The following is a 144,179-nucleotide window of genomic DNA, read 5'->3' as shown; positions in this document are numbered from 1 at the left end:
ACTATGAAAGTGCATTAGTCAGGAAACATTTTGAATACTTTGCTTTTGCTTTCACAACACCGTCACCTCCATGAGAATGAGTCCACCTTAATTTATTTGATTCTGAGATGAAGGATACTTTTGTTTGGCAAACATATCTCCCTCTGAAGTTCAATAACCTTATCAACTATCACATAATTACATTCAGTAAAAAGTTCCCATATGAAACCAGCCATAATTGATGATAATTCCACACATGAGACAATAATGTTTATATTGTTTCTTCTTATTCAGTGATAGATAACTAATCCACTAACTGAGTGCCAGGATTCAATCACACATGGAACTGAAGTTATGCGAAAAACACAAACACATCTTGCCTTACAGGAAGTGGTTAAATTTTTATTAATTTCAATTTAACTTTAATCTCTTAACAGACTTTATTGAATTATATAGAAATGTATGTAGACTTCTATGCTTTAATATTTGATGATATTCTCACAGTACCCCATATCAAAGAAGAAAATTGAAATCACAACCCTGCATTAGTCTAAAGACAGAACTTCAAAATAAGTTTTTCATTAAAATGTTTAGACTCTAGTTTCTGGGTTACTGATTACCTGATGACCTAGAGTTTTCTCTCCAGTGAGGCCCATTTCTTTTGCTTACAGTATGATATTTAAAATGGAAATAGATCTGTGCCCAGAATCCTGTGAGAAACAGGGTCCCCTTTTGTATAGTTCTGAGTTGTAGATGGCAGCTCTCTCAAAGTTCACAGTCGCTCCTGTTCTTTGGCCCTGAGAGAATGTTGTTTTGTATGTTTATTTCATAACCTATGACACAGAACTAAGTTGTCCAGTTTTTTCACCTTGCTGAGGTCGGGTATTCATAGATCTAAAACACGAAATATAGCTGTGGTGAACATAGATATCTCTGAGAGGTCAAGAGTAAAGTTTAGGATGAAGCTTGAAAAATACATTTATTTATTAGTCAATTTATATTGTCAAAAATAATGATATTTTGGATATAGTGGTTTAAGTTATTGCAACTGATTTAAGCTGTCCTTCTTAATTTTTAATAGAAAATTTTAAATTATACTCATGCTTTATATTGTTTTTCTCTCTGGAGAAATATTACTGCCTTAGGACATTGCTTAGATGTTTAAAATACAATTTGCTTTCTCATAAGACCAGACAGCAGTAAAGTTAAATGAAATTTTAAAGTAATTGTGATAAAATTTTTATTCATAAAAATATATATGTTGGGTGTGTGAGAAACCATGACTCTTAGTTTTATTCTCCCCATTGGGTTTCTCCCCACTGAAATTAAGTTTTCATCACATGAGAAGAACATGACATAATCTTTTACCCTTCCCGCTCTCACTAAGTTCCCCTGGGTTTAATCCCAGGTACCAAAAATGTTCTCTTATCTTGTACTGTTGTACTGTTGTGATATTCTCATTTTGGCATCCATTATTACTAAAATAGCAGCCCTGTGGCCTGTAATATTAATACCATATTTTTTAATGGTTTTTGTTGTTGTTGTTGTTGTTGTTGTTGTAGATGGACTCACAATGTCTGTATTTATTTATATGCTGAGGATGAAACCCAGGGCTTCACACATGCAAGGCAGGTGCTTTAACACTGACGTACAGCCCAAGGCCAATACCATACATTTTTGTCTTGATAATATATTTGCTGCCTGATTGTCCTTTATTCTAATATCATGTTTATAGCTTAACCTCTAAAAGTAATATTTCAGCTTCTCTGATACCTCTGATTCTAATAGGGCAACCATAATTTGCATCTAATATTATAATAATTATGGTGCTGTGACCTTTAATATTAATGTAATATCCATTTAATTGAATTTTAATATCTGCCTTGCAGCTTTGAATCCTGATGTAATATCTATGTTATTTCATCTTAAGCTAATATAATAACTGGCTTAAAAACTATTATGATACCCATTAGTATAACATGTAAAATTAATAAATGAGCTTATCTGTGGTTTTTAATTCTAATATATTACCTATGCTATAGCATCCACAACTATTAAAATAGCTGCATTGTAGTGTTTTATAGCAAAATGATATCTATACTATAGCATTTCAAGGTAATATAACAAATGATCTGTGGCTGTTATATGAATGTAATATCCATATGATTGAATCTAAATGTTATATAATAGCTACATCATGGCCTTCAATAATGATATGATATTCATGCTGCAGCATCAAAAACTGAAAAAGTAACTGGGTGCTGTGGTTCATGCTGATAATCTCAACGGTTCAAGAGGCAGGGACAGGAGAATTGCAAGTTCAAAGCCAGCCTCAGCAAAGGCAAAGAGCTGAGCAAATTAGTGAGACCCTGTATCTACTAAAAATACAAAATAGGGCTGAGGATGTGTCTCAGTGGTCAAATGCCCCTGAGTTTACCCCAGTACAAAAAAAAAAAAAAAAAACAATAGAGTAGCTGTACTGTGTTCTTTAATACCAATAAAACATCTTTATTATAGCACCTAAGAATGATGGGATATCTGCTCTGTGAATGTTGATATTAAAATGACGTCCATAATATAGCACCTAAAATAAATATAACATTTGCTCTGTGACCTTCATAACTAATATGGCATTCATATTATAACCTTTACAAGTAATATATTAGTGCAATCACTCTGGAAAGCAGTATAAAGATTTTATCCCAGAAAACTTGGGATGAAACCACCATTTGACCCAGTTTTCCCAATCCTTGGTCTATACCAAAAGGACTTAAAATCAGCATACTCTAAAGACACAGCCACATCAATATTTACAGCAGCTCAATTAACAATAACTAAATTATGAAACCAAACTTAGTAGGTGCCCTTCAGCAAATGAGTGGATAAAGAAAAGGTGGTACACATACACAATGAAATATTTCTCAGCCTAAAAAAAAGAAATTATGTAATTTGCTAGTAAATGGGTGAAACTGGAGAATATCATTCTATGTAAAATAAGCCATTCCCCAAAAAATGAATATCTAATATTCTCTCTAATATGTGAGAGTAGACAAAAAAAAAGCAAGGTGAAAGGAGGGGTGGAGGTTTACTGGACTGGACTGGTGGATGTGAGTAGAAGGAATTGGCAATAGAAATGGGAAATATAGTAGAATGAGTCTGACACAACTTTTCTATGTTCATAGATTAATACACAGCCAGTGTAACTCCACAACATGAACAACCAAAAAAATGGGAAACTACACTCCATGTATATATGATATGTCAAAATACATTCTACTTTCATGTATAACTAAGAAGAAAGAACTTAAAAATATATTATTCTTGTATTAAGTAATTTCATAAGTAATTTTTACCACAGATAATTTCATGAGTTCTAACCATAAGAGCCAAAATCCTACTCTAAATATCATGAGTAATTGTAACAGATGCATATAATCTTTCTCTGAAATCACAGGAAGTTTAAGGAGAATTTTCTTTCAGTAACAATGTTGAGAGTAATTTCACATTATGTTTTCTCTCTCCTAATAACTTAAGATAACTATCATGAACCTTTTCCACCTTAATTTACTTAAAATATCATTATAACTCCTCAATAGATTCTGTGTATTTCTCCAATGCCTCTTTACTCTTTAAGTCATCTAGTTCTTACTCAGTGTCATCTTAATTAGTCAACCATCTTCTTGACAAGTTTTTTTCACAAGCCCTAGGGCTCATATCAGAACTTCATTAACTTCAGTTACTTCTCCTGATAGACAAAAGAGTGTTCACTGGCAGCTTTCACAGTTACTAAAGCACCAAGCTTATCCTGTTTATTCAATTTTGTCTCAACTTCAGGTGAACAATAGTAAGCAACATTTCAAGGAGCTTCCTGTGCACAATTGTTCATTCCCACTATTCCAATGCTATTTTCTGTTGTTATCAAGCAGTGTTTCTCTCAATTCTCACACCAATAGCCGAGCAGATCTTTTGCACAGCCACCAGATCCAAGGCTTACATGTTCCATCCCATGAACAGTGTCATGTGCACAAAACTGAGGCTCACCAAACTTCAGCATCCCAGGCTATTGTGAACCATTTATGAGACAGAGTCTCATGAGGTTTTCCCAGATCACTGGAATCATGCCTTCTTCCTATTACATAGCCTCAGAATCTCTGGCCACTGGCCAGAATATTCTTTGAGTTACCCATAAAAATAAACGATGCATAGGTACCCCAGAAAGTTTGGGCTTCCCCTTGAGGCCAGCTAAATAAATTATGTATTCCTCAGACTGTTTCTCCTGGTATTAGTGGTGTTGGGAAAATGTAGTCTTACCTACTGTGAACTGCTCATATTTCAGGGCAATCCAGGGAGCTCACTGGTGGAGCCTTTCCCTGGAATAAGAGATGCCTTTGATGGAGTCCCAAAACTACAATATACATAAGTGAATGACAACCAGGAAAAAAAATCAGGCTGAATGAACCTGTTTATGTGATGCTAGTAACCTAAAAAAAATGTTTTTCTAGCTGAGAAGATAACTATATTTGGTGTCATGAGAAACATAAAAAGGAACTCAAGAGGGCTGAGGTTGTAAATCAATAGTAGAGTGCATGCCCAGCATGTGAGTCACTGGGTTCAACACTCAGCACCATATAAGAATAAGTAAATGAAATAAAGGTATTGTGTGCATCTACAAATAAAAAAATAATTTTTAAAATGTGTTCATGTGACAGTCAAATGATCAGTTAATTTTCATATGGAATCAGGAGTAACTAAGTAAAAGATAATTCAGACCTTTCAACCCAGGTGAAGTAGGTGAGGTAGCTTGAGGTACATATGATTTCAGAGGCCAATTCTGAGGTTTGACTTGAGTGCAAGTGTTAGGGCCTACCCTCTGGGAGCACAGCTGGGAAACCATAGAGAAAAAGAAGGTTTGTGAGGAATGGAAAATCACGGAAGAAAAGGAAGAGAAATGAAGTTTCTTTTTTCACACTGCATTTCTTCATCCTGAAAAAGATAAAGAAAGAGTATAAGAGAGAAGGAAGAATAAATGAGTGAATAACAAGAAAAAGAAACAACATAAGGCAGAACAGACATTAATGGGATGCAAATAACATTTAAAATCTGTCCTCAGGTTTAGAAGTCAACCACTTTTGGTGGCAGAAGAAACATCAAATCATGTTCAAGAAGCCACACGTAAAATATGTGAAGAGAATTTCAATTTGGGATCAGCATGAAAAAATTAGAAGATAATTCAGTCCTTCTAAAATTAGAAAAAGGCACACAGAATAGAATAGACAATATGATTGATGTATGTACATTCCATGTATGTATTATATGTGAACATACATTCTGCTGTCATATATGACCAAAAAATAAAAGTAATTATGTTTTAATTATTGAAAAAAGAAATTTAAAAAATTTAAAATATATGCTGTTAGAATGTTGTATTTGATACCAGCTGTTATAATATTTACTTAAAATCTCCTTATAATTATTGGTATTTAAAAAAAATTACTTTGGGTCTGTCTTCACATCCTTTTATATTTCTAAGCCAGAATGACCTCTTAGAGCTGGTACACTCCATACTTGCTGTGTGTGGAATCATTTTTTAATCTTTTTTTCTGATTTCACTTAAGATATGAGAGATACTTGTCATTTGGGAATTCTAAGCTGTTAGGATACAGTTCTTCAGTCATGTTATCATTGAAATTTACTATTTTAACCTTTAAATAGAAGAGTCACTGTTCTAGGCTGTGGCCTGTTTTCATTGCTATCTTTCATTATGTGATTTAAGTGTTGCTAAACTTTACAAATTATTTCAAAAGAAGACATGGAATAACTTTGTAATTTGGTACTGTCTATTCTGCATGAAATCAAGCACTTTCAACTGTGCCATACAGAGAGCACATGTGCAGTAAATACTTATTTGAATTAGAGAATTGCTTTAGGGCAGCTTGCAAAAGTAGTGTTATCAGTATTCAGTGACTTCAGTACTGGTAGTTTAGCTAAACATTCAGACTTCATTTGAAGCCAATAAACAGACAACTGTGCAATCCAAAGAGACCAATTTGTTCACTTTTCAATTCAATAGTAATTTTCTTTTACAGTCATGTTTATATAGAGTAAAGGTCAAAGGAAAAGGTGTGTTTGGAGCATTTACAGGAGTAAGTTTGCTACAGTGAAAGATTTTTTGTATGCTGATGGAAAGGGGACAATTTAAAATAGATATTATGAAATTCAGGTAGCTATTATTAAAGACAGTTTTTTGAGGTGTAATTGACATCCATAAACTTCATGTTTAAAGTGTATGATTTCATCAGTTCTGACACATATGCACACCCAAGAAATTATCATCACAATAAGGAGAATGTGCAGATCCATTACCACCTTAAATTTCTTTGTACTTCTATCCTCATGGTTCTCTGTCCCTTTCTCCAGGCAACCACCCACCTACCTCTCTGCTGTCACTGTAGGTTAATTAGATTATTCTAGTGTTTTCTGTAAATGGAATTATATTACATGGACTTTTTTGGCTTCTTTCACTCAGTGTAATTATTTTAATATTTATCTCTGTTTTTGATCATATCAGTAGTTCATTCATTTAAGTGCTCAAAGTATTGCATTGAAAGGTTGTACCTATTCACAAATTATGGCCATTTGGGTGTTTCTAGTGTTTGGCTCTTAGAACTAAAACCAAGCTGAACACCTGTTTTACAGATCTTTGTGTGGACTTAGCCTCTCTTTTCTCTTTGGTAAATACCCTGAAGTGAGATGAGTATATCATGTGGTAGGTATATTTTTAATTTTTAAAACTGGCAAATTGTTTTCTAAGTTGTTTGTTTCCTTTTACATTCCTATCAACTATGAATGATGATTCAGTTGCTCCAAGTCTCTATCTTAAATACTTACTGTGGTATCTTTTTAAATTTTAGTCCTATGATAGGTACCTAGTATTATCTCATTGTGATTTTTTTAGTTTTTCTTTTTTTTTTTAGTTGTAGATGTACACAATACCTTTATTTTTTATTTATTTTTGTATGCAGTGCTGAGGATTGAACCCAGTGCCTCATAAGTACAAGGCAAGTGCTGTGCCACTGAGTCACAACCCCAACCCCTCATTGTGATTTTAATTTGCATTTTCCTATTGGCTATTGATGATGTCAAGCATATTTTCATGTCCTTATTTACCACTGCTTGGTAAAGTATCAAATCTTGTATGTTATTATTTATTGAGGTATTTGTTTTTCTTATTAAATTTTAAGAATTTTTTATATATTCTAGATACAAATTATTTATTAGATTTATGATATTTTGTTCCAGTCTGTCATATTTTACATTCCCCTAACAGTGTCTTTTAAACAACAGATATTCTTAATTTTGATAAAGTTCAATTTATGATTTTTTTCTTTAATATTTTGCACTTTTGGTGTCATATCTAAGAACTCTTTGCCTAACCCCAAGTAACAGAAGTTAGCTCCTGTTTCCTTGAAGAGTTTTATTGTTTTAGGTTTTACACTTAGGTATATGACCCATTTTTGAGTTAATATCTGTGTATGGTGCAAAGTAGGAGAAAAAAGTTTATAGGTTTTATTTTTTTTGTATGGGTATTTAGTTGCAGCACCATTTGTTAAAAATAAACATTGTCTCTTTGCTGAATTGCCTTTGTACCATTGTTAAAATCAGTTTTCTTTGTCCATGGGTCTATTTTGGCCTCTATTTTGTACCATGATCTACTTATTTATCTTTATATCAGTACCACATTGTCTGAATTACCATACCTTTGTAATAGTATTTGTCTTCCAGAGTTTTTCTCTTGCAAAGTTTTTTAGACTGTTCTGGGTCTTTGTGTATCCATTGGAAGTTTATAATCAGCTTACCTGTTTATACAAAACAGCCTGCTGGGATTCTTATATATTGGATCTATGAATCAATTTGGACAGAATTGACTTCTTAACAGCATTGAGTCTTACAACAAATGAACATGTTATTTCTTCCCATTTGTTTAGATTTTCTTTAATTTCACTCAGCAATCTTTTTAAAGTGGAAATCTTGCATATTTCTTTCAAATTTGTCTTAAATATTGACATTTTGGTGTTATTATAGTATTTTTAAAAATTTCAATATAAAATTTTTTATTACTGGCATAGAATGACAATTCAGGGTTTTTTGTTGTTGTTGTCTAGTTCTTATATCATGCAGCTTTGACAATCTCACCTTATAGTGGTAGCTTTTTGGTGTAGATTTTATTGGATTTTTTCTATATAGATAATCTCATTTCAAAATAAAGATGGTTTCAATTCTTTCTTTCTCACTTGAATGTCACTTTTTTCTTGTCTTATTAAACTAAGCAGAATTTCTTGTATTATTGGATAGAAATGAAGGGAGTGGTCATCCTTGTCTTGTTCCTTATATTAAAGGAAAAAAAAAATTTAATCTTTTCTTATTATGTGTGCTGATAACAGTAGTTTTTTCAGATTTTTTTTATCAGAATGAGAGTGTTTTATTTCTAAGGTTTTTATTGTTGCTTTTGAACTAAGAATGGGTATTGGATTATTAGATCTTTCATAAATCTATTGAAATTGTTTAATTTTTGTTTAGTAATATAGTGATGTGCATTGTGTTTTGAATGGAAAACCAGTTTTGAAAAATTAGCATAAATCTCATTTAGTCATAAGGTATTGTTCTTTTTATATATTATTGTATTTAATTCATTAAATTTTTGCTGGGAAGCTGGATGTGGTGGCATATGCTTGTAATCCCAGCTACTCTGATGCATGAGGATCACAAGTTCAAAGTTACACTGGGTAACTCAGTGAGACCCTGTATCAAAACAAAAAGAGCTGAGGATGTGGCATTAGCCTAGCCACATTAGAACATTAGCTTAGCATGTGTGAAGTCCTGAGTTCTATCCCTTTTTACAACCCCCCCACTCCCCCACAGTTTTGTGTAGGATTTTGTACCTGTGTTCATGAGGGGTGTCACAATATCTTGTAATGTTTTTGTCTGGCTTTGATAGCAGGTTAATGTTGCCCTCAGAATAAGTTAGAAAATATTTCCTCTTCTTCAATGTTCTTATAGAATTGGTATAATATTTTTCCTACATGTTTGTTGGAATTTACCAGTGAAGTTATCTGGATCTGAAAAAAAATTTAAGGGAAGATTTTCAAACTACAAATTTTTTAAAAAATAAACCAGTGACTATCCAATTCCAGTTTTATTTGAAGGTGAGTTTGGTGGTATCTTTCTAGCAATTTGTCCTCTTCATTTAGGTTGATGGATTTATTGGCATAAAGTTTTTCATAATTTAAAAATATTTCCTAATTTTTCATAATATTTCACCATATGTTCTTTTCATATCTGTACAAACTATGGTGATTTCACCTTTTTTTCCTGATATTAGTAATATGTACATTCTCTTTTTTTTCCTCATCAGACCAACTGGAGGTTTACCACTTTCATCTGTCTCCTCAAAGAACCAGTATTTTTTTCCTTTGGTGCTTGGGATCAAGCCAGTGCCTTACACATACTAAGCACACACTGTACTACTGAGCTATACCCCAGCCCAAGAACCAGCATTTAATTAGTTTATTTTTCTTTTTTTTAGTTCATTTTTCTCTATGTTTTTATTTATTGATCTTTCTGCTCTTTCTTCATTATTTCCTTTTCTCATTTACTCTCTGCATGTTATTTTAATGATTTCTTTTGCCGTATTTTTAAATTTTTATACATAAAATGTGGTTCTTTCAAGATCATGATTTAAATTATTTCCTCCCTGAGACGTAAAAAGATATTGAGGCACAGAGAAGTTAAAACAGACAAGCAGTTAAGAAGCATAGCCTATGTTCTTTTTCTTCCAGTTTAATAAACGTAATAGAGGAAGTAAAGGTTATGGAGAATATACAGAGCCAGTGCTTAGCTTTTGAGGAGTGGAATTAAAAGGACCTAGGAGGGCTGGGGCTTTAGTTCAGTGGTAGAGTGCTTGCCTCACACATATGAGGCACTAGGTTGGATCCTCAGTCCTCTTTATTATTTTTTTTTTTATTTTGTGGCAGGGACTCAGTTGCTGAAGTTGGTCTTGAACTTATGATTCTACTGCCTCTGTCGCAGCTGAAATTATAGACATGCACCTGTGTGCCCAGTTTTCAGATGTTAGTTATTTTTATTTTATCAGTAGTAGATGGACACAATACCATTATTTTATTTATTTATTTTCATGTGGTGCTAAGGATCAAACCAAATGCCTCCACACATGCCAAGCAAGTACTCTACTGCTGAGCTATAACTGCAGCCCCAGGTCTTAGTTCTAAAAGTGTTTTTTTTTTTTTTTTTAACATTGGTCACAGATACCTCTCTCCATTGTTGTCTTATGAAAATAAATTAGAATAGCTAGGAGTAATTCTGAACACAACTAATGTTTCCTTGAACTTAATGAACAAATCTACTTTTTGTATCTATTAACAAATCTTTTTTTATTATTTCTATTAATGTCTACTTTTATTTCTATTTGTGGTGGTTATGGTAACTATAACAAACAGTATTGGCTGGTGTCTGTGCCAAGATATGGAATAGAAAGAAATTTCAGGGGGCAGAAAAGGAGAGACTTACAAAGATTTATATCAGTATCTCACTTAAAGCAGTGTCACTGATAAGTATGTTGAGACAAGAATAATGTAATAATATTTCTCTTGTCCATGTTAGACAGTTGAATCTCTCTTCGATCTAAATTAGGGTACTATATTTAGGGATTTAAAAAAAATTACATAACAACTGTTTGCTGAGAGGCACTCCTGTGGCCAGTGGTCAATTTTAGGCAAGAAACTAAAGGTAAAGTAGAGGTGTTATTTTCCCTTGCCATGAGAGCAATGGATTGTGTTTATTATGCTATGTTTTCATTTTTTAAACAAAAAGGTGGTTGAAAAAAACAAGCTACTCCTTTGAAAGCTTAATTCTCAATATTAAGAAAATTCAATTTTCTGAATTTTTACAGAAAAAAAAAGAACAATGGGGGGTGGCAAACAACTAGTTTGTTATCAGGGCAGGACAAGGACCCTGATTCTGGCAATCTGCCACAACCACAGGCTTACCCTTTCATCATTCACCTGTAAAAGGAGATGGTGATGGTACTTTTCTCCTGGTTGTAGGTTAAATGAGAAACTATGAGTTGTTATTCAGTATATTTTGAACAGGAAATCATTTTTTTCCAATTTAAAATCTCAAGGAAATGATTAAGGTTTATAAGCAGATAAGAAGCTACTTAAAGTTATTGCATTTCTAAAGTGAATCTAACTTGCCTACTTCATCTACTTTGAGAATTACAATTTTTTTTTCTAATTAGACAAATTCAAGTGAATTTCCCTGAATTCATAATTCTTTTAAAGCTGTTAGCTTTTCAGTGCTAAAGATTGGCTCTTCAGTTTTGTTTGGTCTTAAACTTTCTAGTCATATGTTTGGTAAACAATATATGAATAAATATTGTTAACTCGTGTTAAATTCCTTGAAATTTGCACAGTGTTTTTATGGTGTGTGCACACACTTTTCTCTTTTATGACAGGTACTATGGAATGTGCAGTTTGCTCTTGGTTGAGGCTTCCTGTTGCTTGGCTTTAAGGTTACAGGAGGATAGTGAGGTGCAGAATGTTGAGTAGTATAAAGTTTTGTAGTAGAGCTACAGGTATATGAGCTTCTTCTTTCTGGAGTACTCTCTCTTCCCACCTGCCTCTCCATCTACTATCCATCTTATTCATTAAGACTTTGCTCCAGCACTTATGTCCTCTGGAATCCAGCATTGTTGTCATTGCCTAGTGAAATGCCCATCCCCACACCCCCTGCCTTCATAGCATTTTGCTCTGGTAATATGCTTTACACACTATGTCATGGTTGTCTGCTTTCTATCTTTCTAACAAATTATAGAATAAGAAAAGAGGTCTTACTCATCCCAATACCCAGTCCCCAGCAAAATTCTCAGATGAAGGTGCTCAGGGAAATTGTGTTGGACAGGAAGGCTTTGAGTCCAGTGCATTAAATCTAGAGAATAAGAACATATGGTTTATCCTTTATCCTAACAAAGGTATTTTTTCTTCTATATTCCAGCCTCCCCCAGATAGGTGTGTGTCTGTGTGTGTGTATGTGTGTATGTGTGTGTGTGCAAAATGTAAAAAGGGCTGTGGATGTGGCTTAGAAGTAAAAACACTGTGGGTTCAATTCCTGGTACCAAAAAATAAAACAAATAAATACAATAAAAAAATTTTTAAAAAGCAATGAGAGGAGCTAGCCCCTAAGTAGAGATGGGCCAACTTCCAGAAGAGGTCATCAAGAGCCAAGGGACGGGATGCTGCACAAACATCTTGCAGGTATCATGGCCGCTGTGTTGCGCTAAGCCCTGGAGAGCAGCCACCTGCCCCAAACCTTCAGCTTCCTCTGCCCACAGACTGCAGTACAGGCACATCCAGCTTCACTACATGCCACACTAGCTAGGTGACCCTGGGGACTTACTAAGCCACTCATCTATTAAATGGAACAGATGTCCCTACATCACACGGTCACCATAGGGATGACCTGCGGGAAATAAGTATGTCTAAAGTCATGGAAAAATCTCTAGCTCAGCAGGGGACTAAGGCTATGTCATCATGCACAGAGGGTCTTCAGAGTCACCTGCTGACAATGCAGAGTGGGCACAGGGTGGGTTCTGGATCCATGTGGTCAGTGCCCGACCTCTCCATTGTACTGGGAAAGGTCCCTGCAGCTCACTGTTTTCACCCTGAACTCCACAAGGTGAGTGGCATCAGCTCTTCTCCAGCCCCAGGTCAGCCCTTGTAGGCTCCTTCAACCACTGATTTCCACCTCATGGCCACAGCAGGTCGAGGGCAAGGCTGGAGAGCCTGTTAGAACCAATGAGGTTTTGGAGGAAAGCTTTTCCTCTATTAGTAGTTGTAGTAGTAGTAGTAGTAGTAGTAGTAGTAGTAGTAGTAGTAGTATTCTTGTTCTAATTAGTTATACATGATAGCAGAATGCATTTCAATTCATTATACACAAAAGGAGCACAGCTTTTCATTTCTCCAGTTGTACATGATGCAGCATCACACCACATGCACAGTCATATATATACCTAGGGTAATGATGTTCTTATCATTTCACCATCGTTCCTTCCCCCATTGCCCTCTTATCCCCTCCCTCCTCTTTGCCCAAAGTTTCTCCATTATCCCCCTGCATCCCCACCCTCATTATGGATCAGCAACCACTTATCAGACAGAACATTTAGCCTTTGGTTTTTGGGAATTTACTGACTTAACTTAGCCTGATATTCTCCAACTTCAATCATTTTCCTGCAAATGCCATAATTTTGTTCTCTTTTAATGCTGAGAAATATTCCAGTGTGCATTATGTGCCACCGTTTCTTTATCCATTCATATGTTGAAGGGCATCATGTTTGCTTTCACAGTTTAGCTATTGTGGATTGAGTTGCTATGAACATCGATGTGGCTGTGTCACTATAGTATGCTGAGTTTAAGTCCTTTGTGTATAGACCAAGAAGTGGGATAACTGGGTCATTTCCCTCTGTTCTGAAGAAGCATCTTTTATTACCTGGATTAAGCAATGAGGCAGGGAGCTGTGGATGCCATGAAACCAAGGGGTGGGATGGTCTGGAGCACTAGAGATAGTGGCCAGGAGGGTAAGGAGGAAGTGCAGGCAGGCAGAGTCACACCTGTACTACAGGTCTACCAGTCGGGTGCCTAGATTGATCTCGCCTACAGTCTTCAGATTGATCGGTGATATGAGCAATAAATTCCACTTAACTAATCTGAGTTGCATTTTATATAATTTTCAAATAAAAGATTTCTAATGGTTTAAATAATCTAACCTCAGATTAGGTTATTTTCTTTTACAGAAGTGAAAACTATGTCCAGGTAACCAATGTCCCAACTGCCAGGATTAAATGGATGTCGGGGTCTTAATAGAGCAGGTACCCTGAGGTGGGGCTTACAGGTGCCCTGATCAGGGCCTGGCTATACCCTCCATGACACAGTGGTGTGGAGACTGCAGGAAATGCAGGGGTGGCCCAGGGAAGACCCTTGGAAGGACCCAAGACAGTTCCTTGAGGACAACTGCCAGGGAAGTGTTAGTGACAGGTAAGTGACAGCCCCCTGGGGACCCACACCCTTTTGGCCATACCTGGACAGAAGTAGGTCACTCATTTAAAATATAAGCACAGCCTGAATCCCTGATGGACAGAACTGCAGTAGCTTAGGTGGACCGCAAAAGGTGGCCCTGGAGTAAGGCCCTTACTGGGTTTCCAAACTCACCAGGGCACAGACCAACTCATGTGGGAAACAATGTGTGACCATGGTACTCAGGATGAGCCACAGCCCTCTGTGAGTGACAGCTCCCCCTTCAGGGGTGAAGTGCCTCTGCTTTCCTCATGTGCACAGCACCTTCATTACACAAGAGAGCTTCTCTTCTTGTGTTATAGTGAACCTGGAACACACCCAACCAATGCTCTGGAAAATGACAGGGCAGGATCTGAACACCAAGGAGCAGACATCAAGCTCTGTAGGACACCCACCTTTCCACTGGTGTCTCAAGCACAGCCTGCTGATGGGCACAGGCCTAACTTGGACACCAGTTGGCTGGTAAGTAGAACCCTGGGTGGCCTGTGGATGTCAAGGGAGAGACTTTTATAAGAAATAGAAGCTAGGAGTCATGGTGGGCAGGTAGGATGTGCAACACAGAACAGAAAGATGGCACCCCCAAAATTACTTGCCAAAAGGGCCAAAACCTAAGTGGGTGCTGCTGCCTCACAAACAGCTCAGTTCCAAGCTCAGCCCTCTCAGTGGAGGCATGAGGGTTACAAGTTATTTCAGGGCTGCCGGGAGGGTCTGCAGCCAGAAACACAGACAACCTGCTCATTATTCACCATAAAGGTGTCCGAGACCTTGCACAGAGCAGCCTCATCCATTCTCTTCTGGGCGGGAAGGTTCTGGGAAGCTGCTGCTAACCACGTATGTCCTCTATGGCATCTACAGAAGGTCAAGAGGCCACTACCTGTTGAGACAGGACCCCTTCAGAGAGCACAGGGTCACCCACATACCCTGGAGCCCTGCCTCAGCCACCCCCAATCAGGGAAACCTTATGGAGCAGGAAAAACACAACACAGAACCCAAGGTAACTGAGGCCAACAGGAAGGGGATTCTGGCGGGCAGGGTAGAAGTGTCCCCCAGGCGAGCAAGTGAGGTCCTGTTCCCCTGGGGCCTCCACCTGAACACCTGGGCCCCTGCTTCCAACAAATGCAGCTGCAGAGGCACCAGAGGGAGCAGGTCAGTCCAGACACCCAAGACTCAGCCAGGAATAACCTCTAGAGCCTCCAGAATCGAGGTGTGCCTCCACCAGGCAGCCTCTGTCAAATCATGCCAGCAAAAGGCTGAGGAAGGGAAGCCACTGATGCCTGAGGGCCACTTGGAGCCTCCCACCTGACCCACTCAGGCCCTGCTAGGTCACTTCCCTTGCTGCTGGAAGTTCAAACCCCTGAGCCTCTGGAAGGACCCAAAGCCAGCAAGCAGAAGCCTGCAAGCCAGCACCAAGTGGCCACTGAAGAAAGGGCCAGGAGGAGGCTGGCCACCTCCCCATTTTCCTGTGGACCATAGCACTCTCTCAGGCAGGTGCTAGGACATGCTCAGATTTGCTAGGGAGGGATGGGATGTGGCTGGTGGCTTCATCCTGGCTTCTGAGGTCCAGGCCATCCCTAGGCTCTGCCCACCCCCTGGGAACATCAAGTCTGAGCTCAGAGACCTTCTCTTAACAGTGACACCAGCTCAGGTGAAGCATGATGCAGGCTCACTGTGGCACTGGGAAGCCACTGCCCAGAGACACTTGTGGTGCTCACCTGTGCACTAAGCTCCCAGCTTCTTTCAGTTGCAGCTTCTGAACCTTCAGGCATGCATTTTTTTAAAAACATCTCTGTTGACAACACCACACACAGTGTGGAAATCATACAAAAATAGACAGTTTGGAGTGGTTCTGCTGCTGTTTTGCAGTGCTGGGGCTGGAACCCAGGAACTCACACATGCTGGCAAGTTCTCCATACTGAACCACACCCCTGCCCCTAACACTTGAAAGTGAACACTCACAATGTTGCCTATTACCACCTGTACTAGGCTTCCACTTCATCACTCCAAAAGCAACCAATCTCACAGTCTCCCCTTCCGTGCCCCCACCAACTCTGAGCTACTCATCTCTCTGGATGAGCTGGTTCTGCACATTTTCTATAACAGGCCTCACACAGTTTATGTCTTGCACCTCGGGTTCCTTTTCTTAGCACTGCATGTCTGAGGTCCACCCTCATTACAGTTTGGACACGTACACTTCCTTCTTTAATATGGTTGACTGATATTCGATAGAGTATATACAGTCTAAGTAGTTCACCTGCTGTTCACCCGCTGAGGACACCACGGGTTTCTGTGCCATGGCTCTGCTGCTCTGAATGTGCAGACAGGCATTTGTTCAAACACTTGTTCTCTTTTCTCTTGAATGAATACTTAATGGAACTGCTGGGTCATATGGCCATTCCAAATTTAACTTTCTGATAAGCTGTCACTCTGCTTTCCACAGTGGCTGTAGGACTTCACATTCCCTCCAGCATGACACCACAGCTCCAATTTCTCCACCTCCTCACGGACACCTGTGACTTGGCACTTATTATCACAGCTCTCCTAGTGTGTGTTAGGTGGTGTGTCAAGAGGTTTTGTATTTCACTAAACCACCAATGCATGCTGACACCTTTCACAGTCTTCATGACCTGTGTATATATTCTTTGTATATATTCTTTGGAGAAAAGCTTTTGCAACCCAGGTGTGGCAGTGCATAACTGTTATTGTAGCTGCTCCAGAGGCTGAGGCAAGAGGATCTCAAGTTCAAAGCCAGCCTGGGTGATTTAGTGAGACCATATCCAAATAAAATAAGAAGGGCTGGACTGCTGTTCAGAGGTAGTGCTGATCTAGCATGCAGGAGGCCCTGAGTTTAATTCCCAGTATGAAAAAAAAGGGATGGGAAGGCAGGCTGCTTCAGGAAAATATTTTGTCCAGAATTAAGTTGTACTCTCTTTTTGTTGTTGAGTCAGGAGTTCTTTATATACCATGGATACTAAACCCTTACGTGATACATGATTGACAAATACTTTTCCATTACACTGGCTGCCTTTTCAGTTTTTCTTGTCATCTTCTAAATGAAAACAGTTTTCATTTTGATGAAATCCAATTTTTCTACTTTTTCTTTTTGTTTCTATTGCTTTTGATGCCATGATTGAGCAAGTTTTGATGAACTTTTGGTGACCAACTTCCCACTCTATTATATTCCCTCAAATTGAGTTTTATTTCTATAAAGTCATCAGTAAATGTCTCCGCCTTCATTTCTACTTTAGTTTCTTTCACAACTTTTAAAAATATAGACCTTTATTTGTTTATTTTTATGTGGTGCTGAGGATGGAACCCATGTGTTAGGCAAGGGTTCTACTACTGAGCTACAATCCCAGTCTGGCACCTTTTCTCATTGGTGTTTTGCAATTGCACACATTGATGGTGTTTGGTGTTGCATACTGGTGCATGTGATACACAATGTAACAATACCTTTTGGCCCAGATTCCTCCCAGCAGTTTCCCTTCCTCCCTACCTTCCACCTGTACCTTCTCTTTCTCCCACTGGCCTCCCTTTGATTGTAAGAGGTCTGCCCCAACCTTCCATTTTCTTTTTCCTCTCTAGCTTCCACATGAGAGATAAAATAAGGGACCCTTGATCTTCTGAATTCTTTACGTATTATCTCCTTCTTTTATTACTCTAAAAGGTTATGGATCTTGTTGGTCTTTTGAAACAATCAACCTATTGATTCATTGTTTTTTTTCTCTATTGCTCTTCCATTCCCTCCTTGTTTTTTTTTTAAAGACCTAGGGCCTGAAGCCCATTGACTCCTGTAGGATGGATCAGTTACTGGGGGCAGCCAGGCTGCTGCCCATGTGTTAGCACTTCTAGTGCCAGCTGGACTGCAGTGCAGTAAGTTTTCAGGGAAAAAGTCGGGCATCAGGGGACACATGGCAGCAGTAAGGGTAACTCAGCCCAGCTCAGCCACCAGGGAAACAGAGTAGGCGCAGGGATGGAGTCAGCATTGCTCACTCACTCTTTGGATAGTCCAGGATCCTTCATTGGACCTGGGCTCAGCTGCATTTTCCTTCCAATCACTGGGGACAAGCACAGGTACCCATCTTCCTTCAGCACTTTCCTGCACTCCATCTCTTCCTTCAGGGATTGGGCCATGAAGGAGTTATTGTTTCAGAATCTAAACAGGGAGTTGAAGGACAAGTCAAATCATGGAACAGGCAGGGAGCACCAGAAGGCCACACTGGGATGACCCCTGCAGAGATAAGCCCTGTCCTCCCCCAAAGCCCTGGTGTGGTTTGTACTACAAGTCAGGCAGGATGTGGCCAAGGATTTAGCCTCAGCTGCAAAGAGTGAATCAGACAGAAAGTGCCTGGATGTCAGGTGCATGTAATCCCAGCAACTGAGGAGGCGGAGGCAGGAGGATTCCAAGTATGAGGCCAGCCTCAGCAACTTAGTGAAGCCTTGTTTCAACATAAAAATAAAAAGGGCTAGGGATGTGGCTCAGTAATAGAACACCTCTGGGTTCAATCACTAATACCAAGGAAGAAAGAGAAAGCCTTGGTGCAGAAGAAATGGAGAGAGAAAGGAAAGAAAGGGGCAGGGCAGGGACAATATCCAAAACACTCCAAACTCTGCAGCTCTAAAACAGAATCTGCCCTTTCCTTCCTACAAGAAAAGTCCTCCTTGCTCAGGGTCAGGAAGCCTCAGTCCAGGTACCTCCCAGCAGAGTCCTGCCTCCCTTAGCCTAGCACTACCCCATGTATCTGTCCTCTTGTCTATGGAGAACCTCACCTGACCAGATATTGCCAAAGTCTGGCAGGGCACAAATCACAAGCCACTCAAGCAGGAACCAACGTTATTTTCCAAAATCCCCCGATCCCCACGTGGTCTTTCCAGCGACACCACACACCAACCTAAACACCCTACACCAGAACTTTACCAACCAACAGGAACTCCCCAGGAATCCCTGGGATAACTTCAAAGTAGCGGGTGCCTGAGGCGGACAGCAGGGGTCTATATACAATTGAATACACAGCCTGTTTCAATCCAGCATCATCTTAATGGCTAGCCTCTCAACCATAACTTCTGGCAAAATTCCAGGCGTCATCATGACTGGGCTGTGGCCCTCAACAAGATATGTCACCTACACAGTGCACACACAGCCACTCAAGATTCCATACCTGAGCCCAAATTTGATCTTTCGAAGAATCTCTATTGTCAAACCTGGGTCTTGATGATATGGTGCCATTTCAAGTCTGTGCCTGGAAGCTTTTCTGAGCTGACTGCCCAAGGCCCAGGCCTGCTGGGCTCCAGGTGTCCCATCCCCTAACCCCTTCTCTCTTTACTCTCCCAGCACTTTTACCACTGCATCTCCTCCCTACACATTCTATGAAGACCTTAGGTCCAGAGTGCTGGAGGAAGAAGACCCTCAGGCACACACACTAATGGATGCCCAAATGCAGGTCTCAGACCCTATACCAAGTCCTCATGCAAGATTCAGACCCTATGCTAAGTCCATGTGTAGAACTCAAACTCAACACCAAGACCACATGCAGGACTCAGACCCTATACCAAGTCTTCTAACTGCCCACACAAAATACATCACCAAAAAGTTGAAAAATTTTCTGCCACATACCCCACTCCCAGACCACTTCCCTTTCACAACTGACATTTAACAATAAACCCAGGATTCTGATTGGCCCCCTCCCAGTATAAGAGCTGGGTGAGCAGCTCTAGTGAACCTCATCCAGTCAGAACCTGGCATCTTCTCTGGACCGAGAGACAGAGTCAGGAGATCCAGGGCTCCTTCTGGAGTTGGAAACCCCCACCTCCTCCTGGGGGTCCATGATGGTGTGCAGGATGTTGGACCTTGGCCAACATCAGTTTTATCTGCAGCCTGAAGACATAGCTGTCATAGGCAAAAGGGTTGGGCTGCCAGGACCAGAGAAAGGAGAAAGACCCTAGGCACACCCAAACCATCAAGCCAGGCCCTGGCTTCCTGTGTTCTCCATCACAAATAGTTCCAGGGACTGTAAATCTCAACAGGCAATCCAACAAAAACAAATAAACATGGCCATCTGATTTCCAAAAGATGCCTGGCTTCCCTGCTAATGGAGATCATAACTGTATCTACAGGGGCCACTTCTGCCCACCCCACTGGACTATGAACAAGATGAAACACTCCCATCACTGGGGTGGGGAGGGGAGGTGGGAGAGGAGATGAAACCTCAGGCACACTGTAGCCAAGGCAGGTAGAGAGGCTGGAGGCTAGCAGAGGTTGCCCCAGTAAGCATCCAGTCCTGAGGTACAGGAGCATGTTCTCTAGACAGACTGGCCAGGAGCAGGAATCTGTCTGCCCACAGCTTCAGACCCTGCCAGGGCAGAGCATTCCTGCTGCTCAGTACACCAGTTTCCTTAGAAATGTGAAGAAGAGCTGGACATAGTGGAAAATACTTGTAATCCTAGCAACATAGGAAGCAGAAGCAGGAGGATCACAGGTTCAAAGCCAGCCTCAGCAATGAGGCCCCATCTCAAAATAAAAAATATTAAAAGGGCTGGAGATGTACCTCAATGGTCAAACACCCCTGGGTTCAATCCCCAGGACCAGAAAGTGTGTGAAAGGTCACACCAATGCACTGACACTAGATAAGCTCAAAAGAACTCTGAAATGCCAAATGTATGTTATGATAATTTTGTCACAACTCAAAAGCAAACACAACAGGGCACAGCACAGAAGGCTTTGCCAGCCTATTGTGTGTCCGGCGCTGGGGGCAGAGGGGAGCAGAACTGAGACACCACATGCCACGGTGCTGGGGACAGAGGGGAGCAGAACTGAGACACCACATGCCATGGCTCAGGCCTATTCCCCACCTGATGCATATCCACTCCCTCCCTGGGCGGGGCCTCCAATGAAGACCCCTGGGAGACCTCAAGGGAGAAGACCTTACTCTTTGGACTTCATTCTTTTGAGATGGGGTCTTACCCACTCATTCCAGAGACTGGACTGAGCCCCACCCACCCTGGGCCTCAGAGTCAAGGCTGCTTTCCTTCCAAGTGGTGTCCACCATCTTGGCTTCAAGCAGCATGCTCCCCACCTCCCAGGAGCCTTGATGCTCTGGCGATTCTGAACTTACTTGCTCCATCATAGAAACATTCATCCTCCTGGAAAACACAGAATAATAAAGAAACACACTGCCTGGGCCTTCACGCCTCCTCCAGAAACCTCCCAGAATTGGGGAGGGGGGGTTCCAACTTGGTCCCTGGGGACCTTGGCAGGAAAGGGTGGCCACACATCTCAAAGCCCTCACCCCACCCTCACCCCCTTTCTGTGCAGATACCCCAGGTTTCCCCCACATCTGCATCTAAGGACCTCTAGGCCTGGGTACCTGGCAGAACACACTGGGGCCTGGGATCCCTACCAACAGGTGAAACCACCTGGAGAACCTCCAAGAGACTGAGAGGAGTGGCCAAGTTCCCAGTTCCTGCTTCATTTGGAATTACTATAAACAGTTACCCCCACGTGTGAGGAAGCCAGGCTGGCGCCCCTACCAGGCTCTGGCTCAGGTGAGGTGCCAGGCCACTCTGCCCTCTCTCTCTACCTGCAGGAATGGGCACCCCCTGGAAGGCAGGCCCTGCTAGTGTAATGGATGACAAACCCAGACCTGGATATAAAATGAACTATCAGAACACTGTGATGAGAAGTAATGCCTATAAAAGGGAGGGTCCCTGCCCCTTTCTAGTCAGCTATCTCCAGGAAACCTGGTTAGCAGAAAAGACTTTTGTTTTTTGGATTGTAAATAACTTCCCCTAGGAATCTAATGACTCCTCTTTGAAGTGTAAATACCTCTGTGGAGGCTCAGGGACAGGGCCAGAGATTTTCCCTTTGCTGCTTCTTCTCTGATTGTTGCCACAGTAGAACTCCAGTATGAGAAGAATCAGGGGCATTTGATAAAAAGGCCACAAGTCCCTCTTCTGGTTCTGCTGGCAAGTGGTTCTGCACCCATCCCAGGCCCTCACCAAAAATGAAGAAGGGCAGAGGGTAGTGGCCTTTCAGGGATGCTCTGCAGCAGGGTGAAGGTGAATTTCCACTTCCCAAAGGGATGGGCACTAAATAAAGCCCCTCATGGTCCTGTGTCTGCCCCATTGTCCCTTTTCTGGCCACTGTTAGGGACCACCCTATCTTGTTGCATCTTTGATTTTAATGCCAACCCCGTGGCAAACCTATGAAGACAGGCTGGCACTGTATATCACTCAGACAAGCAGCCCTTTTCTCCCTCAAACCAGGAGAAGCAAGACCTCAACCACAGTTCAAGCTGCATATGAGCTCAAAAGGGTTCAAGCCCTATCTCTTTCTGTCACTAGCTGTGTGGCTTTCACAAGTTACTTAACCTCTCTGTGTTTCATTACAACATCTTTAGCACATGGAATTATGATAATGTCATGTTTAGCACAGTGCTGGGAACATCACAGGTTAGCAGCTTGTTTTTTTTTTAAATCTCTGGGACTGCAAACCCTCCCCTCCCAAGGGCCCAGCTGACAGATGTTCTTCCTGATACCCAGTGGTGGGGAACCCTGGTGGCTCCACCAATCCACAGCTCTACCTTCACAAGGCAGGAAATCCACAGCCATTCAGATCACTAAGTGCATCTGCCCAAGGCCCAAGGCGCAAGGCTAAGCTAGGTTCCAGAAGAAAAGATGGATTCCAAATCTCACTGTAATTCAAAGCCCCTTCTCAAAGAGCCAGAGATCAAACACCAAGGAAGCAAAAATCAACCAAAGAAAGCAGCTGCCTCCTCACACCTCCTGTGACCTAAAGGAAGCACCTGAAAATGACAGCAGAGCAGGGGAGAACCCCCTCACATCCACTCACACCCATGACACCTGCTCACACTTGGACCAAGGGTCAGCTAAGGGTGAGCAGAAAACTGAAATAAGGACTTTATTCCCACTCAAGCACAGGTGTCAGACTGGATTATCAGGGTACCTCCTCTACACCAGTCTTCTTTCAGGTCTTAGGGTCCCATCTGGCCAGGCTCACAGGCATTTACAAGGATTTCCAGGCAATTGTTTGGAAGAGGTAGAAAAGATGTTGTTCCCTACTTTCCAGTGAATGGGTACCTATGCATGGTTGGCATGAAAGTCCTGTTTTGGAAGATGCAGACACCAGTCTCAAGGTGCTCCAAGCAGATAAGGGTGTTGAAGCATGTCTGCCTTTTGGAGCTGGTGCATGACAGTAAGGAGCTCTGACAGCAGGGTGATCACACTGTGAAGATGGTCTACAATCCAATGAAGCAAGTCTGCAGCCCTCAGAGCCTGTGGACAAATGCAAGACCAAAGGTGATGCAATGGCCTGCATCTTACCCACGTGAAAATAATGTTTAACGTGACAAAACATGTACATGATGTATACATGTATGATTTTAATTGTAGTGTATGGCCTAATAGAATTAGGAAACAAGATGGAAAAGAGCAGAACTATGTGGATGGTGGCAGGAGCAGTTTCTTTTGCAGTGCTTTACTTGGAACAGAGGTGATTGTGGAGCAGTAGGATGATGGGAGCTTGAGGACATGGCCAGTGGCTTCAGGTGGCTTCACCTATAGCTTTGTTCTAAATGGATGGTGTTACAAACCAGGTGCAAAAGCCTATCCTAGTTATTCCAGCAACTTGGGAGTATGAAGCAGGAGGATTGCAAGTTCGAGGCCAGACTCAGCAACTTAAAAAAGCCTTAAGCTACTTAATGAAACTGTGTCTCCAAATAAATAAATAAACAACCTGGGATGTGACTCAGTGTTAAAGTGCCCCTGGGTTTAGTCTCTAGTAACAAAAAAAAAAAAAAGAGGATGGTGACTTGGGTGTTGTGGCCATGGCCTGCCTATATCTCTCCTCCTCTCAGGATGAAAAACAACATGTTCAAAAAGGACCTTAGAAAATCTGTTTGAGGAGAAGCCTATAGGAGAACATAGGGGAATCCATCCATCATGGCTATCCCTGCCTAGCCACTGGCCTTGTTCCCCAACCCAAGCCTGGCCTTTTTCTCCAACCCAAGCTTGGAAGTTCATCCCACACAAAAAAGCTATATCCAAGACTTATGTTTTGTGGGGGAAAGAAAGGCTTCATTCAATGTCCAAAGAATGGAGAAGTGGAAGCTTTGATCCCAAATCAGCTTCTTAGCTCCAGGGGTTACAGATGCAGGATAGGACTCAAAAGATAAATAAAGGGCAGAAACGATCATGTGGCTGGAACCCAACTTCAGCTCATAGCCCAGGAAAGTTATAGTGGGGCAGGGTAGTGGGAAAGTTTCTGTAGTTAGGCCATTGCTAGGGGTTATCAGGGAAGTGTATTATGGTGTCATCTTGGTGGTCACTGATGTAGTCATTGCCCCTTTTTGAACCAGATATTTCTCAGATTCCAGTCCTGGATTATGATCCCCTTCTCTGTGTGATGATAGGTTATTGCCTGGGTTTAGGTCAGGCTGAGTCAGAGTGATCTGGGATGACTTTTATTCTAATGTGGAGGATTTGTTCAAAAATGGAGCTGTCAAGTTCATCCTAAAAAAACCAGACTGCAGTCTTCAGTCCAACCTGCTTCACTTTCTTGCCCTGGGGACATACCAGGAGAAGCCCTGGTCTTCTCCTTGCCCTCTCTGGTGGATCTGACCCCAAGCACACAAGAGATGTGACTTTGCTTCTATTCTGCATGTTTTGAAGTTCCTGGCATCACTTCCATGTTTCTTAGCCACAGAGCAGTTGCAGGGCACAAAAGGATACTCTCCTGCTAGTAGAGGGCAGGCAGAGGCTCTGCTGGATATGCGAGCATGTGGGTATCTCTGTGTGTGTATATATATTGAGGATGGGAGGAGCTGCTTGAGGTACAAGTGCTGAGAGCTGGGCTGCTGAGAACAAAGTTCTTGTGAGTGAAAGCGGAGGAGGCAGGGCTGTCCGGGTTTGAGGCTCACTGCTTCATGCCTGCTCTGGCTTGGGATTCTTGACTCTCCACCTCCCAGACCCATATATCTGGATACAGTGCATGTGTGCCAACATGGGACAAATAAAACACTTGCATCTCCTTCTGAATTGCTTACAACGACCCTGCCAATTAAGGTGGATATATAGCTCTCAGTTTCTGTAGCATCTATTTTCCAACTGTCTTCAGATCTTTGGGTAAAAATTGTTTAGAGTCAAGTTGTGGGGGTGGGGCCACCTCTTCTTATTGGTTATGGAAAAGGAAAAACCCCAAGATAGTGTGGCCTGGGAAAAATGTTCAAAAAGCCATACATTGTTAGCTTTCATCTCTCCCAAGATAATTCTTTCCCAGATGCTGGCTTCAGGTAGGTAGAAAAGATTTCATCAAACCTAAAGTGATAGCCTCTAGAAAACACTAATCTCTTCAATGATAACCCCTCTTCAGGTGCTAGCCACTGACTCCCAACCCAACAATTCAAATTCCTGAGTGCCCAGACTGACATGTTCACTAAATCACCCACAATCTATATAAGCCTAGTCCCCTCCATTGTTCAGTGGCTCATTTTCCACTAAGAAAGTGAGTCCAATACTGTAGGTGTAGTCCTGTTCCTTAAAAAAAGCTGAAATGATCTCTGAAGTTTGTGTCTGGCCCAGTCTCTTTGTTCTATAACTTTTCTGGACCTAAATATTCTTGCATGAGGATCCTGCTCCTCTTGGAATAACAAATGTCCCAGTGTCAATCTTTGCTTGGGTTAAAACAGGTCATGCTGGAAAGGTCCTGCATTAGCCCTAAATTTGTTGCTCACTGTAGGCTCAGACCCTCTGACCAGGAGTTCAGCAGCTGGTGGCAACTTCTCATAGCATGACAAGAACCCAAGGTGGATGCTCAGCCATGAGTGACATACACATAAAAAACAGGGAGGTTGACCAAAAGCCACAGGGAGCCTTCTCTGAGGTATGAGCACCTAGGAGGTGGGGGCTTGGTATGTTAGAACCCCTTCCCCCAGCCTTCATTAAGAAAGGCAACCCTCAGGATCCCATCTTCATTGCCTCCTGTAACCAAGTCTCCATCACCCCCTCCCATATCACCAAGACTATGCCACAACCCCCAATCATCCTGACAGCCAAAACCCTCACAAAATGTGATGGGGGCTAATCAAAAGGTAATGAACTTATTAATGGGGAGGTAAATTAATACAAAAACAGGGGGACTCATTTCCTTTAAACCTCTGACACTGAGTACCACATCATCCTGTTGAGAGGCAGTCATGCAGTCCCCCAGCTGTCCATCAAATTTAAATGGAGGGAGACTTGGGCAGGACTCTGGATGCTTCCTGGTAATAAGAGTACAATATGGTCTGGCAGTGGGCCCCATTTAAGGTCTTCTTAATAAGGAGAGAACACACAGAAAATTGACCCCTAGAAATATTAATGGGCATCATCAAGGCCTCTTCCTTCTGTTCTTTATCCTTCCCTCCCTCCCTCCATCCCTCCCTCCCTCCCTCCTCCTCCTCCTCCTCCTCCTCTTCCTCCTTCACCTCCTTCTCCTCTTCCTCCTCCTCCTCCTTCTCATCCTCCTCCTCCTTTTTCTTCTTCCTCCTCTCCTCCTCCTCCTTCTCCTCATCCTCCATTTTTTCTTCTTTTTCCTCTCCTCCTCCTCCTCCTCCTTCTTCTTCTTTCTCTTCTCTTCTCTTCTCTTCTCTTCTCTTCTCTTCTCTTCTCTTCTCTTCTCTCTCTCTCTCTCTCTCTCTCTCTCTCTCTCTCTTTCTCTCTTTCTCTCTTTCTCTTTTTCTCTCTCTCTGTTTTGATAGAGGAGATTGAACCCAGGGGTGCTTCATCCACCAAGGCAAATCCCCACATCCCATACTGTTTTTTTTTTAAACTTTCATGACAGGATCTGCTAAATTGCATAGGACCTCACTTAGTTGATGAGGCTGGCTTTGAACTGGTGATCATTCTGTCTCAGCCTTCCATGTTTTGGGAACTATTGTATGTGCCACCATGCTCAGCTTGTCCCTGAATTTTATTCTTCAAACTTGCAAAACAAGAACCCAGAAGAAAGTTGGCCAGATGTGGAATCTAGTCTCATCACAAAACTCCAGTTTCATTGGGACCCCAATAAAGCTGGTGGTCAGGGGAAGTGCACCATCCATCTTCTTTTTGAGATAACCCACTCTCTTTCTATGAGAAATAGAAAGGCTGATAGTTGTCCATTTTGAAAATGTAGCCTTAATTGGATCCAATGATAGCCATTTTGACTATAGTCCTTTATTTTGCCTCCCACCCACCCCCAATTTTATTTTATTATTTTTTTAAATAAATTTTTTTAAATTTATTTTTTAGTTTTCAGAGGACACAACATCTTTGTTTGCATGTGGTGCTGAGGATCGAACCCGGGTCGCACACATGCCAGGCGAGCGCGCTACCGCTTGAGCCACATCCCCAGCCCAACCCCCCAATTTTAAAAACAGCCAGTTTTGTAGACTGTAATCCAAGCTCCTCCAATCAGAGTAAAGGCCAGTGCTGCCTTAGGTTAAAATATCAGTAGGCTAAGTGGCCACACTTACTAACCAGCTTCTGTAACATGGCCTCTGAGAGAAGTAAAAGTTGGCCTCACCCACCCACTCTGGAGCTCACGTTTTATTTCTTCCAGCATCCTGATGATAGGTAGTATCTAGCAATGAGCAGTGACTGCAGGCAAGGTCACAAGTGTTTCTAAGCCACTTTAGGGTCTTCTTTAAACTACTTCCAAAGAAGACAATAAAGCAATATGGTGGTAGTTAATATGCAGAAAATTTTTAAAAAAGAAAAGAAATTAAAGGTAGCTAGTTGGAAAACATATTAAGAGAAAAGGATTCATGGGACTAACTCTTGAAAGGGCTCATTGATGTTGATGTAAAGCCAGGAATTATGTTCAGAGGTGTCTCCATTTTTTTAGGAAGAAAAATTGCTTCAGTAGCACAGGTGCCCTAAGGTAACTTCTTACTAGCTACTGACCCCAGTGCCCGCATTAACATGGTATTGACTTGTAGATTATGCTCCAATAAATAGGATGGCCACCATGACAGTTCTGGAGAGGACCAACTAAAGTCAAAGACTCCACCACTTGAAGTGAAGGAGGAGCTGAACACCGGAGGAGAAGAGTACAGAGGTGAGCTCCAGTTCTCCTGGTGAACATCAAACAGTAATCGGTTTTGAGAAAGCATTATCTCCTTTGTTGTTCTCTGCTAAGTGATTGCCCACTCTCCCTCTGGAGAGTGCTTTCTACTTAATATTCATTTGCTTTTAACTTCATTTTCATCTCATTTTCACTTATAATATCATTCTTTTGCATACTTTTGGTGTCTGACTTTAAATTTTCTTTCTTCAAAACACAAGAAATGAGGTTTGGAGTTTCAGCTCCCTGCTTCCCTGTGACACTGGTATTTCTAACATCCCTTGAGATTGTTTCATTCCCCTTTCCTGTCCTTTCTAAATGACTCATACCATTAACTCTGAGCACCAGTCTGAAGTATTCTGACCTGATCTCAAGAACCCTTCACAGTGCCTCAGTTTCTATGGAGGCGCCAGCCCCATTGTTTCCTTTCATCCTTAATACAAGATGCTTGTTCTGACATGGGGGTTATTTCCAGTTTTCGTTTGTTTGTTGGTTGGTTTGCTTGTGGGACTGGGGATGGAACCAGGGTCTTACACATGTGTTAAGCAAGCACTCCACCACTGAGCTGCATCCTAGTCCTTTTTGAGACAGGGACTCACTAAGATGTGCAGGCTGTCCTTGAGCTTGTGATTCTCCCATCTCAGCCTCCAGAGTTGCTGAGATTATAGGTGTTGCCCCTGTGCCCAGGACGAGTCATATTCTTTTAGTGTTGGTTGCCACCCACTAACAGAATTGCATGGCCAGCTAGTGGGTCACTGTCCTCCTTCACAGGGGACTTATGATACTATTTTATTTATTTCTTAAATGTTAACTACACAGACATCAGAGAAATTCAAGTGGGTACTGCAGAGAATTCTCACCTCAACAAAACCAGTGAGACAACTTGAAAAAAAAAAGACCAAATCAGCTTTTTAAGAATTCTGGAAATTAGGAAAAAACACTACATTTTATTGGTGTGCATGAATTATACAGGATGATGAGTTTCATAGGGGTGTATTTGTACCCACAGGGAAACATAATTTGGCCAATCTCATCTCTACTAGCTTCCCACTCCTTCCCATGCTACTTCCTCCTGATTCCTCCTCTACCCTAAATGTTTCCCTTAAATTCCCCCTCTTAAAATCTTAGCTTTATAATATCTACAGAGTCCTTCAGGACCACATAGAGGAACACAGAAAGTTTCATAAGAATTCTGAAAATTAATCTGTGGTGAAAGCAATCTGGGAGAATTTTTTTAAGAAAAATCCTGGGGCTTTGTAAGTACAGTGTCTTCTGTAGAAGTTTGACTTGGCTCTTCCCTAATACCAACTCCAATCCTGTGGCAGCCTTGAAAACAACAGGGAGGTGGACTCCCTCTGTGGAGTTCCTGGAAAGCATACATCCTTAGCAAGGCTGGCTTTTTTTGACCTGTGTGTCAGCCCTAGAAAAAGAGGACAGTTAAGCTACATGTCCCTTAAGTGCCCTTCTCTGTTCACAAGAATGTAGCCATGTCAAGGCACTAATTAGAGAGCACAGCTGGAAGAGAATGTCCACAGTACACATTTTCTCAAATCCTGATTAGTGTAAGAAATATGTCATGTTTTTATAAATATGTCAAATAAACTCCATTGTCATATATAAGTAAAAAGAAAAAAATAAATATAAAAAAGCATAATGAGGGTGGCTAAGTTTGTTCAATGGAATTAAAGCCTGGCCTATAGGGTTCAGTGCCAGGAAGTGGTCAGCCACCTGGGTCAGCATCCTGAGCTCTGGAGGCCTCTGCCTGAGTCTCTAAGCAGGTCATCCTCTTTTGTGGTCCGTCTCTCTTTTGGGTACTGCTGGCTTCCTGTAGCTGTGCCGGGTTCCCTTACCCTTTGGTCCTCTGCATTTGAGCTGCTTCTTCTAGTTACAACCCAGAGGAATTTCACAGAGGATGCACTGAGCCCAGAAAGTCAGAGTCTAAAAGAATCTTTGTTTTTCTTTTTTGCAGTGCTGGAACCTAGGGTGTTCAGCACACTAGTCAATTTCTCTACCCCTGAGCTATGTTCCCAGCCTTTTTTCACATTTTACTTTGAGACAGGATCTATAAGTTGCTAAGGCTGGCCTTGACCATGCAGTCTTCCTGTGTCAGCCTTCTCAGTTTTGGGGATTATAAGTGTGTGTCACAATGCTGCCTAGAACAATGATTCTTTCTAAGGGTGAAGACCTGAGGAGACTTTTCAGAATGAGTGATATGTTATCTTGATTGGTAGATTCACAATCAAGGGCGGACATTAAGCTATTTCTTTATATTTAAACATTAACTCAACACACACAAATATTTAAAACATCTGCAAAGAAGGAGGGTCTAGGGTTCCACCCATGTCTTTAAGGCCCTCTCATTTCTCAGAGTTTTGGGCTGTTCAGATCATGTCCTGTCCTGTTTTGATCCCTAAGAGTTTGGACATGCTGGACTGTGGCTTTTGCCCCTGATGCTTCAAAAATGGAAGCTCCTGGGGCTGCTTTGGGTCCATGAGCACCATTGCTCCATGTGTGAAGACCAGAAGGCTGTTCTGCTGATTGTAGGGTGCACTGGACTCAGGTGGAAGTGGGAAGCCAGGGAGGATAGGCGCCTCTCAGCAGACTTTTCTCCCAGGGCTGGACCTGCTATCTCTCTGCATAAGGTTCCTGCTGTGTTTCTGGGAGGACCAATACAGCATGCTGGAAGGGATTCTGGTTTCCTTGTTCATCCTCCTGCACTCCGTATCCATGTCCAAGATGCAGGTGTGGACCAGGGGTGGACACTCAATTGTGGGACTCCTTTTCCTGGATGTCCTGGTGTCTGAGTTCATGGGATGATTTCAGTCCATGCTGAACATGATGTCTTTTGGTCATGCACTACAGCAGTCTCCTCAGTTCTGGCCTCCTGCCAGTGTACCCTTCTGTTCCCCCAGGACACTGGTATCAACATGGGCTTCCTACTTGGGACAGATAAGCCCTGAAAGCGGCTATGTCCACCCTGCCTCCAGACCTCAATCCTTTCCCTCTGTCTTCCCAGATGTCAGAGGAATGGGTCCTTCTCTTGCAGCTGGTCAGTGGTCTGCACTGCCCTCCCATCGAGGCCTTCTGGGAGGTAATACTGAACCATGTCTTAAAAGGTATGTGGCTAGGTGGAAGTCACTGTGAGCTCCCACTGCCCTCAGTTCCACTGCTCTCTGTTCCTCGGCCCTGGCTTTCAGGACATGAAGACCAGCCCCAGGCATTAGGGAGATGCTCACCTTCTTGCACCATCATGAGATTGACACACAGATCTGCAGTGGGCACTGGGTCCCAGAAACCCCTGCTCTCTGTTTCAGCAAGGACCATAGTGCCCCAAGTGTGGCTCCCCCTGTCATGTTGGTCTTGCCACTCTGATATTCTCATTAGGTGTGACAGAGTGGCCTGACCCCTAGGTGCTGAGCTGTCCTAGAATGCACACATCTACACCATTAACTACACCATGGTGCTGGGACTCGACAACCTCCTGGAGGACTTCCACAGGCAGGATGCTGCCCTGGTCTTTTTGGGAAGGCATAGCCTGACCCCCGGCCTCTGAAATGTGTTCCTGACAGCCTAACTTTTACCTTCTTCCTGTCTTCCAGGACCCTCTCCCCTGCTGTCAGTACAGATCCATGTCTGCAGCCAGACTGTATTCAGTACTGGGGACATCGGGCTCCAGAGCCATGCTCATGGCTCATGGTTGTCATGTTCTTGGTGGTATGGGGACAGAACTCCTCCTGGTAGTCTTTTGAGAATATTCACATAGAGATCTCTCCCCTGGCAGCAGATACCTGGAGGCTGTCCTCCCTCCACCTACCTATGTGGAGATAAAATGGCCCTCTCTAGACACTAGGGCTTATCCATCCCAGCCACCCACTCTGTGGGTTGGAGACAGGAAGGCCTGTGCCCTTAACTGGAGCATATCTGTCCACAGGCACCAGTGCTCCATGCTCTACTGGCTGCTGACCTAAAGGGATTTCAGTACTTCTCCATCCTGGGGGAGGCAGGTGGATACAGGGGACATTCTCTAGTAAAAATATCCACATTTCTGAGAACATTTTTTTTTTCATGGTTAGCTACTGTTAATCAAGTTCTTGTTTATGTGCAGAAAATGATAAGTGCTATTTCATGTTGTTAAAGACTAAATGGACAACCTTCCAACATAACCTTTTAACATAATTAAAGCAAACAAATTTGACATTCACATTGTGCATTAAGAGAAAGAGCAGACAATGAGAGGATCACAGAATGAGAAGGTATATGATATTTTAAAAAAATATTTATTTTTTAGGAGTAGTTGGACACAAGACCTTTATTTTATTTATTTATTTTATGTGTTGCTGAGGATCCAACCCAGGGCCCTGCACATGCTATATGAGCACTCTACTGCTAAGCCACAATCCCAGCCTGAGAAAGCATATGATTGAATTGCATTTTTATTATATATTAGCAGATATGAATGCTAAAAAGTTGTGGCATTCTGGTGTATTCTAGTCATTGGGAAATAGTAGGTGACATGGGAGACGGAGGTATTACCTCTGATCATAATGTAAACAGTCACAATCTTCATTTTTATTAATGAATTGGTTATGACACTTTTCATGTCTTATGTCAGAACCTGAAATATAATAGAACCACATCCAATAAGAACCACATCTTATTCCCAATTATTTGTGATATATGGCACAGTATTTTGTTTGCTCCTTTTCACCCTATTGTTAGAAGCCACAAACAATTCAAGTAAAAGAAGGTATTAAGTTTCTACTATGTGCCAGGTCTAAGCTAAGGAAATGATATATACAAGGAGGATTAGACATGGTCTCTGATCTTGAATACCACACAATACACTGAAGGTCATGTATTCAAAAATTGGTCATTTAAATATCGATGTGGATACCTCCCATACACTAATGTTGTCAATTCGAAAATAAAAGATAGAAGATAACTTGCTGCAATAATCTAAAAATAAGTCAGTATAATCTCATAGGGCAGAATTCCACATCAGAGAGTTAGATCAACCTGAGTTTAGACTAGATAGAAGAAAATTCTAACACACATTCTTCCAGTTTTCACACTTGTTTCTTCTTTCATGTGTACTTTGGTATTCACATTATCTTCAATCTCTAAATAAAGTTGAAATGGGAAAAAAGAGAAAAAATAAAAATAAGCAAGCTTTTTAATTTATGAGACCAGAAAGTGAAAGACTATTATTAAATGAACTTGATAGTGAACTCCCATCTGAGAATTCCTGTTAGGCTAGACAAAAGTATCAAGAAAGATTGTTTACAGTAGCCCAAGCACAAATGGGTGTGCATGTATTTGTGTGTGTGTGTGTGTGTGTGTGTGTGTGTGTGTTCATTATGAAGACAAAAATCAGATATCTCCCAATGAGTATGTTGCAAGCCACATACGTACATAGGGCTGTGACAGGCAGCTTCCTCTTCTGTTTCCTAAGTGCCTTTTGAGTAAATTTTAACCCTGTTGTGTTCAATAATTTACTATATGGGAGAAAATTGCTAGCGTTTTTCTTTTCTTTCTCTGGAGGAAAAAAAGAACTCCTCATAGAATTACATTTCCTTCAGGATCCCCATTGGTAGTCTACAGTGAAGACCTGTAATAAAGAAAATGTGTAGAAGAACAGTTTATATGAATGATGTTGAACAAGATGTACTGTGGAGTTGGGAGTCATTGGTTGCTGCTAGCATTTGCTAGTCATTGGAGGCCCTGCTAGTGTTTGAGGAGACAGCTGCCATCACTCGGGCACTCTGTCAGCTCTGGGCATGGTGTGAATCTCTCATGCTATCTCTGTGCTGTGTAAGACACTATTGTGTCACTAGGGCAGACCTAGGAGGGAGAGAGGCACGTCTAAATTCAGCAGTATAAAAAATAAGTTTGTATTTGGTGCCACAGACCAAGAAATAATAGTTTAATATCAATCATCAGAAATAATTGCAAAACAACTAGATGTTCATACACAGAAGATATATTGTCCATTATGAGGCAAATGTATCAGCACCCTAACACTTACTCACTAAAATCTGAATAAGCATCATATCTCCAAGAGCAAATAACTTTAAGCTGAGGTGTTTGTCAAAATGAAATTGGATTGACCTTCAAGTGCCTTGTACTTCTAGGGTAGTAACTTCAGAATAGCCTCATGTAGGGCTTCATTATCATAATTAGGAGATTTCTCTTCTATCACTGTCTTGATGAGTTAGTTTTCATCAATGAAATAGATATAAACCTTCTGCATAAAATACATATGTATTCTCTCATCATCATACCTGAGATTTTAGAATCCCAGAGATCATCTATCTCTTGATCCCAAGGCTTGCTCATTGCAGAATCACTAGAGGGCATAGACCTTTCAAAAGACAATTCCCTTTGCCTTACTTCTTGAATAAGTAGTTATATTTGTTTACTGTCATTGCCATAGCAAAATTCAAAAAATATGGTGGTTTAAATTACAAACAATAATATTGTCTCACAGTTTCAGAGGCTATGAATCACAAATCAAGGTGTTGGCAGAACCATGTATCTATGAAGCCTCAGGGGAATACTTCCTTATTTCCTCCTAGTTTCTGGTGCTTTCAGCAATCTTTGACACTACATTACTTCAGTCTCTGCTTTCTCTTCACATGACTTTTCTCTCGGATCATCTGTGTGTCTGTCTCTTGTACTCTTCTTATAAGGACGCCAGGCATATTGGATCAATGGCCAACTCTATTCCAAAATGACCTCAGCTTAGCTAATTATGACTGCCAAGATCCTATTTCCAAAAAAATGTACTTGAGATAGAACCTAAACATACTTTTGGGTGGGGAGTAAAAATTTACTCAATATCATTGGCACTAGGGTGTGAATCACTTAGGTGATTTGGTGATGGCCACATTGAGAACCACTCATAAATCATTCCAATTTCCCTGGAAAGTAGATATGTCCAGGGAGTTTTGGTTGATGGGAGTCAGAATATAGATGAGTGATCTATGTAAAACACAATCCTCTAGAGTCCCAAATTATTCATTATGATAATCATGAAGCTTCCTTGATCTTGAATGAGAATCACTTGATATTCTTCAATTTAATCAAAACCTCTATATGAAGTGTATTTATTATGAAACCAATTACCTAACTTTAACCTAAGAGTTTCAAATTTAAAAAATTCTAGCAGCAGTACTATTCAGTTATTCAAGAAAGACTAAATAGGTTTGATGCATTTGCAACTGCAAAGAAGCACACAAATGCATAAACATTCACATTTACCTATGAAAGTGAAATACATTACTCAGTGTGGTTTCTCAGATGTGTAGCTATTATTCAGAATAATGCAAATTTAAGGGTAAATGTGACTTATTTTTCTAAAAAGCACTTACAGATGTGTAATTATATGTCTGCAAAAATCAAATGTTCAAATAAATGTACAATAACCTAGTCCACTTCCTGACACATGTGCCTCTCAAATTTCTTTTCAGCTATGTACAGGGAGTCATTGAGGCTTGTCAGGTATTAATAGAATGAATTTATAAACAAGGTTTATACTTCAGAGGGGAACAACATAAAAATGTTTCTTGTACAAACAGAATTATATGCAATCACTGTCATGGAAAAGGGCAAAATTTGGGTGAGATTGTCACAAAATGGGTCTCAAGAGACATTGGAATATGTAATATATAGGGACATACTGGCATTAGTCCCATAACATGCAGAGATTCTGTTAGCTTCTATAAAAGAATTAAAAAGCAAAATTGAGATCGGTGTTGGGTGATATTTAACTAAAGATCTCAAATCAGAACACAATTGCACCTTCTGTTCTATCCCCTATAAATTAAGGAGATATCAGTTACTTTCCTTATTATAGGGTGAGTATCCTTAATCTGAAAATCTTGAAATGTTTTAAAATCCAAAACTGTTTGAGCACTGACATGAACTTTGAGAGGAAAATTTCACATTTGGTCTATGCAATGGCTCATATTTAAAACACTGGTAAACTTAAAATCTTGTATACAATCACCTTCAGACTATGTGGATAAGGGCATAAAATGTATATGAAATATAAATGGTTTTGTGTTATAGTTATATTTATACAAATGTATCAATTTTTAAAAAAATTCAAAATATAAAATATTTGGTCCCAAGCATTTTGGATACAGGACACTCAATATGATATATATAATGATCAAAATCAAGACATTTGGAGGAATATGTTTCCAACTTTAGACAGAATTGAGAGTAATATGAGTCTTAAAGCAAAAATGCCTTCACTTTCATGGACTGTCTCCAGGTCATCTGTAACACAAAAGGAAAAGAGGAATCCATCATAGTACATTTCTGTCAACACAATCTGATCAGTGGCGATCTTTGTTTCCATAGATATTGCTTCCTGAAGTCTGGAAACAGTCCCAAACAGAGGCACAGCCACAGCAATCCTCATGCAATGAGGACATTTTCCTTGATACACTACAGTGAAATAGGTCTTGTGTGGGTTAGAGGAATTGGCAAAGAAATGCAGAGGAAAGGATCCAAAGTGTTGCTCTGTTTCTGACAATGTGGACATGTCAAAGAAGATCTGTACTGGGCTTGAAAAAGTTCTTGTACCAAAGTGCTACACACAGGAGAAGATGGTCCCACGGGCATGACATCAGTCTCTGATGGAGGATTCAGAGGAGGCTGCCCCCCCCCCCCCCCCCCCCCGCTTTCCAGCAGGATTGAGGTCTTTATGAACAGGTACAAAAGCCACGACAGAGACTCCTGGGCATCATGCTGGGATTCCCCCATCCTGAAGTCCATTCTTTGACACAGTACTCTTGAAGTCGCAACTGTAATGCGGGGTGTACTCTAGAATCCAGAGGGCCCACACAGGTGCGCCAGCGGCTTGGTGATCTCGCCCTGGATCCTTTGCGCTGGGTCCTGAGGGCTGCTCAGGTCAGGGAGGGCTCTGGCCGCCCTCTCAGTCCTGGCCCAGCGCAGGTGCTTGGAAAGAGCTGGGTGTTGCTGAGGCGCTGCAGCGCGGTGTTCAGAGCAGGCTTTGCGTGGTTGCGGAACCCCCCACTCCTGGCACCGGCTCTGGGCGTAAGCGGGTCGGCAGGCCAGGTGGGCAGGGCGGCCGCGTGGGCGCAGTTGGGGCGGGAAACAGCTGCTGCAGGCCGCCACTGTCCATCGGCGACCTCGGAGGGAAGGTACGAGAGCGAGGACAGCGTCTTGAGGACGTTACTCAGAAGCTGCCCACTGATCGCGCTGAAGAGTGCGAGGAGGGGCGGTTGCCGCCGCCTCCCACAGGCCACTCCAGAACAGCCGCTTTTTAGGGAGCGCCTCTTCTTCCCACCGCAACCGGAGGCCGGCCTGAAACACTACCTTGGACATGGCGGCAGCCTTGGACGCTCCTGACAGCCCGGGACCGCCAAGGCCACCAGCGCATCCCGAAGCAGCCTTCACCGGCCTGGGGGCTCCACGCCCCACACACCCCAGAGGCAGCCGAGCCAGCAAAGGAACTATTTCAGGATTTTTCAGTTAGGAACATCTGACTAACACACCTGTATCATGCGACTTCCATTGTGGAACAATGTTATGTGAATCCATTTGTGCCACACACTGGAGACGGCAAGAAGGAATGAATGATCTTCACTGTAGGGTGAGTGTGAAGCTAATGGCAAAGCTATGCATGGGGAGACAAAATATAAGCCAAACTGATGATCAAAGTCAAACTTCAAGTGGACCCAGCATGGAGGAGAAAACTTACTGACAGAGGAATCCCAGGAAATGTGGATGACATGTGGCATAGTGGGATGTTTGAGATGAACTCCAGGCAGCAGGGAACAACGTCATGGCAAGACGAACTGGGAAAATATAGACACAATGCCATTTCATTTTCTATAAATCCAGATGTGCAAATTTAAAGTAACAAAGTTTAAGAGGTATTAATAAATTATTACTTTATGTACAAAATTTGAAAAGTGAAAAATATTCTAAATGTAAAAATTATTAACTTTAACCTTGTTAACAGTTTCTACAATTTCATATGACCACTTCAGCTGATTCAGAGAACTTTCTCCCTTCCTTTGTCAAAGTTTGTCTTCAAACTTCTATGAATGCATTTGATGACTTCCATTCCATAATTTTAGAATGCATGATTATCTTAGTCCATTTTCTGTTTCTATTACTGAATACCACAGACAAAGTAATTTATAAAGAGTAAAGTTTTTGTTTTGTTTTTGTTTTGTTTTTTCCCAGCTCATGTTTCTTGGAATCCAACGATGAGGTGCTGCAAATGGAAATGTTCTTCTTTTTGTTGAATCCTCTTTGTAGATTCTCAAAGTGGTGTAGGGCATCACAGGGTGAGGCAGAATGTACCAGTTTAGGGTTCTCTGCCTCTTTTTTGTTAAAAGCAGGGTCCCATTTGTTACAGTTCTACTCCTATTACCTCATTTAACCTAATTACCTCCCAAATCCCATACAAGAATTAAATTTCTATCCTTTCAATAACTCACAATGGGGAATAAATTTCAACACAAATTTTAGTGAGATATATGAACCATAACCATGACTCTACAAATTATTTCCCTGTACACTAGAAAAACATAACATCTTCATTAAATAGTGCTACTAGGGCTCAGGCTAATGCCGGGGGTAGTGTTTCAAAAATCTGAAACTTAGAAACAAGATTTAAATGCAATCAAATAACAGGAAGAAGTTCACCAATCCACTATCACATGTTCTTCTGAAGATTTAGGAAAATATCTGATATGAACTAATAACAGAGTTTCTGGGCAGAGGTGTGTGGAGTGAAATGTGTTCCTCCAAGGTGAATCCACTGTTACATACTGCTGTGATATCTATACAGTTTAGATTTATTCACATGGAAGAAATGTTATTAAATAATGAAACTTTTGAATGATGTAGGCCTTTGGGGCACTTGTGTAAGAGGCAACTCCCTGATGTTGATGGGAAGCACATAATTCCAAGCTGCAGATAATTGACTGCAGAAAAAAGAGAAAATCATGAGACTGTAGAAGTTACATGAAGCCCATTGAATTCAGCCTTTGAGTGAGGGAGGGATTATGGCAGTTTTTAAAATAGCATGGCACATACAGATTTCCGTTTCAGAGAGATCATTATGACAACAGTGTAGGGGAGGAAAGACTTCAGGCTTTATATCCTGATGGGGACCTGATTTATGATTAGGTCAGAAGATGGGACCTGTCAGCAGTTTCAGTTTGGGGAAAGAGAACACAATTTCAAAAATATTAACCTTGTCATTCAACAAATAGTTTGTGAACAATTAATAGGATCCAACAACCATCCTGTGCCTCAAGACGTAAAATCCAAAGCACTTGGGTCTTGAATGGATGTATTTGTTGAGTAGAGTTCATAGCAATCTGCTAGCAGAAGGGAAGAAAGGGGGAAGCTCCTTTTGCCTCTGCAGTTTTACAAAGCCAATTCAAGAAGATGGATTTTGAATTTGGTCACAAATGAAGAGTCAATTTTGAGAGGCAAACATAGAAGAAAAAGGATGAAACTGGCCCAGCAGAGAAACAAAATTGTCTAAGGCCTGGTGCTCCAGGTCAGAGCCTATGAAGCCAGCTTATCTAATTCAGCACTGGAGTCCACTGGTGGAAATGGAAGATTCAGATCATGTCAAGGAATATGCTGGGAAAACCTTTGCAGAACAAGATAAATCCATTGAGTTTTATCCTGAATACAATGAATGGACACTGGAACATGTCACAAGATAATTTAAAAATGAGATGAAGAATATGTACTATAGGGGGAATCTAGTCTTATGATTCTACCAAAGAATTTTAATGATTTAATGATTTAATTTTAATGAGAGCATGGATTACTAAAAACATCCATATCTATGTTGCCTAATGCTTTCAAATTTCAATCCTAATGGTGACTATATATTTGTTTCTTCCTAAGATTATATATTCAACCACCCCACTGTTGAAAATATCCCTAATCCTATCACTCACTTTATACTTTGCCCAATCTCCTATCATCTATATTGATATCTATTTTCCTGCATAGTTTCCCAAGTCCATTCTTGTGACTGACTCTTCCTGTGTGCTGATATTCACATTCACTCTCTAACAGAAACCTTATTGTAAAAGGACTTTTTGTTCAAATCCTAAACTCACTCTTCATCCTATACCTACACTGCAATCCTAACTACTATCCCTATTTCAATCAATGTTCTCTTCTACATTAAAAAATCCGAGGTAACAGATCCTATGCCATTGTATATTGATTTATATGATATACCTGTGCAGAACTTAATTAAAAACTATGTATCCAAATCAATGGCCCAATGCCTTTCTGTGTTTTGGATCTTACCTAGTTTTCTGTTTTTGTACTTACATTTCACGTGTACATTCTGATAAAGATCCCTGTTTCTCAATACCAGTATTCTCATCCAGCATGATGACTTCTAGCCCAAATTGAACATGATATTAACCCTAAGCATACTCTGTTTTCTCAATCGAATTTCATGTAAGAGCAAGCATAGAGTTGATCTCGCAATACAGGTATGTAGGGGTCCTACACCTGTTGAGAACCTCAAAGGTAGATGAAGAAATGATACCTGGAGAAGATGTAGGCAGCTATGTAGGACCTGAGAGGCCTAAAGTTATCTTCCATGGCAAACAACCCGGTCAGGATGAAGGGATGTGTCTGAATCAGCCTCTCTTTTCTCAATAAAGACAATATGGACCAAACCAGGCCTATGGGGATAGCTGATGCTGGGGGGCTTATGGTATAAATACATTTCTAACTTGTGAAAATGAAACAGGAGGATGAGGCAGCCTCCATCTCATGGGACTCTTGGAAACCACTGTTAAAACAAAGTGGTTGCCAAGGCAGTGACCTCATTTATTTCCTTGAAGGAAGTGACCTCACCTCACTTTCTTGGTGATGGAACCCTCTACTTGAGATATAGGTAGTGAGGCACCCAGAGCCAGTCCCAGTCCCTGTGGGCTCACTTGTTTGGATTTACCAAAGACAGAGTCATTTTTTCTTGGCACCTACTGATGTGAGAATGGCCAAATACCAGGAAAGCTCTGAAGAGAGGCCTTTCCTGAGAAGGAAGGTACTGGCTCATCTCTGGCTCCGGACAACTTCACAGAGTTGGCCAAGGAGACCAGAGCTGATACAGGACAGGCCACTCTTGGGGAACATAGTGTCACCCACTAGTCAGAGGACACTTTGGATAGATGCAGACTAACTCCAGGGTGGTGTATGTGTGTCTTTGTGGGTGTGTGTTTGAATTTGTGGTTTTGTCTCATATTCTGAGAATATGGAGGAAATACAGTTTGTTCAATTTGGAGTGGACTGTTTAACAGTGAGTCCCTTTGCTAAAGGTGAGTGTTTCTATGTCAATGGATCCCACTTTGTGTGTAGTCAAAGACAATAAAAAAAAGAATTCATCATTGGATGTGTCCTGTCTAATGGAAAGCTTCCCAGCACTCCTCCTGGTGAATATATGAATGGATTGCTGTTTGCCTTGCAAATAAGCAACATCTACTATGTTCCTAAGTTTCTGTATTCTTCCTAAATTTTGGCCACTCTCCAGAAGGGGCTTGTGGTTTTGTGTCCAAGATATGTACCACCTTCAAGCTCTGTGACATAGCCATGTACTGGATTGCTGAATGGAATGCCAAGCATCTCATAAAACTCAGAAATCACTGTGACTGGTAAGGCTCTCAGTGGAGAAACCCTGCTTGGCTAGATAACAACCCCAAAGCATGATTGGGAGCCGTCAGTGCCATAGTATTCATCTTGTGGAAATATCTGTCCCCAGGCTTTTTTCTTACCTATTGATCTGTTCCCCTGAATATCAGGAAGGTCTTTGCCTCAGGCCAGCCCTTTAAGAAGCCTTCAGAAAATAGTTTCAAAATGGAAATTAAGGGACTTCCCCTGTGGCTTCTTGGTAAAGTGCTCTGTAAGGAGATGTGTCTGAATCAGCCTTTTGGCATGTGTTAGGCTGTGGCTTAGATTCTCAGCACCCCATAAAACTAAATAAAGATGCCATGTGTCCATCCAAAACTAAAATGAAAATATAAAAAGAGTAATTTTGGATGAAGTCTGTCACCTTCCTCTGGTAAGACTCCTGACCTCCATGAAATGAGAACAGGGATCCTTTGGGTCAAATGGGTTGTTTCAAGCCCTGCAGTAGCTAGCATAGAGGTGGTTGGTTTTTTTCCATGACTCTAGTACACATAAAAAATCTACCCCCAGCAGTCAGTAGGCATCTAATTTGAGAAGCAGAGCAGTATTAACTGTGGGCTCATTTTATCTATCCTGGTTCTCAAGAAGGGTGTCTAGGCCACCATGGCTTTAGGCAAATGAGGGGCATGGGAGCTTACTTTGGACACCATCTAGGACTGCTTCCCATGTGGAAACCTCCAGCGAGAAAATTATCGTGAGTGTCTATAAGGAAGAAGATGAGGGACTTGTGAGAGTCTTTTTGTTGGAATTGTGATCATTTGTGTGGTGGTTGGAAGAAATGACTGTGTCAACCTCAGCTTTATGTCTGGTATGATTCCCATTAGAGACTGAGTTCTGGAACTGTCCTCAGATATGTATTGATGTGAATTGTGTTGGGATTAGAGGAGGTGAAGCTTGAGAGGTGCCTTTGGAAACTGAGATTTAGGCCCAGGGTGGCTTTCACCACAGCACTGAGAATCACATGATTTAATTGTGAAAGACTTGTCAGCCATAGTTGAGAACCAAAACACACATGGATCTCACATTTAAGACCCCAATGGGCCTGGCTTCATGTGAACTTTTGGCTGCTTTTTGGGAAGCCATGCCTTTGTGACTTCTTCAGAGCTTTCATTGAAAGGAGATTCCTCACCACTTACTGGTTCCCCTGGCAATTCTTATCAGGTGACACCAGATTTCTCCATGATATTATTTACCCTGGGGTCAGAAACATCTGATCTGGTAGTCTTCATCTTGATATTCTCACCTTTCACTCTTATCAGAAGAGAAAAGCCTCCCAGAGGCTTTACTCAGTTTTTCAGGGTGAGGGGCAGTAATTTGTCTGAGGCCATGTTAGAGGGCTCAGTGGGTGTGCCTGGTGATAAATGACCTCTAATAATGGAGTGAGAAACTGATATGACTCCATTTTTAAGAAATCAGCCTCTACCTCAGAGCAAAGACTGTTCAAAGGGGGGAGTTACCCTTATCCTTGGAAAAACTCAGAGTGCTCCAAGGCACATACCCAACCTGCTGAGTTGTGTCTGTAAATAACTGAATCCATGCCAGGTGATCCTGATTCAATTACACTAGGTTAGGACCCATAGCTACCCCTTAGGGACCACAATCAGTGTGAGAAAGAGAAAATACCTGAGATGCCAGGTGACCTTCTCAGTAGTTTTGGTGATTGGTAAAATGATTAGGCAACCCTGCATGTTAATCGTATACACTCTTGCAACCCCTCATAGCCAAACCAATCAGTTCAAATGTATTCACCACTTGAACTAATCAATCACCCTTACCCGACTTGTTTCTGCCAATGAATGTGCTAATCAATGTTAAGAGTTGTTGTTTGAGTTTCCTGTGATGTGAAATGATTGGCTGTGTGATGTTGTGATGCACACAGTATCCCAAAAAATCTTATTAATCCTCACTGCACTAAGGGTCGGGACTCACTTTGGGACCGCTGCATCTGAAATGGTTGTGAGTCCAGGCTTGAGCTTACAATAAACACTGTTGTGTGATTGCATCAGTTTTGGCTCCTGAAGGTCTATTGGGGTCCCATGAATCTGACATTACAGGAGTTGCTTAGGCTCAGACCTAAGGCCATTCTCACACAACCCCTTTCACCTTGACAACTCTTCTGCAGATAAACAGAAGCCATACACATAACTCCTGTCTTCATAAACTTGATCTCTTGAGTCCAGTGTCATTTCAAGTTCTGGGTCCAAAAAGACATATTTATTTTCCCTGATGTTTTCAATAAAGCACAAGGAAGTCTTAGAAATAGCTTGGAAGTATAAAAATATAAAAATAAAAATGTTATACTGCAAAACTTCATGAACTTTCATATGTACAGAATAGCAAAAGCAACTCTAAGCAGGAAGTGTGAATCAGGCGGCATAGCGATACCAGATTTCAAACTATACTACAGAGCCATAGTAACAAAAACAGCATGGTACTGGTACCAAAACAGGCGGTTGGACCAATGGTACAGAATAGAGGACACAGAGACTAATCCACAAAGTTACAACTATCTTATTTACTGAGATATGTACAATTTGGATTTTTAATTTTTTTACAACTACAATAATATTTTATAATATTTATGATGCTTTCATGAACAAAAGGATATTACAAAGATAGATGTATTTCACTATACCTTAATAAAAATGGACATGCACATGTATCATTATTTAAATGTTTATTTTCACCTCTGAGTATATTTTACCAATACTATTATAAAGTAAATCATATAAGATTTATTAATTTGTATTTATTTGTTTTTACCATATTTTGGTATTATGTTTTTGTTACATACATATTGCTTGTTAATACATTCTTAAAAAGGAAATGCTATGTAATAACCTTTGATAAAGGGGGTAAAATCATGCAATGAAGGAAGGATAGCATCTTCAACAAATGGGGCTGGGAAATCTGGAAATCCATATGTAACAAAATGAAACTGAATCCCCTTATCTCACCATGCACAAAAGTTAACTCAAAATGAATCAAGGAGCTTGATATCAAATCAGAGACTCTGCATCTGATAGAAGAAAAAGTTAGCTCCAATGTACATCTTGTGGGGTCGGGCTCCAAATTCCTTAATAGGACACCCATAGCACAAGTTTTAATAACAAGAATCAACAAATACTCTGAAGTTTTTACCCTTAAGAAAATACATATGAGAGAGTACAGCAATTCTATCTCTGAGTAATGCAAGCATAAGAGAACGATGATAAGAATATTAAGTAAGCCTAAAAAATCTGAGGATTATGAAATAAATAAATTCTTGGCAAGAAAATATCTAGAATCAATTTTGATGTAAAGTCAAAACTAATAAGCATTCTAATTTACCAAATCTTAATGATTTAATATATTAAAGAAAAGAAATCTGGATTCCAACAAAGATTTGAGAAATGGGTGTGCACAACAAGATTTAACCTCAGAAAATTTTATGCATCCCCTGTGTCTGTCCTTGTGTCTCTCTCTCTCTCATCTTTCCTATGTGACACCAAAAACAAAAACAATGAAGAACAAATTTTGGAGTAATTATATTTGGGTTTTAAAACAGTTAAAGAAAATGGTTAGCTCTCTTTATTTATTTTTAGTTGTAATTGGACTTAGTATTTCTTCAATAATTAATGATCACCCTGTGCTTGTTGCTCATAATATAAAATGTGTAGAACAACCCAGAATGAGGCTCTGAAGAGCACTATTTGAATAATGTCAAAACAAAAAGTGCCACAGAACATTAGGAAGTGAAAAAGAAGGCCAAAGCCAATGCAGGATTACACAGCATGTAGGGCTATCTCAAGGAGGAATAGAGGTGGTCTTAAGAGGTCTGACCTCCCTTAGCCAAGGTAAACGACAGACTAGTACACATTGTCTTAGAAAATATTTTTTAAATCTTATATTTTAATGGATGCAAGGTAAGAATCCAGAAGTTAAATGTAAGCTAGCACATTTACATTCATTTATGGGAAACTTTTACTTCTAGTTCACTAGATTAGCTAATCTTAATGCATTTCACCATGTCCTAATTAATATTTTAACTATGGTAGAAAACTTTTTTTTTCTTTTTTAATATTTATCAGGTAATTTACAAAGGATTCCATTACAGAATACAGTCATTTAAAAAAATTAATGTTGAAATTGTTCAAAACACATACACAGTAATATCACAGAATATGAAGTCTGTGTAGACACCAAGGTCTTTATGTTTAACTCCTAATTTAAAGAAAGGTTGACTGGCTTGGAAGTTTACCTTGAAATCTTATTTCAAAAAACTTAAAAGAACTTCTCCTGTGTCTTTAGACAGGGATACTGGCAGTAACTCAGGAACAACTGTGGGTTTTGCACCTCTATTCATGATTACTTTTTCCTTTGTGGAAGACTTTAAACTTTTTTGAAGATTCAAATTCCCATTCGGCGGTAGGAAATTTAACTTTTTTATGTTTTATTTCCCCTTTTCCATATCTCATTTCCCTCATTTTAGAATTATGTTAGGAAAATTTATTCTCCTGGTCTGATTTTCTGTTTTTGCTCTGAAGGATCTTTTCAACATTATCTTCCAGGTTTTATAATAGCCATTTTTTTTTAATTTTTAATCTTGTTTTTAATATATATATATATATTCTCTGCCTTAATTTTTGAGTTTTACACCCAGTGAGGTGTGATTCATTAGGCTCAGGTTTGCTATATTTTAAGTACAATAATTTTAAATGAAAAATAATTAAAATAAATTAATTTTCTTTCTCATTTGGCAATCTTAATGAAGGCATAATGACTCATTCTATTCTTCTTACTTATAATTTTATCTTATGAAATATACTTTGTCATTTATTATTCATGTAAAATTATTAATAGAAATTCATCACTGGTTAAGAGACATGAGTCAGCCAAGAGGCAAGTTAAATAAAAATTTAAGTTTTTCTCCATACACAAAATAACTTTCTGAGTATAATTTATGATGGGAAAAAAACCTTCAAGATGGCAAGTAGCACAAACAAGTTTACTGAAGGCTAAAACTGACTCTGAAGGTGCATGCCTCTCCCAAAGCACACCACAAAGTGAAGTTTTCTAAGGCCTGGGAGACTAATTTGGGTATTTTCGATGGGGATAAGTACTCTTCTGATACTAACAAAATGTAGAGGAAAAATGACTCATAAAACCCATGAAATGCAGGAACCCCAGAGTTCTGAGAACCATCTCAGGTGTAAGCCACCCAGGAGACCTGCCTGACCATTAGATTTTGTTCACTTTAGACCTTTTAGAGTGGGAAATAAACATTGATTAAATAAATCACTGAGATGTAGGGTTCTAGAAAACATTTATTTTCTCAACTATACAGTCTAAATCATTACTCCTAATGAATTGAAACACAAGTCTCTGGGACATAATTTTCAAGGCTTTTTAATTTTATTAAAATATACACTTAATGTGCCACATTCTTTTCCAAATTTCTTAAGAAACAATGTCAAAGATGTGACATTATGCTTGACTATATTTAGGGAGTCCCTTCAAGAACTGTAGAGTCATTCCACTCATGCTAAGATGATATCATATTTACATAAAGAGTGAGTTTGTGGGTTATTGGTGGCATAAGGTACAGATTCTTTTCAAAACATTAGCAAAAGAGATGAAGTCCTGATATATAAAAATAAAATCAGTTTTAAAAAAATTCCAAGCTGGGTATGGTTGCGAACGCCTGTAATCTTGGTTCGATCTAGGGGCTAAGGCATGAGAATTGTAAGCTCAAAGCCAGCCTCCGAAATTCTGCAAGATTCAGTCTAAAGAAAAAAAAATTCCTGGGATTTGGCTCAGTAGTTAAGCACCTGTGTGTTCAAGTCCTGATTTAAATAATAATACTAATAATAATTCTAATTGACATCATGAGAAACACAATAAAAATTTGTAACTGAACATCTTTTTTTTGGTGGCATTCAGGATTGAACCCAGGACCTTGTGCATGTGAGGTAAGAACTCTACCAACTGAGCTTTATATTCAATCCTAGAATTGGACATCTTACTAGACTCTAGATTCCTTCTGTGACTTTTGTGCTTTTGCTATTCCTTCTCTTATTATATATTTTCTGCCCAAATTTTCTCCAGAAACAACAACAACAACAACAACAACAACAACAACAAACAACAATTCACTCCTTCCACAAATTATCTTCATAAAGGACAATTTCTGGAACATCTTCACCCCTTTGGTAAGGATTGTCAAGCCTTCTATTATGAGTTAAAAACTCTTTCTTGTTCTTTAATTCTGTTCTTCTGCCTGTTTTTTTTTTCTTCTGTTCAAAATTGTGATTTATAACTGCATAGTTATAATTATGGTTTTCATTGTATCCTTGCCTTAGAACAATTAAGCCTTTTGTGCACTTATGTCTAAACTGCAATACTCATGCTTTGATTTTTCTTTGGGTTAAGCTACATCACAAGGGTGGTTACAGATCTTAATGCAAGCAGTTTTTGTTTGATCTGGTCCTGGTTTCCTCCCTCCCATGTATGGTGTTCAAAATTTTTTGTTCTTGGTGAGACTCTTAGTGAGGTTTCATCTCATAAACCATTGATGTAATGAGATTTGTTTTTGCAAATGTAGTGGATGTGATAAGTAGATGTGATATTGGGACTCATGGAGATAAATGACTGCAGTGTCTACCTGTCCTGCTATGAGATCTTCTTCATGGTATAAAAACATTGTCTTATTTCCTGTTTATAAAACTTTAATTGATGGAGTATACAAACCAAGCTTCATTTAGTTCTGATCACAAAAGTTATGACCACTACATGTCTACATTGTATAGAGCACTTGGTGTTTTTAAGGGCTACTTTACTTTAGAAAACTCTGAAAAATTCTTCTATAACATATAAGTAAAGAAAACAATACTGGTCATGATTAAATTTTCCAGTAAAATCTGAGAGCAATTATTAATGATTGACAGATAATCAAACTAAGATTCCCAGAGTTTAACTGAAGTGATATATCATAGATTATAAAGTTACCAAGTGAGAAAACCTAAGATTAAAATGAAATCTAGCTAAGGTTTAAATCTAAAAAATACTACAATATTCACAAAGTCTTACACCTAATAAATTATGAGGCAAGACTATTACTTTATTGGCTTCTCCATTTAATATTTTCATTTTAGATACATTTTTTAGAAGAAATAATAGTATTTCTGATGACAAATATATAAGAAAATATTCAACATCTTCAACATCCACAATGTTCAATAGATACCATGTAAAGTAGAATTTTTGTATCTTTTATCATATTTTTAGAAAAAAAATCTATAATCTGATAGTTAAAAGTATTTTTTTAATTGTGCTACTATAAACATTGTTGTAGCTTCATTCTTGTAGTATGCTGTGTTTCCCTTCAGTATATGAATTGATAAAGAAAATGTTCTTTTTATACAAAATAGAATATTGATCATCATCAAAGAGAATGAAATCATGGCATATGCAGGTAAATGGATGGAACTGAAGAATACTGTGCTAAGTGAAGTAAGCCCATCCCCCAAAACCAAATGCTGAATGTTTTCTCTGACATAAAATAGCTGATAAGTAATGGAAAAGAGGGAGAAGCCTGGAAGGAATAGACAAACTATAGATGAGGCAGTGGGGAGGAAGGGGAAGAAAGGGAGCATGGGAATAGGAAAGTGGTGGAATGAGATGGACGTCATTACCCTAAGTACATGTACGAAGACATGAATGGTGTGACTCTGTTGTGTACAAGAGATATGAAAAATTGTACTCTATTTGTGTAATATGAATTACAATGCATTTTACTGTCTTTTATAACAAATTAGAATAAAATCTAAAAATTATGTCATAAAAGACTGTGAGCAAATTCAGATGAAATAAAATATTTAAAAACAAAAATAAAAAATCATGTTTATATATGTTGAAAATGTTTTATATATTCCATTGTGGTATTTGTTATACCCAAGAATAACTGTAACATATTATGAGAAAAAAAGCAAATATTTTGAAGCAATTGTTAAAAAAGTAATATATTTTCTCATTTAAATCTATTCTTTTGAGTGAGAAAGAGAAAAACAGAATACAAAACGTGATTAAGAAAATAAATCAAAATAGGTAGAAGTGGAAAATTAAATGTACAAATGAAGAAAGAAGTGTTAAGTACTAGAGGGAGAATCCATGCTAGAAATAACAAAAGTAGTGAATGCACGATAAGACTGTGAGGAATGACAGATTATTTATCCTCTGATAAATCTCTGAAACCTTATTTTTTGGGGGTAAAGGTAACATACAAAACTATTTTTCATAAGTTTAAACATGATTTTGTAATTACTTTTCTATGAAAGTTTATTAAATAATATCAATACTAGATACTTTCTAGAATTTTTCTCCAAGTCGAATGAAATCTTTTATATACTCTAGAACACTATGTCTAAATGTATATATGTTTTATCTAAGGTTAGCTTTTATATATATGTGAAATAATTTGATTTTTTTGTATTTTTCTAATTAAAATATTTTTGTAGAAAATATAACGTGAGTGATCTGTGTCTGAATTTTTTACATGACTGGCTTTACAAAGGCAGATATTTCTATATTTTAAATAAAAGATGTGTTTGAATAAAAGAATTTTATGAAATCCTCCACTCAATGATGTATGAAATTTCCTATTAAAGAGTATTGGCCATTTTTAAATTCTTTTATTAGAAAACGTTTCCCATAAAAAGAAGCAATGGATGTTAGCCCGCCACAGTACATTAAATCACCTTTCATATAAACCTATGGCAGGGATGCTAAGAAGATTATATTTCAAAGCACAATGCATCTCAAACATCAAATAAAACTCTGTCTGGGGGCAAGATGAGATGTGGTCTCTGCCCCATTAGAGGTCTCCCTGTGTGACCTCAGCGATTGTTGCTTCTCCTGTGTCTGTTCTGCTGTTTGTCGTTTTTCCTGCATCCTCTTGCTGTTTGTCATTTATCCCATGTCTGTTCGCCGGCCATTTGTCTTGTGTTTATCTGTCCAAGTGTTGTGTGCAGGCCCTTTTCTTGTTTTCATAACCACTCTTCTTTCATCAGGACTCCTTCGCTCCACCGACATCATGAGAGAGAGAAGGAAGTGCTACAGAGATCTCTACCTGGACCACTTTAACTTGTTTTCTTAACAATTTTCAGGACTTTGTCTGTTGTTTCTTTGTTGTTTGTTCCACTTTTGTTCTGTGTTAATTTCTACCTCAGTTTGTTTCTAATGGAAAAAAATGGTTAAAACGGTTTTAACTGTGCTCACTACAGCTTGCATTAAAGTGTAAAGTGCTGCCAACAGGACTAAAAGGATTGTCAAAAGTAAAAGCTAAAGGTAAAAAGAAAAACACATTCTAGAGAATGTCTTCATTTAGGAACTGGGCCAGGTGGCCAACTGGGTAAATCATGTCATGTCCTATAGAGGACATATTAAACTAAAGTGTTTTATAAAATTACTATTTATTATTCCTAAATTATATAACAAAAAGCATAATTTTGTCCAGAAATTTGGCTTTTGTCTCTCAGTATTTGCAAGCACGAGTAACTCCCAACTACTAAAAAATGGTCTAAAGATTTTTCAACATCAGGCTAAAAGTTGGTGGCCACTATCCAAGAAACCAGAAAAACCAGTTTAGAATGGGACCCCAATCTGGGGGACTCTCCCTAGGAGACCAATGAAGCTGCATCTTTGGGAAGTTCCTCCAGGGAAAAATAAGCCCCCTTCATTTGTGTTCCTTCAACTCTTTTCAGCTTTCTTCAACAGGACCACCTCAGGAAAAAGGTCAGAAAACTTTTAAAATTCTATATTTGTTAAACTCATAATTTTGATCCAATATGCCTAGGTTAATATGTTTTTCTGATTACACTCTGCTTTATTTTAAGGCCAATTTACAAGGGTTAACTCTCAATCTAATAAGTTTTAAAAAATAAGCTACAAGGCTTTTCTTTGTCTATTTGCATTGTGTGGGTTCACCAGTGTATGCATTGCCATGTCTATATATTTGGTACAAAAAAAATTGACATATGAGCTCATAAATTAAAATTTTAAAAACTGAATCCAAATACTTTTGGTTAATATAATTTAAAAGGTTCAATTTAAATTGGGAAAATAAATAAAAGTACAAATGTCTTTAAAGTTACTAATACACAGTTTTGTTTCTACATGGTTAAACAGCTGTTAAAATGTTAATATCTATAAGTGTCTGCTATCCATTGTCTCTAGGATTTTTATTCAACAACAACAAAAACAAGATTACTAATACTATTCAATGCACTTATCTGAAACCTTGTTTTTTAAAAAAGATATATAAATCACATCTAAACATATATAAAATTAATCATGGATGTGTTTGTTAAAGATATCTAATTCGTTAAAGGTTAAATTGCTTACTGTTAAATATAATATCAAGTACTTTTAACACCTTAAATTCCAGGAGGTAAAATATTTAAACAATGTTGGTATTTTCATAAATTGGTAAACTAAAAAGGAAATTTAAAATTATCTTGTGTTATTATAAAAACAAGTTTACTGTAAATTACAAAGTCCCAACATGTATAATTCTACATACAAGGAGTCAAGAGGTTTCAACTGTATTTCAATTAATGTACTGTAAGTAACAAATATTTCATCTTATTAAAAAGAATTAATTTATCTAAATTCAAAAACTTATAAGGGCTATTTCAAGGTTAAAAACAAAAAAGGATCAATGGATTAAAAATTATTAAAAAGTTCTAAGTATAAAAATATATTTAATGAAAAACATTTCCAGGTAAAAAGTCTTTATGTGGTAAAGTATAATTACAATAGATCTAAGTAAACAACAAAAGAGTCTAATTAAGTAATATAAAGGTCTATAAATTAAAGACGAATATTAAAATGTTTATATGTAACTAAGTTATATATATATATATATATATATATATATATATATATATATATATATATGTATATATATATAACACAAATAGTTAAAACTATTCAAGGTTGTTCCCTAAGGACAAATAATATTGTACTGAAATATTTATATGTTAAAATGACAAAAACTTCTAAAAATATTAATTACTTTATGCTGTAAAGTTTTATCCCCTAGAACAAGTAATCTTGGATAAATTAATGTTTGTACATCTGTGGCTAAACTGCAACTGTTCTTTTAAAGTATTTTCCTACATTACAAGGTTTTCCTTTAAAATCTAACCTTGGTTAATATAAAAACATTAATAAAAGTGTGGTATATTACTCTTCTTTACAGATTAAATGTGTTCATATCTTTCAGGTATACAAGTCTTTAAGGTAAAATATTTAAAGAAACATTTTATGAAGCTGATATTCTCCAAACGAAAATTGTCTGTAATGATAATTTAAACTTATAAAGATAATAAATTTTATTGGAGATTTATTTATATCATTTTATGTTTTGTAACCAAATCTTATATTACTGTTTACAATAAAATACAAAAATTTAAATATATTTTAAGGAGTAATGAGAGCCTAATCTATTTAAAGATTAATAATATAAAATATTTTGTCACTTTTCTACATGTAAAAAAACGTTAAGAGCTCTCAGCTTTTCCTTAATTAATATTTCAGATGTATGTCATATTGTGCTAATAACATTCATAAAGAGTCAGGAAACAATATGTGTAAACCTTATAAAATGATATCTGAAAAGAGAGACAAAGATCAGCATTAAAACTAAAACACTTTACCTAAGATTTTTAAAGAGCATTGCCTTACCTGAGATAAAGCTCTGCCTCCCACCTTACAGCATGTCAGAATAACTTCAAGTAGGCCAGATTTCAGTTAATTTAAAGTTATATTCAAAAATTAGCTTTATTGTAAAGATTACTGTGATCTCATTTGGAAAGTATAATGTATAACTCAGCCAAGGTTCAAAATTATAATTTCACTTTGTATTTTCATTATAACTAAAAAATTTGATCACTACACTTAGAGCAACCAAGAGAACTTTACTGTGATAGTGGCTGAATAACATGAGAGAGAGAGAGAGAGAGAGAGAGAGAGAGAGAGCAAAAGAGAGAGAGACAGAGGGAAAGTGCAAGAGAGAGAGAGAAAGGAAAGTGAGAGAAAAGAGAGAGAGAGCAAGAGAGCAGGACCTGACAAGAGAGAGTTTTTATAGCCAAAATCTAATGGGGTCTATGGGTCTACAACCTGCCTTGTTGATGTACAGTGATTGGATCATACAGTAGATGCTAGGGTGTCATCTTCTGCCTTCAGGCAGATCTTTAACATTACATAAATTAATAAATAAAATAAGGATATTGTGTTATGTAAAAATTAACTGTAAAGTTATAAACATTAATGTTAAAGCCCAGCATTCTTACTTTAAAACTGGTAAAACTGATTTTCTTGATATTTAAGTACAAATTTAAATATTAAGGTTAAAATAAAGGGGCCAAAGAAACCAATATTTGGCTCTTTCCCTCTATGTCAGCCTGAACTCAGGACAGAGGGAAAAGCTTTGCAACTTTGAGCCACATAACCTTGTGATAAGGGAGATTAATGAGACCTCTGGAGAACAGAAAGCCAATGAGTGTACATGCTGCAAAAGAGGAGGGTCATTGAAAAAGTGAGACATGCTTGATGCTTCCAAGGGAAGCCATATGGTCAGCAAGACCTTGACCCATCCTAATGCAGGTGACACTAACAGAGCTAAAATGCTGCTCACAAGTTCCTCAAGAATGTCCTCCAAGGAAACTCAGCTGACACTTACCAATAGTTAGGAACAAGGTCAGTTTGACTGGCTTGGTCTTAAGCACCTAGTAAAAACAGTTAAAACCAAAGCACAGCAATTCCTGGACATTTAAAAAGAAACAATAGTTATTTTAATGTAACTTAAAATGTACACTAGTGTTAAGTGTTAGCATCCCCAAAAATAAGACTGGAGACAACAGAAGAGAAATTCTTAGGCAAAAATGCCTGATAACTACCAATAAATATTGCCAGAAGTTTTTATTCAGTTTAAGGCCTACAGATCTTCCTAACTTTCTATACAGGTAGATGTAATTAATGTTTATTAATATAATTATGTAGCCCTAAGTAACAAAGAAATCTTTACTGAACACAGATGTCATGCCAAAAAGCTATTTTTACAAAAATCAGATGATTAACTAATTTAACTAAATGTTTTGTTTAAATTCCTGAATATTTTGACAATGTTAAAATTTATGTTCCCTAAAAAAAGTGCCTTATTAGGCTTTGTTAGGCCTTGTTATGGGGAGGATTTCTCAGGTCTTCCACCTCCTGGTAAACAAATATTAATTTCTGTCCTTTTCATGATATTCATGGACAGGTTCCAGATTCTACAACTGCTATTTTGTATTAGTCTTACTTCAGTAATCATGTCTTTTTGTTTCTCTCATAGAAGTGCCACCCCAGGTGAATTTATATCCTGTTCTTCCTGAACCAGATTTCTACAATGGACTCCTTGACCCACTCAATTTCTAAAAAGGGAATCCAAACTGCTTGCCCACTCTACATCGCCCCCCCCCCCTTCAGCTGGAAGTAGCAAGCATCACCATTTTCTCTTACAGCAGTAGGAGGTCCCTAATATTAGAGAAGAAAAATTACGGTCAACATAGATATTCGCTAATATGTCTAGCTCAGCAAGATGTACCTGGGAAACTACTCCCAAGATCACCCTGGGTGATCTCCTAGAAAAAGACACTTGCTTCCACAACCCAACTTATAAGTGGGAAAATTCCCTATTCTCCAAAAATTTTGCTTCCCGCGTCCCACTTCAAACTCCTTGCCTAAATCTCCAAACTGTCAATAACTCTGAACTAGGTAACCTACTATATTGATGGAGTAAAAGGAAAAGGAAAAAAAAAAACACCTGACATATTTAAAGGCCAGGGCCCACTGATTTATCAACATAGACTGGCTGCCCTCATTTTAGTTACCCTCCTACCTGGTTTGGGAATAGCTGGATCTACTTCTTTGGGAATGAAAACTCTTATCACAGGCTCTAAAAATTTTAACTCCCTCAGCCTTCAAATAGACATAAATTTAAACTTCAGGCAATTGGTTCAAAAACCTATCCTCATGGTCCCCTTGGTTGACTACCATCATTTCAGCAACAGTTAGGCTCTAGTCCTTCTTTTTTTTTTAAAGAGAGAGTGAGAGAGGGAGAGAGAGAGAGAGAGAGAGAGAGAGAGAGAGAGAGAGAGAGAGAGAGAATTTTTAATATTTATTTTTTAGTATTCGGCAGACACAACATCTCTGTTTGTATGTGGTGCTGAAGATCGAACCCGGCCCGCACGCATGGCAGGCGAGCACGCTACCGCTTGAGCCACATCCCCAGCCCCTAGTGTTCTTTTGATTGGGATTACTGTAGGACCCTGGCTCTTAAAAACCCCCCTAAACCATGTAAACAAGAATGTAGGTGAGGTCAGACTTATGGTCTTGCAAGCCCAGTATGGTCCCTTAGACGCAAAAGAAATAGAAAAAAACTGAGGCCTAATGATGTGCAAGGTTGATATCAAACCTACTAAAACCAGTGGGGAATGTGATAGTAGGAGCAAATGTGACTCCATTTTGTTTTATGACTTCATCCTATAAAACAACCATTCCAAGTTAGAAGAGTCATAACTAGGGCAAGATGTTCTTTTCTTTTTGCTATAGAAACCTTTAAGAACACAAAACTAACTAATGGGGTATTGTTTCTGTAACTAGGGTAACAGGGCTCTGTTTCTGTAACTGGGGTTACTAGGCTAACTGTGATTGGTTAGGCTTCCCTCTGCTTGACTGCACTGTCCCGCTTCTGTAACCTGGCTTGCTTGCATTGGCTAGACCACCAAACATCCGTTGTGTGGTTTTCACGCTTATAAGAAGTGCCCTTGTAGTTGTTTGGGGCTGATCAGGGGAACAGCTTTATATTCTGGTCAGCCGCCACTGGTGTGCTTCAATAAAGGCTTGATTCGATTATATGTGAGTGGTCTGGAAGTCAGTTTATGAAACCCTGAGACAAAGCTTTAACTATAACAAATATACTTTATGTACAACCAGAGATATAAAAAATTAAGCTCTAGGTCTGTAATATGAGCTGTAATAATTTCTGCTGTCATATATAACAATTTAGACTATAAAATTAAAAGATAACATAAAGAGCTTAACAAACATTTTTGAGCAGACAGCTGCACTGGGGTCCATGATGACTTTTTGGAACTGCCATGGGAGAAGAGATATCTCTAGAGAAGGGTCAAAGTAGTTTCTGGAGAAAAGGGGGGAACAAAACTCAGGTTGGCAGGTTGGCATGTGTAATGAAAAATAACTTCATCACTAGCTAAGCAAAGGCATAGAAGAGGTTTATTTAGGCAGACAAATACATACTCAATTGAAAACAGGGCTGCCTTGAGACTGAAAAACAGACCTGATGTAGGCTGGAGGTCCAATATTCATTGGAGGGCTATATCAGGGGCTGGACTGGAGGTAGACTCAAGGTGGAGCTTCAAAATTCAGGCCAGTTTTTCTTCAATATACTTTTCCTTCAAGCATGGCCAAGGCTTGCAACTACATTTTCTATATCTCAATGACTTAATTCTATATTTTAATGACCTGAGGGTGTTTCCTTTAAAATTTTATATTTCTCTCCTTTTATACTAAATCCCTATATCTGAACCTTGAGCTGCCCTGTCAACCTCTTAAATAAGCATGGTGTCTTCTCACACTCAGACAGCTGCAAGTAAAGACAGAGAGAAGCCCCCTACATTGAAACCCTTAAAATTAGGGCCAGAAAGAACTTCTAAAAGGACCAATATTATCCCTAAATTGCTGAAATTGTTCTCCCCCTCTCCCTTCATGACCAATAAGGGGAATCAAGTGAGCTCAAGTTCACCTGCCCTGGGAAGAACAGCAAAGTCTGCTCAGTCTCTCTGACATAGACAAGGATAGTTTTTTCTAGCTCACTTGACTCAGACAGAGGCAACAAAGGATCACCTTTTGCCCCAAACAAAGAAAGGAGGTTTCAATATACTCCTGGACACTGAAATTAAGGTGAGGGGGCACAACACAGTAAGGAAGACTAGGAAGAGTCCCTGGGATCCAGATTTCCGGATTGCTGAGTGGAGATCCCAAAAACAATCAGAGGGGAGCTACCTCCATATCCAGCAGCATGGAGACCAGTAGGAAATTGCTTGAAGCTACTCAGAAAAAAAGACAGCTGACGCCAGCCACAAGAGTTTCAGAACCTGAACTATGATCCTAACTGGAAAATGACAGGGAATTCTTTGGATAATTGTGGGGGCTTTGTATGGGGAATCAACAAATGCCATTCACAACCTGAGGTAGTAGAAACTTGAGTTCAATTAAACTATTGGAGACCCTTCACTGCCCTAAAAAAATCCACAGAATTTCTGTACTAGGACATTTATTACTATGAAAATGATCCAATAGAGAGAAATAGTTACACACTGACAGAAATCACAGGTCCACCTCAAAACCTACATCCAAAACTACACAATGCAAACACTGCACCATCTGGGCAGTCACAGAAGGTCCTTTATTGGACAAAGCAGAAGCTATTGTTAGGATAATCAAAGAAACTAGAAAATTGGTCTCTCTCATCCAGCAAGTCAGAAGAAACCTATGTCCTAAGATTGAAGAATATTGGCTAAATATCCAAACTCCAATGAAATCTAAAGGGTCAAGAAGAATTTTCTTAACCTGGATATGTTATAATATAAACAACTCTAACATCAACTTTGATCATTTAAATTACTCATTCCCTTCAACAATAATTGGAAAGCCAATTGCCAACTTTGTATCGTCAAACAATTTTATTTTATTTTATCTAATAGTTTAAGCATTTAAACTAAAACTAGAAAAACAATGTTTTGTTTTCCTAGTTTTAGTTTATACTTGCTTCTTTTACCTCCTGTCACTATCTGATACAAACTCAAATAACACCCATCCATCTCTTTGTCCTTTTTTACCTTTGTGGAAATTGCTTTTTTACACATTCTTCCTCTTTCTCTCCCTATCTCTTCTTTTCTTTGATTCTCCTTTTTCTTTTCTATTTGTCCAATCTTATTCCTTTCTCCTTTATCCTTCACTTAATGATATAGTAAGTTAACTAAACTTAACAACAGATTTTTGACCTGTTCTAGAATTTTATTATTAGTATATATTTGAATTTGAGCAACAACAGATAACAACTGTAAAAAGTTTTGTTCTTATAAGATTGAATGGAACCAGGTCTGGCTCAGAAATTATTATAACAGATAGATTTAATGGCAATATTTTAAGTGAAGCCTGTATTAGGATGAGCATATGTCACACGATGAATTAAAATATTATTATTTGAATAAAATATTATTATTTGAATATTCACCCAATACAGGGCTCTTAAGAATCTTAAGAATCTCACAAAGTAGTTATTCACCTAAAAGAAAAAGACTGGATCATGTTGATAGAGGGTAGATATAAAAACTATATTAAAAAAAGTATCTCAAAAAATCCAAAGTTGGGTTTTTGTAGTTTCCTGTTGACCTTAATAATGGGAGTGTGTAATATCGAAAGACACACTGAGAGATCTACTGCAATTTTGGAGAATGCTTTCTTACATCCATTGTGGAGTAAAACTGTCCAATACCCCCTTGGTAATCTGGATCCGTCACACCAACAACACCTTAAATTCCTTTTTTGCCAGTTGACTCAGAGACATGAGGAGACGAAAGTGGCCAGTAGGAAGTAATAACTTTCAGTTTAATAAAATTCTTGCTTTATTTCCAGAAAGAAACATTCATTTTTCTGGAATTAAGACCTCCAGGACTGTAGAGCATAAGGTTGCTGGAACAGAAAGCAAAAACTTTCCTACTGTGTTACTAAGAGTAATGATTAGGGGTACCATCCCTGTCTCCACACCTTGATTTCTATACACGTGCATTCCAGCAATAGAAGAGACAGCATCATATAGTGGATGCTGAGACCATAAAAAGCCTTCTGAAGAGACCATAAAAAGCCTTCTGAAGAACCTTGTCGCAGCCCTGCAATGTACTGCCACCTAGCTGGTGCTGTAAGTATATCTTCAACAGTCCACTAAATTGTTCTATCAAACCACCTGCTTCTTGGTGGTGGGGAATTTGGTAATACCAGTGAATTTCTTAATCATGAGTTCACTACCTCACTTCTTTGGCCATGAAGTTAGTTCCTTGGTCTAAAGCAATGTTGTTTGGAATATCATGATAATGGATAAAGCATTCTATACATCCACAGATGGTGGTTTTGCCTGAAACACAATGTGCAGGGAAGACAAATCCATACCCTGAATAAGTGTCTGTTCCAGTAAAGACAACTACTGCCCCTTTCATCATAGGAGTGGTCCAATATAGTCAGCCTGCCAAAAAGTTGCTGTCAGTTTTGCTTGGGGAATGATGTCGTATCAGGGGCTTAGTGTTGGTCTCTAATGCTGGAAATTTGGGCACTCAGAAGCGGCAGTATCCAAATCAGCCTTGGTGAGTGGAATTCATGCTACTGTGCCCATACATAACCACCATCATTGACACCATGACCACTTTGTTCATGAACCCATTGGGCAGTGACAGGGGTGGCTGGGAAAAGAGCTGGACTGCTATCCATAGATTTGATTAGACCATCTACCTAATTATTAAAATCCTTCTCTGCTGAGTTCAAATTCTGGTGGGAATTTTCATGAAACACAAATATCTTCACATCCTTTGCCCATTCAGAGTAGTCTATAAACATACCTCTTCCCCAAATGTCCTTCTTGCCAATTCTCCAACTATGTTCTTTCCAGTTCCCTTATAAGCTAGCCAACCCATAGCCATGACACAAGGATAGGTGTATAGTCACACATCTGACAAATTTTTTTTCACAAAAATGCACAACCATATGCACTGCTTGAAGTTTTTCCCCTTGTGAAGATTTTACTTTAACACTGTCCTTCATGGTTATTCTAGAAAGGGCCAACAGGGCCTTATCTGTCCACTTCCATGTGGTACCTGTGTAATCTGTAGAACCATCTTTGAAGCAAGCCCTAATCTTCTCTTTCTCTGTTAACTGATAATAAGGTACACTCCATTAAGTCATAGGTTCATACTGAGAAACAGAAGGTACTGCAGCAAGAGTAGAAGCCATGGGCAATTTGACCACATCTTTATGCAACCCTCTTGTTGCTTTAGGTCCCACCCATGCCTGATCATGTATATACCACTTCTACTCAATGATAGAGTGATAATGCACATGCACAACTAAATCGCTTTGTGGGTAAGATAACACCCAGTTTATAATGGGCAGCTAAGTTCGCATAGTGTCCTGGTGGCCCATGGACAAGCATTCAGCTTACACCTAGTAGCAGGCCAAGGGCTATTTTTCTAAGGAAGAGAATTTGTCAACAGATTATGGCAGGGCCTTGCTCCAAAATCTCAATGGCTCTATCTGTAATTCAGCAATTGTGACCTGCCAAAGGCTCCAGACAGTGTCTCTATCTGCCACTGACACTTCAAAAACCATTGACTCTGCTGGATCATATCACCAGAATGGCAGAGCAGCCTGCACAGCAGCCTGAACCTGTGGCACTGCCTTCTTCTGTTTTAAATACCACTCAAAAGAAGAAGCTTTCCTAGTCACTCCATAGATGAGCTGAAGTAACACACCCCAGGGAGTAATGTGCTGTCTCCAAAGTTTAAATAGACCCATCAGGCATTGAGTTTCTCTCTAGTTTGTAGGAAGAGAGAGATGCAACAACTAATTCTTTACTCTGGAAGAAATATCTCAGAAGGCCCCAGAACAGTGGACTGCTAGAAATTTTACTGAAGTTGAAAGGCCCTTGACTTTTTGTGATATTTATTTCTCATCCTCTGATACACAAATGCTTCACTAGCAAGTTGTAAGTGTTTGTTATCTCCTGCTCAGTTGGTCCAACCTACACAATGTCATTGGTATAATGGATCAATGTAATACCTTGTGAAAGAGAAAAATGATTAAGGTCTCTGTGAGCTAAGCTGTGACACAATGCTGGGGTGTTGACATACCTCTGAGAAGAGACAGTGAAGGTATATTGCTGGCCTTGCCAGTTTAAAGTAAATTTATTCTTTTGGTTGTTTTACAGTAGGATGGAGGGGGGGGAATAGCCAAATCAATAGCCACATACCAGATACCAGGAAATGTATTATTGTACTCAAGCAAAGAAACTACATCTGGTACAGCAGCTGCAATTAAAGTCACAACCTGATTAAGATTGTGATTATCAACTGTCATTCTCCAAGACCCATATATCTTCTGCACAATCCAGATAGGAGAGTGAAATCTGAATTTTGTGGGAATTACTATTTCTTCATCTTTCAAGTTCTTGATTGTGGCATTAATCTTCACAATTTATCCAGGTATGTGGCATTGCTTTAGCTTCAGTATTTTCCAAGGTATAGGCAATATCAGATGCTTCCATTTATTCATTTCCACCATAATAACCCTAACTCCATAGGTCAGAGTACCAGGGTGGGAGTTTTGACAAGTATTAAGTATATCTATCTTGATAATATATTCCAGGACTCAGAAAATAACCACAGGATAAGTTTAGGAACCCACTGAAAAAACTGTAAATCAGACCTTGCATAAAACTCCATTAATCTCCTGACTTCCACACGTATGGACGGTAACAATGGTATTCTTGGTCTCCTGGAATCAAGGTCAATTCAGAACCTTGTCTAGTGATTCCTGAAAAATATGATCAATGCATTTTCCCCAATGCGGTTACTCTGCTAAAAGTCCCTAGGTCCTTTTGGGGAAAGAAGGGAGAAAGATTAACAGAAAGACTTTTGGTAGTGTACCATTGTCCTTCTTTAATGGGACATCATCTCCCTTTCATTTAAGGAGTTCAGGATTTGTAAATTGACTTAAATCTGGAAAGTAATTGAGGAATTATTATTCTCTGTTATTATGATCTGGAGAAGATATTTGTACATTTGCTCTGATTTTTTTTCTCTTTAAGTCAAGTAAAAATTAAGTGGGTTTCCCAACTACTTGGCTTTTATAAACATCATGACTAATTAGCCAATGACAGGAGACAGCAGAAGTCATAACCTTGTGTTCCTTTCTTCCCCTTTACTTTCTATTATGTTAACTACAAGCACCCTGTTTTGGGGAATGAAAGGGAGCCACTTGGCCTTTTCATCCTCTTGATTCTATCATGCCCATCACATTGAAATTTTCTAATTGACTGACTACAGCTCTCACAGTAAGGTCTTGCCTGCAAAAAAAAGAGCAACCATAGAGTTCTTCAAGGTTTCTCATGCTTCCCTCACAAATTTGTTTCTTATAGTTTTGGTGAAGCACACATCTTCTGAACCCCTAGAGTGTGGAGGAGAAAGTCACACATGACAGATTCACTCTCATTTTTTAATCTCTCTGAGCCTCTAAATTCTGGTCAATCAGTACAAAATGTTTGCTATTTACACTTTGCTTAAATTCTTTTCATCAGGGATCTAAACGCTGCTCTCTCTTGTCCTGAGCCATTATACAATCCCTCTTAGGCTAGGTAGCCCCAGGGCAAAACAGTCTCTAAACTTTGAGTTGATCATGTCACTCTTTCATTTAAATTCCTCACACCTGTTTTTTTTTTTTCCTAGCAGGGGCAAGAAAAGATAAGACCCATTGTCTGTCTATCACAAAGTATATAGGCTGGCATGCCTATAAGAAAAAGCTGGTTTATAAAAGAAAATAACAAAGTTCTCTGATGTGACCTTTACTTGGCATGGTAACCCTCAGATGTATTCTGAAAATGCCAGGGTGAACATTTTTTTTTTGATGAAGCATGAACAAGCATGTAGAAGTGTAATTGTACAAAGAAAAAGAATGAGCTGATATAAGCAAACTGAAGGAGTAACCCAGTGACACCTATCCAGGCTCTTGACTCTCTGTGTAGCATCCTTCCTCCATGGCATGGGGAATGACCACTTCTAGAAAGAGTGTGCTCAAATCTCATGTCAGTTGATGTAACTCAGAGAATTTCTCTATGGCCAGCTCTTACCCATAGGGGAGTGGAAAGCAGGAGTGATTTTTTTTTTTGTGGTTGTTATTTATGTTGTTCCTGTTTTGTTTTGCTTTCATGACTATCTTTAAGAGATGAAGCTGGTATACATGACCTACCTCTGAAAAAAGGAATTGTTTTCTTCAGCCTGCCCTTGTGGAGAAGAAGAGCAGGAGGAGGAGGGACTAAAGACATCAAAAAGACTGATTCTGAGGTCCTTTAGAAGTTTTTCAGTTCAAAGCACTGAAGCCAAGGCACCATAATTTAGAAAATCACGTTCAGGGCCCCAGTAATAGACTGCAGAGGAGGTTTGTCTGTAAACCTGGTGAGTTTATATACATGTTTTTGGTTTTCTCTTTGAGAGAGCTTAGGGTAGAATCAATGAGAATACCTTGTACACAGCCAGACCTAAGTTTCTAAGTAACACTTTCTAGTAGAAGTGATGCATTCTAAGAACAAGGCAGGGAGAATAAAAGTTGAGCCTAGGACATGTAAACATGAAAAAATAGGGAAAGTAAAAAGGGGTTGGGTGAATTAAAATGATATGGGAGCCAAATGAAAGAACTCTCAATGACCAAACATTATTAACTGAATTAACAAAATAAATCATGATTGCATTTGATTATAGCCCAATTAATGAAATATCTTTTCATCCACGATAGCATAAACTTATGATTGGATAATTAAGTCTTCCTCATATAAAATAATTATAATTAATAAACAAAGAAGGAATAAGAGAAATAGTCTTCATCAGAACTTTATAATCAGGAATAAGCTATTAAAAACAAAATGTGGTCTGAAAACTTCAAGGAGAAATTGAATACTTGTGCAGCCTCAAAATACCCTCCCCAAAATATTCTGGTTGCTGTGATGGTATGACATCAGCTACATGAATACCCACCCTGTAAAAAGTGAGGCATAATAGAACTTCTCCTTACTGTAGGTTGGAACTAGAGATGCTTTCCAGAAAACAGAGAACAGGAGAGGAAAGAGGAAATTTGGGAGAAACCGAAATGAGGTTAACATCACTAAAAGTCCAACAAGGTGTTGAGCTAAGCTGAAAATTAAACTGATGTAAGACAGAAATAAAAAATTAGTGAAGTTACATTTGAATATAGAGAAGTCCTACACAGAAAGAAGCCTCCCAGTACAACAGGGCAAGCCTGAAAAAAATCTGTAATTTCTTCTACTCTTTGTTACTTGCTTATGGCTCAAATTTTGGAAGTCACCCAGCTGAGCAATGTGCACCAATAGTTTTTTGAAACATCTAACAATAGGATCACAATAGCAGTGGTCACTCTTTTTGTTTCCAAGGATTGTGGAGGAAATATCATCTATTGACCCTTCACTGGACCTTCACAACTGTCGGATAGTGCCCTTCTGACACTAGCGTGTCAAAGTTCCAACCTTACTGCATGCTGTTCCCACCATTATCTGAATATTTGGCATATGAAAATCTGAGTTTGATGCAGCAGGTTCAATCCACAGTTATTTCACTTTCCCTACTCCAGTCTGTTCCCATGCCTCAGGCTACTGTCTTCCTTTTCCTACAAATGCACCTCAACCATATGCTCAAGAATGAGGGTTTGACTAGGGGTTCCCACTGCTCCATGACTAATGAAAAATCCCGTTTTATTCTACAGAATCCATAGGTTCAATGATTGGAATCTTGCTCAGTTCAAAAATAAATTCACCTTTTGATTCTGGTTTTTTTTTAACACAAAAATTCTAAATTAAAATAATATTTTAATTGCCAAAAGTTTTTGTTAATTATTCAAATAGAAAGTTACTTCCAGGGCTGGGGATGTGGCTCAAGTGGTAGCGCACCCATCTGGCATGCGCGCGGGCCGGGATCGATCCTCAGCACCACATACAAACAAAGATGTTATGTCTGCTGAAAACTAAGAAATAAAATATTAAAATTCTCTCTCTCTCTCTCTCTCTCTCTCTCCTCACTCCCTCTTAAAAAAAAAGAAAGTTACTTCCATGAGTAATAAAGCTAGAGTATCTAAAGCCAATGAATAAGCCCACTCTAGACTATACAATGTGAATAGATGACAACCCACTACAGCTTCTTGGGTAGAAAGAAAAACTTGAAATTCATGGTTATGAGTGTGTTCCTTGAAAGAAGAAATTTTTAGCTTTATCCCATGTGGTAATTTGGTTGAAAATAACATCCAAGTAGATTTCACTTACCTGAAAGGACCTAAGATTTTCCAATTCCATATATATATATATATATATCTTTTTTCTTTTTTTCCTAAAGTCCAATAGTATACATTGGACATTGAAAGAATTCTTCATGTAATTATGAGATTGCTGGATGTGAGAGTGCCAGAGAATGGGAGAAGGCAGAGTCTAAAATAACATCAAGTTTTTATAATGTGGAGATTGGAGATCTTCAAGGCATCTTTAAAAAGGTATTCTGGAGAACTCGTTACCAAGACTGAAAGAAGATGGATTATGCACTGCGAAAAAACAACAGAGATGCTTGCAGGGCAGCTACAAGCTTTACAGCTTCACACTTTCCATGGTCATTTATGACCAAATATGTGTTAAATGGAATATATCTCTCTTGTTCTCACAAAAATGATAATTGGACTTCTCTGGAAAATGGAGACACAGGTTGTTCCTCTCCCTAGTGGAACAATAATGTGAACCTGAAAAATCATGAGGAGATTGTATCACTAAGTACAGTAAGTACTGTTAGAAAGTAGTTGTTAATGGGCAGTAAAATGCATAGCAAGGATACAGGGTTACTTGAAATTACTCTTAAACTTCTTCAAGTTACTGCCAAAACACTTTAAAGAAGAAGATATATTACAGGGTCTCTCTCTCTCTCTCTGTCTCTCTCTCTCTCTCTCTTTCTCTCTCTCTCTCTCTCTCTCTCTATATATATATATATATATATATATATATATATATATATATATAATGATTATATAGTATATAATATATATCATATAAAGTATATTAGTATATATAAATATATATTATTATTTATTATTTTTTATCTTTAGCACTTAGAGAATGTAAATTAAAACTACACTAAGAATCCAATCCATTTCAATCAGAACAGTAATTATCAATAAATAAAATCAATACAAATTAATAAAAGAGAGAAGGAAATTCTAAAAAAAAATGTTCATTGGCTGGGCATGGTGGCAAAAACCAGTAATCCCAGTGGTTCTGGGGGTTCAGGCAGCAGTATTATGAGTTCAATGTCAACCTCAGCAACTTAGAAGGACCTAAGCAACTCAGTGAAAGCCTGTCTGTAATATAATATAAAAAAAGGGCTGGGAATGTGACTCAGTGGCTAAGTGTCCCTAGATTTCATCACCAAAAGAAAAAAGAACAATGTCCACTGAACTTCAAGAAAGAACATGGTAGCTTCTCCAAGCAGATGCATCCTTAGGCCTGTTAAGGTTAAGGGAAGGAAATGTGTATACAACAAATAAACTTGTGAAGAATTTTATTTAGTAATTTTTATTAGCTCTCTCTCTCTCTCTTCATATGTATATATATTTATTTTTATTGTTATTATTATTATTATTATTACTGTTATCTTTAGCCATTAGATAATGCAAATTAAAACTACACTAAGAATCCAATCCACTTCAATTAGAACAGTAATTATCAAGTATACAAATGAAAAAGGACTGGGGTGTGGCTCAGCAGTAGAGCACTTGCCTAGCATGTGTGAGGCTCTGGGTTTGATCCTCAGCAACATATAAAAATAAGTAAATAAAATAAAGATATTGTGTCCAACCACAAGTAAAAACTAAATGAATTTTTTTTAAAAAAAGAATACAAATAAAAAGAAAACTCAATGTGGGTGAGGATTTGAAGGAAAATTTAAAACTCATACATTGCTGGTGGGACTGCAAATTGGTGAAATCCCCATGGAAAGTCAGATGGAGAATCTTCAAACAATTTTTAATGGAAGCCTAATTTGACCCAATTATCTCTCTCTTCAACATAAATCCAGTGGACTTAAAATCAGCATACTGTTAGTAATACAGCCACATCAATATTTATAGTAGTTCAATTCACAATATATATGCTATGGAACCAACCTAGGTGCCCTCAACCTATAAATAAATAAATAAAATATGGTATGTGATAGACAATGAAATATTACTAAGCCATAAAAAAGAATGACTTTGCCAGTAAATGTATGGATCTGGAGACTATAATGCTAAGTTAAATAAGCCAGTTTCCCAAAGAAAAGTTTGAATATTCTCTCTGATATGCCAATTCTAACAGACAAGAAAAAGAGAGGGGAAGAATAGAAGTTTATTGGATAAGACAAAGGGCAATGAAAGAAATAGATGGGTAGATAAAAATATGACACAGTAAAATGAATTGGACATTACATTTCTATGTTCATGTGTTAACATACCACAGTGAATCACCACATGTAATACAACCAGAAAAATTGATATTAATTAAGATAAGTTATACTGAATGAATATATAATATGCCAAAACACCTGTAACATGTTATGCATATCCAAAAAGTTTAAAAAGCTCTTAATAAAATAGGAATAAAATAAACTAAGTATATAATATTTGAGTAATTGCCAGAAAATATTGTCACTGCCAAGGCAGATGAGTAAATAATCTGCAGCAGATATCCTGTAGAAATGCACTAGTACCAGTAGAAATGGTGGTTCACATCTGTAAGTCTAGAGGCTCAGGAGACTGAAGAAAAAGGACTTCATATTTGACACCAGAATTAGCAATGTTGCTAGGCTTTAAGCAACAGTGAGAGTGTCTAAAAATAAAAAATAATAAAAATTTAAAAATCTTATATAAATTAGAAGTTCTGGGGATGTGGCTTGGTGGTTAAGTGCCCCAGGGTACAATCTCTAGTACACTCACATACAAACACACACAGACATACACCCTTTGTTCATAAACCTTGAGATAAAAAAAGCAAAATGATATAATTAGGGAAAGTACTTGAAGAATGAGGATTTATGATTTTTTTTCTTTTTCTTATTATTTATCTATTTATTTATTCATTTTTTGTATAATTATTCATTTTTTGAGTATAAAACCAGGTGTGTTAAATCAGTAATACACATCTCCAGCACTATCTATATATATTTTTTAATTTGACAGAGGGTCTCACTAAGTTGCCAAGGGTCTCAGTAAGTAGATTAGGTCCTTGGTAATTTGCTGATGTTTACTTTGATATTTGCTGTCCTCCTTCCTATGTCTCCTCAGTCATTGGAATTATAGGCTTGATCCACCATGTCCAGGTTATATTTATTATTGCCTATTATTATTATTATTAATATTATTTAAATTTCACAGAAATAAAGTCAAAAGAAGAAAATTTACTTATTTTATTTACAAATTGTTTCTGGTTTCTCATACAGAACCTGATTAATTGCTTGATTGATTGATTGTAGTTTTGTGTGGACAGAATGCTTTTTTTGTGATTTATTTTTATGTGATTATAAAGACTGTACCCAGTTCCTCACACATGCTAGGTAAGTGCTCTGCCACTGAGCTACAGCCTCAGCCCCCCAAACCCCCATAGAACATCTTAATGGCCACTATCTGTGCAGTATTTTTATGTTTACATTTCATTACAGTAGGAAACTTCCTTTTCCACTTTTCTGGAGAGTTTCATACTCTTCTATTTACAAGCCTTGCCTCTATATCTGTATAGAAATAAGGAAAGAAAATGGAATATGTGGAACATTTACATTTCATTTGTTCTAATTTGATAATGTAGGCCCAATAAACCCCTGCATTCATATATGGAAAAATAAAAGTAGGAAGCCTTTTCCTGAAGCCTGCTCACCTTGGGAAACTCTGCCACATGGGCAGACAGGCATATTTTGAGAAGCTCTCATTCTCACCAGAACGAGGTGTCCTGTTGTCTAGGTTAGTCCCATCACCACTGAGATACAAAATGAGGAATCTGTCATGGAGGACAACAAAAACAAAAAAAAGAAAAAAAAAACAACTAGGGAGTGAAGGTAAGAATGCAAGATATATAAAATGATGGAGAGAAGACAGAAAGAAAGAGAGGCATCCACACTTCCAATGAATTGAAGTTGGTTGGATTTGGATGATGAAGTTGGGATATATCAATTTGTTGATTAATATGTCTAACATATTTTAAGTGTGTGAGTTTTGACTATACAGGTGAGGAAGAAAATTTTGAAACTCCTATTTATGATATTTGTGTATCATATTTAGATTCCAAGAAGGCTTTTTTTTTAGCTATAGGCACTGAATGGACTTAGTATGTTGGAGCTAATCATCTTGACTTTCTTGAACTGTGATGCGGTGTCAGGAGTATAGGAGGAACAACTAAATTGTTCTTCCTACAATATCACTGAATGCAACATCACTCAGCACAGAATTATTTACCTGTAATCACCTAAATGTGTGTGTGTGTGTGTGTGTGTGTGTGTGTGTGTGTGTGTGTGTGTATGGAAATTCTCTCATTTAGTAGAACAGCTCTGTGTCATATGTCCACTTAGCATTGTATAATTTCATTCAGATATGGCAGTCATTACCTGGAGAAAAAAAAATAACAATACATTCACAGATCAATCAGGATTCAGAAGCTGCATGATGGTTCTGTAACTGCCACTCAGGACACTCAGCAAGGCTTCAGTCATGTTTTCCAGCAGGTTCATTCACTCCTTTGACAGCTATCACTTACTATTCATCACATTATTATAATTAAATTTGATGACATAGCCAAGTATAGTGGTGCACTTCTATAATCTCAGAAACATTGAAACTGAGGGAAGGGGATCATAAGTTAAAAGCCAGCCTCAGAAATTTAGCAAAGCTCTGAGAAACTCAGTAAATCCCTGTGTCTAAATAAAATATATAACAAAATAGGTTGGAAATGTGGCTCAGTTTTTAAGCATCACTGGGTTTTGTTTCCAATAATCTCCCCACAAAAAGTCAAATTTGATAATATACAATATGTAAGCTGCAAGAAAGTCTGATTTGTGAGGTTTGGGTTGTGGTTCAGTAGTAGAGTGTTTGACCGGTATTTATAAAGCACTGATTTCATTCTCAGCATCACATAAAAATGAATAAGATAAAATAATTTGTTCAGCTACAAATAAAGATACTTTTTGAAAGTCTGGTTTTATATTTTTGTGAGAGAAAGAGAGAGAGAGAGAGAGAGAGAGAGAGAGAGAGAGAGAGAGAGAGAGAGAGAGAGATATTTCTTTTGCAATTTGGGGTGTTATAAGTCCAATTTCTTAAGTGTGAGTTTGTGAAAGTAGTCTAGTGTCAAAGTAGTGTCAAGCCTATACTACCTCTAAAGGCTTTAAGAGATAATCATTCTTTGTAGCTTTGCAAATATGATGGCTTTAGGTTTTCTTTAGTTTGTGGCCACAAAAGCTAAAAAAATAGAGCACTGACACTCTATCTTTTAGTCACAGGCAATAATATTCTCAATAGGACCCCTAAAGCTCAATAATAATGCCAAGGCTTAATACATGAGGCTACATAAAATTAAAAAGCTTCTGCAAAGAAAAGCAAACAATTAGGAATATGAAGATAGAACTCACAGCATTGGTAAAAAAAATATTTGCTAGCTAATCTTTTGCCTCTATATCTAGATTATTTAAAGACCCAATAAACTTTACACAAAAATTTTAGTAACTCATTAATAAATGAGCAAATTAACTAAACTAACACTTCTCTTAAGAATAAAAACAAATGGTTAAGGGCTGGAGTTGTGGCTCAGTGGTAGAGGCACTGGATTTCATTATTAGCAGCACATAATAAATAAATAAAGATATTTTAAAATAAGTAAACAAACAAAAAAGTTCAAAATGATCATCATCAAACTAAGTTTACAACCTATGCTGAGTACAGAAAATCTGACTACTTCAATAACTTAAGAAAATTGTGAAAAAGCACACAATATAGACGAATCTTTTCAAAATATGCAGATGTCACAGTGATCTTAGGGTTCTATGGAAAAAATGAGCCACTGAAATTTTTTATTCTTATACAGGGGGAAAACAAGGGGAGGTTCTATGAAACATTTTATCCAAAAAATGGTCAGAAGTAGTACTATAAAGGAACAAGAAGGCAGCTTCACTCCAGATGAGTAACACCCACTCCCAGAGCTGTACCTTTCTTTCCAAAAAGAGGCAAGTGCACTTTGATTGCAATAGGTGCAATATCAGTCTAGCACATCTTTACTCGGGTTTTCAAGGTGTGTGCATGGCTCCTTTCTAGAGTGGCCCCTGACACAACATCATTAGCAATAAGGACAATGAAAATAAAAATTATAGCATGATTTCATTTTATACCAGTCAGAATGGCACTCATAAATGATAACTATAATGATAAATACTGAAAAGGATGTGGAGAAAAAGAGACACTTATACATTTTAGAGATACTATAAATTTGAACAACCACTATGAAATCAGTATGGAGTTTCCTCAAGAATACTAATCGTGGAATGATTATATGACTCTGCTATACTTCTCATCAGTATTTATTCTGAAGAATGTTATTATACTATACATATCCATGTTTAAGATACATACATATCAGCACAATTCACAATACTCAGAATATGGAATCAGCCTTTATGTCCAACTATGGATGAAAAAAATAAGAAAAATGTGCTATATATACACTATGGAATTTTATTTAACCATAAAGAAAAAAATTATGACATTTGCAGGAAAATCAATGGTACTAGAGACCATCATGTTAAGCAAAGTAAGGATCATTTGTTTTCTTTCATATATGGAAGCAAGGGAGCAAAAAAATGAAATAAAAGGTGAGGGGGGATTGGTTGAAAATCGAAAGGAGATCAGTCAAGAAAAAGAACCAAACAGTGGGAGGTAGGGGGTGCTAGGGAGTCAAATTGAAAAAATTCTATTGTGTGTAAGTGTGAATATTTTACCATAAATCTCAATATTATGTACAACTATAATACACCAATAAATATAGAAAAAATAAAGTACTGAAAAAATGATTATGAAATATTCTTCAATAAGTTATTTCTTCCAAACAAAGATTTAGGTAAGTCAGATCTTTTCCCTGAATAAGAGAGATGATTCCTTAGGTCTGCAGACTGAAAAAGATGGTAAATCTGCCACAAATGTGAGATGAGATAAGATGTTAGAAGACCTTTTGTTTGATATCCTGAACAGAGAAAATTCAGAAATCACCAAACCAAAAATCAATTTTAGGTAGAGAGTAAAGAGGCACATTCAGAGAGTTTAACTATGTCATTCACTATACCCCTGTTATCATCTCCCAGAATTGTAGAACCATGCATCAACCTCACTAATTTATTATTTGCATGTTATCATTTTATTTCACCAACAATTTTTCTGGGCCACTAACTTTACCCTCACACTTGTGAAAATATATATATTTTCCTTTCTTTGTGTATATGCAGGTGTTCTTTCCACATTTATTTGATTTTGTTCTGAAAATATTTGGAATATCATTTCCCTTAAATTCACTTTTGCCACTTGAAGCCAGTGTCTAAATTCTCCATTTCATGGGGTTGAAAAAAGATGAGGAAATAGCAAGGCCCACTTGATATCACTAATTATATATTAAAAATTAAAACCAATCTCAGTTCTACTAGAGGACTTATTTTTCACTCACCTTCTCATTTACAGTGTTTGAGAAATTCTCATATATAGAGATTTGTGGTGTTGAATCATCTGGATAACACTCCAGGTTGAACAGTTGTATGTCTGCTTTGATTGAATGTACGTTATTGGTCCTGAATATTGTCATGTTCCTTCGTGCAAAGAGCTTGGGAATGTGGATGTTATATAAAATGCTTAGAATCATCATTTTCATCACAATTCACAAGACTAATTTTTTAAGACTTATTCTCATTTTGAAAACAAGGGAAATTTATCAGCCCTATGCAGGTGAGGAAATAATTCCCTATTTTAAAAAAGTAGCCATTAATTAAATTGTTTTTGAAAAGATATTGAGCAGTAATATATTAGTGCATTAGAAAATAAAAAGAGTGAGGTGAACTAAACTTCAAATTTAACAGAGTTGACTGATTATTTTAAAGAAGGTACAAAACAAAACAGAATATGACCAGAAACTCAATAGTTTTAAAAGAGGTAGACAATTTTAAATAGGATGTGGGTTGGTCATTGGGAAACTCATATGGGTTAATTATCTGCTACTTTGATAATTTAGGCTCCTGCTCTCAACTAAATGGAAGACAGACATGTGTCCTATCTTATGGTATTCATGGGAAAAAAACATAGAAATTTCTACAGTCTTCAGTTTACTCAAATATTCACTTTAATGGGTGTTTGAGTCAAACCAACATGATAGAGCTTTATGATCAATATAAGGGTTTTTTTTCTTTTTTTGTTTTTGTTTTTGTTTTTGTTTTATTTAAATCTTCATAGGCCACAGATAAAACCTATTACAAATCAGGCTTAGAGGAGCCAGGCTATAATTGCATAAAAAAGAGAAAATTTCTAAATCACAGGATATATGACACATATACAATTGAGCATGCAAAGAGGCAACCAAAAGCCTTATATTTATCATAAATTGGCAATGTTTTTTAAATGTGGCTCCTCTAAATTTGGAATGAAAAAGGGAGCTATATTGACATCAAATTTATTACTCTTTCCTTCTCATTTTCAAGACAAAGCATCTACTATTTCTGCTGAATGGAAGTTCACCTCTTTCCAAACCAACAAACTTTAGGGTCACATTATGAGAAAGAGTAGTAGGAACCTACAAGTTGGAGGTCAAGCATGTAAAAGAGCCCAAGAACCGAAGAATGATGAGGAGATCCAGAAAAAAATCATGAATATCTTCTGCAAGTTTCTGGGATCATCTTATATTTCATGGATCCATAGGGTCTCATGTAATCACATATTTGTAAGGGATCCAGGGAGACAGTGGAAGTGTTTAGTATTTAAGACAGGCTTTAAGAGATTTATTGTGAAGGTGTGTGGGGAAAAAATACATTTGGAAAAATGTTATTACAAATATCATGCTATGAAGGGAGTGAACATTTTCTGTTAGACATTTGGTTTTACCCTACTTTACACTTAATTCTCAGGTACCTGAGTCTTCTCAGCCCATCATCTCATTGTAGACTTTATATCTGGTGGTAATATGAGCCCCAATAACTTGATTTGAATGATATATAAAGGAACATTTATGTTGAGATCTTTATTCCAGGCCTGGTGTCATGAAGCAGTGGACAATTGCAGTACAACACACACACACACACACACACACACACACACACACACACACACCCCTAATACATAAAGGCACAAAAATTTAATTGTTCTTAAAATTAACATTTTATTTCCTAATACGAATGGTGTGTAATACATAAATTATAAATGAGGCTACTTATTAAAAACTTTTCACAAGTAAAATAAGTAAGAATAATGTGAGATTTTTAAATACTTATGGAATTATCCAATAGTAAGAAACTCATTTTTTGTTATATTTAACTAAACATCTAACACATAAAAAATTTTAAGAAATTAAGTTATTTTTGCAATGTGTGATGGTGTTTGATATATATTATTTCAAACTATATTTCAATTAATTATAAGTAAATTCACCAAGTTTTATTGAATTTACTCTTCCTATAATGTTAAAAATATTTACGTAGAAGACAAATTAACAAAATTTTTAGACACTGCCTTTTCCATTTCCCCCTGGCACAGAATGTGATGCTGAGCACATGGCGGCAGCCATGGAAAGGTCAAGTCTCTGACCTATTCAGTTGCATGGAAATAGGGAGTTGTAAACTGTCTGAATGCTGTTTGCTCAGGATCAGTAGGCAATGCTGAGCTGACGTGGATCTGGGGCGAACAGTCTGGGCCTCTCAGAACACACACCGAGCCCGCATTGGATTCATTCAAGCTCCGCTTCGCCTGCTTCTCACAGCCATACTGCTGTGACTCAGCACTAACGATCCCGCTGACACAACTGCTGGGCCTTCTGACCTGCGGAGGTAAAAGCCAACCAAGACTTCATAGGCAGTGGCCACAGAATTGAAACGGGGCTTGGGAGAGACAGTTAGGACCCACCCATTGCATTGGTCACCCGGCAAAGGGAACAAAGTGTCACCATTTGCATGGGATACCACCGTGGCAGAGAACTGATGTCACCAAAATGGAGCGAGGAGATAACTTCATTGAAACCAGCGGCAACAGGTGTGTAATACCCTAGCCTTCCCTCTCCACACAGTGGGGAACCTTAAGGGCCCCTCCCAGCTCTCCCGTGAACATGATAGCCAGACCAAGGGAATCAGGAGTGGCTCAGGACCCGCTGCGTGGAACTCCTGGCTACCGCTTTCACCAGTGCTGACAACTGAGGTCCCTTGCACCAGCTACTGGGGGCGTGGCTACCAGAGGGCAAGCAAATTCCCTGGGGGTTCTCAGCCCCAAGCTCTACAAATTAAGGGTCTGAGGGAATGGCAAACAGGGAGAGTGTGCCCAGGAATTCATGAAAACAGGGCTCCCAGGAGCAGCAGACCTGGCGTGTAGCCAGTATTGTGGTGAGCGTCACTGGTGAGCGGGGCCTGGCTTGAGAAAAAGTGGGGAAGTGATTAGACACAAGAGAAGACCCTAGGCACTCAGGATTGGAGACCCGCCCAGTCTGGGAGGAAGAGCTGCTACACAGGGATTGGTTCCCGCCTATTGAGAGGAGAAGCTTGGCCCAGTGGGCACAGCTCCACCTACTGGAAGAGAAGGTAATCAAACTCTAAGACTGCATTTATTAATTTTTTTTAATCTGGGTTTTTTTTATTTATTTTTATTTTTTGTTGTAGTTTTTTAACTTTTTTAATTTTTTTATTTTATTATTATTTTTTTAAAATTTTAATTTTCGATTTTTTATTATTATTATTTTTTATTTTTTTTTCTTTTTTATTTTCTATTTTTTGTCTTTTGTCTTTTCATTTCTTTACAATTTTCTTATTCCCCCTTCCTTGAATTCTACCTGCTTAATCTCATTCTCTTTAGTGACTTCTTCCCTTCCGTTCTAATATCTTTCCTCCCAAGCATCAAATAAGTTTATAAGAATAAACAGTAACTCAGCAGTCAAACAGAACAAGAAGTAACAAGAGCAGCATGAAAAAGCAAGGAAGACAAGGAGTACAAAAAATGCAGGACAGCCTAAATATTCAGGAGGACCTAGAGTCATCAGAGAAATGGTCATATAAAGAACTCAAGGAATACCTTAGACAGATGGAATGAAACCTTAAAGAGGATACGAGACAGCAAATTCAAACAGTGAAAAAACTCATTGAAAATGAATTACATAAACAGATAAAAGAAGAAGTTAAGCATCTTTATCAGTAGATAGAGATTATAAAAAAAGTCAAACAATAATTTTAGAAATTAAGGAAACTATTAACAAAATTAAAAACTCAAATGGGAGTATCACTAACAGAGTGGAGCAAGTAGAAGCCAGAACATCAGATAATGAAGACAAAATTTATCATCTTGAAAAGAGTCTAGCCAACTCAGAAAGGCTGGTAAAAAATCACAAGTAAAACATCCAAGGGATAACATTAAAAAAACAAACTTACGAGTCATTGGGATAGAGGAAGGTATAGAGATTCAAACCAAGGGAATGAGTAAGCTTCTGAATGAAATAATTACAGAAAACTTTCCAGAAATAAAAAAGGAAACAGATATACAAATTGTAGATGCATACAGGACACCGAGCACACAAAATCACAGTAGACCAACACCAAGACACATTGTTATGAAGATATGCAATATACAGAATAAAGAGAAAATATTAAAAGCTACAAGAGAAGGGAGGCAGATTACATTCAGGGGTAAACCAATAAGGTTAACAATGGATTTTTCATCACAGACGCTGAAAGCAAGAAGATCGTAGAACAACGTATTTCAAACACTGAAAGACAAAGGATGCCAACCAAGAATTCTGTATCCAGCAAAATTAAGCTTCAGGTACGACAACAAAATAAAAATCTTTCATGATAAACAAAAGCAAAAAGAATTTGCAGCCAGAAAACCAGCATTGCAAATCATCTTGAGCAAAACACTACACAAGGAAGAAATGAAAAATAATAACCAAAACCATCAGTGGGAAGTGCCTTGGTAAAGACAGAGGGCGGGGGGGGGAGCTAATCATGGACAAACAAACTAAATTTAAAAAAAAAGATAAATAATCAAACATGGCTGGAAGTACAAAACATATATCAATAGTAACTCTAAACATTAATGGCTTAAACTCTCCAATAAAGCGACATAGGCTGATAACATGAATTAAAAAAACAAATTTAACATTATGCTGCCTCCAGAAGACACATCTGATTGGAAAAGACATACACAGGCTGAAGGTGAAAGGTTGGGAAAAAATATACCATGCACATGGTCATCGTAAGCAACCAGGGGTGGCCATCCTCATATCGAATAAAATCGATTTCAAGAGTAGGTTAATCCAAAGGGATAAGGAAGGACATTATATACTGTTAAAAGGAACCATTCACCAACAAGACATAACAACTATCAATATTTATGCACCAAATAATGGTGCTGCGACATTCATAAAACAAATTCTCCTCAAGTTCAAGAATCAAACAGACCAAAACACAATAATTATGGGTGACTTCAACAAACCTCTCTCACCATTGGACAGATCCTCCAAACAAAAGTTGAATAAAGAAACTATAGAACTCAATATCACAATCAATAACCTAGACTTAACTGACATATATAGAATATATCAACCATCATCAAGTGGATATACTTTTTTCTCAGCAGCATATGGATCCTTCTCAAAAATAGACCATATATTATGCCATAGGGCAAACTTCAGTAAATATAAAGGGGTGGAGATAATACCATGCATTTTATCTGATCATAATGGTATGAAATTGGAAATCAATGATAGAAGAAGGAAGGAAAAATTCTACATCATATGGAAAATGAACAATATGCTACTGAATGATCAATGGGTTATAGAAGACATAAAGGAGGAAATCAAAAAATGCTTAGAGATAAATGAAAATACAGACACAACATATCAGAATCTATGGGACACAATGAAAGCAGTTTTAAGAGGGAAATTCATCGCCTGGAGGTTATTCCTCAAAAAAAGGTAAAACCAACTAATAAATGAGCTCACACTTCATCTCAAAGCCCTAGAAAAGGAAGAGCAAAACAACAGAAAATGTAGCAGAAGGCAAGAAATAATTAAAATCAGATCGGAAATCAACGAAATTGAAACAAAAGAAACTATTGAAAAAAATAACAAAACTAAAAGTTGATTCTTCAAAAAAATAAATAAGATAGACAGACCCTTAGCCATGCTAACAAAGAGAAGAAGAGAGAGAACACAAATTACTAACATATAGGATGAAAAAGGCAATATCACAACAGATGCTACAGAAATACAGAAGACAATTAGAAATTATTTTGAAAACGTATATTCCAATAAAATAGAAGATACTGAAGACATCGATAAATTTCTTAAGTCATATGATCTGCCCAGACTGAGTCAGGAGGATACACACAATTTGAACAGACCAATATCAATGGATGAAATAGAAGAAGAAATCAAAAGACTACCAAAAAAGAAAAGCCCAGGTCAAGGATGGGTATACAGCGGAGTTTTAAAAAACCTTTGAAGAAGAATTAATACCAATACTTTTCAAGTTATTTCAGGAAATAGAAAAAGAGGGAGCTCTTCCAAATTCATTCTATGAGGCCAACATCACCCTGACTCTGAAACCAGACAAAGATACCCCAAAGAAAAAAAACTACAGACCAATATCTCTGATGAACCTAGATGCAAAAATCCTCAATAAAATTCTGGCGAATCGGATACAAAGGCACATCAAAAAAATTGTGCACAATGATCAAGTGGGATTCATCCGTGGGATGCAAGGATGGTTCAATATACGGAAATTAATAAATGTTATTCACCACATCAATAGACTTAAATATAAGAACCATATGATCATCTCGAGAGATGCAGAAAAAGCATTCGACAAAGTACAGCATCCCTTTATGTTCAAAACATTGGAAAAACTAGGGATAACAGGAACTTACCTCGACATTGTAAAAGCTATCTATGCTAAACCTCAGGCTAGCATCATTCTGAATGGAGAAAAATTGAAGGCATTCCCTCTAAAATCTGGAACAAGCAGGGATGCCCTCTATCACCACTTCTATTCAATATACTTCTCGAAAAACTGGCCAGAGCAATTAGACAGATGAAAGAAATTAAAGGCATAAAAATAGTAAAAGAAGAACTTAAATTATCACAATTTGCGGATGACATGATTCTATACCTAGAAGACCCAAAAGGGTCTACAAAAAAACTACTAGAACTAATAAATGAATTCAGCAAAGTGGCAGGATATAAAATCAACAAGCATAAATAAAAGGCATTTCTATACATCAGTGACAAAACTTCTGAAACGGAAATGAGGAAAAACATTCCATTCACAATATCATCAAAAAAATAAAAAATAAAATACTTGGGAATCAACCTAACAAAAGAGGTTAAAGATTTATACAATGAAAACTACAGAACCCTAAAAAGAGAAGTAGAAGATCTTAGAAGATGGAAAAATATACCCTGTTCATGGATAGGCAGAACTAACATCATCAAAATAGTGATATTACCAAACGTTCTCTATAGGTTTAATGCAATGCCAATCAAAATCCTCATGGCATTTCTTGTAGAAATAGATAAAGCAATCATGAAATTCATATGGAAAAATAAAAGACCCAGAATAGCAAAAGCAATTCTAAGCAGGAAGTGTGAATCAGGCGGTATAGTGATACCAGATTTCAAACTATATTACAGAGCAATAGTAACAAACACAGTATGGTACTGATACCAAAACAGGCGCGTGGATCAATGGTACAGAATAGAGGACACAGACACTAATTCACAAAGTTACAACTATCTTATATTTGATAAAGGGGATAAAAGCATGCAATGGAGGAAGGATAGCATCTTCAACAAATGGTGTTGGGAAAACTGGAAATCCATATGCAACAAAATGAAACTGAATCCCTTTCTCTTGCCATGCACAAAAGTTAACTCAAAGTGGATCAAGGAGCTTGATATCAAATCAGAGACTCTGCGTCTGATAGAAGAAAAAGTTGGCTTCTTAATAGGACACCCATAGCACAAGAGTTAATAACAAGAATCAACAAATGGGACTTACTTAAACTGAAAAGTTTTTTCTCAGCAAGAGAAACAATAAGAGAGGTAAATAGGGAGCCGACATCATGGGAACAAATTTTTACTCCCCACACTTCAGATAGAGCCCTAATATCCAGAATATACAAAAAACTCAAAAAATTAGACAATAAGATAACAAATAACCCAATCAACAAATGGGCCAAGGACCTGAACAGAGACTTCTCAGAGGAGGACATACAATCAATCAACAAGTACATGAAAAAATGCTCACCATCTCTAGCAGTCAGAGAAATGAAAATCAAAACCACCCTAAGATATCATCTCACTCCAGTAAGATTGGCAGCCATTATGATGTCAAACAACAACAAGTGCTGGCGAGGATGGGGGAAAAGGGTACTCTTGTACATTGCTGGTGGGAGTGCAAATTGTTGCAGCCAATTTGGAAAGCAATATGGAGATTCCTGGGAAAGTTGGGAATGGAACCACCATTTGACCCAGCTATTGCCCTTCTTGGACTATTCCTTGAAGACCTTAAAAGATCATCCTACAGGGATACTGCCACACCGATGTTCATAGCAGCACAATTCACAATAGCTAGACTGTGGAACCAACCCAGATGCCCTTCAATAGATGAATGAATTAAAAAAATGTGTCATTTACACACCATGGAGTATTACGCAGCACTAAAAATGACAAAATCATGGAATTTGCAGGGAAATGGATGGCACTAGAGCAAATTATGCTTAGTGAAGCTAGCCAATCCCTAAAAACAAATACGAAATGTCTTCTTTGATATAATGAGAGCAACTAAGAACAGAGCAGGAAGAGCAGGAAGAAAAGATTAACATTAAACAGAGACATGAGGTGGGAGGGAAAGGGAGAGAAAAGGGAAATTGCATGGAAATGGAGGGAGACCCTCATTGTTATACAAAATTACATATAAGAGGTTGAGAGGGGAATGAGAAAATAAACAAGGAGAGAAATGAATTACAGTAGATGGGGTAGAGAGAGAAGATGGGAGGGAAGGGGAGGTGGGATAGTAGAGTATAGGAAAGGTAGCAGAATACAACAGTTACTAAGAGGGCATTATGTAAAAATGTGGATGTGTAACCGATGTGATTCTGTAATCTGTATTTGGGGTAAAAATGGGAGTTCATAACCCACTTGAATCTAATGCATGAAATATGATATGTCAAGAGCTTTGTAATGTTTTGAACAACCGATAAAAAAAAAAAAAGAATGTGATGCTGAGATCCTCAAGCTATCCCAACTTCTCCTCTGGAATATTTAGAGAATAGCACTGTGAAATTTTCATCTCATACACATTCCCATTTGGGTAACATACCTTTCATTTTCAAAATAGACTGTTTAAATCCTGTGGAAGATTTTAATGATGCTGCCCTGGAAGTGACTCACATTTTCCAGTAAATTTACATTTGATTCATATGAGAACCCAATTCTAAGGCCAATCGCATTTTGGAGTTCTCCCACTACAAGGAGTTATCTTTTCTATTTTAGATTTTTTTCTATCACCATTATATTAACATGTTTGCTGAATATTTTTTTCAGCATTTATTAGGTATTTTTACTTTGCTCTTTGTGTAACATTTCCTCAGGAAATGAGAATCTTCACATTTGAATCAAAAATCCCACAAGAAGAATCTGTGAATGTCATTTACTGAGTCTACAGACTCTTTGTTTGTTTTCTATTGTTTTATTGTTTTCTTGTATTGTTGTATTGTTTTTTTGTTGTTATTGTTGTTGGAGTTGTTGCTGTTGTTGTTGGTACTGGTAATTGAACTCGGGGGCACTCAGCAATATTTTGCATTTTATTTGGAGACAGGGTCTCACGGAGTTGCTTAAGGCCTCAATATTGTTGAGGCTGGCTTTGAATTTTCAATCCTCCTGTTTCAACCTTCCCAGTCACTGAGAATACAGGTTTGCACCACTTTACCTTGAAACACACTCTTTTGATAAGTAGTTATTACTGGTGGAAAACATGCTAAGCTCTAAGAATGTCATTTTTAATTTCTAAATTAAAATAAGTACTCATACTTTATACTAAACTTGCAAAAGTACAATGAGGTGTATATATGCAAATCCTAATATAGTAGAAATGTGATGTAAAATATAGTCTTTGCTGTTTTAAATCATTACCAATATTCCAAACATTAATTTCAGTGATTTGGGAGGCTGAGCCAGAAGGATTACAAGTTCAAAACCAGACTTAGCTACTTAGTGAGGCCCTAAAAAACATAGTGACATCCTATCTGTAAATAAAAAAGTTAAAAAGAGTTGGGAATTTAACTCAGTGGTAAAGTATGTCAGAATTTAATCTCATTCCAAAAAAATAAATAAATAAATGAAAAATAAAAAATAAAATAAACAAACAAAACATATAATCTCTATAATCTCATCTTATTCAAAAAGTCAATAGATTCAAATTAAAAAAATTAATTTTGCAGAAAAAAATTATTGTGTTACTGGAAAAATCTTCTTTTATTGATTATGAAAATTAAATATAAAAACAAGTACTATGAACTCATGTTGAACTTTGTTAGAATTAGAATAATGTAGACCAAATAATGTAATTAAGACTATATGAATGTAAGACATAGAAATAGAAATAATGTTTGTATCACCCATTTCTAGTAAAAGTCTTGTAGTGAAGAATACTGGAGATAGTACATATGGCTAAGAAATAAAATCTCAACAAGGAAATACAACAGTCAAAATATTTTTCAATAGCCAAGTGTGCTGATGCACACCTCTAATCCCAGCAGCTAGGGAGGTTGAGACAGAAGCATCATGAGTTCAATGGCATCCTCAACAATGGTGAGAAAATAAAAAACTCAGTGAGACACTGCCTCTCAATAATTATACCAAAATAATAGACATGGAAATGTTGCTCAGTGGTTGAGTGGCCCTGAGATAAATACCAGGTACCTCATTCCCACAAAAAGAGAGGTTTTAAAAAGCACTTAACAGGGAGAAAACATTGCAAATAATAAGTAAATATATGTATATACACGTATGTCAATATGATGAGAGATAAGTTAACATTCAGAATGCAGAGAGTATTGTATACTTAGCAGAATGTTAAAATCAATGACAATAAAGGCATACACATATTAATAGAGACCTAACAATTACAAAATATTAAATGACTGGAATTGTCAAACACTGTTTGCGGCCACATAACTTTATAAAGCTACTTCAAAAAATGGTTTGGCACTATCTAATCAGGCATGCCCTATGAACCACCAATTCTACTTCTGGGAAAACAGATATGCACCAATAAGATTCTACACAAATTTTTTACTAGGCCCCTTACCCTCATTTAAAGCTGAGCTTAAAAAGAAAACATAAAAACTTAATTAGATTTCTAAAAGTAACTAAACTTCATTACCTAATTGTAAGAATCTCTATAGAATCTTTTTAGAAAAGGCAAATTTTACAAAAAAAGAAAAAGAGAGAGAGAGAGAGAGAGAGAGAGACAAAGAGAGAGAGAGAGAAAGAGAGAGAGAGAGGGAGAGAGAGAGAGAATATAGCAAATCCTAAGTAAAATAACAAAATTAAAAGATATTCAAGATGAACAAATGCCCAGCTTGTCAGTAATGTCAGATGTTTGTGCTTTCATATGACAAATAAAATTGAAAGAGCTCTGGTGCTGGGAGCCATTAGCCAAGTAGGTATCACAATTTCCTTGCCAGCGTACCCCATGTTGCTTAGTGGAAGGACTCGTGAAAATAGGACATTTTGCAGTGACATTGCATGTAAGGTGACCTTGCTCAAGGACCAGGGCAGATCCGGGTTTAGGGCGTTCCGGTTTAGGACAATCTGGGTTTAGGGCGTTCCTGGTTTAGGGTGTATCCTGCTGCCTGAGTTCCTCTTGAGTTCTCACGGGATTCAGACAGTATTTTGGGGAGATAGAAACCCAGTGGAGGTGTGGATTTGGGCAGAGAATGTGGATTTCCCCAGAACGTGTTTGTAGAAGGCCGGTGTGAGAATGGGAATAAAGAATTGCTGTTTGAATCTACAAAGCTGTGAGTGGCTCGCGATTTGTTCCCAGCCAGACTGCGGCACTGTGGTAAATATGAAATATAAAAAATCATATACTAATTATATCTCCACTTGTAATATACAGTATGTGTACAAAGTTGTCTCCTTAAGTGATAGGCATACATTCTGAGAAATGCATTCAAAAGTGATTTTGTTATTTTTGCAAACATCATACCGTGTACTGACAAGTAAATTTTATATTACTACAAGCTTAGGCTATAGGTTGTAGCTATCATTAAACATAGTTTCCATCACTGAACAAAAGTCCATTATGCCACACATTACCGTATATTACGAACTTAGAGAAATCAGTGTACACCTTAAAATATTATGAATAAATAGACCTGTGGAACTGAAGTGTGAATCTTTAAAAAGACACCAACTACACTATGATAAATGAGAGTTTGCACTGCTGATAATATAATCTTTTCTAAAGGAAGCTGCTGTAACAATGGAATACCTGTGTGATTATAAAGTCTCCTGTCTCAAAACAACATTAATACTGGGGTCTAATTTTGAATACAATGACACAATTGTTTTCAAAACTAAGAATAACAAAGAAAATAGAGAATTTTTTCAAAGTTACGCAAAACAAAATGTTAAAAAATAACATAAATTGAAGATCGGTTGTGTTTCAGTGGTAGAGCAATTGCCACACACATGTGAGAAACTTGATTTATCCTCAGCATCACATAAAAATTAATGAACAAAATTGAGATGTTGTGTCCATCTACAAACAAAAAATTAAAAAAACAATAAATGCATTGTGCATTAAAATAATCAATTATTGAAATGGCACAATTAAAGATATAAAGTGACAGGTGGTATGAAATAATTACCTCACCTATAACCGAATACTTAATAAAAAATATGACACCAAGAGAACAACAACCATCTTGAATAGCCTCCTTTTATAGGTGATATCTAAGTGTTCAATACTCATAAAAAAGTCAACACCTTAGGAAATTAGATAATTATAGAACAAAATAACAAATACATAACATTAAACAGTATTGATGATGATGTAAAATAAAAATTTATCATGAACTACCATTGGAGTTTAAGTTGGTAACTCTTTGTAAAAATTATGTGACTACTGAATATACATCGTCATTTCCTACCAGTATCATTGACTTATTGAAATATATGTCTCTATAAAACATAATAATATATAAAAATACATTAGTATTGTTGTATACAGCTAAAATCTGGTAAGTAGTTAAAAACAGTACATTTAAAAAGGGACAAATAATAAAGTGCAAGGAAGAATTTTGCTAAAGCTCAGGCATATTTTTTTTTCCACAGTACATCTAGTGTAACAGTACAAATCACCACATCAGAATTCTATAAATGTCACATTTGCATACTACTTCATACATTACATAGAAGTTTTAAAGAAAAATATGTACACTTCACAGAGGAATAAAAACTTACAGAGCACATAAAATACTCAATTATGCACACAATGTGTTTAGATAAAACTCAGCATTACAAAAACAAGAATTTTCTCTCAATATAATCTATAATATTTTCTGTCAAATTTGAGCATTTTTGCCTTTTAATGAAAGAAGAAACTTAAAGCAAAATTCATACATACATGCATAAATAAATAAAATTCCTCTGTGAAGAAAAGTATGTATAAAATACCCCAAGATTTATGCTGTAGAGAAGCAAATGAAGTAGCAGTATCATTAAGTGACACTGATGTATATTCTAAAACTGTAACACAATAACAAAGATAAAAAAGTCATAATATGAACCAACCGCATAGATGACTTCATAAACATGTAATTTTTTGTATTGTGAAAAGCAATAAAGTGGTCTACATCTAGCCCTATGAAAAGTATCTCTCTATAAAATGGATAAAAAATACAATCTAAAATCAGTGGTTAGGGCTTGAAAAACAGTTCCCTGAGAGTTTGTGTACAGAGTATGTTAAAATACTGGGTTCAAACTCAAAACAAAAAGTAGATTTTAAGGTCAGGACTTGTAAGGTTAGAAGATGAAATTTGTTTTAAATATGATTTTAACCACTGTGATTAAAAGATCCAACACTAAATTGTAGAGAGGAAAAGTTTATTTGGAGGCTTACAGTTTCAGAGGCGTTAGACCATACAAGGCTGGCTCCATTCCTCAAGACTCAAGGTGAGAAAGAACATTAAGGTAGAAGTGTGTGACAGAGGGAAGTAGCTCACATAGTAATCATGATCAGTGAAAGAGCCTCTGAATTTGGGGTATATGCAAATATAATCCCAAAACTACACCCTTGATTCAAACCTTCTCCAGCCACAACTCACCACTTCAGTTATCATACCATTAAGTCCTTCATGGATAAATTTACTAATTATGTTAAGGTTATAACCTAATCCTTTGTCCTACAAACCTTCCTGCATTGTCTCAAAGAAAAACTTTTGGGGAATATGTCACATCAAAATCACGACAGAAATAATGCAGAATATGAGACTTCTGACTCTCCTTCAATCTACTGATACACTGAATCAACATCCACTCATGTTATGTGTTTCTCTTTGACAAAGTCATAAGTAACTTAGACACATTAGACAACTGAGAAAATGCCTGCCTTCCAAATGGGTAGAAAAAGCTAAGGTATACCTGGGCATTAGAGTTGCTGAATGAAGTGCCACATATTTGGAATGAATTTCCCCAAAGTCAGGGTTACCTTGAATAAAGAGGATTAGTATTAGAACTGTAGAATGTTCTGTGATTTTCATTTTAATTTATCTATTGGTTAGAGAAGAAGTGATATGCAAGTATCAAAATGACAAAGTGGTAATCTTCTATGGCTTAGCAAGTCTTTCCATGTGTTTCATCACCTGAAAGCAGGGCAGAGAAATTACATCTCAAAGGTGTTAGTTTATCCCTAGAAGGATTTTTGCCAACTTCCACTACCAAAACATGAGTTTCTCTCTTGCTTCAATTACATGTTTAATAGGGCAAAATTCAGAAAACTACTGGTAGAATAATTGACAGCTCAGCACTTCTTGAGCCACGACTACCCTTGCTCACTGCAGTAATAATTTCAAGCCTACATAATTTTCCCAAAATGAGTTTGTCCATGTACCGATAGTCTAAATTTAGCTCCTATGCTCAAGGGAGTATATCCTAAACTTCCAAGCTTTAGAAGCAAAGGTGACTGGCCATGTGCAAATCTCCATAGATTGTAAACAATTGGATTTGCATTGTTTATATCTACTTCCAAGATTTAAATTCACATCAGTATTGCAGAAAATGGATTAGAAACCACATTACCTGTTTTAACCCAGAATTCATTTAGAACACACTCTTCCTCTGGCAACTTGACAGCCTGAAATCTAACAAAATTATATCCAAAATTTAATGCATCAGTCAAATAGTTAGTTTCCTGCAGCCTGTACAGTTCTGTCAGAATGGCTAAAAATATGAGATTTAGGGGCTAGTGTTGTGGCTCAGTGGTGGAGTGCTCATCTAGCATGTGTGAGACATTGAGTTTGATCCTCAGCACAACAGGGACATAAATAAAAATAAAGTAAAGGCATTGTGTTCACCTGCACCTAAACATAAGTAAATAAAAAGAATACTTAGGAGTAAAACAAAAAAATAATGTACCTACTAAAAGATAGTAGGTACTCCAGATCCTATTACATGGACATTGTACAAATGTCAGTGAGAGCATAAATAGAATAAAGATGTTATTGAAAATGGTGTTTTGGTTATGCAAAAATTCAAAATTAAAATGCCTAATGATTCAGTGTTAGTAATTCAGCGTATGTACCTAAGGAAATTGGAGTCATTAAATCATAGAAAACAATGTACTCCCATTTTCATTGTAGAATTATTTACAAACCTGGTAGAAGAACTGAAGCAGCTTCAGGCTAAAGGGTAGGCTTGGAATTCTCAGCAGCTTTAAAGGCTAAAAGTGGAGGGTCATAGGTTAAAAACAAGTTATAAAAAGTCAGTGAGCCACTAAGTGACTAAACATGATTTTAACTCAAAAGAATATGAACACTTTTAAAGATAAAATTTATATAAAGGCTAGTGATATAGATCAGTGTTTGAGTAGCCCTGGTTTTAATAAACAGTACCAACAATAAGCCAACCAATAAATAAATAAATTAATTAATTAATAAACAAACAAATAAATAAATGGTACCCTACTGATAGGCGACAGACATATGGGAATGGTAGAAGCAGATTAAGAGAAAGTCTTTAAAATGGGCCCAATATTCTAATGCCATCCTTTTTTTTTTTCCAAAAAAGCAATTTACCTGCAGCACTGCCTAGCTTAACTAGAGAGGATATGTCATATTCCTTCACAAAACATTTTATGCAGAATAAATGCAGTCCCAAAATAATGTCTATAAGAGTAACCCAAGTTACAGTAAAGGGAAGAATTTTTGACCCTAACAAAGATCAGATCTCAAGAAGATGAAAATAATTTCTACTAGCCATAAAATTTAAAATAATTTATGATTAAGAATCCAATTAGAAATGGTGAGCATGGGCATAGTTACCCTAAAGTTTTCATGAATGTGGATACTTGAGTTATTTTATGTTATCCTACTCTCTGTCCAAAGTCAAAAAGTGGACTGGGGCAGGATTCTTTGGAATATTTTCTTAGATCCCCAATAAAACTGGAGTGAATAAGAGCCATATTGTCTTTTTCATCTCTAAGAGGATCCACTGTCTCCCTGCAGATTGTCTCATTTTTTTTTTCTTTCACATCACTTCTAATAAACACATGGCTTTCTGTTCTGAGTGATAAGTCTAAAAACTTTATGTCTCGATTAAAAAAAATACATTTAAACGGGTGTGTCTTCACACTACCTCAGTTTCCCAGAGGGCTTCAGCCATGTATTACTAAAAGATCCTTGTCAGCTGAAGGGCTTCCAAAGATGCCCTTGAGAGCCTCTACTCCATACTACTTTATTGAAAGGAAAGTCTCACAGAATTATAATCTCTAGGCACCCCCAAAGACTTTAGACATGGTATCTGTTAAAAATTTGTGTCACGAAGTTAGGAAACCCAAAACTATTCAAATATGAGGAGTTGCAACGAGGACAAATCACACAAAATTCTTCAAGGAAAAATCTCAAATGAGAGGTTGTGATATAATTTCTGTACCTGGGAAGGCAAAGGGAGGAGAGACAGGGTTTCATTATTAATTTTCAAATTGTCAAGTTACACTTGTCTTTTTTCCTCCCATGTTAAATGATCACAAAAAGAAACCAAAACTTTAAATACTTCCATTCAGTTCTTGAAAAAAAATTAGAAATACTGCATCCATTTTAAATATAGCATGAAAAAAAAATAATTGACAAAGGAAGGAGACAATGAAAGCTCTAAAAATTGAACAGAGCCACATCTGAAATCTTTAAGTGTCTCAGGATCCTGAAGCAAAAGGATCATGAGTTCAAAGTCAGCCTCACAAAGTGTGAGGTGCTAAGCAACTCGGTGAGACTTGTCTGTAAATAAAACACAAAATAGGGCTGGGGATTTGGCTCAGGGTTTTAGTGTCCCTGAGTTATATCCCAGTACCCCACCACAAACAGAATATGAACAGAAACCTGGAAATGTAGAAATATATCTTGAGACATATAAAGAGCTGGGCTGGAAGACAGGGTTCTTGATTTGAGGTACTGCTTTCCAGTCATTTGGGAAGCTCAGGAGAAAGAAGAAATGTGAGCTCCTTAAGAACAAATCTGTTTTCATGATTAAACAAAGTACATAAAGTTAGGGTTTTCCCCATTATCGTCCTAGTCTTCATTACACAATCTGGGAACATGCTGGGCTATGGCACACTGATGTCTGTTGGCCTTCAGAAAATTACTTAAAACATGATAAAGTGATGTGAAAGGATGCCCAGAGTCTAGCTACTTCCCTACACTCCACTAGAATGGTCAGAGGGGACTGAAAGCAGAGCTTCCACAGAAAATCCCTGTGGCCAGCAGACACTGAAGAAGACAATGCAGTGATCACATTTACCATTTATAATGCCCTATATTACCAATCCCATTAACTCAAACAGCCTCCTATCCAATCTCAAGATACCAGTGCATATTCACCATTTCCTGGCTTTCACAGTGCCCAGAATTCTCCCTATGATTATTTCAGCACCTATGTGGCACAGAAGCATGGGGCTCCTAAGGATCAAAGAGGAAACCTAGAAACAAATGTGTAAAAATGGCAGACTTGCCATAATAACCCAGATCCAGACTTTGAAATCCCACCACCTCTTCATTGGCTGTGTGTGGATTGGACAGTTTTAATGAAAGTGCCCATGATTGGACAGGGTTTCAGCCATTGTCCCAGGCTAATCTTAGTGAACCTATGTTCTGAGTTCATTGAATCCAACAAGAAATCAGGCAAGAATGACAAGTTCTTGGCTTTTTAAAAAATACTGGCACTGAATTCACAAGGGAGATTGCTGTGAATGCCCACAACCACTTCTACTTTTTTATTTTTTGAAACAGAGTCTCAGTAATTTGCTCATTCTAGCCTCAAATCCCACTTTCATGGTCTCTAAATTACTTGATATTACTGAAATGCACAGATGCACCTATTGTTTTTATTTTTTTCCATTTGTGTAACAGTAAACTGAATCCACACCTCAAAACATGGTTATTTTAAGGCAGTACTAGGATATAGCATTTTTCATTTATGACTGTATACAAGGTCAATTCAATTTATGAGTTACATATTTGTATATATTACTCATAAATAAAAATAATGCTTCTGGGCATAGTTTGTACCCCTGCAATCCCAGCAGAAGGGTGAGGCAAAAAAATAATGAGTTAAAGCCACCCTCTAAAGAAAGTGCTAAGCAACTCAATGAGACCCTGACTCTATATAAAATGCAAAATATGGCTGGGGAATGTGGCTCAATAGTTGACTTCCTTTGCCAATTCTTGGTAACCCCCCCTCATTACATGATGAAAGAATACCTTGAATTTATATAAAATTCTGCTCTATTGTTTTAGGGAGAAGAGTTTTTGAGTTTTCAATTTGTAATCCATCCCCTGAAGCAGCAATGTCCATCAAAATATTTTTGAAGCACAAGTGTTATTTTAAAGTTTCTAGTATTAATGTTTAAAAAAAGAACATGTGAAATCACTTGTAATAACTTAAGCCACTCTACCTAGAATATTATCATAGGTTGACCACACAAATTTATTAATGAATATGTATATTTTTGGAAATTCATCTTAATATTCACTATTTACCTGAAGTCTCAGGCACATCTCAGTTTACTGATCCCAATTTCATGTTTGAGAGCTATGAATTTTTTGACTTCAGGAAGATGAAATGCCTGGACCACTCATTTTTATGTCCTAGGTGATGGAATACACTTCCTGGATATATTGTCATCGGGGCAAAAAAAAGAAAAAAAAAAGGAGCAACAATACATTATGAGACAGCTGGTGGCTCCAAAAAAGAAGTTTACAAATGTGGGAACTGTTTCTCACTAGATGCTGGACACAGATCCATTCCCACTTCAGATATGAATCTGTAAAGTACAAAGAATTGGTGTTTCAGGAGGTGGAGGGTGTCAGGTATTCAGACTTTTCAGTAGCCCAGAATTTAAAGTATAAACATATTAAATAAAATTTTATTTTTTGATTTTGTTCTTAGCCTAATGGCAGGGTTGTGGTGTCTTTTTTTTTTTTTTTGCTATAGGTTACTGTGAAAATATTAGCACAAATAAAAGGCATATGTGTCTTCACATATTTCTAAATAATTAAATACCATATATTGAGTGATTCAACTTGAATCTTAAGCTAGAAAAAATTAAATCACTACCTATATGATATCTGCTGTTTTCCAAATAATTTCAGTAAGACATGTTATTGAATCTTAACATCTTTCATACAGTGAGTATATTTTTTAATCACTGTAAACTTACTAAATCATATTTGTTTTGTTCACCAGTTATATTGAGTTCATCTGGGATATTTTTGCTGCATATGTTTAGATGATGGTTGATAAGATTATCTAACTTTAGAAGGTGATCTCACTGTGAAAAAAATCACCCTGAGTCTCCTCAACAGAATATCTCATGATCAAACTTATGTGGGATTGTTATCATGAAGGTGACAGTGTTGTTAACGTAAAAGCAAAAGCATTCAAAATGGTTTCTGATGGGGTACCTGATAAATAATTTTTTATACCACAGATTAACATAAGCCATAAAAAAAAAAACAAGAAGAGCCCAGATTCAAAGTTTGGGAAACACATTCTGCATTTTTGCTAGAATAGGAGAAAAAACACACTGCCAACTTTCTGTATACAGATAAGGGAAAGAACAGTTGGTATTTTGGAAGTCAGTATCATTCTGCCTTTTGTAGAAGTTGTGGCCAATAGAGCTGCTCAGTGTCAAAGAACATTTTCAAAACACCAACAGTAGTGTGTGTGGGCAGGTACTGGTAATTTAACTGAGGAGATTATTACTCCTGACTAATATTTCTGATTCTTTCTTTTTTAATTTTCTTTTCATTTTTATTTTGAAATAAAGTCTTCCTAAGTTGCTGAAGCTTTTATCAAACTTGCAATCTAACTGCCTCAGTCTCACAAATCACTGGAATTTTAGGTGTGTGCCACCACAATTGTGCAGCCTCACAATTATTAAGAAGTTTGAAGTGGATTCAGGATTTTATATGTCTGACCCCACAGGGAGAACATACCTTACCTAGACCACATGATTCTTCAAACTTTCATTATTATATTTGAAGATAAACGATGACATTTATTTTTAAAAATAGGATTAGCCACATGTGGTGGCTCTTGGCTATAATCTTAGAAATTTGAGAGCCTGAAGTAGGAGGATCACAAGTTCAAAACTAATCTCAATTATGTTGAAAGACTCTAAGAACCTCAGCAAGATCCTGTCTCAAAATTAATAAAAAAAAAGAAAGAAATTTAAAAACTTGTGAAAAAAGAGAGAAAAAATAAAAACGGATGGGAATACAGCTACATTAGTTTAGTGTTTGCCTCATTTGCACAGGGCACGGGGCCCTGGGTTCAATACTCAAAAGAAAGCACATAGTCACACACACACACACACATACACACACATAAAACTTGGGGATAGAGCTCAGTAGTTAATTACCCCTGAATTAAATACTCAATATTATTTAAAAAAACAAATAAATAAGATAAAAGCAGAATTTCCATTCATCTCATACTGTTTTATCCACCCCCCGCCAAGGGAATAATATGTTTGAGCAAAGACTTACAAAACTTCTAGCATGAACTTGAAGTAAACTAGAAAAAGGGTGAAAACTGAATTGAAGAAATTAAGAAACAAAAATATGTTTTTATTTTCTCATGAGAGAAGAAATTTCAAAATGGATATGCTTTATTACAGGCATGTTAATATTGCAACATGCTATGGATACTGCAACCAGAAGACTATTTTTATTTCAATTTTTTTTTTTTTGTAAATTGAAGCTGGTTGCAGTGGCACATGCTTGCAATCCCAGAGGCTCTGGAGGCTGAGGCAACAGAATTGTGAATTCAAAGCCTTTCTCAGCAAGAGTGAAGTGCTAAGAAACTCACCAAGAATCTGTCTCTAAATAAAATAAAAAGTTAGTCTTCAGATATGACTCAGTGTTCAAGTGCCCCTGAGTTAAATCCCTAGTCCAAAAAAAAGTCTTTTTCAAATTGAAAATATAAAATTTCACATAAGAAATTGAAGGAGATGAGTAAATATGGTAATGTTTGTGATCTATAAAACAAATGATACACAAATCTCCACTATAAGAATACCATCTGGGAGTATAACAACAACAACAAATACAAAAAAAAAGATACTCCTTGGAACTTGCTTTAAATCAGAGGATTTGTATTAGCCTCAAATTACAAATTGTTTTCAGGTCTTTGGCTGCTGTGCAGGGGCTGAGGCCCAGTAAACAAGGTTTAGGGCTCTAGGAGTTTAGAGAATATGTGAGGAGCAGGTGTGATAGTAGGGTTGCTTTATTTGAAGGCAAAAGTTGTCTCTAGCCACCCTCTAGCTTCTAGCCCTCAGTCCCCTAAATTATTTCATAGAACATTTTTTGAACTGCAGGTCAGACAAAGAAAGCATATTGCCAATATTTTACCAAAGTAAGTACATAAACTCAAGCAAATGTTTATGACTTTGAGTATATACACTGAATCAATGAGTTTATAACCTTGGCTATCTACTACAACCATAGCCCTCTGAAAGTTCTGCCACCTTGTAATGCTCTCAGTCACATTTGGCCCTATTAAAAACCTCATGGCATTGAGTATTTTACAACTTCTGCTGTAAAGAGCAGTGCTAACTTCTCCATTTTCAAGGCACTACATAGAATGCTATTCTTCTCTAAACCATACAGACATAAAAACAAACCAGTCAGGGATCTCTTGCTTCATGTTTAACTTATTGTCATAAGACCACAGATTCTGCTTGATAGGTAAATGTGATGCAATTGGATACCTGAGCCAGCCCTGCCAGTAGTTCACTGGAGCCATTGACTGCTCTTGTTTCATTTTATGCATCACCATTGGCTAGATTTGCTGGACTTTATCCTCCTTCTCCTTCCCTGACTCACTCAACACTATGGGGAAAGTTGATGGGCATTTTCAAAGTACGGAGATCCTCCTCTACTGATTGTGCTCTGGCTTTATAGGCTTCTTGTTTGTCTTACAATTTTCTAATTCTGTCAGTCTCTCATACATTTTTATCAGTTTTTTTCCTTGTTGTTGTTGTTTATTTGTTTTGTTTTGTTTTGTTTTGTTGGTAATGGGAATTGAATTCAGGCACTTAACCCCTATACCATATCCCAGACTTGCTAGAGGTGTGGTCTCACTAAGTTTCTTAGCACTTCACCTTTATTGAGGATGGCTTTGAATTCAGGTTCCTCCTGTTTCAGCCTCCTGAGAAGGTGGGATTACTGGGAGGAACCACCAAATCTAACTTTGTGTCAGTTTTTTTTTTTTTTCTGTCACACAAGTAGAAACTACTCATACTGTGGCCCTAGCACATACACATGGTCCTTAGGCTATTTCTACAAGTCTTGAGTGATACTCCTGCCACTTTTTTCCATAGCCAGGGACTAAGGCCTTTGCTCAAAGTAGTCCTTGACAGTTAAATTTTCTGGGTTCTTGTAAACACACAGTGCAATCAGAAGACTTCCTTAAGTTTACAGGAAATGCATCCCATCATATGTTGACTTTTCATAGGGGTACATTATAATAGGATTGTGGACACTAAGTTCTATATGTTTCTTGATTGCCATAGGTGCTCCCTGCTCCCCAAACCAACAACACTAATATACCAGGGCTCAGGTATCTCTCACCTACAAAATATACTAAAGACTATGCCAGTTGCTTTCTGGCAGATCAGATCCAGGAAGCAATGGTTGGGTCTTTAGCAGCTGAAATATATAAGGCAGAGTAGGCATAGTAGTCATGCTTATGCAGAGGTGGCCATAGCCTCCTGCATCATTGTATAGGAGATATATATATATATATCATATATATATATATATATAAAGAAGGCCAATTTGAAAAATTTTACATAGTGAATACAAGCTGAAAAACAAATATTTATGACCCTCAATACATACACTCAATCAGGGTGTTTATTTCCTTGAATATATAATAAAAACCAACCTGCTGGAAGCATCAGCAAGACAGCATATTTATAGCCATCAATCCAAATTTTTAGGATACCTCATCATAAAATTGAACATTTGAAGTTTTCTGTAATAATCCCTTATCAAGAAGGCCAGAGATCTGAATCTCCAGTCCAAAACAATGTATGCTACAAAGTCATGTAACCAGAACACAAGACCCCTGCCTAGGATTACTAAAAGCCACTTCCAGGTGGTACCTAGACAAGCTCATCATTTATGAAAATGATCATCAGTCAGTTGCTGTGTGGCTGAAACTTCAGAAAGCATATGTGCTGAACCCATACTAATATTCTTTTAATTATCTAGAATACATATACAACTAAATATTTTACATACTCTTCACTGTGCTGCTATTGACAAACAAAATGTCATGCAATTATGCAACACAATATTATATATCTGATACTCTTTTTTTCATTTACTAGAAATAGACCCTGCAGTGTGGATGCTGGTGAGAGCTGCAACTTCTCCCTATAATCCTCTTCTCAACCAGTCATCTGGTCCACACCAGGAAAGGCCTGCCTTTGTTTTTTACTTGATCACCCTGGTCTGAGTGAGTGTGCATATGCTGGACATAAAGCCTAAGGCAGGAGACTTCTGAACATAGCATGCAGAGGGAATGTCTGTAATTAGCCTATTATGATTAAGTGTGCTTTGCAGTGCTTAGAATTAATTTAAAAGTGTTTCTGTGAATTGATTATGTCTTTTGCAGTACCCAGAATTAAGAATTATTATTTTCTTAAAAACCTATAGAATGAAATTGTATTGAATAATTGAATGAATAAAGCATTGAAAGGGGCAAAAGTGCATGGACATTCTTTATTTCTCTCCTGTACTGCATATGTCACAATTGTTGCTCCCTCAAAACATGTCCCTAGCAACAATTTCCAGTTTCCTCCATTGCCACTCTTGCCAGCTTCAAACAACCTACTTATCCAGTCTCAGGAAAACAATGCACACTTACCATTTTCTTGCTTTCAGGGTTTTCAGCGTTCTCCCTGTGATTAGCACAGAAACGTGGGCTCCTGGTCCAGGACAGAAAGCCTACAAAATGATTAAAAGAATGGCAGTTCCAGAGAAAAAAGGAACAGAATATTGTCAAAGCCCTTCCCCTCATCACTGGCTGCATGATTGGAAAGTTCTCACCTAAGAGACTGATTGGACAAGTCTTTCTGCACTGCCTCCAACCTAAGCCAAGTGGGCCAAGAATCAAGTCCAAAAGTCAGGTTGTTCCATTTTCATTGTTAAAATACTAAAGATCGGGGATGGGGATATAAACTTAAATAAGAGAAATTAAAATACTACTTAAAAGGTATCTGCTGTTTTCCACATATTCACTGTACCACATGTGATTAAATCCTGACATTTTCCCTACAATGGGTATATTGTCTTCTATAACTGTATAAGAAGTCACTCTAAAACTTACTAGTTCACATTTGGATTGAAGTGCATTCATCTGCAATATTTTTGCAGCATGTGTTTAGCTGTTAAGGTTACTGAACTTCAGAGGGTGATCTGGCAGCCAAACAAAAGCACCCTGAATCTTCTTCACATGATATCTCAGAATCAAATAAATTAAGGTGGACTTCTTCTCATCAAGGGACAGTGTTCTAAAAGCAAAAGCAAAAACATTAAAAAATATTTTCTGACTAGGTACCTGACAAGTACTCTTTCATAGCCACAAATTTATATAAGCCATAAAAAATAATAAGAGCCCTGATCCAAAGTTTGGAGAATACACTCGGGCTTTGACTAGCATAGGAGTAAAATCACATAACCAAATTTCTGTACACAAATAAGGCTAAGGGACTACTGATATTATGGCACTAATTCTGCCTTTTGTAATAGATGAGGTTTTTACAGCTGTTCTTACAGCTGTCAAAAAATATTTTCAAAATCCCACAAGTACTGTGTGTGTGTGTGTGTGTGTGTGTGTGTGTGTGTGTGTGTGTGTGTTTATATGAGTGTAGTACTGGTGGTTAAACTGAGGGAATATTATTCCTGAGCTTTATCTTCAATTTTTTCTTTTTTTTTTTATTTTGAGACAGGATCTTACAAAATGCTTTCTTGTGTGCTCACAATTTTTAAGTACATATAAAGATAAAATATGCCTGACCCAAAGGCAAATCTTATCTCCTTTAGGAGCCATGATTCATCACTATTTTAAAATTCTCTTAAAAGTTAAGTAGTGATATTTTTTCAAAAGGGAATGTTACACACATATGGTGGCTCATGTCAGCAATCATAATAATTTAGTAGATGTAATCAAGAGAATCACAATTTCTAATTCAGCCTAAATAATATTAGAGGGCCATAAGCAACTAAGCAACACTTTGTCTGAAAACTAAAAAAAAAATAAAATACAATTAAAAAGGGCTGGTGATACAGTGGTTTAGGAGAACTATCCTGGGTTAAGTACTCATTCCTCTTCCCTTAAAAAAAAAGAAAAGAACAAAAAAATTATATCTGGTGAATGTTTTATTCAATGGGGATAATATGTTTGAGAAAAACTTCTGAAGCTTATAGCAAGGATTTAAAATAAATATGGGAAATGGCTGAGAACTGAGAACTGAAAAATCAAGGACAAGCCATATTTTTTAAATTTCTTATCAGTATAAACTTAAAACAGATATATTTCATTACTGTCATGATAAAAATGCAGGATGGTATGGAAACTGCAACAAAAACACTGTATTTATTTCACAAATGTTTTATAAATGGAGAATATGAAACATGAAACACTATGTAAAAAATAAAGGAGAGACAATATTAAGATAATATATGTAATCTAAAATAAATAATACACTAAATATCCACCATACAAATATTATCTGGGAGCATGTCTACAAAACAACACAATACTCCTTGCATAAAGCAGAGGATTTGTGACAGTCTCAAATTAAATATAGTTTCACATATTTGGCTGCTGTGCAGGAGCTCATATCAAAAAAGCAATGTTTGGGACTCAAGCAGTTGAAATAAGATGTGAGGAACTTTTGGAAAGGTAGGCATGCTACTTCTGAAGGCAGCAATAGCTCATAAGCAGACTCTAGCTTCTATACCTCAGCCCCCAAATTTATTAAATAAAATTTTTTATGTAGGTCAGACAAAGTAGGCACATCAACAACAATTGACTGATGTAAGAGCATGCTCACAAACAAATGTTTCTGACCTTGAGTACATACATTGAATCTGAGTGTTTGTTACCTAGGCTACTTGCTAAAAAGGTAGCCTTCTGGCAGCTGTACTAACACCCTTTGTCTTTTTTGTCTTTTTTGGCCCTAAATGCCTCATGGTATTGGGCATTTTACAACTTCTATTGTAAGGAGCAATGCTAACCTCTCAATTTTTAGGGTGCAACACAGAATGCTGTTTATCTCTAATTCTTACAGACAAAAAATAATAATCTTACTCTCTTGACACCTGGGTAAATTATTTTTTAAGTCCATCAGTTCTGCTTAACAGGTAATATGGGTTAAATTTGGATACTGTTCACTGGAGCCATTTGCTGCTGTTGTTTCATTTTATGCATCATCCATTGACTGGAGTTTAAGGCCTTTGTCCTTCTTCTTCTCTACAGACTCAACATCACAATGGAGAAGGTTGATAGGTATTTTCAAAATACAGAAATCTTACTCTACTGGATGTATTTTGGATTCCTAGACCTCTTGATTATCTTGCAATTCCTCATTCTGCTAGTCTCTCATAAGCTTGCATCAGTTTTTGCTGTCAGATCTATTGAAACCATTCATCTCATGGCCAGAGCAACTGCACATGACTTCTTTGACTACTTCTCCAAATCATGTATGTGACTGCTGCCACTTTTTTCTTTGGCCAGGGGCTGGGGCTTGGGCTTCAACACTTCATTGACACTTTAACTTGCAGGGATCATGTTTGCCCACAGTGCAGTCAGAATCCTTATTTCTGCTTACAAGGAACAAATCCTATTATATCATAACTCTCCATAGGAGTCCACTGTAATAGGACTGAGGCAACTAAGTGTTGTATGCTTCTTGGTGTCTATAGGTGCCACCACTCCCCTAACAACATCTACTAATCTATCAGGACTGAGATATCTCCCACATGCAAATATCCTAAAGACTACGCCAGTTTCTGTGTGGGTGTTGAGACCCAGGATGTAAAATTTGGATCTCTAGCAATTGAGAGATGTTAGGCAGAGTTGGCAGTTTAGTCATGTTTATGCAAAAAAAAAAAAAAAATAGCTTCCAGACAGCCCAAAACCTTCAACCCTTAGATTCCTGCATCATTCCATAGGCCTTTTCATATACAGGCCAGAAAACAAAGATGAATGCTTAATATTTTACATAGTGAACACATGCTCAAAAGAAAAAGTTTATGACAATAAATGCACACACTAAATCAGGGTATTTATTACTTGAATAAATAAAAATAATAATAATTATAATTATAATAATAACCTGTTGAAAGCATCAACAAGAGAGTAGCTATAGCCATGTTTGGCCTTTCCAATGATCCACCCTTTTAGAATTCATCATCAAAAAATCTACACACCTGAAGTCTTCTGCGATGATCTATTAGCAAAGAAGTAAGAGCTCTGCATAAACAGACGATGAAAATAAACTGCATTGTGATATGACTAGAACACAATCCCCCTGCCTAGGATTACTAAAAGCCATCTCCATATGGTATCCTGACAAGCTCATCATTCTTTCAACTTATCACTGATCAACTGCTGTGTGGCTGCAACTAAAGATGTAATATGTATTGATGTAATACTGATATTATTTTGGTGATCTAGAATATACATACAACTGAATATGGCAGAAATCCATTCTGGTGCTGCTGTTAACAAATGAAGTGCCATGTGATTTTGCAACAAAACTTTTTGTATTTGATATTTTTCTTTATTAACTAGAGATAGAGCCTGCTTTGTATGATTTAAGATTTGACTGGGTACTCTGTATCTTATTCACCAAGAATACGTATAAAAATAACAAAGAAAATACCTCATCTTTGTGAGTTTAAAAATTTATTTATCATATAGTCTTTTTTTAAACTATAACCACACCAAAATTTTCCATAGGCTGAAGGTTTGAACCTAGTATCCTAATATTGCCAGCAGAAAACCCAGAAGTTCAAACATATTGAGTAACATTTTCAAATTAAATCAAAGTTTAGTCAGTAAAAAATTGTCTGGATAGAATGGCGATCAACAGACTGTTGACTATAATAGATAAAGTTTCCTTCAATATACATTGAAATATTGGTTTCAATATTTAAACCTTAGAAAATAAGCCAGAATTAACAAAGGGGTGAATATAACAACTGTTCCTCTGAATAGCATTTCAATTGTGCCTGTTCATAAACCTGAGAACAAGAGCCAATATTTTAATGCATGTCTGTAATTTTTGTGACTCAAGAGGTTGAGGAAGGAAGATTTTAAATTCAAGCTAGAGTCAACAACTCAGTGGATCCTAAAGCATCTTAGTGACAACATGGCTTGTCTTAAAATAATGGGCTGGAGATGTGACTTGTGATAAAGTGCCCTGAGTCTAGTCTGTGGTACAAAAAAAATCCTGTTTTTTTTTTTTTTGTGGCACCATCTAACTTATAAGACAATAATGAATGATTGATAATTCATGTAATCTGGAGTGTCACATAGAGTTGATCCTGAATTCCTGTAAAGTTGCTTAATATTTGTGAGACCTTTCAAATATTCTTTCACACTGAACAGCTATGTAAACCTCATCTATTACAATATGCAAAATGATACTGAGTTGTCAACATATTAGCAATATTTAGCCTTATCTGTACAACTAAATTTGACAATGTGTTTTTACTCCTCTTCTAGCCAAAGTGCAGAGTATGTTTCCCAAACTTTGGATCTGAGCTCTTATTTTTTCTGTGTGTGACTTAAGTAAAGCTGTGACTATGAAAGTCTATTAGTCAGGAAACATTTTGAATACTTTGTTTTTACTTTCACAACACCATCACCTCCATGAGAATGAGTCAATCTTAATTTATTTGATTTTGAGATGAAGGATGCTTTTTTAGGCAACCATATCTCCCTCTGAAGTTCAGTAACCTTATCAACTATCACCTAATTACATGCACTAAAAAGTTCCCATATGAAACCAGCCTTAATTGATGATAATTCCACACATGAGACAATAATTTTTATATAGTTTCTTCTTATTCAGTGATAGATAACTAACCCACTAACTGAGTGCCAGGATTCCATCACACATGGAATTGAAGTTATGTGAAAAACACATTGTGCCTTCTGGGGAGTGGTTAAATTTTTATTAATCTCAATTTAACTTTAATCTTTTGACAGACTTTATTGAATTATATAGAAATGTATGTAGACTTCTATGCTTTAATATTTGATGATATTCTCACAGTACCCCTTACAAAAGAAGAAAATTTAAACCACAACCCTGCATTAGGCTAAAGACACAAGTGCAAAATAAGTTTTTCTTTAAATATTTAGACTCTATTTTCTGGGTTACTGATTACCTGATAACCTAGAGTTTTCTCTCCAGTGATGCCCATCTCTTTTGGTTATGGTATGATATCTAAAATGGAAATGGATCTGAGCCCAGAATCCTGTGAGAAAGAGGGTCCACTTTTGTACACTTCTTCTGAGTTGTAGATGGCAACGCTCTCAAAGTTCACAGTCTCTCCTATTCTTTGGCCCTGAGAGAATGTTGTTTGGTATGTTTGTTTCACAAACTATGACACAGAACTAAGTTGTCCAGTTTTTTCACCTTCCTGAGGTCAGGGTATTCATAGATCTCAAAGTCGGAATACAGCTGTGGTGAACATAGATATCTCTGAGAGGTCAAGAATGAAGTTTAGGATGAAGCTTAAAAAATACATTCATTTATTAGTCAATTTATATTGTCAAAAATAATAATCTTTTGGATATAGTGGTTTAAGTTATTGCAATTGATTTAAGCTGTCCTTCTTAATTTTTAACAGAAATTTTAAAATTATACTCCTGTGTTATATTGTTTTTCTCTCTGGAGAAATATTACTGCCTTAGGACATTGCTTCGATGTTTAAAATACAATTTGCTTTTTCATAAGACCAGACAGCAGTAAAGTTAAATGAAATTTTAAAGTAATTGTGATGAAATTTTTAATTCATAAAAATATATATGTTGGGTGTGTGAGAGACCTTGCCTCTTGGTTTTGTTCTCCCCATTGGGTTTCTCCCCACTGAAATTAAGTTTTCATCACCTGAGAAGAACATCACGTAATCTTTTACCCTTCCCCCTCTCACTAAGGTCATTATGTGGCTGTAGAGTTTAAGAGTGGTGAGGATAATGCAAGTGATGAGAAGTAATGAGATGTCATTGCAAGTCCTTATTAGACTCTGGAGCTCAAGTGCATTTTTTATTGAGCTGGCTTAACATCTGTTCATTTGCTCTATTATTTATACTAAATTTTGAGGCTTTTTAACAACCTTTTCAATTCTTATTAGTTACCACCAGATTTTTCCATGACCTCATTTACTCTAGGGCCAGAAACATCTGGTCTGGTGGTCTATACCCTGGCCTTCTCACCCTTCCCTCTTACTACATGAAGACAACTTGCCAGAGGACACACTCTGTTTCTCAGGTTGAGGGGAATTGATTTGTTTATGTCTGAGGGCAATACTGCAGGGCTTCTTTAAGCATGCCTAAAGAAGTGAGACTGCAGGTTTCAAACTGAAGTTTTTAAAATGGAGTTGTTTAGGCCAGGCCTAAGTACATCCTCAAAAAAGTGTAGTGAATTTGTTCAAAACTAAGATTTTTGTTTTGTTTTATTTTGTTTGTTTGTTTATTTAATGTATTTGTCCTCAATTGAGTTTTTTTCTTCTTTTTTCTTTTTCTTTTTTTTTTAATACCATGTATTTAACTCAGGGGCACAGGGACACAACCCCAGCCCATTTATTTTTTGTATTTATTTAGAGAGAAGGTGTCAGTTAGTTGCTTAGTGCCTTGCTTTTGCTGAGGGTGGCTTTGAATTCATGATACCCATGTATAATTTTCCTGAGCCACAGAGGTTATGGCCTGTGCCACCAAGTTTGCTTTCAAGTGAGTTTTTAAATATGTAAGAAAATGTTATTAAAATGACATTTAGAACCATTCCTAACATTCAAGCAAATTCCTTTGTCTTGGTGTGGCAAGAAATAAATGTGGAGCTGGACTTTAATTTAAATTACAAGCAAGTTCAATTGCAAAGGCTTAATTAGAACATAGTTAATTAGAAGGTCACATGCCATAGCACTATTGTAATTTTTTAAAATAATTTTTTTCTTATTTGTAGATGAACACAATATCTTTATTGTTATTCAGTATCAAACACACTGCCTCATCCATACTAGCCAAGCACTCTACCACGGAGCCACAACCCTGGACCCTTACCTGGTATTTTTTTTAATATTTACTTATATTTTATTTATTTATATGTTGTACTAAGAATTAAGCTAAAGGCCTCATATATGCTAGGTGAGCACTAGCCCACTGATCCACACCTTCATCTCTTTCCTGGTATATTTTAAATACCTGTTTTAGATAAATTTTAATTAGTAGCCTTAACCCTTTTTCAATATCTGTTTTGATTAAATCAATAATCTAGAAATCAATGAAGTAAAGAGTCTGGTTTTATCTCAAACTCTGATTTTACTTCCTCTTTCTTCCCCAGACTCAGACACCTTATCACAGTATCTAAGTTTCCTCCTTGAGTAATTTATTGTGTGTTGTCCACATTCTAAACTCAATATTTACCTACTCCTTACTTTTAGAAAATACTTACACAATTTGCCCAGAGATACCAAAATCTCTTGTAGTATTCAGACAAATCAGTATCACATTCTTGCCTTTTGGGGAGCAGTTTGAATTATAAGTATGCCACCTTTAAGGCAAGTAGATGGAAGTAAGCTTTTAATCAATACCTTGTATCTAAAATGCACTTCATTTCTATACTTTTATTAGATACTGTGAATAAACCTACAATGAAAATGGAAATGAAGTAATTTCAATAACATAGGTGTTCCAATTTCTTTAGATATATATCCAGAATTATAATTACTTGGTTATAGGGCATTTTTTAACCAAGAATTGTTATTTATTTTTATTTATTTAGGCACTTTACTACTGTGTTACATCCCTATATTTTTATAATGAGACAGTGTATCATTGAGTCACTTAAGCCATTGCCAAGTTTCTGAGGCTGGTCTTGCACTTAATTTCCTCCTGTTTCATCCTCCAAAGCCACTGGGAGTACAGACTTTCACAATAACACTCTGTTTCAAAAAAATTACTATTAGTGGATTTGTGAGACCAGGATGCAATAGAAGACCACTGACTCCAATTAAAATCAAATTAAAGCAAGCTTATTATTTTGAGCAGCCAGGCTGCCTCTCCCACTCAAAACCACAGGAACAAGACAGCAGCTGCAGCTTTCCTGCAGCCCAGCTTTATAGCCCAGAAAGTTCCACAAAGAGGGGGTTACAGATAACAGTACTCCAACGAGCATAACACAAATGGTAGTTTACATTTTTTGCTGGCCCATCATCAGAATTTATGAAGGTCATTAGAGCCTCAGAGAGGGTCATTGTCTGGCCAGCAAAGGCCAATATTTATGAGGTGTCACTAAAGTTTCAGAGAGGACTGTTATCTGGACAGAGAGCCAGGCATGGGTGAGTTCAAGGCACGGGTAGACATTCCAAGCAGGTTCAGGATTTGCAGTAATTTATAGTAAAGCCAAAATTATCTTTTAATGGCTTTGTGGCGAGATGGCTCCCAATTTTAAGATCAGGTTGGGTCTATCAGATTATATGGCATTTTTATTTTGAGCTTTTAAGAACCATGATAGTTTTTTCAAAAGTATCTTTATTAACTTTATATTTTAACCAAAATTTTTATCTATTTATATACACATATACTCTGGAGTCCCTACTATCTTTCATGTATTTGTTTGGTTTGGTGTGGTTTGGGGCTAGAGATTGAACTCCAGGGGTGCTAACCACTGAGTTATGTCCCCAGACATTTTTTTTCTTTGAGACAGGTGATATATCACTAATATATCACTAAGTTGCTTATAGCCTTGCTATGTTGTTAAGGCTGTCTTTCAAATTGCAATCCTCCTGACTCAGCCTCTCCAGCAGCTAGTATATTTGCCACTACACCTAGCTCTTTCAGATTATGATAATTACCTTTTCAACAACACTGCTCAGGCTACAGAAAATCTCTTTGACTGATGCAATTTATCCCTGAGGAAAGTTTATATGAAATAGCCAATGTAGGACTATTCTGTAAAGATTTGTTGGAATAAACATGAATCATTAGTTTTCAACCTCCTTTCTGAACTACTGTTTGGTATAATAGTTCATAAAAGTGCTGGGAAAGGATGTAAATTCATTTGTTTGAAATCTACAGAGATTTACATAAGCTCAGTCACCTTTTGTTCCAGAGCTTGCAACTTCAGGACATTATAATGTAAACAAAATATGTTAAAGTTGAGACATTCAGTACACACATAGACAGACAGACAGACAGACAGACACACACACACACACACACACACACACACACACACACCAAAAAAAAACACTTTTTCTAGGAGCAGTTGGTAATTCTGGAATAATTACTAGTGTATCAGGGACATAGTAACATAAACAATATGTTAAAGTTGAGACATTCAGTACACACATACACACACAACTTTTTCTAGGAGCAATTGGTAGTTCTGGCATTATTACTAGTGGGTCAGTTTTGGGACAGGATTCAGGGAGTGCTAAGATCTCACTCAAGCTAAGAGTAGATTTCTGGATTCCTACCTATTTCCCCTAAAAAGCAAGCTAGTGTGAACTTCATCTGTCAGCATCAGCAGTTGGTAAAATATGCTGACAAATGTTTTTTTGAGATAAATTGACAGCTTTGATATTTGGGTATTTATGTGTCTTGATCACAGCTGATGAAACACTTAAAAAGGATTTTATGGCTCCTAGATATCACCAGAATTTTTTTGTATCACTTCTCCCATATTTTCTTCTTTCTTTTTTTTGTGGTGATAGAGATTGAACCCAGGGGCCTTGTGCATAGAAGGCAAGCACTCTAAAAACTGAGCAACATCCTCAGCCCCTCTCTCACATTTCCATTTACTATAGGTGATGATGGTAATTGGGTACTTTGGCACATTGCTCAAGACAGGACTAACATCCACTGTATCTAAATCTCTCTACTCCTTATAATTTTGCCAAAGAGACACTCATAGTAGTTTTTTCTTAAATATATCTATACATGGAGAGAGAGTGTGTCTCATTTTAATATTCTGCTTTATTTTTAACATCATTCCCTCTTAACATTTGCCTTTTATACTGTTGCTAAGGTTGGAACTGACAACCTTGCACATTCTGCACATACACTCTAACAGTGAACTTTGCCACTAGGTCCTAATTTTAACTTTAGGTTGTATAGATTCATTTATTCAATCTAATGTTATTTTTCATATGGTTGGTTTTACATATTCCTTTCTATTACTCTTAACAATACTATTGACATATATATGGTTTCAGACTTGATTCATCTTATGATTTATTCTTCTGTATTATTGCAATATAGTTAAATGTGTCACATAACAATAACTATATTATTTGTTTTTTAAAGGTTTTGTGGTATTTTACATATTTTATTTCCAAGATAATTTTTTGGTCCCTTCTTTTCTTTTCTTTTATTTGGTACTAGGAATTAAACTCAGGGGAAGATAGTCATTGAGCCACATCCCCAGACCTATTTTGTATGACATTTAGAGATAGTGTCTCACTGAGTTGCTTAGGGCCTCACTTTTGCTGATGCTGGCTTTGAGCTCACAATACACCTGTCTCAGCCTCCCAAGGTGCTAGGATTACAATTGTGCACCAGCACATCCAGCTCTCTTCTTGTATTTAAAGAAAAACATGCTAAAATTTTGATGGAAAAATATTGTATATTAAATTTAGTTAAAATAGTTGTCTTTGTAATGATTAGTTTTATTTACACACATGGTATTTTATGTGTTTTTGTAAAAATTTATTTTGTTTTTGATAAGTTCTATATATTTTCTTTGAAAGCCATTATACATGTAATGTATTTAACAGATGTACCTCCAGTATAAAACTTATGAGGTATTTTGTACTCTAATTAAACCAAAAATCTTTCTGTGTTCTAGAAACCAATTTTTCTCAAACTTCATTATTTTAATTATTTTGAATGCACCTCCTCTTTCCTCCTAGTCCATAGACTTTCACTGTATTGACAAGTATTGCTCTAGCCTTATGCTATCATGTAACTGTACACTTTCATGGTGCACACATGCTACACTTTCTACAGGTCTATGCTGCTTGGTGAGGAGTACTTAATATATACGTAAACACTATTTATGACGAAATAACAGCAATTTCTACTGCATCTTTACTTCATGAGAATTTGTTTTCTGTTCTCATCAGTATTCTGTATTACTTTGGTTGCTCTTGTTTCTTACTGAAAATTTAAATCAGTGGCACACAGAGAAAGGTCACACATAGAAGCTTAGGGCTTTGCTAAGTTTCTGAGGCTGGTTTTGAACTCAGGATTATCTTGCCTTAGCCTCCTAATCCAATGGGATTAGAAGTGTGCCATGGAACCTTGTTCTATTTATTTTTATATTAAAATATATATTACTTCTCATAATAATTTATTCTTGATATTAAGAAAGCATAGAATATCATTTTTCCCACAAATAACACCCCTTTTTTGGAAAACATGTCACTTTTTTGGGGAAATGATGTCAGTAGTACCAGATGTATACTTTATTGTTTTCTAAATGCAAAGTTTATTATTATTATTATTATTATTATTATTATTATTAGTAGTAGTAGTAGTATGCTATGTATTAGTTACAAAAGTTTATCTGTTCATATTATTATAAGGTATATACTGTTTTCTATAACTTCATAGCATACTTCAGTGTGTATCAAAATGACCTGTTAGGGGTTGGGAGGGAAGGGAAGTGCTCATGGGGTTAGAAATGATAGTGGAGGGCTGGGATTGTATTTTAGTGGTAGAGTGCTCACTTAGCATGGGTGGGACTTGGGTTTAATTCTCAGCACCACATACAAATAAGGCATTGTGTTGTGTCCACCTACAAAAAAGATTCTCTCTCTCTCTCTCTCTCTCTCTCTCTCTCTCTCTCTCTCTCCTCTCTCTCTCTTTAAAAAAACTGTATTAAAAATAAATGATGGTACATTATGATGTATTTTATTATTTAAAGTACATATATAAAGAAGTGAATTTGTGTAAATATACTTTGCATAAAACCAGACAAATGAAAAATTGTGCTCTATATGTTTAATAAGAATTGTAATGAATTCTGATGTCATATATAATTAAAAAGTAATTAAAAATAAAAAATAAAAGATGGCATTATGTTCTAATTGCAAATAAATACTACTTTTAAAAATTGAAGAAAAAGGTCTATTGGTCAGTGATACATTTTATAAAGTATAAAATATATCCTGAATATTTGGTAATACATAAACCCAGATTTAGGTATTTATAGTGTTTCAGCAAAATTTTTTAAAAAATACCGTAGAGTTCATTTCTTGCAACATATACTCATAATTATATGAGATGCCTTTGGTACATATACATATATACTACCAATATGTATAATTAATACATGATTACTACATCTCACATTAACCACATTGATTTCAAATTAATTTGTCCTTTGAAAGCACCAATATATGACACTCTTTGGATATATATACTTGGTGTGTCTTCAAATTTGTCACTTTATGTATTATGTTCTTTTCTTTACTCTCCTTTTTATAGAATTTCTTTTTCCAAATTATTGAGATTAGTGAATTTTAGTCACTTCAGTTTAACAATGCAGTCAGTAGATTTTTTTTAACCTTAGCTAAAATACATTTCACTTTTTATAGGCTTATTGTTATGTAAATGAATTCTAAAAACCTGCATATATAACACCCTAACCTGACCTTTCTCTGGACTATTGATATCTGAATGGAGGGGATCTCAAAGTGATCCATGGAAAAGGCAGGATCCGGATGAGTCAGGATGTGAGATTGGTGTATGCTGAGTATGTAGTAGTGAGTATTCATGAAAAAGTATTGGTGGAGTAGATAGGGGAAGAGAAAAAAAAGTGCTGTGAAGGAGAGATGAAAAAAATGACAAGCTCAAGGGTTCAGATCTAAAAATTCTAGTGGTGAATCAATAGTAGCATGAGGATAAGGGGAAATTTCTTTGGAGGCAAAAATAAGGTAGAAGCAAAAGAAGAAGGATATATATATATATATATATATATATATATATATATATATATACACACATAATGCTAACTACTATAACATTATATTCTAAAATATTAAAGTCAGCAGCCTCAGCAACTTTGTGAAGCTGTAAGAAAATCAACAAAACCCTTTTTCTTTATAGAATATTTTATTAAAGACAGAGTGTTTCTTAGCAAAAAAGCATATCTGATTTCAATTTGTAATACGAGAGAGAGAGAGAGAGAGAGAGATCTTGCAAAAATAAAAAAAAATAATCAGTGACACTCTTAGTGTCAAGTATGTAAATAATTTAAAAGTAATACTGAGATAGTTGGAAAACACATCTAGGTTGTTAACTGATGCTTTGGAAAGTTAGTCTGCTCTACAACATATAAAAGTGAGAGAGGAATTCTTTATTAGGGTGTGTATAAGAAAAAAGGGGAGTTTTGACACAGCTTTTAGTTGACCCAGACTGGGTCAACTTTAGTGGATGATTAGGGTTCTGCCAAGATGATAAATTCTTGAGTTATTTGAAATAATGTGATTTTATCTAGTCTTCATAAACAAAGGTTGAGGTCTAATATAAATCAGGCTTGGCTAAGGAAAAACATTTCAATGAAAAGTAAATGTATGAATAAATACATAAAACAATACTTAACAAAAAGTTAACATTCAGAATATTTATGCAATTATGTAATGACTAGTAATGTAAGAACAATGACAACTAAAGAAAAAGTGAATTAATAAAAAACAAATAAATAATGTAATGATCAATTAATTAATGAATAACTAACAAGTACAAAGATGTAATGTGACTGGAATTGTCAAAGTCAGCTCGTAGCCATGAAAAAGTGTAAAGGTACATAGAAATGGTATTTTACTACTTACTGAGACATACCCTATGAACTATAAATTCCACTCCTAGGTGGGAAGAGTTGAACACAGGACCCATTCAGCTGGCTCTCTCACTTGGGAACTGTGCAAAAAATTACCATTTTCTTTCTCCTCAAATTTTATTGCTGCTTCCAAGAACACTACCCTCTATATTCACACTATCATTGTAGACTTGTAGCATCTGAACCCCTCTACTGTTCAAGTTTTTCTTCTTTTTTTTCATTGCTCTTTTTCTCCCTACCCCCATATCATCCACCAATACTTATTTTGTATAGGAAAATCTACATACTCAGCAATCACCAGTCTTATATCTTACTATATCCATTTCCTACCTTGTGCATGACCACTTTGAGATCCCCTCCATCAAAACGTCAATAGTCCAAAGTGATCAGAATTGGGTGTAAAATTTGCAGAATATTAAAGGTCAGTTACACAACAAGAAAGCTATAAAATGTGGGCTTCATTTAAAGATGAAAATAAAAGAAAATCTTTAGACTTCACTAGTTAAAATAAAGGATCCAAAATTTATGAGTCTCAAAAATTTGAATTATACTTGTGAGTCACTTTTTTGGGGGGAAGGAATATAAGGACATTGCTAATGAGTTTAAAGCTTAAACTGTTTTTTATGAGACAAAGAACAGAAAAGTTAAAAAGTATTAAAGTAATTGAGATATCATTTTAATAAATAAAAATATATACATATTTATTCACAAATTGCTTTGACCTTATAAACAGTTATAAGTGTCAATACACTTGTCTCTGGGCTCAGTCCTATTATTGGAAGAAAACTTTGCCTTAAAATAACCCCATACAGAGGTATTTAATGCAATTAAGAGGCCATCAAATAATAATAATAATAATAATAATAATAATAATAATAATAATAATAATAATAATAATAAGTGAGGTGTGGAGGATTTCAGGGTTGTAAAGCATACCTGTAATATAATTTACTTGGAAAGCCATCACAGGAGAATTTTATACACTGTCTGAAGACATATATGTGAATATTATTTATAAAAAGTGTTTATGGGTTCTGTAGTCTATTTTTTCACAGTCTTTTTTATTCTTGAATATTTTTGTTGTAGATGGACACAATACCATTAGTAGTTTGTTTGTTGGTTTGCTTTTTAATGTGATGCTGGGTGTTCAACCCAGTACCTCACACATGAGGTACTCTACCACTGAACCATAACCGTAGTCCCCAAAGTTCTTTACTTAATTTATTTTTTTGGAGGGAGTGTGTGTGTGTAGTGCAGGGGATTGAATCCATGGCCTTATACAAGCAAAACAAGCACTCTACTGACTAAGCTATATTCTCAGCCCTGATCTGTAGTTGGTTAACAATCACAATGGAGCAGCCTGTCATTCAGACTTTGATTGTGTGCCCACTTGGCTCAGGTTGGAGGCAATGCCTGAAGCCTTGACCAATCAGTCTCTTAGGTGAGAACAGTCCAATCCTCACGCAGCCGGTGATGAGGGGGCGGGCTTCCACAATCTTCCGTTCCTTTTGCGTATTAAGCCCACCATTTTTCAATCTTTTTGTAGGCTTTCTGTCCTGAATCTGGAGCCCAGGTGTCTGTGCTATGCAGAACCCTGAGAACCCTGAGAGCCAGGAAATGGTAAGTGTGCCTTGTTATCTTGAGACTGCTTAGGAAGGTGGCTTAAGGCTGACGGGACTGGCAACGGTGGAAACTGGGAGTCATAGCTGGGGACTCCTCATGGTCCTCTCCAAACTCTTGTGGCCAGAGGGTCACTCTATGGCAGCTTAGCCTTCACCTCCCTCTGACTAGTCTAGTGAGGCTTAGATCAGCAGTTGAAAACCTGGGCATTTTGTTACATAACTGTATGATGTTTTCAGCTTCTTTCTAAATCCCTTTGTGGGATTCCATGTCCCATGAGTCCAGCATGTCTCCAGATTTCATAGTGAAGACTGAGATAATTACCAGGAGAAAACACCAAATCCATTTATTGTATTCATGCATGAGAGAGGCTGCTGATTTTAGGGCTTGTTACTCATGAGGGTTTTGTTTGTTTATTTATTTATTTATTTATTTATTTTGTGTGTGTGAGTGTGTGTGTGTGTGTGTGTTGTTTTCTTTTTGGTACCAGAAATTCAACCCAGAGGTGTTCATCCACTGATTGACATTCCCACCCCCTTTTTTAGAAATATTTTTATTTAGAGACAGGGTCCCTTTGAATTTCTTAGGGCCTCACAAATTTGATGATGCTGGCTTTTAACTCATTCTCTTCATGAGTTCTGAGATTTTTAAATGTAGCAGAAGCAGTATCTCAAATCCAGAACAAAAATCTGAAATCCAGAACTTCAGCTCAGCTCTCCATAGGTCTCAGAATAAATTCCTACTTTTCTAGCTCTCTGTTCACATATCCAAAACTAGGGTTCTCTGTTCACAGAGAATGAGTATAAAATAGAATAGATAATATAATGACCATGTAATGTGAATAATGGGCCTCACTCAAACACACCTGGTGGCTAACTGAAAGATATGTTAATGAGCACCATTAAGGCCTTTTTGAAATGTAAAAGAACTTGAAGCCCACTTGTGGGAACACCTTCTACAAAGTCCTTTCTCCCAGGGGTGATTCCTGATTGAATTTGAGGAAAAAAGGATGGGTCACAGAAAGAATAAAAGTGAACCCATATGGTAGTCAGGATGCCTTTTTCAAAGGCTTTTCTAAATGCATTATGCTCCTTGTTCTGCCCAAAATAATCAGTAAACTTCTAAGATGGCACACAAAAATGAATTTTTTTTTTCTGGTATCATTACTCATACCACATGGTGGTCATTCTATTTCTTCTTGCTTAAATAGATTTTCTTTTTCAGAATTTATGAGACAAGCACCCAGATTCAATTGGCAAACTGAGAAATTTTGGTTCATCTCAAAACTGCACTTTCAGCATTATTAATCATTATTTTCCCATGTTTTATTTCAAATGTATGCATCATTTATAATGTTTTTCTTCAAGAACTGGAGGGCATTTTTAAAAGTTTTTAATTTATCATCTGAGATTTTCACATGAGAAAAAAGCAGAATAAAATTAGATGACATTAAAAAGAATGAATCTCTCCTAAATTAGGTTTATGTGTCCCATTTAAGGATTTTTAAAAAGTGTAATGGGTCATCAATTGAGGATTTATTCATTTATTAATTAATTGCTTTATTTACTTATTTACTGTCAGACCAATTCATTAAAATAACCCACAGTAGGGGCTGGGGTTGTGGCTCAGTGATACAGCACTCACCTAGCATGTGCAGGGTCCTGGGTTCCATCCTCAGCACCACATAAAAATAAGTAAATAATAAATAAATAAATAACCAACAGAAACATTCCAAACATTTCAGGAAACTCTTTTATTCTGGTATGGCAGGAAAAAATAAAAGTGGGACTAACTTGAATTTAAATTACATGCAAGTTAAATCTCTCTCTCTCTCTCTCTCTCTCTCTCTCTGTGTGTGTGTGTGTGTGTGTGTGTGTGTGTGTTTGTGTGTACTGGGGATTGACCCCAGGGCCTCATGCTTAGAAGGCAAGCACTCTACAACCTGAGCTATTTATTCATTTATTTTTTGGGGGGGAGACCAGGGATTGAAGTCAGTGGCACTCTACCATGGAGCCATATCCCTACCCCTATTTTGTGATTTACTTAGAGACACGGTTTCACTGAGTTGCTTAGTGCCTCACCAATGATGAAACTGGTTTTGAATTCATGATCCTTATGTCTCAGTCTTGTAAACAGGTTATATTACAGGCATGCATCACCATACCTGGCCAACTTCAATCTTAAGGGCTAAAGTACATAGCAAATTAGATCAAAGTCCATGTCAATATCTTGGTACTATATATAAAATTTGTTGATAGACCTTATATTTTATTTACTTATATGTGGACCTGAGAGTTGATTCCAGTGCCTCACATGTGTCAGACAATTGAGCTCCACTGAGCTCCAGCCCTAGCCCCCTGGTACTTTTTTTATGGGGGATATTGGTGATTGAACTCATGAACACTTGACTACTAAGACAAATCCCCAGGATTTTTTTCCCTTTATTTAGAGACAGGATCTCACTGAGTTTCTTAGCACCCTACTTCTGCTAAGGCTGGCTTTGAACTTTTGATACTTCTTCCTCTGCCTCTTCAACAACTGGGATTACAGTCTTGCACCAACACACCCAGCCCCTGGTACATTTTAATACCTGTTTTATGTACATTTTAACCAGTAGCTTTAACTTTTTTTTCTAATATATATTTGATTTGAATCCATAACCCAGAAATCAGTGAAACAGAATATATTTTTTTTTATCTCCAACACTGCTTTTGGTTAGGACAGTGTCTGCGTTCAAATTCCCCATTAAAGAGTTTACTGTGTGTTGTGTTCTCATTCTGACACCCCATATGACCTAGTTCTGAGTTTTAGAATATCTGAAACAAGGTTGCCAGAGATTCCAAATTTTTTGGAGTATTTAGAAAACACCACTCTCTGAGTCTTGCCTTCTAGGGACCAGTTTGAATTTTAAGTGTGTAGCTTCTGAAGGGATGGACTAATTAGATGCTTTGAAGCTGGAAGGCATTTTCTGATATACTTTCTATCTAAAAGGTACTTCATTTGTTTCCTTTTATTAGATACTGTGAATAAAGGTACAATAAACACAAATGTGTGGCAATATATTTAGCAAAAGGATTCCAAATTTTTTACATATATACCCAGAGTTATTATTACTGGATTGTATGATATTTTTTCTATCAAGAATTATTATTTATATCTTTTCATTTATTTAAATAATGGAAATTAACCCCAGGGCACTTTATCAGTGTGCTACATACCCAGTCTCCAACACTTTTATTTATTTATTTATTTTTGAGAGAGAGTTTTACTGAGTTTCTTAGGACCTTGCCAAGTTCTTGAGGCTGGTCTTTAATTTGAGAATAAACCCCTAGTTTTCTACCTCTCATCCTCCTAAGCCACTGGAAGTACAAGCATGTACAACCTTGCACTGCTATCCCAAATTATTACTAGTGGATTATGTGGCATTTTTATTTCGGGCTTTTAAAGAACATTAACCCTTTTATAAAATATATTTATTAAATTTATTTAAAATATATTTATTAAATTTATTAAAAAAAAGTCACCAACATTTTTACATATTTGTGTACCCTGGAATCCCTATTAATTATGAGATATTTACTTGGTTTTGTATGGTTTGGTGATCAGTATTGAACCCAGCAGTGCATACCACTGAGATACATCCACATTCTTTTTTATGTAATATTTTGAGATAGGCTCTCATTAAGTTGTTTGTAGCCTTGTTATGTTAATGAGGATGTCTTTGAAATAACAATTGTCCTGTGTCATTTTCCATAGCTTCTAGAATTTCAGGCATCTGCCACCATACATGACAATTTTATATTTTTATAATAGCTATTCCAACAGCACTGCATAGGCTGCAGAAAATCTATTTGATTACTGCTTTTAATCCCTGAGGCAGTTTATGTGAAGTAGTCAGTGTAGGAGTGTTGAGTAAAGATTAGCAAGGATTGTGGAATGTGATAGACATTATTATCTAAAGTACATGTATGGGGCTGGGGATGTGGCTCAAGTGGTAGTGTGCTCACCTGGCATGCGTGCAGCTGGGGTTTGATCCTCAGCACCACATACAAACAAAGATGTTGTATCCGCCAAACACTAAAAAGTAAAAATATTAAAATTCTCTCTCTCTCTCTCTCTCTCTCTCTCTCTCTCTCTCTCTCTCTCTCTTTAAAAAAATAAAGTACATTTATGAAGTCAGGAATTGATGTGAACATACTTTATATACAAACAGAGGTATGAAAAATTGTTCTATTTGTGTAATAAGAATTGTGATGCATTCCGCTGTCATTTATTTAAAAAATAAAACAAAAAAAAATCTGTATATGTATTGCTGAGAATCAAACTCAGTGCTTTGCACATGCTAGCAAAGTAGTCTACCACTGAGACACAACTCTAGCTCATGGACCCAGCTTATTATACTCTCTTTGTAGTAATCAGAAACAACTTTAAAAATTAAAATTGCATTTATATAACTTTTCCTAGTACAGTAATGTATTACTAACTAAACTAATTCTTAGTATTTTTTTAAATAATCTAATGGATGACTGTAATTTTTTCAGAGATTATTTCATCACTTCTTTAGGGCTTGGTGAAGAGTCTTTTTTTTTCAGAATTTAGATGTCTTCTATTATCAAATGGGTCCATGCTAAGTGTGTTGAAAATAGTGATTCTAAAAGTTCGCACAATCCACACATTTCCAAGACTGTAGAAAAAAGGTAAAGACAATATTCAAAACCAAGAAGCCATTTTCCATGGAAGCATAGTATCAGTGTCCAACCTGGAGTGTAATCCAGATCTTTCAGTGGTAATGTTGTTTAAGAACCACAACCATAGGTTTTTGGGATCTTCGAAAGTACACTGAATGGCTAAAAATGACTTACTCTTCTTCAAAATAAAATTTCTGCTACCTACTTAAAAATAAAGCACTATGAATGAGAAAGGTGAATGAGACTTAAGTTCTGTGGAGGTACTGAGGTTGACATTTAATTATAGTTTATAAATAGTCAAATAAGAAGGGCCTTAGAGTTGTCTCATCTTTTCCAACTCATGATATGGAATACTTAGATGAACTGACATGAAATAATGAAAATGCATTTCAGGGAAGTGATATCACAGAAATTTTCAGGGTAGAATCTTGGAAATATGGGAAAAATATATTCATATTCATATGCAGTTCTATAGAAAAAAATAAGTAATAAGTACATGAGTAGGGTAAATTCAGTGTGCCTCATGTATTGTAGGTTGAAGGTAATGATAAAGTAGAACTGAGGAGATCCAGAACTCTATAATTGTGGGAGACATTAATAGCAATTTAGAAAAAGAAAATATAGTTAAATCCCTTTAGATTTGCCTCTGTCCTCTGTTCCTCTTATGAATTTGATTATGTCAAATGAGGTTATGTGGGTATGTTTCTCTCTGAATTTATGTTTTCTTTTGTTTTTAGGATTTTGTCAGCTATGTCATGTAAAGCCCTGTCTAAACTCACTTTGGGGGGCTCTTTTACCTTCTGTTCTGGACTCAGAGCAGAGACCCATCTCACTCATTCTGTGCAATGAATTGACTTTTGTCAATCTTTGCCAACAATGGTTGGAAGAATAAGCATATTGGAGGGTCTTTCATATCCTATAATATGGGTGTCAGACCCTGTGGGTTAAAGGGTAGTTACTTGCTATGTTGAAAACATCTTCCCTATGAGAAGGGCTTCCCTAATTTTTTTTTCTTTGTTTCTTTTGGAAGCCCCATAAACACAAAAGGGAAGCATTTATGCTCACAAACAAAGGAATGCAAGAAGCCATTAGATGTGAGAAAATTCAAAAAATAAAGTCTTCTCTTAGAGATTTCAGAGGTAAAAAGTTTATTTCTGTTTTCTGTAAGAAAACTAAAATTTCTCTTTGGCCTGACATATTTTGAAGTTTTAAACTTGCTTGCAATTTCTACCTGTATTTTGAATTCACCTATGCCTGACTATCCCTTACCAGATAACAACCCTCTCTAAAACCTTACTGGTGCCTCATAAATCCTGGCTCCCGCTGAACAAATAACAATTCTCTCTAAATCTCAGTGGCCACTCATAAATTCTAATGTCTGGAGCTGAATTTATTTCCTCCCTTGAAATGTTAGCCATGAAGATCCTTAACCTGCTATCTGCCTTTGTATTATGATTGTCAAAATCTTGTTAGCTGTAAGTACCCTAGACACCCACCTCCTTTGTAACTTTTTGTGCTTTAAAAACTTTTTCCTGAAGATCAGCGGGATGATCTCTAGCATGGAATCTTGTAAGAGACAGTCCTGGCCAGCTTTTGTGTACAGAATACAATCTTGATTTAATTTGATTTAAAATTTTAGTTGGTGGTCTTTTCTTTGTGATTTGGTTTAACATTAATCTTTTTTTTTTAACTTCACTGTGAATAAAACCAAAGAACACAACAAAACTCCTGTAAATGAGCCAGGTGCATAAAAATAGTCATTCTTTACTGAAAGCACAGTATTCATTATAGAAATGATATAAGCTTAAAAATTAAAAGATAGCTCAAATATCATGTCAGTTTAGGAGTTAGAATTTTTTTCTTTCAGAATATAGGTAGTAAAATAGGACAAAAGAGAAAATGTGAAGAATAAATATATTAAGTAATATGCAAAAAAATCACCAAAATATTTATTATAAAAAATCATATCCACATAAATGGTTCAAAAGAAGCAGTCTATTTGTCAGGAATAAACATTTGGGTAAAAATGGAAGTTCTGGTGCTCTCTTTAAGTAGTTTTACTCATGGTGAATAATCTTTACACTACTTCTGCATTTTATTGGTTGGAATTAATTGTAATTCATATATCTGCAAAAAAGGTACTAAACGCAGAAAAATATTATCTCTGTATATTAGCAGCAACTGAGTTATAAAATTTGCTGTGATAACTTGTCTCTTCATGTACTTAAAGACTATAAATTTGCTGCTTAGCACTTAGGTATAATTCTCTATGGTGTTCTGTAGTTATTTATGTCTCTATGTTTTATACCAAGCTCTTAGTATGTGCCTTAATTACTCTGCATAGCAATGTAGGATTTATGTCTTATTTGTGACACTTTGTTCCCAGAACTGTGTCTAAAGGGAAATATTTACAAAATGATTATCAAGGAAAAAATCTATCTAATATTATATTTTATTTTATATTTATATTTATTTATATATTTATGTATACATATTTTTATAATTTAGAAATACACTTTGGTCTGAAACTACAATGATACTAGTGTATTTTAGCTTGAATTGGTTGTGAGAAACAAACTAAAAAGACTTTTCTTTTTGTTGGTTGGTGATTTCTGCAACCTCAGGAACCTAGTGAATAATGGCAGAAATAAATAAGTAACTCTCCAATGTGAGGCAGACCAAACTAGATGATGTTTTGCTTCTACTTTCTATATTGATAATTAGAAACATACCTTTAAATTTACATGAAACACTTTTGGAATTCTGTTCTGTTAGTTCTGAAAAAATCAATGAAAGTGAAAAATAATGCAGGAAAGATAAATAATTAATTTCAAACAGTTCATTTCTTAAAATAAATAATTTTTTCAAATCACCAAAAATTCTGAAAAGTTAGAAAAGTTGAAAGCTTTAGAATTAGCCTAAGGCAATTTCTCTTCTCTCAGGACAGTAGACTATGTCTCCAACTCATTCCTCTCTAGAATTGGACTGTGTGCAAATAAGAAAAAAAAAGTGCTAAGATGCTCCACATGGCTTAGAAGTTTAAAATCCTGGCAGGAGCTCAAATCTGCCATTTTTCTAACTTTACAGAATACAAAATCTTAAATTTGTGTACTTAACAAACATTTGAAGAAGTGTAATTCAAAATGACCCCCAAAAATGAAAAAATCATTGAAGGACTGATACTCTGAACATGAGGGACTTATAATATTAAATCCCTTATATTAAATGTCTTTTTATCATTGTCAAAATTTTCCATATTTATATTATCAATATATTAATCAAAATTTTTATGCATTTAATAACAAGTACCTAATTTCCTATTTTATTCAGTCTTTTAAAAAATTAGTAGTAATTAATATTAATAATCTAATTCTCATGCTTGTTAAAGTATAAAACATATACTTTAAAAGCTATGGCTATAGCAAGTGAAAAATCCAGTCTAATTTCCTTTTAAGATTGGAAGCCATCTCATCACAAAGGCATGAAAAGTTAATTTCTGCTTTATTATAAATTACTGTGATTTGTAATCTTGTTTACAATGCCTGCCAGTGCCTTGAACTCACCCATGTCTGGTTTTCCCTGACCAAATGACAACTCACTCTGAAACTTTAGTGGTGCATCATAAATTCTGATGTTGTGATCTAAATTTACTCCCTAAGTGCTGAACCATTTAGACCATTAACCTACTACCTGCCTTTGTATTATGCTTGTGAAAATCCTGTTATTCATGTAAGTTCTCAAGACACCCCCCTTTTGCAACATTTTGTGCTATAAAACTACAGTCCTAGAGAACTAGAGTGGTGTCTTCTTTTGGCATGGGTTTCAAGAGAGACTGTTATGCTCAAATGTGGGACCCCCAAAAGACCACCAGAGACCAAGATCGATGTAAGCACCAAAGAGGTGATTATTGCAAGCTATCTCAGTCCTCCACACACACAGCAACTGGTGGCTTAGAGGCCCTGATCCCAGGGTTTGCAGCAGTTTTGTACACTCTTTGGGGAAGCCAGGTACCCCACATATATCATAGCATCTCTTAGCAAATCATCACACACCTTGGGAAAATCATAAACAACTCTAAAACATGATTAGCACATTCACTGGTGGGAACAAGTTGGGTAAACGTGATTGGTTAGTACAAGATGGGGATTCATTTGAACAGATTGGCTTAGGTCATGAGGGGAGTATATCCTGAACTATATGGTTTCCCAAAATGTTATCAACCACCATGAACTACTGGAAGGGTCATTTGGAATCCCAGGAATTTTCCCTGTCTCATGCGGATTGGTGGCTGCTAAAGGGTTGCTATGGATTCCCACCTAGGCTGACTGAGTCTGGGACACCAGGCTCAGCAGATCTCTCCTGTTATTTGTAGATAAACAACTCAGCAGGGTGGGTATGACCCTAGGAGTGCTCTGTGTGTCTTTCCAAGGACAAGAGTCATGCCCCCTTCCTTGAACAGTCTTTGCTCTGAGGTAGAGGCTGGTTTCTCACCTTATACTTTATGTTTTTTTTAATGTATTTTTTTAGCTGTAGCTGGACACAATACATTTATTTCACTTATTTATTTTTATGTGGTACTGAGGATTGAACCCAGGATCTTGCACATGGGAGGTGAGCACTGTACTGCTGAGCCACAATCCCAGCCCCTTATGTGTTGTTTTTATTGGGCATTTTTACTTCCCAGTTCAAAGTTGAATCTGTCACCTAAAAAGAACAGAGATCAATAAATAAATAAATAAATTTTGATAATAATTGTCATTATTTTATATTAATTCCTGAATAATATACAAGCATATATAATCCATAAACTGAAATGAATTTATATGTAAGTTTAAATAAAAATGTTCTGTTGATTGGGTTAGTTCCCACTTATGGGAAAACAACCTTGCCTTAAAATAACAGCAGCCTGAGACTCTGGGGTAAATTTCTCAGATTAAAACAACAACAACAACAACAAAAAACGAATTCAACGACCTGAGATTCTAGCCCTTATTCATGTCTGGATTGGATAATATTCCCTGTCACTCAAAAAAAGGGCTCACTTCTCTCAAATTCAATGTTCATGATCTGAAGCCCCTTCTAATCAAGAGCATTTTGTGGGAACTGTCCAATCATGTGTGTCATCAGGGAGTAGAAAGGTGGGCTTTCACTTCTTATCTCCTGAGTCCTCCATTTTTGCCATCTGTAGTCTCACACTTCAGAGTCACAGGTTGTTCTGCTGTGCAGGAACTGAGGGTCCCAAGTAGCCCTACTCCTGAGAACCAGGCAATGGTGAGTGTGCATTGGCCTAGCAAGGAGGCTGGGGGAGGAAGACTATTGGAACAACAAGACTGGCTGTGTTGAAAATGGGAGCTAGCAGATTGGGACTCTGGGCAGTCTCTGGAGTCTGCAGGCTTAAGTCCTCCCCTGGGCCACTATGTCCTAAGTGGCCAACCATGTGGGGGACATGTCAGTGGCTGAGACTCTTTGCTGCCTTCCTTAAGCTCAAAGGGCATCCTCAGAATCTGCATAAAATACTATGTGGCAGGTGTGTTCCTACAGCCCAGTGTCTTACCAGAGGCTGGAAATTAACAAGTGGGATAATTATCAAAATCAAATCTCCAAGGTCCATTTTCCTGCAGGAGAGGAGCTGTCATTTTGTCATTGTGGTATCTAATTTTCTTTTGAGCTAGCTAATTTTCATTTTGACATTCTTTTATTTTTACTTTCTAAATTATTATTATTTTGTTAAAGTTAGGTAAACTCAGGGATACTGTACTACTTAGCCGTATCCTTGGTAATGAAGCCAGATTTACAGATAGGTAGGGATTACAGGTGTATGAGATTATGATAGCACCACAATTCATCTTTATTTCAAGCCCACTTTCTTAAGGGGCTTTCATCCTAGGAAGCAAAAGAAAATGTTATAGACAGGTCATTGGGTCTAAGGCCATGTCATAAAATAAGGAATATACCATTAATCAATTTAAATAATAGACTCAAATCTTTGGATCTGGGGAAAAGCATACACACACACACACACACATACACACACCATACACTTTCTGGTTAAATCTCCTTGCCCTGACTCAGGGCAGTTTCCCTCTTGTTTTTTATATGTCAGGAGAAATATTGTTAAAAAAGTAAATGTATCTTTCACCTGTAGCATAAAAAGAAGTAATCATGTACTTCATCTTCCTGAACTCAGGACAAGCATAACTCTCAAGTATGGTTCTGTGAACTTAGATTTTCTGGAGTCTTGACATAGTTTTGAGGGTGCTGTTCCAAAAATACATATACTTTATTAGTAATATTTTAAATACATAACGGTATTTTTCACATAGTGGAAATTAAGGGTTATACTATAAAATTCAGTTTTACTATTTTTATATAAATTCTAAAAAAATAATTATCTTTCCACCTCATATAATTTTAATGTTCAATTTGTTTCCATACAAGATAAGTTAATTGAAATTTTACAGGATTGTCACTGTATTATTTCCATTCATAAATAATATATTAACATATATAATCTACAAATTCAAAAGGCCTCATATACAAGTTTAAATGCAAATGTTTTTCTGGGTTGGCTGGATTTTACTTCTCCAAGGATACCTTGCCTTAAATTCGCTGCAGCCTGAGGATCTGGATTTCAATTCCAAGATCCTCAAAAGAAAATAAATGAATTAATAAACGTACAGACAAGACCCTACAATTGTGACATCATTTATTTTTGGATTTGAGGTTATTTCCTGACTCTCAAAAAACTCACTGAGGTTCATATTGAGCATATGAAGATACAAGTTGTGTCCAATCAGGACCCCTCATATAAGCATTGTCCAATCTACACATATTCAGTACAGAGAAGCAAGTTTTGATCATCTGGTGTGAAGTTTGCCCGAGTGGGTATCCACTTATAGGCTTCCTCACTTATGTTCAGTGAACCTGATTTTTTTCTCCTGTATAAGTACTTTTTGATTTATAGAGAGGACACGTGGTTCCTAAAAATAGAGTAAATGATGAGTGTGCAATGAAATCCTGAGATTGGATGGTGAGTCTGGTTGAAACTGGCTGCACTAACTATGGTGGAAACTAGCCATGGTTGGCTAGAATCCCTGGTGTAATCTTTGGTTTCTTCAGTCTTGTGTCTTCTTCTGAGAAAGGTCAGCCATGAATTTCCATGGGCCAGTCAACTGGACCATATATTAACAGTAGACACTGAAAGTCCTATAGTATCCTATAGAACATCTTAAGCCCCTACCTTAAATTCTATGTGAGAACATTTGTGGCAATATTTCTGAATCTTCTTAGATTGTGTTGAGGATTCTGGTGTGAGGAGATCATCATAATCACAACTCCATGTATTTTTTCCTCCAGGAGGGGTGGGTGAAATACTCTATAGGTATCTCAGTTTTTCTTTCCTCCTGAATTCATTTTCCTTCTTTTTGTAGAATTTGGTATTGTGGATTGAGCCAGAGGTACTGTTCCACTTAGCTACATACCTGGTACTTTTTTATTATTTTTTATCTTCAGACAGTTGCTGAGTGTGATTTTAAATATATGCCCCAGTATTGTGAATTGTATTTATATAAAAATTTTAGCTTCCTGTTCAATGACAACTTTCCCCTTTCCCAGTATTATCAGTTACATTTTTTGCAGTATTATCAGTTACTTTACCCATATTATATTTCAAATGAACATGGTATTTTCAATTGTTATACCAAAAACTGAATGAGACTTTAAAGTATTTTTTTTCTCTCTGGGTGCAATGATACATGCATATTAATTCCAGAGACTCAAGTGACTATGTCAGTAAGAATGCAATTTCAAGGTAAACATCAGGAACTTAGGTAGACTAAGTAGTAAATTAGAAAAACCTGTCTCAAAATTTTAAAACATGGCTGGGTATGTAGCCCAGAATTAACATGCTGCTGTTTCAAATCCCCAATACCATAGAAAAAATCAAAAGCAAAATTTTTTTTGTTGTTGTTTATGAGCATTTTACAGGATTGAACAGTAAAGAAGAATCACATGACCTTGGAAAAATCATGTGTTTCTATACTTCCTTTGTGTTTCCAAAGGCAGACAACCTGTCAGAGTGTCTTTATGCTCAGATTTCCTTTTGTGGAATGTATATGAGCACATTCTCATTCCCCACTCTTGTATTTTCCTGGAACTGTGTTTCAAAACTATGTAATATGAGGATCCCACAGCTGGCACATCTAACACCTCTCATAAGTCCAGACCAGTACTTGGGGCTTTTCTTGTTCAAGAGCAGTATAAATGCAGAGAGCTTCGTTTCTCAAAGAAATAACTGAGAGAACTCTCAACGTCCATTTTTTTTTAAATGTCTTCACTAATTTTATAGTCAAGCACAGTGTTTCTTTCTTCCATATTCATATAATTGGAGTACTACTTACTATTTCACTTTTTGAGAATAGTCATTCTAACAGCTGTGCTCATGCAGAAGATCTTATAGTTGGATGGTGCACTAAAATTCTGATGCAAGCTTTTTAAAATCCAGGGTGCCTTATGCTCACTGGAAAAAAAAAATGATGTGCACCTATTTAAGAAATGAAGAGGGATTTGTGATTGTAACCATTTTTCTTCACTAATATTCGAGATTTTAGCTCATTACAATGTTTGCACACCAATGTGAAAACATTCCTTTTTGTTCTAGGGAGATTTGCATATGCACAGTGACCAGTGACTTCAATGCTTTGAGGTGTCAGATGTAGACCATTGAATGGAAAAAGTTAATACCAGGACAAATTACTTATAGAAAGAATTGGTTAGGTCTGTTTTTATTAGTAAAGTGAGCTGGGTGAGAGAGATCAGGAAATGCTAAATTGCCACTTTGGCTTTCAGTGGTGGTCTGTATTTCCCTGTTAATTTTTTGGTAATGTGTAGATAAAAGTTCAACTGTCAGCAACAGCTATTTGCATTTTTAGAGAATGTTGGCAAATCCCTCTAAGGGATTAAGGGGTTACCTTAAGATTTAACACCTCTTCCACTCTGGTCTAATGGAATAAAGCCCATGGATATTGCATGGCCATAGAAAACCATTTATTTTCCCCCCTGGAGTAAATACTCATGTATATCTTATTCCTTCCTCTGTGTGTAAAGATAAATTAGCATTTGAACTACAGGCAAATTAGAGTAAAATAATAGATTTCAAAGCCAAATAAATCTTCCTTTATTTATATTAACACTGGATTTGGGCATTTTGTTCCAGTAATTTTGCATATTGCTCAAATCAGAAAAATCATCAAGTGCATTCTACTTATCTCTTGCTCAATATTTATTTTTCAGTTTTCTAATTTGTGTGCCTCTAATTCCTTTACAGTTTTTGGAAGGACTCAAAACAGGACGACATATTTATTTGGTGTATCGATAAATGGAGGGAGGCTTATATTCTGCTTTTATTTATTTTTATTTTATTTTTTAAAATTATCTCTCTTTATATCTGCCGTTTGGTGGATGCTTGTGTATAATTCCAGTGTCACACACATTCTGCACACCAGTCACTTTTGTAATCTATGTCTTTTATTCTAAATCTACCTTGAGGTTGGATTGTAGCATTCACTCACATTAAATATTTTATTGATATATTTTGATTTATATACTTATAATAATTAACAATAAAAAGATATTTGCATACATATGAATTGTCCTATGTAGTTTTCTGTATTGTGATTTCTTTATCTTAAAATTACTACACTGTTGTGATATTATAACATGCATTAGTGTCAGGTAATGATCACTAGTATATTTGCTCTTATATATGAGAGAGTTCTTGTCTGATTTTATATACTTTCAACTTTCCAGGAAAATTTTAGTAGTTTTTGCTTTGATTTATTCTTTAACAAAAAGTAAAGAATGGTAAAATTATGACCAGTTATTATTAAAGAGTACCTTGGGAAAAATGATCATTTTTATAATAGTTTTATTCTTTGTAAATATGTTGAATATTTGAGTCTTTTGTGTTCTTTTCTGTATTTTTATTTTCTCAAATATTGCATATTCTTTTTGTAAACATACTTGCATATGAAATGCAACATTCATGTGACATCAGCATAAAACATACATGGTATTTTATAGTATTTGTCAAACTGGATATAATACATCAAAAAAATTCTAGCTCCTAGAATTTACATTTTACAAAATTTAATAATTATTTCTTCCTCTTTAGCCATGCTCCTTGGTTTCAACTCTGGAAAAATGAGGCTGTATTCTCATGTACAGTTGCTGTAATTTTAGTCCCTCTTTCCCGTGTGGGTGTATCATATACATATGATACAAAACAGCTTCTACAAATGGATAATAAAAACTTAAATTATTATTTTCCTTTTTTTTGTAAATGCATTTATTTCACATATTCATTAGTACTATTTAATTCATCTATATTATGTGATTTTTCAAATGTTACCTAATTTCTAAAGATTTTGAGTTTTATGATTATTGAACACTTAGATATATCCTTTTTAAAGTGACTGTTCAAGAATTTTTTGTTTTTCTTTTATAATCTGTTGTATTTATTCTTCTTATAAGCATTTGATTATATGTGAGAAAATTAGGGGTTTTTTTTACCTTGTCAGTTTTTCAGCTTTTAATGTAATCATTTGATGAATAGATTTTTTTGTATTAATATTTTGTTATTCATAAGTTTAAGTCTACTATATTGTATAATTTTGAAAACAAAACAAAAAAAAACCTATTTTTTTTTTTTTGATATTAGGAATTCAACCAAAGTGTCTTGATGCTGAGCTTGTTCTCAGCTCTGTTTTAAATTTTATTTCCAGATGGGGTTTGCCCAATTTTTTAGTTGGCCTTAAATTTTAAACTTCATGCCTTCGACTCCAGAACAGTAGATATTTCAGGTGTGCACCACCATATGAACCCTATCTTTCATATGTAAACTTTTGAGCTTTCTACTTTCTTATATATTTCAGTATTATTTATTAATAACTTATATTCAGCATTTAATGTGTCAAAATATGTTGTTATGTTTTATGAGTGAAGGAATAAAATAGCATTTTATTATCACACTCTTTTCCCAATATCCTAGCATGTTTTAAGAGTTTTGTTGTGGGTGTTTTCTGTAGTTCCACCATTTATTTTATTATGAGGTTTACCCTGATTGATTTTACTTCATAGCATCAATCATGTGGCATCATGGTATTTTGGTCTGCAATAGACTTTATATACAACCATGGATCTAGCAAATATCTTAGCCATGTACTAGACTAAACCATCTAGATTCTGTCATTGCACTCAGAGAATTAGAAAATTGCAGAAGATTTTTAGGATAAATTTTCCAGAGTGTATTTCCATAAAGTGAGAAATCATTATATATGCCTATATTTGCTGTTACATACTGTATAATTGATATAATTTTTATTTGTTGAATTTTCAAATTTGCTAGTGCTTTTTCAATTGCATCTGCTTTTTTTATTTGTACTGAAGATTGAACCCAGGGGTGCTTAACAATAAAGCCACATCTTCAGTCCTTTTTTTGTATTTTATTTAGAGACAGTGTATTGCTAGGTTGCTACATGCCTCACTAAGTTGCTGAATACAATATATATAAGACAATATTATATATAATATTGTCTTAGAATTTATGATCCTTTTTTCTAATTCACCTCAGTCACTGGAACCATAGTTGTCCATCGCTAGAATGGGCTAATTTGCTTTTTAAGTGCACCAACATTGATACTGGTAACTCTGTGTTATGTTTATCTTTAATAGCTTCTAATTTTGCTCTTTTGCTTAAGACTTTCTTTACTTTTAGTTTTTAAATATTAGTTTTTATTGGGATGTATTATTTGATAACAAATTCTAGTCATTTTATGGCTTACTAATTTTTTTGTATGTTTTAATTCCACCTCAGGTATAGATGAATTCCAGTTTTTCCAGCTATATGGAGGTCTAAGTGAAACATAATAACCTGTATGGATATTGTTAAAGAAATGGAACCACAATTTTACCCAGTTTTTTGACTGCACTGTATATGCCCAAACGACATAAAATCAGCATACTACATTGACACAGCCACATTAATGTTTATAGCAGCACAATTCACAATAGCTAAGCTATAAAACCAACCATTCAATGATGAATGGGTCCATTCAATGATGACAGGATAAAAAACTGTTGCTGATGTACACAATAAACTATAAATCAGCCATAAAGAAGAATGAGTTTATGACATTTGCCAGGAAATGGATGAATCTGGAGATTTTATGCTAAGTAAAACAAACAATTTCTTTAAAACCAAAAGTTGAAAGTTATTGCTGATATGTAAAATCTAAAGCTCATAAAGTGGGGAAGGGTAAGAAAAGAAGATCAATAGATTACACAATGGTAAACAAAAAATAAATAAATGAATAAATAAATAAGGAAAAGGGACAAGGATAGAAATATAAAAGATATATATCTGTAAGTGAATCCTACCATCATAGCCACCAAAAAGAACAGAATTTTAATTAGGATAAAATATATCCCATGCTTGAATAATACCATAAAAATCAATTTTACTGTCAGGTAGAACTAGAAAGAACCAACAAAATTAAAAAAAAAAATTATATTTGTTTGAAGAGCTATATGTATATTCTATTATAAATATACAATAAAAACATCAATCAAAGTTTGTGTATATATATATATATATATATATATATATATATATATATATATATATATTTAAAAATGTTAAAATTATAAAATGGAAAATTAAAACAGGATTGTTGTTGCTATTTTTTATATTAATAACATACATAAAAACCATAAAATATTTGAACTTAAATAAACTGTTAAATATTTCCTTTAAGTGGTCTGTCTACCTTGTTACATTTCAAAATTCCTCTTATACCACTGATGTTGGAATTACTAGAGATCTCACTACATATTCAGAATAGCCAGCTCTATCAGAGAAATAACAAATAACATTCTACACATTAGTAAATCTCTGATTAGTGATTGTACAATTAAAATTTGAGGATTCCCTTTCTTAATTACCATAATTTTCTCATCTGAAAGATATGTATAATTTAGATCAAGATATACAAAATTACAAAATATATTTTTTGTGATAATGCCTGAGTTTTATATTGTGTTTCATAAATGTGGAGCATGTATACTTTTTTGAACTTCAATCACTTTTTCTGCAGAAGTAGATAATAGTATCATTGTGTTCCAAAACACTACCTACATGATAGTCTACTAACTCTCATTTCAACTTTAATTACATTACAGACTGTGCAAATGTTCATGTGGTCAATGTGTTATTTATTTACCTATTCTTATTTTAGGAACTGTTAACATTTATGGATATAGCCATTGATTTTACTGAAGAGGAGTGGGAATGCCTTCAACCTGCTCAGAAAAATTTATATAGAGATGTGATGCTAGAGAATTATAGAAACTTTGCCTTTCTGGGTAAGTTTAATTTCCCTTTAAAATTATTAGGTACTAATTATTATTTAATTTACTTTTGTTGCAGAGTATCTTCTGGAAACTTCTCTATAAGAATGAGTTTCAGATTTGTGTTTCAAAGAAAAAGGGCATTTTTAGTACAGATATTTCTCTCTCTCTCTCTCTCTCTCTCTCTCTCTCTCTCTCTATATATATATATATATATATATATATATATATATATATATATATATATATATTACTCTTTAATCTGTCTCTTGCTTTGTGGTACACATCCTTCACTTTAGATAAGTAGTACCTAGTATAATTTAGTGATGTAAACTATTGTAGACTACACATAGCAGGGGACATAGTTGAGTAATTCAAATGTCAAGGAGAAAACCAAACTGAAAAATGTTGAAAGAGTAGTTATCCAGCAGAAGAAAATTTCAGAAGCTTAGGTTTATTTATTTTGATTGTAATATTGAAAACTTATTGCCCTAGATTTATCACATTTTCAAATTCCTTGTTGTTCTCTGTTTTCTTCTTTAGTGATGTCTCAGTTTATTCAGATTAACCATCAAAACTTACCTTTTGTTGTGAGGGCCAGCATCATCTGTTTCAAATATTCTTGTGAGAAAACCTTTAAAGAAGCAAATAGAAGAGAGAGAGACACACAGAGTGAAAAGAAAAAAACAACAACAAAAAAATAATTGGCCACCCTCTTAACAGCTACACATATAATGCTCCAAAATTACATACCTTCTGATACCATGACTACATTCTAACCCAGAGTTTCTTTAACACCAAGTGTTAGCTAACCAAGATTAGGTACAGTTAATACAAATATAGAGCCCCTTTTCCCTAAGGACATTATGACAGAAACTAGATAGTGCACCTGTAGAGTTGTCTTAATAGCTTCAGGGAGAAACTGCTGGGCATTACAATTTTGGGACTCGGGGTGCCAGTTATCACTCCCACACTTTCCTATCTATTCCAAGGTCAGAATACCTAATACCTCCCCTCTTTTTAAAGGTCTTTTGAATAAATAATATTACTTATCTCCGTAATGCTGGTGGGGGCATAAAATCGGGCAGGCATAGACAACAGCAAGATCCAGCATCAGTAAAGATCCACCTATGAATATTTTTTTACCCAGATGAAATTGAGTAAACATGAAGTTAACCAATCCAACAAGTCCAAAATCCATCAACTTGTTCAACCTTATTAATGATATCTTTAAGGTAATCTAAGTGTTTTGAAATAAAATTACTATTATAACTTAAATTGAAGGAACACATGTTATTAAACTTCTGATATCCTTTATGATGTAACAATAACAGACAATCAATTGCAGCAAGTATGGCTTGTAAATGTTGTTTTTCTTCTTCATTAAGCATATTTACATCCATGGAGGCATGACTAATACTGTTTATGATAGCATAGGTGAGTTTCCTAGAAGTTTTATAAGCCCGTAAATCTAGTCCAGGTAAACCCACTAAGGAGAATGTCAAAGAATTAAATTTTGCTTTGAGAGAAGCTTCACTGAATCATCACAGTTTTTATCAAGAGGAATAGACCTTTTGTGAATAAATTACACAGGATGGTTACCTATTAAATACTATGTGGATGGTAGGGACACATTATTCTGCTAAGACAACAATGAATACCATGAGACATTTTTGCAGATATATAACAATTTTATGCAAGTGAGTCACAATATTGTAATGGGTTCTAGAATTCCAGGATCTGACAGTACTGAATTTTCCAGAGCTGGTGTACAGAAACAGAGCAAAATTGTTATTAAGACCAAAGCATTTACAAAGTTTTGTGTGAGTTTAGCAATCAAAGCAGTAACAAAGTTATCTAGAGTACATTCTAACCCCATTTAGCCAACAACTGTTGAGCTGAGGCTGTTAATGGTTTTATATCCCCCTAGTAACCAGAATTCATGTATCTTGGGGTCCTATTTTAATAATTCTCCTCTTTTGAGGAGAATGATTATTCTCTTGTTTAGATGAACTCTTATTTTAAAGGGTTAAATGAAACTTAGAAATCAGCTTGTGAAGTCCTTGATGTACATTTATAATTGCTATTTTTCATGCATGAAGCTAGAGTCCAAACAGGATATGTTGGCATAAGTGTAGCAGTCTATGCTTTTCCCCACGTGATCAAAGGCATAGGATATTGTCATGCTGGTCAGGTGGAACCTCACATATTACATATTTTTTTTTTGGTAATGGCTGTTTGAGAATAAAATGTCTATTCAATGCAGATGACCAATTTTGAGTATTAACTTTATGAGCTTTATGAGCACATAAAGTGTAAATAAAACAATATTTAATGTATATTAACATAAGAGAGGCTAAATCTTTGTTTGTTTCTGTTTTAAAAGGAATGTATTAGGATACAATTTGCTCACTCAACAAAAGTTTGTCCAAAAGAATTATGAGAAATTTCATGGTTTAAAACTATATCTCATTGATTAAAAATTGTGCAAAAGGATGAGATGTAAAGGCAGGAGCATTATCCATCATTAAACAAATAGGGCCTCTAGGAGCAGATCATGCTTGGTTTCTTTCCATGCTCTCTGCTGGAACTTACTTGACATTTTCTTTTTATAGATTCAATTCTGTTAGTAAATATTTTTCTTTTGTTTTGTGCTTTGCAATAATGCATCAGTAATCATAAATATTTTGAAGTGAATAAATCATTATACTTCTACTTTGTAATTTTTTAATATTTTTTAATTTTTTAAAATTTTGATTAGTGATTTAATTTCTGGATCATTGTTTTTTATTGTGGTATGCTTGGATTATTTTCACATTTTCTATATATATAGGAAATGTGAAAATATATATGGAGTCTTTGACTATAATATCAACCCTACACAAAACAGAGTGTGTGTGTGTGTGTGTGTGTGTGTATCCCACTTCTCTTTATATATCCTATAGATTTTTAATTTTTACAGTATTTTACAAGTTGCTTAGACTTGTCTTAAACTTGGTACTTCTTGATAAGCCTCTCCCATATTGGTAGAATTTCAGATTTGCACACTAGAAACGTCCCTCTCATTTATTCTTAAAGAATCATTCACATAAACATTGTGCTCATTGATGTTAATATTTCTCAATTTTACTCTCTAAACTTTTTAAAAAATAGTTATTTAGTGTTCTTTGAGTAATTCATAACTCTCAGTATCCTTATGTTGATTTCTTTTTTTGTCACTTGGATTTAGCCATGCTTATCTTTGTTTACATTTTCTGTACTATTTTTTATTGGTTCATTAAAGGAGCCATCAGTAGATTATATAGTCCATTTTCAGGAAAATAAGTATAAAAACTTTAAATAAATAAAAATAGGCAAGAACAGTGCTGCATCCTTGTAATATTTGCTAATTGGAAGGCCATGGAAAAGTACTTCATTAGAGAGAATTCACAGAAATTTAGAAACAACATGACTCAAACAATTTTAAAAAGACTTGTGTTGTAGTTCTTGATATAGAATTTTTGAGGTAATCTCAAGAATTACACATGAAACATTAAAAGTTGGATGACCTAAAGATTCAGAATTGCCAGTACTAAATATGTATCCATGAACAATTAAATCAGAAAATTGAAGAGATATTTATGCTTTTGTGTTTAGTGCAAACATTTTTCTCAGTATTAAAGCTAGGGACTCAAAGTGTGTGCCCATCAATGTCAAATGTGTAAAAATATGTACTTATATACTATTATTATTTAGTTACAAAATATTTTGTCTCTTAAAGTGTTATTAGAAATATATGCAGGACTTTGAATTAAGTGAAAGGTGGCAGGCAGATATTAAGTTGTAGGAGCATTTGATTCACATGTGGAAGTCAGAAATTTAGTGAGCAAAATTTTGCTCACCAGGCACTGTGTTTTGTGTAGGATTGATATTATAGTAAAAGTCTCCATATTTTTATTTTATTGAGCATAATAGGGTCAAGAGTTTTTTTTTACCACATAGTGAGTGTATTATGTTCTTCATAAATACTAGAAGAAGGAATACAATACTGTGTAAGTACAAAATTGATAATTATATGAAATAAAGATCCTGTTAATTCATTCTATTTAGTCCTTTTACCTTGTATATATAGTATAAAATACCATGATATATTTATAAATAAACGAAATTTTATTTGAAAATAAAGGAAATTCTCATATGACATGAATGTAAAAATATAAAAATCAATTTATTATACTTGACTGTCATGTGTTGAATTCATCCAAGTATTATGGCCATAGGCTATGCAAGGTTTTTATAGTCTTTTAAAAAATGTTTTTATGATAAATTTTATAGACATATATGTGTATATTACTTAGTAAATTTTTTTGTTCATATTTCTTTTTAAGAGTTCATTGCCTCTTTACACTTGTTGAATATTTATGGTGTTATCACTCAAAATCTACTAGTTATTTTCATGTCTCTATGTCATGGTAGACAAAAAACATTTTTTGGACACTCTTTGAAAAAGCCAGAAATGTTTGTATATGTTTTACATTTCTCTTATTCTACTGACAGTGAAGGCAGCTGGTAGATATTTCCTAAATACACAATACTATTTTATGAAGGACAAATGGCTGTTAATGATACTTTTCTACACTTCATTATATTACTCTTCTTAATGATGTACTCCTCTTGGATACTGTGATCTCTACAAGAATTTTGGTAATATTCTCATGGTAATTTTTTCTGTACATTTTTATTCAACTAATATGTTTTTTTGGATTTATGGTGACTTTGGACTTGCTAATCTGCTACACTCCTGATGTACTTATTTTACCTTAATTTCATGTTATGTATGCAAAATATATTTATCCCAGTCTAATAGGTTATTTTGTTTGTTTGTTTATTTCAGCCATGATTCCTAATCATACCGAAGAATATGCACCAGAAAAGGGCCTAAAACATATATTTCATGAAGTGATAAGTGCAAAATATAGAAGTTGTGATCTTGACTGTTCACCACAAAAGAAAATATGGAAAACTTCAAGTGAGAGTGAACACCAGAAATTATATAAAAAATCAGGCCTTGTTCACCACCAGAGAATTTATACTGGTGAGAAGCCCTACAAATATAAAGAATGTTGCAAGGCTTTTAGTAAAAAAAAAAGGTCTTATTTACCACAGAGGAAACCCCAGTGGAGAAAAGCCCTACAAATGTAAAGAATGTGGCAAAGCTTTTGGTCAAAAATCACACCTTATTCGCCACAGAAGAACTCACACTGGAGAGAAGCCCTACAAATGTAAAGATTGTGGGAAAGCTTTTGGTTTCAGATCAAACCTTATTTTCCACAAGAGAACTCACTGGAGAGAAGCCCTACAAATGTAAAGAATGTGGCAAAGATTTTGGTCTAAAATCAAGCCTTATTTGCCACAGCACAACTCACACTGGAGAGAAGCCCTACAAATGTAAAGATTGTGGGAAAGCTTTTGGTTTCAGATCAAACCTTATTTTCCACAAGAGAACTCACTGGAGAGAAGCCCTACAAATGTAAAGATTGTGGCAAAGATTTTGGTCTAAAATCAAACTTATTCGCCACAGGATAACTCACACTGGAGAGAAGCCCTACAAATGTACAGAATGTGGCAAAGATTTTGGTCAAAAATCAAACCTTATTCGCCACAGGAGAACTCACACTTGAGAGAAGCCCTACAAATGTACAGAATGTGGCAAAGCTTTTTATGACAAATCAAAACTTATTTACCACAGAAGAAATCACCTTGGAGAGAAGCCCTAAAAATGTAAAGATTGTGGCAAAGATTTGGTCCAAAAATAGACCTTATTCATCACAGCAGAACTCACTGGAGAGAGGCCCTACAAATGTAAAGAATGTGGCAAAGCTTTTACTCAAAAACAGGCTTTGTTTGCCACAGAAAACTCACACTAGAGAGAAGCCTTACAAATGTAAAGAATGTAGAAAGCATTCGGTCAAAAATTACACTTTATTTGCCACAACAGAAGTCACACTGGAGAGAAGCCTCACAAATGCAAAGTATGTGACAAAGTTTTTACTCAAATATTACACCATATTTGCAACAGCAGAATTTACACTGGAGAGAAGCCTTACAAATATAAGGAATGTGCTAAAGCTTTTAGCAATAAAATAGGCCTTATTTGCCACAATAGAACTCACACTGGAGAATAGCCCTACAAATGTGAATAATGTGGAAAAGTTTTAATAAAAATAAAATGTTATTCACCACAGCAAAAGACTTCCTGGTGAATATGAAATGTGAATAAAGTTATGATACTTTTAAAGAAAGACTAAACTTTGGGGCTGGGACTGTGGTTCAGTGGTAGAGTGCTAGCCTCATGTATGTAAGACCCTGGGTTTGATCCTCAACACCACATAAAAATAAATAAGTGAAATAAAGGTATTGTGTCAAACTACAACTAAAAAATAAACATTAAAAAAAAGACTAAACCTTATTAACAACAAAATTTATACAGAAAAGAACCTGTAAAAATTGAAACAATGCTGCAAAGCTTTTAATAAGAAATTAATTATTTTCACCCCTAGGCTACTTATTCTGGAAAGAAGACATAAATGTAGAGAATGTAGAAACATTTTAAATTATATATCATATATTACTAGAAATCAGAGAAAACACACTGGAGAGAAGCTCTACAAATGAGACCATTTTACCATTACTCTAAGAAAGGGACAACATTTAATCCTCACCACAATAGCATAGTATAGAGAAAGTTTTGAAATGTGAAAATTGACAATGTGACAATGCCTCCAAAATTTATTCACCAATACTCAGAACCTGTGGATACATACTGGTTAGAGAAAATACAAATGGAAAAAGAAATTGTAGCTACATGTTTCTTAAACACTGCTTATTTTTGGAGAATTCATTGTGCCCAGAAACCCTAAAAAGTTAAATAATATATCCAAAATGTATTTAAATTTCAAATTCATTGAAAATCTGAAAACTTATACTAGTAGTAAAAATTGAACGGATTTTGTCCAAAATAAATGCCTTATATAACAATAAAACATTTATAATAAATGTGAGGGTATAGTAATGTTATTATCTATATATTAAAATTTGATGTATATGAGTATCAGTAAAATACAGAACTCATTTAAGTTTTAAAAACAAGTAGTTGTCTTTAACTTTTGCTTAAATTTATTAAGCATTATCAAGTTATTTTGTAGAAATATCAGTCATAAAAATCATACATGCATAGTGAAGAAACCTCATCTTTGAAAGAATATAATTGTTTTTCTAAATCAAAAATTCCTATTTTCACTTTTGAATACTGATAAAAGAATTATATGAAATCTATTTTTGATGTTTAACACTGAAGTGTAATGTTTTAAACTTTAATTTTTTTTTGTATTTCAGTTTATGTTATCCTTAAGCCCTCTCTCCACTTTTTCATATTTTGAGTCTGTCTTGCTAAGTTGCTTGAAACCACACTAAGTTGCTGAGGATGAATTTAAACTTCTGAAACTACTCAGCTTCCCAATTTGCTTGGATTACAAGCATGGACCATCATGCCAGGTTTACAGTGCATTTATTTTACCTATATTTACCTTATGTATGCAATATGTCTTTATAACTGAATATTTGTTTATATGTTAACACTCATGTATTGCATCCTGTTAAATGACAGACATAATAGTGTTCCACTTGACTAAATGTGCTATGTAACAGTAAAACATACTGTTAAGTAAATAATACTTTAGCATCTGTTAATACTTTTACACATTTTAATCAAACTTAATGTGGAATACAATTTGCATAGTCAAATCATTATTTTTTTCTGGTTGTATTTACGGTGAAATTAAGAATTACAAGAAGGATATAGATATAAGAAAATAAGCCCCAGATTTTCATATCTTGATTTATAAATTTTAAAATTTTAACATTTCCTAGTGATTTTAATAGACTGAATTTCCACAAACTTAAAGGTAGCTCTTCAGGAGAGAAGAGCTTTAACTTTCTTGTGTGCATAATGGCCTTCTAGACTTCATCCTCATTGGAGACATTTCATTTTTCTGTGAATGAGGTCAATGATCAGTGTTTTCATGTACATTAGTAAATTCTGACATCCTTGTTATTCTATAGGTAGTGTTACTTCAGGGCAGAAATTAGAGAAATAAATGTGGAGTCAAGGTTGAGTGAGGCCTTATACTTATGACAAAATAATCAATGAGCTATGTTTTATAGCCCCATTTTCTGAGGACCAAGTAGTAAGAGGTAAACTGAGAAGGTTGTATGTAAAGATTACATTTCTTATCATAAAATGTTGGCTTTTCAGCTACAATAGGGTAAAACTTCTTATACACAGAATCCATACAAAAATCATATTGAATATCATTCACAATTTTATTAACATTACATAGAATTCATGAAGAACTGAGTTTACAGCAACATATGCCTAAGAACAAGTCTGGGGACATTGTACACTCTCCAATATAGACATATTTATACCAATTTAATTATACCTGAAACTACAATAAATGAGAAGAAAAATCAATTGGATCAACACACAACAATATAGAAATAAAAACTTGTAAAGACTTAAGTAATAGATCAATAGTGAATGAAGTGTGGTTTCCAAATGCTAGGGGAAAAATGGACATATAATCAGTTAAAGGTAATTGAAGAAAGATAAGTTACTCACTTGGAGCTACAACAGCATTTGAAAGAAAAAGAGTCACAAAGTAAGCAAAGATAATTCACTTCCATTTTTATGCTTTGTAATATTTTCCAAAAGTTTTCTGCATATTTTAATGCAGTCAAATTGGGAAACAATCCAGAAAGTTAATAAAGACAAGTATTGCTCCTCTGGTTTTAAAAGCAAGAAAAGGAATAGAGAGAGATTTATTGAGCTAGAAAAATTTACTAGTTAGAGTTTAAAAAAAAAGAACTGAGATTACCAGAGTCTATGTATAATGTATTTCAGCCATCTCTGACTTCACAGGGCATTTTTGCTTAACAAAGAATTTGTTCACGTATGTACGTTTAAAGAACATTGCTGTTTTTAGTCAGTCTTTCTCATTAATAACAATGATGTACCTTTCAACAGTTTCCAGCCACAAAAACACACAATTTCAGAAATCTTCTAGTTCATCCTCCATATATTCTACCAAAATATTCACCAGGACAAGATAATATAAACCTTTTGGCAGCCCCATCAAGGCATTCACTTCTATTAATTTTAATGCCAAACATATACTGCATAGAAAAGTATGATACATGGAACAACATAATATAACTTAGTAAAAATATTTTTTTTCATGAAAAATATATCCCAACTCCTTTGTCTTGGGATTACATTAGAAAAATATGAGGTAATTATACTGCGTATTATGACCTTAGGTTTTGAACCTTAAAATTACCTTAAAATACAAAAGAATATTAATGTATATTTTTAAATATAGTTTTTATTTCAAATATTCAAATTCCACAGCAATCAATGATACAAAAATATGAGAAAAACAACTGCAGTTTGATGTCTCATCATGTAATTTCAATACCTGCTGTAGATTGCCTGTGGCTTCCACTTTTAATTAAAAAAAAAAATGATTTTTCCATACAATTTGGGTGAAGTGGAGGACAAAATCTCCTGCATTGTTTTCCCGGGCAATCCATCATACTTGAAACAAGTGAACCCCAAATCAAAATATGTTTACTCTACATTCTAATTATATCAGTTCTTAACTCATCTAGCATAAAACAAATCCACTTTCTTCTGGTTGAATATCTTGAGCTCAAAAATATGTTACCTGGGAACTAAAATAAGTATGACATAAATAATTAGGTATTTTTTTTGCATAAGGCAAAGTGCACTTTTTGTATTTGATTTTTCTGCCTGTGAAGATCTACATTTCTTTTCCTACAATAGTGTTACGATTGATGGTGACTTGTGTGGTTACAGGAGGCTTAAAATGTGTGTTTGAGTCCTTTCATTGGTAAAAATACTATAATTTGTAATCTAATAGGAGACTCAAAATGGTGTTAGAAAAAACTTTTTTTTTTAATCTGCTTCTTTAGTCATGATTTTCTAATGGTTTTGATCTAGTCAGTTCAGACCATTTCTGATTAATGGGTGTCATCAAGATGTAAATTCCCTCTATAATCATTAGCAATGAGACAATTCTTCCCATTAAAAATAAAAACATTCCTATAGGGTCTTGCTATATTCTAAGGAACCACACTTGCTTTTGCTTTACTAAACAAAATAAATTCCACATATTTGAGTCCCAAAGTAAATGGCAATACACTAACCTAAGCACCATGAGGAATATAAGAAATACAAGATACCACCTTTGAAATATAAAAACAAATAAGAATCAGAAATGCTAAGCCATTACCATCTAAAATGTACCAGAGCTTTTAAAATGTAAACTTAGATGTTCTACTCACTCTCATAGTAAGATGCCTTAGACTCAAAGATATTTAATCACTCACTAAAGGTCACTCAGTGAATGCATAATAGTTTTTATTCTAAAGCTTTTACAGAATTTTTTGATAATATATTGCAAAGTCTCACCTGTCTTTTTTTAGAAATAAGACACAGAGGTTGTTTTAGTCTGTTTTATAATGTTATAGAAAAATACCAGAAACAGGCCAGTGTATAAAAAGAGATATAAATGCATAAAAATATTTTCTGAGAGACAGGGGTTGTGGCTCAGTAGTAGAGTGATCACCTGTCACATGAAAGAAGCTGGGTTCAATACTCAACACCACATTAAAATGAATAATTAAATAAAATAAAGGTATTGTGTCCAACTATAACTTATAAATAAATAAAAATATTTTTGAGTACTTAGTTCTTAAGATTTAAGTGCACAGTACCAGAATCTTCTCAGCTCCTGTGACAGCTCCTTCACCTGCATTAAACATGAGGTGGCATTATGGTGAGGGTTCATGGAGAGGTAGAGAGAACATAATCATACAGGAAGTCAGAGAAATTCAGAGAAAAAGACTTGCTCTTTTGTAACAACTGGCTTTAATAAGAAGTATATTGTGCCCCATGAAAGTTACATTAGCCTTTTCCAAGAGCATCTCCCCCAATGATCTAACCACAATTTACTAGATCTCACTTCTTAAACATTCCACTATTTTCCAACTCTCTCCCTTTGAAACTAAGTTCCAAACACATGAGCATTTGGCGGGACATACTTAAATCATAATGAAAGTAATACGAGAGAGAAAATGGTAAAAATGAGACATAGAATGTCATTTCTTAGTAGTTATAAAGATTCTAGGTAATACAATAAAATGCTTTAGAGTATAGAAATTATTTTAGGTTGATATTTTATTTTAGAGACAATAGGGAATTTAATTAAATTACTTTTTGAAGAATGAATGAATTTGAATGTGACAAGACTAATGGGCTATGTATATTAAAATCAGGGAAAAGTCTGTGCAAAAACTCAATGAATGTTTAGTAAACCATGCCTAGGTATAAAAAGAGAATGCTGGACTTTCTGATTATGCTATATCAAGCCAAAAGTTTACTGGCTATAATCTGGTGGCCCTCAAAACCAGAGCAAATATTCATATAAAAGATGCAGTGGACATCAGTCTCAAGAGCTTCCTACTTAAAATATCTGCTTCCAAGGACTACATGGTTCATAGTAATTCTCAGGAGTATTATATTGCTTTTAATTTTAATTTTTAGCTTTCTATATAGTTACCACACCATCTCATGGCCAGATCAATATTTTCTTGAACTTCTTCGCATATTAATATATACACTATCTCAGATATGTTTGTTTCTAGATTGTCAGGGATACCTCATAGTGAATTCTGAGATGTGTGAGAGGTTGAACAAGCATAGAAATTTGCTTATGAAAAATAAGCCATGTTGTAGGTGGGAAGTAAAAGGAGAAAAGATGCAAAAGTCCTCATCTAAACTTGTATGTGCTGATACTACACAAGGTTATACCAATGATGTTTGGTTTGGGTTAGGGAAGCAACTTTTCTTATACATTATTATACAAAGTTCAACAAATATGGTTGTTAAAGACATTTTGAGAACACCTAAATTTTTCTTAGTAATTTCTACATTGAAAAACTACTGTTACCTTTAAACAAAACAATCCATTGCAATAAATCTGAAATAGTTCTTTAATATTGCAAAACATAAAATTGATGGCATTATTCACTGAATGCCAATATTTTCCAATAACACCTCCACAATATATGTATATTATAGAGTTTGACACCTATAGGGATTCTTAACACAATGGATAGATAATTAAAGTAAAGAGTTAAATGAGACTCAGAAACAACTAATTATAGTAAAAAATATTATTACCTTATTTCAAATACTAGTGTACCCTTTTGCATTTTTTTTTCTAAAAACTAATTTTTTTAACCTTTGGTATGATATTTCATTTTATTTAAATAACATAATAAATAGTACTGTTTTTTCATATGTACTCTCTGGTGCATCTCAAATATATTTGCATACCCCAAG

This window comes from Callospermophilus lateralis, chromosome 2, assembly GCF_048772815.1.
Source record: "Callospermophilus lateralis isolate mCalLat2 chromosome 2, mCalLat2.hap1, whole genome shotgun sequence".
In the NCBI taxonomy this organism is placed as follows: Eukaryota; Metazoa; Chordata; class Mammalia; order Rodentia; family Sciuridae; genus Callospermophilus; species Callospermophilus lateralis.
Note: the sequence above shows the minus strand (reverse complement) of the source record.